The sequence below is a fragment of the Monodon monoceros genome, unplaced genomic scaffold (genome assembly GCF_005190385.1).
Source record: "Monodon monoceros isolate NGI ecotype Baffin Bay Population unplaced genomic scaffold, NGI_Narwhal_1 Super_Scaffold_11, whole genome shotgun sequence".
In the NCBI taxonomy this organism is placed as follows: domain Eukaryota; kingdom Metazoa; phylum Chordata; class Mammalia; order Artiodactyla; family Monodontidae; genus Monodon; species Monodon monoceros.
This window is the reverse complement of record NW_021703767.1, coordinates 68,385,325-68,518,221: the sequence shown is the minus strand read 5'-3', so window position 1 is coordinate 68,518,221 and position 132,897 is coordinate 68,385,325. Positions and strand designations below refer to the sequence as shown.

At 47.7% G+C, this 132,897-nt stretch overlaps 1 protein-coding gene across 2 annotated transcripts; it reads right to left on the bottom strand.

Moving 5' to 3' along the window:
• Positions 1-33,636: 33,636 nt before the first annotated feature.
• Positions 33,637-122,783, bottom strand: PDIA5 (protein disulfide isomerase family A member 5). Of its 2 annotated transcripts, none has more exons than XM_029214220.1 (17): positions 108,414-109,792; positions 101,141-101,267; positions 98,173-98,260; positions 88,714-88,797; positions 88,409-88,454; positions 84,403-84,495; positions 81,392-81,452; positions 76,500-76,567; positions 69,851-69,942; positions 69,686-69,757; positions 63,224-63,360; positions 49,906-49,976; positions 49,209-49,369; positions 44,988-45,118; positions 40,602-40,672; positions 34,357-34,491; positions 33,637-33,873 (listed from the first exon to the last, which is right to left on the bottom strand). In XM_029214220.1, the coding sequence occupies exons 4-17, from the start codon at positions 88,764-88,766 to the stop codon at positions 33,793-33,795; spliced, it is 1,272 nt and encodes a 423-aa protein (XP_029070053.1). In that variant the 5' UTR covers positions 88,767-88,797; positions 98,173-98,260; positions 101,141-101,267; positions 108,414-109,792; the 3' UTR covers positions 33,637-33,792. The 2 variants fall into 2 exon arrangements, with proteins under 2 accessions (XP_029070053.1, XP_029070052.1); XM_029214219.1 differs by lacking the exon at positions 108,414-109,792 and adding an exon at positions 122,625-122,783 and having other exon boundaries at positions 33,643-33,873.
• Positions 122,784-132,897: the final 10,114 nt, after the last annotated feature.

Here is a 132,897-nt window from a genome sequence, read left to right as displayed (position 1 = left end):
CGATTATGCTGTCTTTCGCACATAAGGCTGATCTCTCCCGCCTGCCGCCTGTATCTGGAGGCAGTTTGTTTCTTACGCGGCCCTACAGCAAACACTTATCGAACAAGCAGGGGGAAAAGCCCCCTCTGAGTGAACAAGAAGACCTGCCCCACCTACCACTACACACTGGGAGGCATCTATCCTTGGCGAAGGAATGCCAGATGCTGTTCCTGCAGCCGCTTCCAGCTTTTGTATCGATCACGCATTATTAAACAAGGACTTACTGACTGCATACTATGTGCCAAGCACAGTGTTAGGCAATGGGTTACAGGAGTGAACATAACACTCGATGGATCTAAAGTGTGATAGGAGCAAGAGATGTTAAAGCATAAATCATTACATAATTTTAAATCGTAATCAGTTCTACGAAGGAAAATTAGTGGATGCGATGATAGATTAACCAGGACTATCAGGGAAGAGCTCTTTGAAGAAGTGCCTTTTAAGCTCCAGGCATATGAAAGAGCCTTAAAGAATGTTGCAGGCCAAGGGAACATTATGTTTGAGGTTGCTGGGGCATGAAAGAAATTGATGTGTTCTAGGAACTGAAAGGAAGTCAGTGTAGTTGAGGTGTAGGGAGCAACTTGAGCTGAGGTGAGGCAGAGAGGCCAGACTATGCAGGCTCTTACTGGCCACATTATAGATTTTGGACTGTATTTTGGAATGTATCTTAAGGTCAATGGGTAGCTAATAGAGTGTTAAGTAGGATCAGATTTACATATTTAAAGGCTCACTTAAGCTGTTTGTGGGGAATAGTTTGGAAGAGGACAGGAGGGCTTGCTGGAAGTCCAGTCTGGAGACAGTTACATTAGTCAAGGCCAGAGATGATGGTGGCTTCAACTAAGGTAATGACAGTAGAGACAGAAAGATTTGGATAATTTTGAGACATATATAAATCAGAGGTTGAACCCAAGGGACTTAATAATGGATTGGTTTGCCAAGAAGGATAAAGAAAATACGGGCATTAAGGATGAGTCCGTTAGTAACTAGATGAATTAAGCCAACCTAGAAGGAGGAGAAAATGGTTTTGTATATGTTAAGTTTGAGATGCTTATAAATGGAGGTGTCAAACAGATATGGATATGTAAGTCTGGACTAACTATATAAATTTGGTGGTTTTTGGAGTGGGTTAACCCAGCAATTCCACTCCTAGGTATATATGCAACAGAAATGTATTCATATGTTTGCTACAAGACATATATAAGAATGTTCATAGGATAAATAAATTTTAGACTATCCACATAGTGGACTAGTTTTCAGGAAAGAGAATGAACAATCAACAACTACATGCAAAACATGAATGAATCTCACAATCGTAAAATCGACTGGTATAAGCCAGACACAAAAATTGTGTATTACTTGATTCCACTTATATAATGTTCAAAAACATACAAAAGTAATATATGGTAATAGAAATCCGACTATTGGTTATCCTTAGGTAGTATTAATGTTTGGAAAGGGCCCCTAGGGGGCTTATGGAGTTCTAATAATGTTTGAGCTGGGTGTTGATTACACGTGTGTTCAATTAATGAAAATTAACCAAGTTGGGAATTCCCTGGCTATCCAGTGGTTAAGACTCCATGCTTCTACTGCAGAGGGCACAGGTTCAATCCCTGGTAAGGGAACGAAGATCCCACATGCCTCACAGGGCAGACAAAAAAAAAGAAAAGGGAAAAAAAAGAAAATTCAACAAATTGTACATTTAAGATATATGCAATTTTTCAGTATGCATTTTATTATTCAGTAGAAAGTTTACATTTTAAAAATGTTATGGTGATCCAGCCATGAATAAATAACTGGTACCAGACTAACCTTCCTACCACAAACAATAGAAAACTGAACCAAATCTATGAAACAAGTGTCTTCAGACATTGGACAATAGGCACAGTAGAACTGTGATCCAGGAAAGAAGAAAAACAATTAAGATGAGCCCAAGGTTTTCCCCAGATTTCTTTCTGGCGCTATTTGCCAAAGCACAGGATAGAGGAAAGCTAAGCAGAATACAGTACTCTCGCTAACTGAGGAGAGAGAAATTGGAAATATGAGAGATGGAGGCAACTGAAATTTGCAGGGCAGAGAACCAGATGAAGAGCTCCAGAAATATGCATGAGTCTCCTTGAATCTTTGGTGTAGGTTTAATGAAACTCCAGGAGGCTGGTTAAATAACAACTACTGTGGGAAGTGTAAGCTGAACAACTACTAGATCTTAAATAAAGTTTGGAAACATTCAAGTTCTGACCAACTGGAATGGAAAAACCCTATTGAACAGTTGGGGAATTTGGTAAAAAGACCTCAGAAAGGCCACACTTTAGAGATAAGGCTAAACTAGCCCAAGAGTAAAGGCTATTCTAGATTCACTCAAACAAAGCCAAAAAAGCTTATCTGCAAGTAAATTAACTGCTTCCTTGAATGAAACTTAACAATCTTTTTTTTTTTTTTTTTTCGGTATGCAGGCCTCCCACCGCCGTGGCCTCTCCCGTTGCGGAGCACAGGCTCCGGACACGCAGGCTCAGCGGCCATGGCTCATGGGCCCAGCCGCTCCGCGGCATGTGGGATCCTCCTGGGCCGGGGCACGAACCTGTATCCCCTGCATCAGCAGGCGGACTCCCAACCACTGCACCACCAGGGAAGCCCGAAACTTAACAGTCTTTAAAGAGAAAATCCAGGCACTAAGCAATGTAACACCCACAATGTCCAGTATCCAATAAAAATTATTATATATGTGAAGAAGCAGGAAAATGTGAACCATGAACAGGAGAAAAATTAGTCAATGGACCCAGAAATGACAGTGATGATGAAATTATCAGAGGACTTAAAGCAGCTGTTAAAAGTGTGGTCAAGAATTTAAAGGAAAACGTGAAAGAAATGAAAACTATAAAAATAACCAAGCAGAACTTCTAGGGCAGAAAAATACAATATCCAAAATGAAAACTTCATTGGATGGGCATAAAAGCAGCTTAGACACTACAGAAGAAAAGACCTGAGAATGAGGAAACAGTACAAAAGAATTATCTACACCAAAGCACAAGTAGCAGAAAAGTTGAAAAGAAAATGAAGAGGAATTCCCTGGCAGTCCAGTGGTTAGGGTTCTGTGCTTCCACTGCAGGGAGCATGGATTTGATCCCTGGTTGGGGAACTAAGATCCAACAAGCATGCAGTGTGGCAAAAAAAAAAAAAAAAAAAGAAAAAGAAAGAAAATGAACAGAGCCTTAGTGACCTGAAGGACAATACTAAGTTACATATCACCTGTATAAACAGAGACCCAGAAAGAGCGGAGTGATGATTTTTAAATATTTGAAGGCATAATAGCCAAAACTTTTCTAAATTTAAGGAAAAATATAAATCTACAGATAACAAGAAATCAAACCAACCCCAAACAGGATAAACACAAAGAATCCTCACCAAGGCACATTACCCCAAAACTGCTGAAAACCAATAATTAAGAGAAAATATTAGAAACAACCAGAGAAAAAGCCACATTGTATACAGAGAACAAAGACAAGAAGTACTACTGACTCCACATCAGAAAGAAGGTAAGCCAGAATTCAATGAAGTAAAATCTGAAGGAAAAAGCTCTGTCAATCTAGAACTTTATATCCAGCAAAAATTCTTTTGAAGTATGAAGGTGAAATAAAGGCAAACAACAGCAAGATATACCTTCCTTTCAAGTGCACATGCGATATTCACTAAGCTACACCATGTCCTGGGCCATGAAAATAATTTTAAAAATATTACGTGGAGTAAAAGAAACCAGACACTAAAAAGTACATTCTGTATTTTTCCATTTAAATGAAAGTCTAAACAAGTAAAACTAATCTGTAGTGAAAAAGAAAATCATAAAAATGGTTGCCTCTAGTGGTTGGGTTGACTAGAAAGGGGCATGAGGGACATTTTTAGGGTGGTGATAATGTTGTGTCATCTTGATAGGGGTTTGGGTTTCACACGTGTGTCAATTTTTCAGAACTCTTTCAATGGTACACTTAAGATTTTTACATTTCATTGTATGTAAATTTTACCTCAAGAGAAAAAAGTGTCATGCAAATATTAAAGACTAATTAGCAATTCTGAAACTATTTCTCTGTTTTCTAGGTTTGAGCAAAGAAGTCCATACACTGAGAATGATGGAAGACAGGTTTCTCAAGTCAGGGAAGAGAGTTAAAAATAAGGAGTTATCCGAAAATAAGAGAGCAAAATGCCACTTCCAAGAAAAGGGACCAGAAATCTTTGGAAAAAAGGTTGACCTCAGGCCTGGGGCACAGAAAGAACAATAGGAGCCTGGGCCATCTTATGCCAGAAAGCAAAGACGTGCCAAAGAATGACAGAGATGTATCCAAAGGACATAAGAGCTAGCTTGAAGGAATTCCCACTGATCCAACCTGTGACATTATCACAGTATCAAACTAAACAATAATTGTAATATTTTGTAACCCCCCTTGAATGGAATAAAAATGAGTGAAACAAATAATTCATGAGTCCATACTGATATAAATTTAAAAGATAGATAGATAAATAGGTAGATAGATAAATATAAATAGATAGATGAGGAGGAAAAGCTTTTCCTTAAGGTAGAATGCCAAGTAATAAATACAGGAAGAATGATGGACTTAGAAAATTATTAATGGATGCCAATGCCAACATAACTAGACAAAAGTATAATAAGGGACAGGGTATTTATATGTTCTCAAAACATCTCCCCAAATTGCCTACTAAACAAAGGGAAAATCAGGAACTTCACAGTGGAGAAGCCTGGCAGACACCACCAAGTCACCAAGGTTAATGTCGCTATTTTAGAACAAACTGACTAGGACTTCCCTGGTGGTGCAGTGGTTAAGAATCCGCCTGCCAGTGCAGGGGACACGGGTTTGAGCCCTGGTCCAGGAAGATCCCACATGCCGTGGAACAACTAAGCCCGTGCGCCACAACTACTGAGCCCGCGCTCTAGAACCCGCGAGCCACAACTACTGAAGCCCAAGCTCCACAAGAAAAACAACCGCAAGGAGAAGCCTGTGCACTGCAACAAACAGTAGCCCCCGCTCGCCGCAACTAGAGAAAGTCCACGCGAAGCAACGGAAGACCCAATGCAGCCAAAAATAAACAAACAAATAAATAAATAGAACAAACTGACTTTATGTGTTTCCTAATGTGATGCACTGAAAAGGACACTGTCACAGATTGAGTTCTCTGGAGGCAGAGTTCGGAGTGCAAAATGCGTATTCGTGATTAACACCTATGAAGGGAAATGGAGTGGAAACAGGATTGAGAAGAGTTCAAACTGCAATTCAGACCTGACAAAGCTTTCCCTGATCCAGTGGGTGCTCTGGAGTGAGTATTGTGTCCTATGTGGGACAAAATGACCAGTCTTTTATAGTCCCACCTCATTCAGTGACCAGATGCAGGCTGCCCTGGGAAGGGTGTGACCCCAGATGAGGCAGTACTCTGCAGCTGATTCGGACCCTGAAGGGTCTTCACGCATTGAAGCTGGGCAGCAATTTCTTCACTGGCCAGGTGGGGGAGGGGAGGGGAGGTCTAGGCAGCTTAGCTCCATGTCTACCACAGCCAATGCCTGTGTTGCTTAGACCCACTTCTCCAGGAATATGGTGGACCTCTTCCGGAGGGAAAACTTAGAGGAAGGAAGGGAGGGAGATGAGCTGCAGCTGATGCCGTTGGTCTCAAGGCTACCATTGAGGTAATCATCACCCCCCTCCTTCCTATCCGTTCGAGTTGCCCTCATCTTCAATTTCCAGCACTGCTGGCCTCAGTGCCTAATCAGGGGCATGACCCAGACTCCCATCCCCTGGGCAACATGCCCTGCTCCAGCTGTGGTTACTGTTCCTGATTTTTTACAGTCACAATTGGGCAGGGGATTGAGGCTCCCAAGTGGGTCATCTGCATTCCATACGTGTTCCTCCCTGCCCCAATTGTGTAAAAGCAGTCCAACCTCTTCCTGATGCTCCATAACCCCTGGCAAGACAGTGACACTCTTCTTGCCTGGTCCCTGGACACAGGAGCCCAAAGTGCTCAGGCAGCAGCCATAGCTCATAATCCAATGGGATTCTTGTATCACCTGCCAAATGTGTGGCACTTTTGGAGACCAGGAACTCAAACCCCTCAGAGCCCAGGGTTGTGGAGACAAGAAATATGAAGTCCCTCTATTAGTCTTTAAGAGTCATAATAAGAGATGCCAATCTGCTTCTACCCCTTGGTACCGAGACTCATGTATTTTTCCTACTAGGGATACAAGGAATCATGATACTCGTGATCAAGAATCATGAGTTTCTTGGGCTTCCCTGGTGGCTTAGTGGTTGAGAGTCCGCCTGCCGATGCAGGGCACACGGGTTCGTGCCCCGGTCCGGGAAGATCCCACATGCCGCGGAGCGGCTGGGCCCGTGAGCCATGGCCGCTGAGCCTGCGCGTCCGGAGCCTGTGCTCCGCGGCTGGAGAGGCCACGGCAGTGAGAGGCCCGCGTACTGCAAAAAAAATAAAATAAAATAAAAATATAAAATGTGTACATGAAAAATTAAGAACCAGACAACAAATTGAGGGAAGTGTATGCCAAGAGAATTAGGAAAATTTTCACTGCAAATAGGCAAGGGACTAAAAAGATAATTCACAAAAGAGCTATAAGTGGCCAACAAATATTTAAGTGGTAATTAAAGAGAAAAAAATAAATATCTTACCTTTGTAGTAGGAGTTGTATTTCAGAGTAAACAAGTGGTCCCAGTTGATGAGAGAAAGCTCTATTTAATAGAATAATAGGAAGTAAATGTAACAGAAGGAATGATAGAATTATAAAATCATCATTTTCCACCCAAATGAAAACACTGATTTAAGCAGAAATTAACAATTGGTGGTAAAGTCTGTAGGTGAATGGTGGATACACAAAGGACATTCCTCTGGTGCAAAAGTGCACCACACAGATTACTGAGCAGTTGCAAAGGGGAAAACCCACTTGTGCAATGGAGGGAGAAGGTTGTCACCACTGTCATCAGGGGTCAACCTTAACATTCCTAATGACTGACCACAAGATGTCACAGGTTAGACCCCTGATATGATGCAATAAGAAATACACAACACCTGTGATGTATTCTTTCCAAAAATGTTTAGCTCGAATCTCATGCCTTTAGAGCTAGCTCCTCATTTACAGAAAATACAGGGAATAGAGGATCAAAGTGAACAGCACTGCAGGGAAACAAGACAAATCTGGAAAAATAAAACATTCTACAGACAACTGACCCAATCTCTTCAAAAGTCACTACATGAAAAGAGAGAGAGAGGAGAAAAGAAAGAAGGATGCAAGGAAGGAAGGAAGGAAGGAAGGAAGGAAGGAAGGAAGGAAGGGAGGAAGGAAGAAATGTGAGGGAAAAAGAAAGAGAAATAAAGGAACTGTAGATTAAAAGAATCTTAAGAGACATAATAATCAAGTTGAATGCATGGTCTTGGGTTGGATTTTGTTTTAAACAAACCAGCAAAGACACTTTTGAGACAATTGGTGCAATTTAACTATCAAATAAATATTCGTATAATATTAAGAAATTATTATGATAATTTTTTACTATGGAGGGAAATGTTCTTTTTTAAACTACAAACTGAAGTAAAAAATATACTTAAATTTTTTCAGCTACACCAATAAGTAAATACAAATTTTAAAAAGGAAAAACATTTTTACCTGTTAAATAGATTTCTTCTTATTATTTTGGTTTCTTTTTATATTTTATTTAAATTAGAAATTAAGCCACTGGTCAGAGTAGGGTGGTTGAAGTTTCATTCACTTTGATCCCCTTCTGGTAAAAGAGTAAATTAATTCAGCCTTTCTGGGAGTGAATTTGGAAATATGTATTGAGTCTTTAAAATACTCGTGCCAATATTGCACTCCTCCTCCTTTTTTAAGAAATTTTTCTTGAAGAAACAATCAAGAGATATAATGGAATATATACTTTATATACATATATATACATATTCTTTACCATGGTAAAAAATTAGAAACTATCAAATGTTCACTATGAAATAACTGATGGTATATCTACAACATGGTATATTATGTAACTATTAAACTTATGTCAAAAGTGGTTAATAAGGGCTTCCTTGGTGGTGCAGTGGTTGAGAGTCTGCCTGCCAATGCAGGGGACACGGGTTCATGCCCCGGTCCGGGAAGATCCCACATGCTGCGGAGCGGCTGGGCCCGTGAGCCGTGGCCGCTGAGCCTGCGCGTCAGGAGCCTGTGCTCTTCAACAGGAGAGGCCACAACAGTGAGAGGCCCGCGTAATGCAAAAGAAAGAAAGAAAGAAAGAAAGAAATCACTGTATGATATCGTATCTATAATTCTAATTATTAAGGATTTATTTTAAAAAGACTGGAAGACAATACAGAAAAATAGGCACAGTTTATTTCTAGACAGTGAGATTAGTGTTGTTTTATTTTATTTGACAGACTTCTGAATTTTGCAAATTTTCTCCAATAAATAGACATTCTTTTATTATAATTAGAGGGAAAACTTGTGTATATTAAATATGCCTTCCAGGGCTTCCCTGGTAGCGCAGTGGTTAAGAATCGACCTGCCAATGCAGGGGACACGAGTTCGAGCCCTGGTCTGGGAAGATCCCACATGCCGCGGAGCAAGAAAGCCCATGCACCACAACTACTGAGGCTGCACTCTAGAGCCAATGAGCCGCAACTACTGAAGCCCGCGTGCCACAACTACAGAAGCCCGTGCGCCTAGAGCCCATGCTCCACAAGAAGAGAAGCCACTGCAATGAGAAACCTGCTCACTGCAACTAGAGAAAGCCCATGTGCAGCAGCGAAGACCCAATGCAGCGAAAAATAAATTAATTAATTTATTTAAAAAAAAATGCCTCCCAAAACAAGAAGAGAAAATCCAGTAAAGAGATTGGCCCAGTGCAATGCGGGAGATGGAGGAAGAAATAGCTGTAAGAGCCTATCCATGTAAAATTACATGCTATTTTAAACTATTTTAACAAAAAATGTAATTTATACTTGTTTAAAAAATTATAGTGTATATAAAGTAAAAAAAGAAGTCATCCTTTAACTTTTAACTTCTTTTACAGTCTTCTTCTTACTGTTTTAGTGTCTTCCATACAAAGCTTTTTCAAAAAATGAGGTATTCTACATATTGTTCTATAACTTGTTTTTATGACAATATTTCATGCACAGTCCCTCTTTCTACCCCAGTCAGTATCTGTGGACTTACTTCATTCTTTTTCACAGTGGCAGATGGTAATATGGATTACTGTAAGTGATTGAATCACTTTCTACTAATGGATGTTTAGGTTCCCTTTTCAGGCCATTACAAACATTGATATCGTAAAGACTGTCATATGTATTTAGGTAGGACAGATTCCTTGAAGTGGAATTTCCTGGTCAAAGGGCATGTGGATTTAAAACTACTGCCAGATTGCTGTCAAAAATCCTATACTAACTTATACTCTCACCAGTACTGTGTGCATTTCCCCAATACTCACCAAAGCTGGATTTGTATCATCAGACTTTAATTTTTTTCCTATTTGAAAGTGAAAAAAAGTTACACCGTTGTTTAGCTTGCAGTTTTTATATTATTAGTGGAGATGGTAATTGTTTTATGTGTTTCTTGGCCAAATGTGTTTCGTCTTTTGTAAGTTGCCCATTCATCTGTTTCTTTGGCTGAACAAAGTGTGAGTACTATTAATCTGTTGAAACCCTAGATTTAAAGCAGCATCTTCAAATATTACAAACTCTGTTAACCAAGGATAAAATGTTTCAGGTTAAACAAGGATTCTAATTTCCCAGACTCTTGTTTTGAATGTTTGCCTGTTTGGATCCAAAAGTCCAAAAATCTTTTTGATGTTCTATGTTTATAAAAAATAGACTCTTACCTCATACTTTCCAGATAGGTATATTACCATAATCTTCCAGGTGGAGACTCAGAGCACGAAGTGTAGTATTTAGAGTCACAAAATGATTCAGTGGCAGACATGCATCTCAAGTTCATCATTCCATCTTATTTTTCAATTACATGCCCCACATTTTCCTTCTTCAGTTCACTCCCCATCAGTCTCGTTTGCAGGAATAAAGAGGCAGTTAGTATTCATAGGTTTTATTCAAATACATAAATATGTAAGTTCATGAGAGAATGAAACGATTGCACATAAGCTATAAATTATTTCTTGTTCTTGTTTACGTATAGTGTTTTAATTACTGTATACTTCTTGGCTAAAGGGAAAAATGACTTAGAAATAATTTTCACTCCAGCCAAAATTCAGTACGAAATATGTTTTAGTACAGCGGTAATTGCTCAGAGAGAGAGACCTCAATGTGACATTGCTGCTGAGGTTTAAGAAAAAAAATAAGCTGCAAGGAAAGGACTTTGAACTTTTATTACAGGAGAGGGTTTTAGGTGGGGGAAGTTCTCAAAATCCAAAATACCGTTTCCCTAACTGCTATAAATACATCTGTCATTTCTTCACCGCCCCCATACGGATAGACGGAGTGGAGGGAAAAGCCTATTTCAGAAATGAGGAGTTGCCTGTGTGCTATAGTAATCCCTCCCCTTTAACCATTTCCTGGGGACTAGGAAATGTTCTATTAACACTGATAATATGATTAAAAATAACTATTACCATTCCTTTATTGTGTGCTAATTACTTTGCACCCATCTCATTTAGTTTTTCTAGCAAACCTGTGCGTTGAATATTATAATTATTATTATTTTACAGGAGTAAGTCTCAGAAAACTTGGCCAAGGTCCCACAGTTAGTGAATGTAAGAGCCAGGATTCAAATCCAGGCTTGCTGACTCCCATGCTGGTTCTTTTCACTGTGATGCTTTGCTGCCACTTGCAGCTGGTAGTTCTGTAACAGGGAAGACAGACGAGCTGTGCTAGGCCTGTCATCTTAGGACACTTCACATGTCTTAGGGATCCAGCCATGTCAGGGTTTGCCTCTCAGCTCTGCAAGTTCAGAAAGCCAATGTTATCTATGTGTTGGTTCACCCTGGAGTGGAGTAAACCACTGGGCCACGAGCATCCCGAGGGAAGAAATCTAAGATCACGCAAGGGGAGTGTGAATACACTCAAAATCTGCAGGTCTGTGGAGGGAAGAGGAGGCAATGACCAGGGAAGCCACTGAGACTGGAGACAGGGATACAAAAGCAGGACAAGAGATGTCCAGTCCATGCCAGGGATCATAGCAGTCTATCGGGAGCCACATAATGTAGTGGATAAGCTTCTCCAGTGGCCAGACAAATGGCAGCCAGGGGCAGAAAGGCCTATGGGAGCCTTGGCTTCTCTCACTTGGGCAGAAGGCAGCCTGTGCAAGTCTGGAGGACTGCTGTGAGTTAAAGGCAAACTGAGCTGAAGATACAGAAACAGAAGGCAGGCACAGCTCTTTGAGGTGCATTGATTGACCCAGCTAGGAAACCATACTAGAGACTAAGTTGTAGTTACTCTCAACTTTCCCTTTCAGCTTAAGTTTTGGACTCATATTCCTGGAAGGATTAGTCTGTCAATTACATGATTCATTCCCACTTAGCCACAGCTGATTGGACCATGTGGCCAAAGGGGCTACCTAGCAATCAATCAGACTCTCTGAATTTGACCTAATAAACACAAAGAATGGGTTGGTCAGATGCCACGTGCATCGAGCTAGCTGCAAGGTCTTTTAGAGGGTGGGCCAGAGAGTCTATGAAGTGCCACAGGGGAGCAGACATTTAGAACATAGCAAAGGAAGCCCAAGAGAAGTGAACAAGACTATATCTCCTCAGAGAGATGGGGCAGGTAACTCATTTTAAGGTTCCCAATGAGGATAGGTTATTTCTTGCAATTAAGTCTCCGTCAAGGCACTTTTCCTTTTGGGCACCCTATCTCCCAGGGACCAAAATACTAGCAGCCACCCATGACAGCCCTATCCTCTTGGGGCAGTATGATGGCTAATGTTATGTGTCAACTTAGCTAGGCCACAGTGTTTGGTGGTTGGTCAAACATTATTCTGTGATGGTGTTTTTTGCATGAGATTTACATTTAAATCTATGGGCTTTGAGAAAAGCAGGTTGTCCTCCATGATGTGGGTGGGCCTCATCCAGTTACTGGAAGGTTTAAATAGAACAAAGACTGACCTTCTCTGAGCAAAAAGGAATTCTGCCAGCACACAGCCTTCAGACTTGAACTACATACAGAATTGGCTCTTTCTTGGGTCTCCAGCCTGCCAGCCCACCCTACAGACATATCTTTATCTATCTATCTACCCATCTATCTATCTATCCATCCATCCACCCATCTATCTCTCCTATTGGTTCTGTATCTCTGGACAACCCTGAGTAACACAGGCAGTGATGGATAACCACTGCTAGATTCCCTTTTTAGTCTGTATGAGTTAGGGGCATTACTTCTAACATCTTGGGCTCATAGAAAAGAGCACTCGAAACCACAAAATAGGATATGTTACAAAAACTCCCTTCTCTTATATATTAAACCTCATTAGGTTCCATATTAGAGAGTGACTTACCTGACCTTGCCTTCAGATTCCAGCTTAGCTCAGTGTTTCTAACAGCGGGAATATATAAATTCACCAGGATATTGCTTGTCATACTTTAACAGCAGCAATAAGAAGTACTGATTCTGGACCTATATTCTTCGGCACCATCACAAATCTCCATCACCTCTAACCACACACAAATATCATTGATACCTGCAAGTGCCAGAGAGGAGATGCTAATTTGAAAACTTTTATTGGCTATCATTTGTTTGAGGATGATGAACTGAATCACAAATCAAGCTAAAGGTGTGTTTTGCTCTTTGTGAGTATACAAAATTGTCGGAAAGGTGTGGGGAGGGTGAGCCCATTGGAACTTTTAGGTCAGTCAGTTATATATACTCTATTTTGAAACATTATTGGTTTTGTTATTTTGAAACATTATTTCCTAATTTCAATCAACCAATTAATGTTTTGAAGGGAAGACGAACAGCAGATGGACAGTATTTATTAAAATTATATTGTGAGCCTTGTGGCAAATGACAGTGATATTAGACTACAAGAATGCCTATGTTTTAATAAGATAAACTTAGTATTAGTAATAATTATTATTTCATATATTTCAAGCTAAAAGGCAACTTATAAATAATCCATAGGTTAAAGGAAAAATTATAACATAAGTTATGACCATTAAAATTGTACAACAATGAAAACACTCCTTATGAAAACTTGAGTGAGGCAGTCAAATAGAACTAGAAGAAATACTATACTGTCTGATGGTTTATGCTGGGAAAAAAAGAGGGGTGGTAAGTTAATGAGCAAAGCGTTCAATTCAAGAAGTGAGAAAAAGGGTAATAGAATGAACACCAAAAAAATGGAAGGAAGAAAAAAATTAAGATAAAACCAGAAATTAATGAAAATAGTAAACATACAATAGAATGATCGACAAAACCAAAACAGATTCTTTGAAAGGTGAATAAAAGACAGAACTCTTGCCATCCTGTTCAAAGAGGAAAACAGGATAAGAAAAATCACAAATGAATATTGTCATAATGAATTAATGGAAAGGGTGACATAAATATAAACCCAATATAGATTTCAAAACACATTGGGGAATAATACAAATTAATATCCTATCAATAATCCTGAAAACACCCTTGAAATGGAAAATTTTTCAGAAAAAAATACCAAGATTGTCTAGAGAAGGAATATAAATCTTAGATAGACCAATAACTAATTTCAAAAATTGTGTCAATAATCAAAAATTGACCCCCCCCAAGGCATGGGGCCTAGACTTTTTTAACTTTTTATTTTGAAATAATCATGGATTACAGAAAAGTTGTAAAAATAGTACAGAGAGTTCCTGCATAATCCTCACTCAGCTTCCCCTACTGGTAACAAATTACATCACTACAGTATAATGATCAAAACACAGAATTTAACATTGATGCAATAACTAAAAAACTATAGACTTACGGAGAATTTTACAAGTTTTCCCAAAAATGTCTTTTTGTCTTGGGATTCAACCTAGCATCCCACATTACATTTAGTAACCATATCTCCTTAGTCTCCTCCATCTGTGACATTTCCTCAATCTTTTCTTGTTTTTCATGACCTTGATACTTTTGAAAAATAACAGAAAGTTACTTTGTAAAATGTCCCTCTGTTTTCTTTTTTTTAATTATTATTATTTTATTTTATTTTATTTTTTTTTGCGGTACACAGGCCTCTCACTGTTGTGGCCTCTCCCGTTGTGGAGCACAGGCTCCGGACGCACAGGCTCAGCGGCCATGGCTCACGGGCCTAGCCGCTCTACGGCATATGGGATCTTCCCAGCCAGGGCAAGAACCCATGTCCCCTGCATCGGCAGGTGGACTCACAACCACTGCCCCACCAGGGAAGCCCCACACTTTTTTTAATCCAAGGAAATGTACCATTATTTTAAGACATATTAGAAAATACCATATTTTAATATAAACTGTACATGCATAACTTCCCCTTTCTTGTCACCTGTATTTTTCTACTCATATGAATTGAAGGGAAGATGAAATTATTTCAAAAGTAGGGAACCAAGGCCTCCTTAGCTAAGAACCAGAACTTGAAATAAATTAGGTTTGGTTCAGTCTGGAATATTAATTGGATTTAATTATTTATAAGCTAAATGTCATATGGGTCCCTGATCCTTAAAAGAACTAATCACATTTCAAAGGGCAATGAAAAGCATATAAATGTAATAAAGTTGCCCAGTCTAATTATCAGCATATTATCTGAGAGTCTGTGGAGAAAGTGGCCTATTTGACATTCTAGAAACTAGCCTAGACTTTTGCATCAGACTTTGTACAATGTCATTTAATACCCATGGAGAAGAAACAAAGATTTTACACACACACACACACACACACACACACACACACACAACACATACTTCATAAGGATACATGCATATTTAAAAACATATATCAGGTGCATTGGTGGATGACTGTCTGGGGGAGAGTAGAGATGAATAGGTAAAAATAAAATTATATAAAACTAGAAAGGGACCTTATATGGACTGACAATAATTTGCTATGAATTGAAGAATAAGATTAATCCAGCTCTCAGCACTTGAGATTACAAAAAAAATTCAAAATACAAAAAAACAAAAACAAAACAACCTGGACCTTCCCTTGACCTTAAGGTGCTTATAAATTAGAGGAAAAATGATTTTGTAATATAAATGTGATAGCTTGTAAGGTGCTAAGAACTTCTGGATTCTTAGCCAAAGAAATAGTACAGTAGGGCTTCCCTGGTGGCGCAGTGGTTGAGAGTCCGCCTGCCGATGCAGGGGACGCGGGTTCGTGCCCCGGTCCGGGAAGATCCCACATGCCGCGGAGCGGCTGGGCCCGTGAGCCATGGCCACTGAGCCTGCGCGTCCGGAGCCTGTGCTCCGCAACGGGAAAGGCCACAACAGTGAGAGGCCCGCGTAATGAAAAAAAAAAGAAAAGAAAAGAAATAGTACAGTAATCTTTCACTTAATGAGTTACCCTAATGCATTAGTAATTTGGTTGCCAAAACATTTTTTCCAAAAAGGGGGAAAGACTATCATAATGCGTTCAGTGGAAGATATCTCATAGTTTATACCATTCTTCATGCATTCATCTCTTTTGAACTGTCACATTTGGCTACAAGTGAAGAACTAAGGCACACAGGTTAGAGAGAAGCCATAAGGAGAACAGTGAGCCTGGTGAAAGATGTTACAGCCCTGGCATGGGTAAACAGGAGCCCCTCTTTTGTTTTGGAGTGAAAAGAATGTAAAGGCAAATATCCAAGTGATGCTACACATAACATGTAAGGATGCAGACTGCGTGAACATCTGATCCTAGTTACATTACTAAAGCAGAATATATAAACCAAAATTATTCACAGTTACTGTGATATGACACCAACCGTCTAATGGGAGAATTCGGGAGTTTCTGTGTTAAAATGCAGGTTTGTTTTAGATAAGACAGGGTAGGCTCAACACAATAAAGTTTTACGTATCACTCATGTCATGGTCCAGTGTCTTGGGCTGCTCCCTTAGCAGCTCTTCTCCAAAGGGGGACCCAGGGATCTTGGTTCCTTCATCTAGAACACATGGCATCCAAGGGAAGAGAGAGCTGGAGGATCATTACAGGATGTTTTAAGAGTCAGACTGAAGGTTGTTTCCACTGCTCCCCCTGCATTTCACTGCAGAGAAGCCAGTCATAGACCCCACAGCATAATTATAAGGAAAGCTGGGAAATGCAGAACCCCCCGCTCCCCAGCATCCAAGAACAAACAGAATGAGGAACGCCCTGTGTTGCCTCTACCAGACAATTGGTATCAGGAAAATTATTGAAGAAATCAGAAACTGCTACTTTCTGATGCTTGTGACAATACACAATATGTGACCACTTATTTATAGACACAAAATGCTAGTCATTAAAACAACTAATCCCAATTTTTCAGGTTGATCTGGACAGCAAGTCTCAGAATAAAAAGAGCAAAAATCCAGCCCAATTTTCCCCTAGTTGTGCAGAAGCTCAGTAAAATGGTAGAATTTATGGTGCTCCTGTTGAGACAGATCTGATAGAAGTAAATAAACCTGTATTTCATTAAGGTTCATTACTCTGTATCTCTTGAAGTGTAGTCTTGAACCCAACAAGGTAATTTTATTTAGTTGAAAAAATTCAAAATTCAACCATTTATTTGGATGTGAATTTTAAAAAGAAAGAAAAGGAGCAAATTAATTGTACATAGCAGCAAAACTGAAAAAAATACCATTGCCTGGCTTCCCTTTGGATTCCACAAAGCTCACAGAAAAAAATAACCAGTATTAGGAATTCAAAATGTCCAGGACACCAAAAGAATGCTTTTCTCAACATAATCTGCAAAAGCCCTGTGAGTCAGGGAGGTACCCTCCTTGTCCTCCTCACTTAACAACGAATGACCAACTGGCAGACAGAGGGCCTTGCCACTGAGGGTGGTGGTTCTTAACCCTTTTCGGCATTGTGGATCCCTTAGTACTACCACCACTAGTACTAATACCACTACTATTACGACTCCTATCCCTAACTTGCATTTATTGAGATTGCCATATGCCATGCGCTCTGTTCTGCACTTACACAAACTCTTCTATGTTAATGCTCAACACAACCCAGTATGGAGAAATCATCATGATGTCCTTTGTGCAGAAGAAGAAACTAAGGCACAGAGAGGTCCAGGTGACTTGCCCAAGGTTGCATAACTAGTTATCAGCAGCCTGGAGCAAGGACTGTGACCCAGGTCTGTCTGCTCCAGAGCTTCCTTAAGCTCTTAACAGCACTGCCTCGCTGGACCTCTCATATTACATAACAGTTATTACTGATATACTTTATAAGACAATGCTCATTATGAATACTGGTTAACACCAAAAAATAGGAAGCAAATGAAAATCAACCTGTCATCCTACTATCAAGAGGTAATGGCTACTAATTTATTGCTCTATTTCCTTCAACCATTTTTAAAACAGCTTTGGGTCAAAATAAAGGTGTCATTCTTTTTTCTGTTTAACTGCTTTGTTGAAATATAATTCACATACCACATAATTCACCCATTTAAAGCCTATAGATTCAGTGGTTTTAGTACCTGCACAGAGTTGTACAATCATTACCACCATCTAATTTTAGATTATTTTTGTCTCCAAAAAATGCTCGGCATCCATTCCGCCACCCTCCTACCTCCCAGCTCTGGCAACCACTAATCTACTTTCTGTCCCTATTGATTTGCCTATTCTGGACATTTCATATAAATGGAATCACACAATATGTGGTCCTTTGTGACTGGCTTCTTTCACTTAGCATGATGTTTCTGAACATGTATCAGAACCTCATTTCATTGGATAGCATGTATCAGAACCTCATTTCATTGGATAATATTCCACGGTATGCATATACCACATTTTGTTTCTCTAGTCATCTGTTGTGGACATTTGGGTTGTTTGTACTTTTTGGCTATTATTAGCAATGCTGCTTTGAACATCCATGTATAGGTGTTTTGTGTGGGCATACATTTTCATTTCTCCTAGGAATGGAATTTTTGGCTTATAAGGTAACTCTATGTTTAATCTTTTGAGGAACTTCCAAACTATGTTTCAAAGCAGGTGCACCATTTTACACTCCCACCACAATGAATGAGAGTTCTAATCGCTCCACATCCTCTCCAATGCTAGTTGTTGTCTGTCTTTTGATTATAGCCAACCTACTGAGAGTGACGTTGTAGCTCACTGTGGTTTTGATTTGCATTTCCCTAATAATTAGTAAGGTTGAGCACCTTTTCATATCTTCTTTGGAGAAGAAGTCTATTTAAATCCCTTGTCTATTTTTAAAATTGGATTATTTCTTTTATCGTTGAGTTATAAGAGTTCCTCGAATATTCTGGATACAAATCTCTTATCAGATATCTGATTTGTAAATATTTTTCTCCCATTCTGTGGTTGTTTTTTCACTTTCTTAATGGTATCCTTTGAAGAACAGAAGTTTTTAATTTCCATGAAGTCCAATTTATTTTTTTTCTTTGGTTGCTTCTGCTTTTGATGTCATATATAAGAAGGTCATGCCTTATTTTTAATAAAAATATTTTTAAACAAACCAGAATCATATTAGATGAAACATTTTGTATCTAGATTTTTTTCACATCATATTTCATCATATGCATTTTCACCTGTAATTTACCTAAAAAATTTCCCCCAAATTTTACTTTAAGGTTATGCTATTTAGTTTTATCAAGGCTTCAGAGATATAGTGGGATTGGAGAAGATGCTGGAAAACATTGCAAAAAAAAAAATCCCAAACTAGCAAATCAAATCTCCAATCCAAAAATTTAATAACATTCATTTTTAAAGTAATATAATTACATTACAAAAATGTAGAAAGAAGAGAAAACAAAAATACCCATAATCTCATCACCATAACAGCCCCATCATTATCATTTTAATGTATTTTCTTCTGGGACTTTTTTTTTTAAGCATATCTTTGAAGAATTGCAATCATACAGTATATACAAATTTGCATTCTGCTGTTAAAATTTAACACACCATAAGATTTCTTCCATGTTTCTCCCTAGTTTTCATAACTATCATTTTTACCAGCTGTAGAATATATCAAATGAATGTACTATAATTTACATAACTATTCTTTTATTAGATATTTGGCGTTTTTTTCTGGAACCTCTCCCTCTTCCTTTTCTTCTTTTTTCCTATTATGAGTAATGCATAGATTAATGTTTTATTGCTTATAACTGTTTCCATGCTTGGGATTATTTCCTTAAGATACATTCCTATAACTGGAATTGCTAAATGGGAAGTTAGGATTTTTTTCATGTCTCTCAATATTATATTGCCTGATTACTTTCCAAAAGATTTGAATCACTCTGAAATGCTATTGATGATGATGCTTCGGGTACTGTCATTTTTAAAATACTTTGTTAATTTAAGTTTTTAAAAAAGCTTCTTGTTTTAATTTGCATTTCATTTTATTACTCCTTAAACAGCCCACATAGATGGGATGTTCTGGTTTCATTTCCTTTTAAGTTAATTTTTAATGCGAGGAACACAGTTAAGCCTGTAATATATTAAATATGTAGCTATCTATATTTATAGATATATGAATACGAATATATATTTCAGGGGATGCACTATTTCAAATTTTATTTCAATGGTAAATTTATGTTTATAACTTTGCCATAGAGATATAATTCTAGTAAATTTCTTCTGTACTTGTTGAATCAGGGTTATATATTAGTGAGACTTTTTTTTTCCCTAAGCAGAAGGGCAAGTGGGGTGAAAAGATAAATTAGTAAAAAAAAATATTCATTTAGATAAGGTATTATTATATCTTGATATTGCTCATGTTAAAATTTTATAGCCAAGTTCCCATCATTTTGTAGACATCTTTTAGTATGTATTATTTTAAATATAGCTTATTATTTTAATTATCTCCAATTAAAAGCACTTTTACATATCAATGTGTATTCTAGTAAAAAGGAGCTTTCGATTCTTTCCATTTTGTAATATGGCCTCTATTTCTCTCTTTAAAGTAATTTTAAATATAGCCAATAAGTCCCAAGGAGTTCCTTTAGATAAGCTATGAATTTAAAAATTAACCCACATTTTATTTTATTGTGTATTGTGCTACAGAATAAATGTTAAAGGATTTTCACTAAGTGTTTTTGTGCTTTCACTAAGTACTTTTCTTTTCTTTTTTTTTTTTTTTTTATTGCAGTACGCGGGCCTCTCACTGCTGTGGCCTCTCCCGTTGCGGAGCACAGGCTCCAGACGCGCAGGCTCAGCGGCCATGGCTCACGGGCCCAGCCGCTCTGTGGCATGTGGGATCTTCCCGGACCGGGGCACAAACCCGTGTCCCCTGCATCGGCAGGCGGACTCTCAACCACTGCGCCACCAGGGAAGCCCCAGTACTTTTCTTTTATCTGATTATTCACACACTGCTTTCAATGAATACTAACTACTTCTATTTGGCATTCTATTTCTTAGCGAGAAGGTGGATTCACCACATCCTAATTATCATTATGATTCCATTACTCAGGTAGTCCTTGGAGACCACAAGAATTTGTCCAGTTACTTGCAGTTACGGTCAATCATTGCCACCTGAAATTAATGCACAATTAAGTCAACTCATGAATATCCGGATTCAGATGTCTATCTTGAAAAAACGAAGTTAAGAAGGCATTTTGGCAATTTCAGAACACATTTTTTCTTCACTGCTTTTTAAAAGAGCCTATCAAAAGCTTACAAAACGGGGCTTCCATCGTGGCACAGTGGTTAAGAATCCGCCTGCCAATGCAGGGGACGCGGGTTCGAGCCCTGGTCCAGAAAGATCCCACATGCGGCAGAGCAACTAAACCCGTGTGCCACAACAACTGAGCCTGCGCTCTAGAGCCTGAGAGCCACAGCTACTGAGCCCTCGTGCCACAACTGCTGAGCCTGTGCTCTAGAGCCTGCGAGCCACAACTACTGAGCCCTTGTGCCACAACTACTGAAGCCTGCGTGCCTAGAGCCTGTGCTCCGCAACAAGAGAAGCCACAGCAACGAGAAGCCCCCACTCATAGCAACTAGAGAAAGCCTGTGGGCAGCAACAAAGACCCAATGCAGCCAAAAAGAAATTAAAAAAAAAATTTTTACAAAATGATATCCATTTACTTACTACTTAATTTGGATTTTTTAGAAATTTAGGAAGCTCTGAGGGTGGGCACTTATTTGAATCAAAATGAGGGCATTTTTCTGTTCCACTTCTCCTCCTCCATTACTATTTTCATCCCTCCCTGTGGTTGGTTCCTTCTTTCTTTCCCTATTGCTCTTTTAACTTTATCTAATCCAGGTCTGTATTCCCACTTTATTCCCTCCTTCTGGGTGCCCCTCCTTTTGTCTTGCCCTGCCCTTTCTTTGAACACCACCAAATATCTAGCTGTGTCTCTAGTTATCTCATTTTTCATAACTCCTATTCTTTTTTATATTAATATTTGTTGTCCTAATTTTCATAGAGTATCACAGTAATTCATGCCCATTACAACGACTGCAAAAACAGAAAATGTAGGAAGAATTGAAAACCACCAGTTATTCCAAGAGGTAACTACTATTAACTCATTCCTGTTTGTCTTTTGTCTTCTTTTCATTAAAAAAAAACAAAACAGGGCTTCCCTGGTGGCGCAGTGGTTGAGAGTCCACCTGCCGATGCAGGGGACACGGGTTCGTGCCCTGGTCCGGGAAGATCCCACATGCCGCGGAGCGGCTGGGCCCGTGAGCCACGGCCGCTGGGCCTGCGTGTTCGGAGCCTGTGCTCCGCAGCGGGAGAGGCCACAACAGTGAGAGGCCCGTGTACCGCAAAAAAAAAAAACTTAAATCAGGATCTTATTAGATACATTTTATATCTAACTTTTCTCACTTCATATTACATCACAAGCATTTCACCTCTAATTTATCTAAAATGTGTAATACCTCATTGAAAAGAAATTGGAATATCTATAAAAGCAAGATGAAGAAAGTGAAAATCACCCAGAGATAATCACTTTTAACATTTTGATCTGTTTATTTCTGGTCTTTATTCCTATGCATATTGTTACAAAAGCTGGATCATACTCTACATATATTTTATAAAATATTGAATTTTGTGTAAAAATTTTCAACATTTCCTCAACAAACATTTATCGAGCACTTAGTAAGTTCTGGGTGTTGGGAAATATAGAGAAGGAGACGGAAAATGCCTTCACTTTCATACAGCTTACTTTCTAGTGAGGAAGAAAGACAATAAGCAAACAAATAAGAAGAGATATGACATCCTGAGGGACAGGTGCTAGAGAAAAAGAAAGCAGAGCGAGGGGATGGAGAACAATGTAAAGGGTGTTGGCTCCTTTGTATGGGGTGGTGAGAGAAGGAGGGGCGCCCAAGGAGATGATATCTGAGCAGACATCTAAAGAAACAAATTTTAAAAATATTAAAAATACCATATATTTTTTCTGGATTTTGTGTTGTTTGTAGTGGATTTCCGCTTAAGTGTTTAACTTGAAATTTCTCCTTTTTATCCTTTTTTTTAAAAAGATTTTTTGACGTGGACCATTTTTAAAGTCTTTATTGAATGTGTTATAATATTGCTTCTGCTTTGTGTTTTGGTTTTTTGCCCATGAGGCATGTGGGATCTTAGCTCCCCGACCAAGGATCGAACATGCACCCCCTGCACTGGAAGGCGAAGTCTCAACCACTGGACCGCCAGGGAAGTCCCTCTCCTTTCCATTCTAAATAAATATCTGCCTTTATCCCAAATTTTGTATTCTTTTTCTTAAAGAGGGCCCCTAAATAGAATAGGCATCAGTGCTCACAAATCGCGAATCTGTGGCTGGCAGTGCTCTCTGCGATGGGGGCTGGCAGACATAACTCTTAAAGGGAGAATGATGTTGGGTGTCAGTCCTTAGACTTCACCATACTGATGGGTGGTCACTGGTTCAGCAGATCAGAAGCCCAATCTGACAGTGGAAAAGCCCAGAAGCAGATTCACATTACATAATTCTGGGCAGGTTTAAGGTTTGGGTCAGGAATTCCCTGGAGGTCCAGTGGTCAGGACACGGCACTTTCACTGCCATGGCCCGGGTTCGATCCCTGGTTAGGGAACAAAGATCCCACTAGCTGCAGGGGCGTGGCAAAAAGGATTTGGAGCCCCAAGTACATCTGAAAGTGATGCTGGAAACAAGAGGATGGGTTGAATACACATATAGCAAAAAGTTATGTGCCCAGATTCTACCGCCACCTCACGCATCACCCTGGCTGATGGAGCTTGGTTTACTCCAATTCATTCTCTGAGCTATTGCTATCAGCAATTTACCTTCTTCAGACACCTCTTTTTTTTTTTTTTAACATGTCAAAGTCTTCTGAAAACCCAGGGTCTGCTTGCACTCAGATAAGCCCCTCTATGCCTTCACGGGTTCGTTTATTTCTTGACAGAAGAATTTTGAAACCCAGACCAATTTGTTTCCACGCTGCAGAAAGTGGAAGGTTTTAAAGCAGTCAGATGATGAAGGAATTAAAGTCTGTGTCTGCTGAGGTTCTAACGTCCTGTAAGAGGAGACGTTTGCTCGGCACACTCCCACCCTGGAATTCACGCAGAACACTCAGTGATGTGGCAGCGTTTGAAACGCCATGTTCCACACGTGCTGCTTATTCTGTGGTCTGGAAAAGTAGAGGGGGGTATTATTACTGTCACTTACTTTGCTGCCTTTTGAGTATTAGAGCCAAGATTATTTCAGCTGCATAGATCCTGTATTGCAATGATAATGTGGATGGATTTACATATATAGCTCCCTAGCGAATGATTTTTAGAAACAATTTTCAGGAGAGTTAAAGGTAGCAATAGATGAAAAGCAACTTAATTACTTAATCATAATGAAAAATTACCAACCTTTCGGAGGATGATGTTGTTGGAAAAACGTCTTTCCCTTCATTTTTCCATTCTCCCAGCCTTGGTTCCATATATACAAGTAAGCACCGCACTCTGGTGAAGCCTGCCGTACTCAGCCCACCGTTTCTGAACTCCGGCTGCAGTTCAGAACAACCTGGAGATCTTTTGAAACATATCAGTGCCAGGACCCCATCCCCAGACACTCAGGTTCAGTTGTTTTGGGGGTGGGGCCCTGGCTCTGATAGCTTTTCAAGCTCCCCAGGTGGTTAATCATGGAGCCAGGATTGAGAACCGTTGCACCTGGGAAAAGATGGGCAGGAATGTGATCTCTCCTGCTCCCAAGGAGCAAAGTAGCAGACAATACTGGTGACTGCAGGGAACTCAGCCCCTGGGGTTACCAGTTTCCAGTGACAACATGCTGATGTCACCTGTTCCTTCCTTTTCCTCATCATGAGGTACTTAGGGCTTGAAATAGGAGGGTATCTGGGGTCTGTGGGGCATGACTCTCAGCTCAGGCTGTGAAGGTAACTGTCATAGAAAGGATGCCCTCCCTCTCAGCTAAATACTCAGAGTCAGAGATGTGGGCCAAGAGGATGAGGACATTCTCAAAGGGACTGCGACTTTATTGCTGGAAGTGGTTCAGTGAAAAGAAAAGAAGGATCTACATAAAAGAATCCAGTGGTGGAGAAGCACAGATCACAAAGCGTAGGGAGCAAGGAGGGCACACGTAAGAGGCCTTGAGGAGAGTTCCTGGAAAGCCTAGCTACTGAGGCTCGCAACAAAAAGCTATGAAAAAGCGAGAGAGAGGCATGGACATGTATACACTACCAAACGTTAGGTAGATAGCTAGTGGGAAGCAGCCGCATAGCACAGGGAGATCAGCTCCGTGCTTTGTGACCACCTAGAGGGGTGGGATAGGGAGGGTGGGAGGGAGGGAGACGCAACAGGGAGGAGATATGGGGATATACGTATATGTACAGCTGATTCACTTTGTTCTAAAGCAGAAACTAACACACCATTGTAAAGCAATTATACTCCAATAAAGATGTTAAAAAAAAAAAAGCTATGACAACAGAAAGGGCTGTTTTAATTAAGTCTAGAGTAAGAGGTTCAGGGAGGGACATCTGGGCTCACTATTTGGAGCCAACTGCATAATTTTGATGGATGAGAAAAGAAAGTGAAACTCCACAACTTTTTATTTCTGTTTACTCTGTGAAAGAACATGATCACTGAATAAAATAGGATGGTCTTTGGTTAGAAAGAACTGAGATCCAAGATAGAAATTTTAACTGAAAAAAAAAAAAAAAGCCAAAACAGCTAAGAAAATTCTATTTAAAAAGAAAGTAATTAAAATGGGGTTTAAAAATAAAATAAAATAGGAATAGATAGATTAGTGGAACAGGGCAGAAAAGTAAGGCATCTGAACACATTTTGAAATTTACCATATGATAAAAGTGGCATTTCAGTGGGGAAAAGGTAAATTAATCAAAATGACGATGGGGCAAGTGGTTAGCTATTTTGAAAAACAAAACGCTGGATTCCTACCTCACTCCTTATAACAAAATAAATTAGAGGTATATTTTTAGATACCAGAAAAGCACCAGTAAATATATATATATATATATGATCTTGGAGTAGAAAAGAATTTTCTGAATCTATATATCTATATACACATACACATATACATGTACACACATACATACACACACATAAAAAGCACACTACAGGGACCTTCCCGGTGGCCCAGTGGTTAAGACTCCGCGCTCCCAAGGCAGGGGACCCGGATTCCATCCTTGGTCAGGGAACTAGATCCTTCATGCTGCAACTAAAGGTCCTGCATACCACAACTAAAAATCCCGTATTCGGCACCAAAAATCCCACGTGCCGCAACTAAGACCCGGCACAGCCAAATAAATAAATAAATAAATATTTTTAAAAAAGCACACTACATGTTTGTTTATGAACCAAAAAAAAAAAAAAAAGCCCCAGACAAAATGCTTGGCAGGATACACACGACACAACAGAAGTTATTTCTGGGGCATGAAACTGGAGGGCAATAAAGTGAGACAGTTTCTCTCTCCTCTCTCTCCATTTATATTCTCTCTCTCTCTATATAGAGAGAAAGATACACATGTAGATGTAGATATATATACACTAAGTTAATAACTAAATACATATTTTATATATAATAGAAATATATAATGTATATTTAATATGTATTTAGGTATTGGTTTATTTCGTTTTATAGAGAAGATATATAGAATTTTAAAAACTGTAAAAAATCAACATTGGTTAACAGTTTGAAGAAAAGCACTTGCATGCTCTCAATAATTTCAGATTTTTTTGACCCAGACAAATCTCCCCTCAGGGTCCTGAAAGAATGTGAGACATGTCTAAGTCATAGGCCAGGAAAGGGAAGACTTACTGAGCTGGCATTATGCTGGGTAGCTCAATACTGACTAGTGGGGCTTGGAAAGGAAGCAATAATTACTAGAAGCAAGCATCACCAACAGAAAGTTTTGTTGGTCTTGGAAGTAAGGAAGGAAACCTGCATTGCATCTGAGCTCCGCTACTTACCACCTCTGTCAACTTTCATGAGTTACCTAAACTCCCAGAGCCTTGGCCTCCTCATCACAACATCATGGAGTTGTGTGAGCATTGTATGAAAGGGTCCTAGAAATGATTCCCAACTGTAAGGGGCTGTGCACGGGTAAAGGATTATTATTTTTTCACAGGGTTATTAGATTGGTTCATCAGAGGAATGTGGTAGACACAGTATATCCAGACCTCAACAAAACATCTGACAATATCTTCCACTGTATCTTTTAGGAAAGGTTGGAAAATATGAGTTAGATGCTGGGACAAGTGAGGAACTTGTGGAATGGCTGTGCCTAGGGAAGCTGAACTAGTAGACTGACAGGAAATTTCTATTGGCCTGATACAGGAGTCTTGGTTACATTCTATCTTTTGCAATGTTTTAATTCTCATTAAATTTGCAAGGGACATGAAGTTAAAGACAGAAAACTTGTCAGAGACAGAAACCCAATCTAAAACATCCTGGCAGGCTAAAACAAAGAATTTTCAAGATGAAAGGTAACTAGAATAACTGTGTTTTATAATTACTTGGGGGTTAGGGGCACCGATCTTTTGCATGGTCGAAAATAGCGTGTAACGTAGAATTGGCCCCCCACATCCTCCAATCCTCTGTATCCATGGTTCTGTAGCCATGGATTCAAGCAACCGTGGATCAATTGTGTAGTATTATAGTATTTACTACTGAAAAAAATCCAGATATAAGTGGACGTGCAAAGTTCAAATCCGTGTTGTCAAAGGGTCAACTGTATATCAAAAATAAAATGTGCCAAGATCTTTACAAAAATATACATCCCAGAGCTAGCAAGGGTTAGGAAAACAGGTTACTTCATAAACTCTTGGTAAGAGTATAAATAGGTACACTGATGAAGGAAAATTGACAATATATATCACTGGCCTTAAAAAAACAGGCCTTAAAAACAAGTATATTCTTTGACCCAGAAAGCCACTTTTGAAAATGTGTAAGATGCATAAAATAACAAAACCAGAGCTGGCCATCCCAGCATTATTTATGATAGAGAATAACTATATATAACATATATATCTAATGGTATGAATTTATAAGTAAAGGATAATATTTACATAGGATAAAGTACTATAAAGCAGTGATTCTCAGCTGGGGATAATTTTGCTCCCATGGGACATTTGGCAAAGTCTGGAGATATTTTTGGTTGTCACAACCTGTGGGGAAGGGGAGATGCTGCTGGCATTTAGCGGGTAGAGACCAGAGATACTGCTAAAAATTCTATAGTGTGTAGAAAAGTTCCCCACAACAAAGAATTATCTGTTCCAAAATGTCAATAGGGCCCAGAAATAGTTGAGAAACTCTGCTGTATGGTCTTAAAAATTATGTGGAGAAAGAATAATGACAGGAAATGATACGGGAGAGTGTTTAAACATTTTGTAAATTTTTAAAGTTATAAAATACTAAGAGATTTTGTGTGTGATTTTTAAAAATTGGAAGATGATACGCTAATCAACAGTAATTGATGAGTAGCAGGGCTATGAATGATTTAAATTTTCTTTTGCATGCTTTTCTGCATTTTTCAAAGTTTCTTATAACATATATTACCTTGAAAATAAGTAAAGAAAAATAGTCAATGAAAATTAATTATCAAGGATTGGTCTTTTCTGTGAGCAGTGTGAAAAAGTTTTGATGGTTTTTGCTGACAGTGAGCCTGTAATCTTAGACTACATTAATGGAGATATAGCCTATAAGATCTGGAATGAGTGATTCATGGTCCTCTCCCCCTTGTGCTGGCCAGGTCTCACCTGGACTCTTATGTTCAGGACTGGCCATCACATTTTATCAGGAATGTAGAAGATGTATATTTACACTCTGCCTATTTATACAGAGAAAAGTGTGTGTGTGTGTGTGTGTGTGTGTGTGTGTGTGTGTATTTTCCTATTAATTGATTTAGTAGAAGTGGTTACCTCAGTCTGATCCAATAAACTGAAAGTTCTCTTTAGGTAACTCTAGGATGGCTCCCTAGGTAAAGGTCCAGTCTTTCAAAGCCCCTCTTCTCCACGAGGTGTGGACAAAGTGAACCTGACAGAGAGAGGGACCTAGATTCACACCAGGCCCTGCAGATCCTAGCGCCCCCTGCTGCTCAAGGCTGTACCTGGCGTGGTGGCTGCTGAGGGTCACAGGGTCCTCCTGCTTCTGGGGTATTCTGTTGCTGTCTGTTCCTAAAGCCTGAGCTCATGCACTTCCTTTCTTCTCTAGACCTGGCTGGGGCACCACCTCATTCCCGCTGGTGCTGTGGACCCCCGAGGTCAGCCTGTGATCTCACTGAGGTGACAGCTTCTGGTAAGCACATTACCTAGATTATCAGCCCATTTCTGCACCCCTCTGTGTGGGCACAGAGGAACTCTGGGTCCTGGCCAGACAGGAAGCAGGGCTGCCTAGAGAGAGTTAAAAGTCAGGCCCACTTTGCTAAATTGGGTCACTTAGTTTATATATTTAGGGCATGCTCTTTTTAGGGCATGTGTAATTTTTTGGGGGGTGTGGGGGTTTGGGGAGAAGCACTTTTTATTTTGATGTAATTTCCCATGTAAAAAGTCACATATGCCCTTTACCTAGATTCACCAGTTATTTACATTTTGTCTCTTTAGCCTTATCTATGTGTGTGTTTGCACATATATATTTTTTTCTGAATCATTTGAAAGGATATTAAAATCCCAGGAAAAATTCATATATAGATAAGATTATCCTAAAATTTATGTGGAAAGGCAAAGGAACTCCAATAGCTAAAACAATTCTGAAAAAGAAAGGTAGTGGGAGAAATCAGTCTACTTGATTTCAAGGCTTACTATATGGATACAAGTAATTAAGATTGTATGGTGTTGGTGGAGGGATAGATATAGATCAATGGAATAGAACAAAGAACCCCAAAATAGACCTCTGTAAGTACAGCCAACTGATTTTTGACAAAAATATAAAAGCAATGCAGTGGAGGAAAGACAGTCTTCAACAAATGGTCTGGAGCTTTTGGACATTGACAGGTCAAAATATGAACCCTGACTTGAGTCTCACATCTTATATAAAAATTAATTCAAAACGGATATATTTAAATGTAAAACTTTAGGGAAAAAACAGAAGAAAATCTTTGGGAACTGAGCTTGATGATTTTTGACTAGCGTGCCAAGACTGTTCAATGAAGAAAAGACAGTCTTTTTTACAATTGGTATTGGGGAAGCTGGATATCCACATGCAAAACAATGAAGCTGAACCCTTACCTTATACTTAACTGAAACTGGATCACAGCCCTAAATGTAAGACCTAAAACTGTAAAACTCTTAGAAGAAAACATAGGAGAAAAACTTCCAACATTGGATTTAGCAATGATTTGTTAGAAATCACACCCAAAGCACAGGAGACAAAAGAAAAAAATAGAAATATCAGAGTTCATCAAAATTAAAAACTTTTGTGCATCAAAAGACACTATCAAGGAAGTGAAAAGACAACCCACAGAATGGAAGGAAATATTTGCATATCATATATCTGATAAGGGATTGATATCCAGAACGCATAAAGAACTCCTACATTGGACCAGTAACAACAACAAGAGAACCACACAATCCATTTCAAAAATGGACAAAGGACTTGAATACACATTTTTCCAAAGGAGATATACATATGGCTAAAAAGCACATGAAAATATGCTCAACATCATTAATCATTAAGGAAATGCAAATCAAAACCACAATGAGATACCACTTCACATCCATTAGGATGGCTATTATTAAAACACACACACACACACACACACACACAAACCCAGAAAACAACTTTCGGCAAGGATGTAGAGAAATCAGAACCCATGTGCATTACTGGTGGGAATGTAAAATGGTGCAGCCACTATTGAAAATAGTATTATGATTCCTCAAAAAACTAGACATAGAATTATCATATGATCCAGCAATTCCACTTTCAAAAGAATTGAAAGCAGGGACTCGAACAGATGATTTGCACAATTTTGTTCACAGCTGCATTATTCACAATAGCCAAAAGGCACCAACAGCCCAAATGTCCATCGACGGATGAAAGGATAAACAAAATGTGGTGTATCCGAACAATGGAATATTATTCAGTCTTAAAAGGAAGGAAATTCTGACACATGCTATAACATGAACCTTGTTCATCATGCTAAGTGAAATAAACCAGACACAAAAGGGTAAATACATGCTTTCACTTATAGGAGGTACCTAGAATAGGCACATTTATAGAGACAGAAAGTAGAATGGTGGTTACCAGAGGCAGGGAGGACGGGGGTATGGGGAGTTGTTGTTTAATGCATACAGAGTTTCAATTTGGGATGACGAAAAAGTCCTGGAGGTGGATATTAATGATGGTTGTATAATAATATGAATGTACTTAGTGCCACTGAACTGTATACACTTGAAAATGGTAAATTTTATGTTATGTGTACTTTACAACACAAAAAGGCACACACGCGCGCGCGCACACACACACACACACACACACACTCCTCAGTGGCAGCAGCTACATTTCAAATACTTAATAACCACATGTGGCTAATGGCCACTGTGCTGGATATTCTAGGCCTAAAATAAAGGATTTGGGGGGAGGCGTATATTTGGTGGACTCGTAACAGTAATTTGATTTTCACATGTAGCTCAAGGATATCAGTTTCATCTTTCCAGGCTTAACATAATAAAATAATGGTAAACAGTAAGAGCATACCGGCAGGGAGCTCAGTTGTGACCAGCAATGCCCAGTCACTCTAACTGGGAACAGGACTGGCCCCTCCTCCATTCTGTGTGATTTGGGCAAGTCACGTGAGCCACAAGCTTCACCTCTGATACATAAGAGGGCCCAGTGCTTTCCAGATGCGATTCCACATCTTTTTACACTGGTGGAGCAAATCAGTTCCTGAACCCAGAGCATCACCTTTCTGTGCCTGGCACAGAGCAGCTTCTGGAACCAAACATCTCTAGAAAGGGAGGGCACCATGTGGGGAAGAGGAGAAGGGTTGGGGGGCCAGCTCTGGGAGCTCTGGTTAGTGGTGATGGGGAATCACTGGTGGGCGAGAGGCATGAGGGACGCAGAGTAAGGGAGACCCATGGGGAATGGAAACAGAAGCAACGACCCAAAGCGGGGAAACTGAGGTTATGCCAAAGCCACCAGAACGAAGACTGGGAATCAGTTCTCTCCTAACTCTACACTTGCTTCTTGCAGAGAAATCAGCCTGCAGAGGTAAGATCTAGGGGAACCGAGGGGATAATGGCAGGTCCTCGAGTGAGGGCTAGGGCGGGGTCTGCACTGAAGATCAGTGAACCCCAAATGAACCAAGCGAGGCCACTGGGAATGGAACTAACCAAGGGCCATGATCTAACCAATCTGCAGAGCTCCAGAATTGGGGCACAGGGTTGAGGGGTGGGGGTCGGGGGGAGTGGAGGAGGGGAGCTCTGTCTGCAGAGGCAGCTGCCCAGAGCTGGGAAGAACTTGCTCAGGTCATGCCCAAAGTCATGGTAAACACTAGACCTTCTGACAAAGGTCCCATAATTAACAAATCCTGCATATAAACAGTGAAAAGGATGCCATTTCCTGATGCTTTCGAGTCCTCACACAGAAGCCAACCCAGGCTATGGAACAGATGGAAAGAAAGCCTTGTGCCTTGAATGTGAGCGCCCATGGTCCTCTGCCAGGAAGTGGATTTTGTCAGGTATTAAAGATGCAGTTAAAAAACAGCAACGTTTTTGGAGGCACAAATAAGTATGTTCCTCCACAAATACTCCAAGTGTCCATTAAGTGTGCCCATGTGCACACACACTCCCTCATGAGCCCCTTGCAGGAGAGGGTACATGATATTCAGCATCAGGATCAAATGGGTCTTTGACAGCGTTCGGCACCGGCTGAGCTCAGTAAATGCGACATTTAAACGTGTGCTCCTTTCATACCCATGCACCTGGGGGGAGACCAGGGGCCACTTAAAAAAGTGGGTGCTTAGGGAAAAGAAAAGGCTGACCTTAGGGAAGCTGGGACACGGGCTTTCAAAACCTTTGATCTCACTTAACAGAGCTGTGTGCAGTGGCACTTCATCAAGGGCGCCATGGGGAACTCTGCGGCTCTCACCCCCCATCTGGGGGACACATCAGAAAGAAGACAGGGGCTGCAAGGGACGGGCCGGTCCAGGAAATAGGGCTGTGCCCACAGGCCAACTCCCCTGTAAGGCCACCAAAGTGTGCTGCCCAGTGTTGCAGCTCTGGCAATGCCACCTCTGAACTTCCCCGAGGAGCCCAAGGCTAGGACTGCCGCTTACCACGAAGTCAAGACAGGGGAGTGAAGCTGTTCTACTCCCTTCTTCTCCCTATGGAGGAGGACCACGGCTCTGGCAGCATCACTGGGCACAGGCCCGGTGTTAGTCATTCAGGGATGCGGAAAGCAGACCTAGTGGGAAAGAGTCAGGAGAGAGACGTGACAGAGACAGAGTGAGGCCTGGGTGGCGCCCATCCATGAGAATGCAGTGCGAAGATGTGGAGGTTCCTGTGGCGGGGTGAGGGGAGCTGGTTTACAGACCGGCATCTGCACACGAAGAGGCCACCACGTCCCACACACCGTCCCTTCCGGCCAGTGCCGAGCAAGCAGCTGCACAAAGGCCCCTCCCCCAGTCCACCTGAGATGCCCCTTCCAGCCTGGGCTTGACAGCTGCACTCATCCCTAAGTGGAGACTTACTTTTCTTTAAAGGGAGAGCTGGGAGGGAATGGAGAGAGCAAGAGAAGACAGAAATAGCCGGAGAAAGAGAAATATGTAAATGCATTCCAGGAAAACGCCAAAACTGAAACCGCAATGATCCAGAAAAAGCTAATGGTTCCCGTCAGCTTCACAATCCCATTTTCCCTGATCATCTTAACGTGTTTCCCCTCAAAATCAGTCATTTTCCAACAGGATATTTTGTGGTCTGATTCCGCTGTCCTGCTCTCCAGTGGCTGACAGGGGCCCGTAGCCCATGCCTCCCTCCTCATCCCCCTGCCCCCCAGTCCCTTCTGGGCTGGCGTGGGGCTCTCCACCTCCCAGGAGAGGACGTGGAAGGAGGGAGAACACGGGTATCTATCTGTTAGAACAGGCTCCCTGGAAATAACCCACACCACCAAACAACTGGTTTAATTTTATTTCAAAATTGTACAAAACGGCCGTAAGCGGCTATAAAAAACTTCATCTTCAGAACACGTGGAAATTCAGAAACAACAACAAAACAGGTATCCTTCACAGTGTAATGGAAAAGCTTTCTCTGAGGCAGAAATTACAACTCCTCCTTCTTCTTTCCTAGTCTCTCATGGTCTCCCTCCCGGAGTGTTCGAATAAAACTAGTAAATCCCAACTCCTGTAGCGGAGGGAAAGAGAAAAAAAAGGAACTTTAACCTGATGCGGATGTGTGCCCCCCGCCTCCTTACTCCCCTTCCCTGACCGCCACCGCGTGCTCACTCCTCGGGACACAGAGAGGAGGCCGGGGGGTGGGGGAGCGGGGCCGCGGGGGAGTGGGTGGAGGTGGGGCAGGGGGGAGCCGATGGGGGGGCGGCGGCTGGCCATGTGGGGAGGGTCTGCTTGGCTACAGAGAAGCCCTGAAAAGTGGGTGAGGAAACTGTCCCGCACCCTGGAATCCGCACCACACCCCCGCACCCCCTGGTTCTGGGGCCAAGACTTGTGTGAAAACCCCTTGAGATTTTCTTTCAGCCCGGCCAGAGCCTTGCCTTCTCAGCTCTGAGCATTGCAGCTGACCTCTGTGCTGTCCAGGAAGCCTCCTCAGTGGCTGTTTCCCTGCCCGTCAGCAGACAGAGCTTGGGGCAGGTGCCTCCCTGCAACTCACCGTCGGATTGGTGTCGTACTTTTCTGCAAACTTCCCGTAGTGGTAGTAGTGGAAAGTGGGGTAGGCCTTGATGGCCTCCTGCTGACACAGGTCCTGGTTCTTCTCTTTGAGGCAGTCAACAGCGGCACAGGCAATCTGTGGGGCCGAAGAAAGGGAGGGTCAGCACGGGGGTCTCCAGTCTGAGAGCTGAGGCCTGGACCGGGCTGTACTTGAGACCCACATCATTTGCTTTTTGATCTCCTCCCCAAAAGCAGGGATACGCTGAAGCAAAGCATCGCCAGCCCAGAGCTCCACCGAGACTTGAGAGTGCCTGTTTTCAATTCCCCAGGCAGACAGGTGAGGTTAGGGGACTTAGCTCGGAATGCCCTCAGACTACCCTTTAAAATCAAGAGTATAATGACTGTAAAGGAAATTATGACTTGAAAGCATCTGTAAACACCACAAGTTTTGTGATGCTTTCTGTGAGGCACTGTGGGACTCATTCGTTCATCAACTAGTATTTCCTGAACATCTTTTGGGGGAGGCAGGGTAGTACCAAGGTTAAGAATAAGAGCTTTGAAGTCAAGTTTCCCATGTGCAACTCTTGGCTTGGCTGCATATTAAGACTTAAGGAAAATTACCTAGCCTCTTGGTGCCTCAATGTCTCATCTGTAAAATGGAGATAACAGCACCTAGACTATCAGGACATTATGAAGACTGAGTGAGAGAAGTCAGGTGAGGTGAAAGGGCACAGGACCTGGCACATGGTTAACGGTCAGAACACGTCAGCTGCTGTTATAATGACTCCTACTGGCCCCGGACACAAGCTCTGTCCCCAGTAGGAGCTAAGCATCTGGTCAGGGAGTTGGATAAAGAGGTGAATCCAAGGCATGACAGGAGGTGTGTGAAGGTGGACCAAGGTGCCAAGACGGCCCAGGGAGTGGCACAGAGGTGCTCTGCAAAGTTTGCCACGTGGGCCAAGGCCTGATGGCGGAGGAGAAGCAGGTTCCAGCCAGGGGAGCACATTCCAGAAACCGGGACAGAGTTCAGCATGAGTAAAGCAAACAGTTTTTGGTCAGAAGGAGGTTAACTGGCCGTTGGCCTATTCTTGCCCATTGAACAAATTCCACATGCAGGGTAGTTTTTCCTTATTTATTGTTCTTTCCCAAAAAGAGGGTAGAAAGCAGACATGGGAAACTTTTCTCCTGTTGAGGGTCACAGAGCAGGGAAGGAGGGGAGAGGGTCAATTAAAGGCAACAGCAATCCACAAGCATTACAGAAGAGGGGCCGGCAGCTTCTGATGAGAGGAGGCATTGATGGAAGTCCTGCTACGGGCCAAGCCTGTTCTTGATGCTGTGAGGACAGTGGTGACCTTGACAAAGTCCATCATCAAGCGACTGACATTCTTACTGCAGGAAGGCAGTTAACAGACACATAACAAGTGAGATCACTGCAAAGTCCAAGGGACGCTCTGAAGAAATCAAAAGAGGGTGCTTGGATAAGACCATGGCCAGAGGGGTTGCTTTCGCCACGATGGCCAAGGAGGCCTTTCCAAGGAGATAACATTTGATCTGAGACCTGAGTGATGAGGAGGCAGCCAGCTGCGTGAAGGCCCGAGGAAAGAGCACCCAGCTAGGACCAGCCCATGCTGGGACCTGCCTGGGAGAGGAATGGGCGCGGTGCCTCCGAGGGCTGGAACCCACGCAGGAGCCTTGGCAGAACTACTACCACGCTGGAGGTTTAAAACTACTGAACAGCCGTGTCTCACAGAGTTCTCTGGCTGCTGGTTATTTCCATTTGGATGGAGGCCCCCTTTCCAGGTAGGAGAGCCCTGCAGGCCGCCAACAGTCAACGCTTACCGGTCTCTTCCCTGTACCCAGGTGAGCGGGGCTACCGTTCCGCAGGCAGCAGCGCTGACAGGCAGTGAAGAGTGAGCTGTGGCCTGCACTCTGGTTACCAGTCACTCATCCTCCCTCACCCGCCCTCACGCCCCACCGTCTACCTCTTCGGCTACGTTACGTTCTACATGATGAGACTTCTTAGAGCAGAATCTGCAAACTCTGCACACAGTCCCTATCTGGCTCTCAGTCCTGTTCTATTTGGCCCACGCAGAATATTTTAAAAACATAAATCTGAATTGGCTGCCAACCTAGAAAAACAGCCAGAAGATTTTATGTAAAGTTTGGCTCTCCAGCTTCTCTTTAAAAGCCAAATCTGAGGGCACTTGCCCTGCCTTCCCATAGGCAACGTGTGGCTGGAAAAGAAGGGCGGCTGTCTCCTTCAGGCAGGGTCAACTTGCTGTTTGCCTGCGCCCCTGCAGGCTTCTGAGAACCCCAGCTTGCCCTCCAAAGACCCTCCTGAATTATTCAGAAACGTGAGGCAGAGCCTCCTCTGGCCGTCCTCAGGGTTCTGTTTCTCGGGGCAGGTGCTGAGCGGCCGGTCCAGGGGGCGGACCATGCACATGGGGCAGCCTCTGTGTCCAGCCCTCGGCTAGGGGCTGTCACTCCCCTGCTAGGCTGTGAGAGCGTTTGATGAGCGCTGCTCTGGGCCGCTGCTCTCCCTGCATCCGGTTTAAATTATGAATTTAATTTGTATACATTAAAATGGGGAAATGTGGGAAGCAGTGGGAAATGTCGTGTACAGTTTTACAAATCGACTGAAATAAAAATGGGTCCTCATTCTGAACCCCCTCAAATTAGCTGCCAGCCACATATACAAAATGCTTCTTCTGGCTGCAAAGGCTCCCTTGCTCTCAGTCTCTGTAGGAAGAGGGGAGACAAGCACAGGCCCCTCTACAGGAAGTGACTGAGACTCTTTGGAAAGAAGGCAGCAAATAAACCTCTTCGCATCTATCCCAATTTCACCTGTCTAAGCGCCTGCCCCCCTTTATACCCACTCAAGATCTGCAATGACTCACCTACGGCACCAAATGTACACTGACTTCTAGATTCGTTCCATGGTAGGTGGCTGTCGTGCCCTGCAATGTCCCCTTCGCCCAGCACTTGACTTGCCACTGGCACCTGCAACTCTTGGCTAAAGGGAGCTAGAAGTAAGGCCCACAATGGACGGGACTTGCAGACATGTCCCCTGGCTTTCTCGCCTCTGAGGGGGATGGCTCTGTCCCTGCTGAGGTCTCCAGGGACTGAGCCTAGTTACCCATGCGGTAATTTGCTCATTAACACACCTGCTCTGGCTTCCCTTCCTCCATCCCCTCAACTGCTTCCTAAGACCACCTCCCCCAAAATCCCCTGCATAAGAGTCCCAGGCCCTGAGTCCACATCTGGGAGACCTCTGACGACGCCTATTCTTTCAGTTCTGATGCTGCCCCTTTCCAGCTGGGTAACTTTGGGCTAATCATTTAACATCTCTGAGAGTCAATCTCCTCATCGGTAAAATGAGCAATAATACCTAGCTGACTAAACGACTGTGAGGACAACACAACGTAAGGCTTTAAAAGTACTAGCAGAAGAGGCGCTCACAGGAAACATCAAATACATCATCTGGTTCCTTCATCTAGCCAACGTTTACAGAGGTTTCAGGCGTCAAGACTGTGGGGGATTCAAGGACAAACGAGGTCCCTGTCTTCAGGGAGCTTTCCCTTCTGATGGAACTCGGGGGACCATACACAGCACACGCAACACGGCCAGAGCCTCGTCAGCCAATCACAGAGGGGCTCCTGCTGCCCCAGAGCCCATTCCTGGGACGACCTTGCACCTGGCCGGGAGCTGTGCTGCATTGCTGTTCCCTCAGCCCCTACCCCCAGGCTGGGACACCTTGAGGTACAGGGAGAGAGAGGCCCCACTTTGCCAGCCCGGTGATCCCCTGACCCCCGCCTGCACCCACCAGCCTTCCACCTGAGACCCTTGTCCTCCATGGCCACGTCCAGAATGCTTCTGTTCCAACACTAACGGTGTGCAGCCCTTTCTCCCCCACAGCATGTCAACTGCTAAAGTCCCCAGTAACCTCCTGGGAGGGGGAGGCTCCCCAGTTAAAATATGGGCTGCCTCACACAGCTTTATTGATTCAGTAAAATAAATCTCTGCAGGAGCTAATATTGACTTTGGCTATGAAAATGGAAGTGAACAACCAACTGCATATTGATTGGGGAAGGAACAGGGACCAACTTCTGGGTGGAAAAAAAAAAATGCAGTTCTGGCTCAGGGGTGGCAGCACGGGGTGTCAGGAAGGAGTCAGGAGACCCAGTTCCGGCTGTCGGTGACCCACCGCGTGTCCCTGGGCAAGAGACGCAGCTCCTCTCTGGGCCTTGATCTGCTTGAGGAGAAGGAGAGGGCTGGACAGGCCAGTGGTCCCCAAACACCAGCCTGTGGCCAGCAGAAGAGCCAGCTCTTAAAAATCACACATTCCTGGAACCATCCCCCAGAGGCTCTGAGCTGATAGTTCTAGGATAGCACCCAGCCATCATGGCACCAGTACCCCAGACCAGAGACAGAAGGCTTCCCTGCTATTACTGAGAGCCACCTCTAGGAACCCCAGGCCTGCCAGCTGCCTGGGACAGAGAAGTTAATTGTGTTCCTGAAAATGAGTGAGAGTGATGCCTGGCTTGGAATAAAGGAAGTTGGAAGGAGGGACAGAGGGAATAACAGGGGGAATGACTCCAGGAAAAGGTCAGCAACACTACTGGCCCAAGTTAAGACAATTAAGCAAAGGCGTATCAGTATCTCAGAGAAGGAGGGGGTCACCATGGAAATGGGACCCCTCTGCATCAGCAGAGGGGACAGGGAAGAGGAGGAATGGCCCTCAGCTGCCTACCGTGGGCACGGCCAGCCTGGCCTCGTTGGGACTGATGTGTTCCCTTCACAGACCCTGGAGCGCGGAGACCTGAGCATCTCGTGGGGCAGGAAGCCCCCACACCTGTCACTCTCCTGTGTGTCCAGAGCACCAAGTGTTCTGGGTGAATGAAGAATGATGGGAGTTGATATGGAGAGACTGCCAGTCTAGTCCTGGCCCCGGGGAGTAAAGGCCTCCCCACACCAAGCAACACCCAGCCCCGCAGGGACGAGCAGCCTGGGTTGTGCCGGAGCTCTCAGACTGGAGGCAGCCACCGTGCTCAGGCCCCGGCTGGCAGAATCGGCTGGAGTGGTGAGGGAGACGGAAGACAGGAAGTCCCTTCTTGCCGTGCCCCTCTCAATGCAGGCCAAGTGGCAGGGAGAGGAGAAAAATTTTTCTGGTCCTTGTATTCCCTCCTGATGGTGAAGGGTGCCTCAAGGGCACAGGCAGGACTTCTGGGTGACAACGGGACTCCCCAAGTTCAGGGAAGGGGCTCGGAGTCTAAGTCTTCACATACATGCCCGTGGCCTACCCTGGCTTCCTCTGACTCGCTGTCCCTGTACAGCTCTCACCATCCCATCTCCACCACCGTAGGGTTGATGCAAGGTGATATCATCTGTACCCCACCTGCCCTGGCCGCACCTGACAATCCCACCTGGGAAAATAAGGCAGCAGGCAGAGATGCACCGGACTTCGGCCTTGGGTGTGCGTGAGCGCATTTTGGGGGTCTTTCAGGGGACAGGTTCCTATGATGGAGCCCCAGGCTGGGAAGAGCCTTTGAAACCATCTGGACCAGCACCCTGACTTTAGAAGAAGGGAACTCGAGGCCTGGAGAGTCTTCCAGCTCACGTAGTTTAACAGCAGCCCCGATGCACCAGTCTGAGTTCCGGGGTCTTCTCCCTGCCATACAGCCCCTCAGCCTTGGAGTCTGCCCTGGCTGCTGGAGCGGCCTGGGGGAATGTGCCCGGGGCCCCCTCCCCGCTCTCTAATCCAATCTGTAGCTCTAGCTTGTTAATTTTATGCTTCATCCGTCAGCAGCTGCAGGAGCCTTTCACTTAGGTGGGATGAGGCTCTGCACACACGGCCGTGCTCTCCTCCACCTTGGCCGCCTCCAGTTGACTTCTGTTGGATTTTTTTTTATTTGTACTTTTAATTATACAAGTAATGCATGGCTACAAATCCTACCGTAAAAAGATTTGAACACTAAAGAATAAACAAAATGACCCCTTTACCACCCCCTCCTCCAAGGAAGGGCTGTAACAGTTCAGTGTATCCCTTTTAGTTGATTTTGCAGCATAAATGCAGCCTGCTCTATCCTGCCTTGTGAAAAGGATGTCCTGGTTGCCAGGAATCCCCGGGTCTCAGCAGAACCTGTCTGGGGAGGGAGGGCACCTGAACAGAAGGGAGGAAGGTGTGGGCACTGGTGGCAGGGGGAAGCTGGAGGTGGGACGAGAGATGAAGAGGAAGGGGGTCCTTACCTTTCGGTCATCTTTGAAGGCATCAGCAGTGGCAGTAAAGTGTGGAATGACCTTCTTACAATGCGGGCACCCTGCGTGAGAGGGGAGGAGAGAGTTACACACATGGGGGAGGCTGCAGAGCCAGGGGCCCTGCCTGGAACCTCCAGAGAAGCCTTTCCAGGAGTTTCTCTCCACCCAACAGACTTTGCGGTTCATCTGATTCCCACCCCCTGCGCACCCCACTGTCAGGGTTCACGTATCAGCCCCACCACTCAGACCCTCCACTGCGCGTCTGCTGTTGGCAAGAGGGCTCTGCAGGAGGCCTGTGCCAGCGCCAGGTCCATTCCTGCCCAGGACCTCCCACCCCACACTCTCCCATCACACACACACCCACGAGGCTGGGGGTCAGGGAGACAGACACTGTGGTCTTTCCCTGCAAGCTCCTTCCACACAGGGCTGCCCTCAGGGTCCATAAGAGCCTGATCCAGGGTGCAGTGGGAGCTTTGGGCTTAGAAAGGAGGACGCATGCTCGGGATTCTCTGAGCCTGTCACAAGGTTCCTTCTCTCGCCCCAGTGACAGTAGCGAATCTCTCCACTTCATGACTGAGAAAGTGGGGCTGGGGAAGTAGGGGGCTGGGAGCAGGCCCTCTGCCTGACCCCGGCAACTCATGCTTTGCTGCTGTTTCTCACATTCCCAGCAGCCCTCACCCCAGACTGAGCAGCCAAACCAGGCCCCTGGTCCTCATGCTGTCCTTCCTCCCTGCTCCACAATCCACCCGAACCCCAGATCCAGGAAAGGGAGACTCAAGGTCAGGCTAAGAGGAGGATAAGTTGCCAGGAGTCCCTGACGTTTCTCAGGGCCTGGGTTCCCAACCCAGGGACGAGGATCCGTAGTTTTGGAGGCCCTGGATGGGACAGAGGTGTATGTGGTGCCCTGAGCCCCTCCAGCTCCAGTGACAGGTCTCAGGCCCGGGGCTGGGACCTGTGTGGGACCACTTTCTCCTCCTGTTTCAGCAAGCCCGGGGCAGCGTCCACTGAGCAGAAAGCCCAGGAAGCTGCAGGCTACTCTGTCCCAGACCCGCTTCCCTGGCCCTTCCCTCAGTGCTCACCAATTAAACCCCAAGCCCACCCCTCCCAACCACCCTCCAGACACTGAACCCAACTGCCAAGAGAACAGCACTGCTTTGAGGGAAGGAGTTCCCTGACTGTGGTGATTAATTCTGATCAAAACACAGGTGGGAGAGGCCAGATGCCCCATGGGCAGACCTGGCTCCAGCCAGCTTCCTGACAAACAGCCCTCCCATGGCCTTGGGGAAACCCAGGCAGGGAGGGAACCGAGACAGCCTGGCTCATCTGCTCTTTCCCTTTTCAAAATAAGATAATAATGACTGGCGTTTCAGAGGGCTTTGTGAATCCAAATTAAGGCTGAGCTACATGTGAATTTAGCACCTGAGCCTTTTCCTGAGATGGGCGGGACCACCCATGTGGCCTGGCTGGCAGAGTGGCCAGCTGGCCCCAGAGCAGCATGGATGGTGATGGGGAGGCAGCTTCAGGGGATTTTCCCAGCATCCATCACAGGAGTAGAGAAGACAGCTAGGCTAGTTACGTGTTATACCAGAACTGAGATAAAGTACCTCGCAGAGCCGAACTCATGGCAGGTGCTAATGGCAATTACAAGAACACTGTACTAATTTGACCCAACAGAGGGAAGAATGGCTCAAATTCATGAAAACATCATGCTACAAAGGAATGATGGTATATAGCTTTCAAAACGTGTAAAGAGCACAACGTGCTGGTTGAGAGCACGTCAAAGCGTGCCCTGTGGCACCTAGAGGTCCCCTGTGAGCGGCACATGGACACCCATTAAGACATCAGGCTGGCCGGAAATAAGCTACTCCCTTCCCCCAAATCTGGTGTCACTACTCATTTCTCCTTTCTAACGTCTCTGCTTACTGAAAGTATAAAGGTCACTGTCAGCCTAGTGCAAATTCCTGCTGCCATCAGTTTAAAGCATCTAGGTCTCAGATTAATGGCCTTCTGGTACATCTCATTTTCTCATTATCCAAAAGAAAGAGCATGGCAGATGAAAAACTAGAGGGGAGGCTGTTTTAGAAAGGGCATGAAGATGTTTCCCAGATGTGTCAGTTGGGCCAGAACAGGCACGATTTTTTAATTTGGGCTCTTTAAAAAGGTACCACCTCTGTGTAACTGGAAACGAAAGCAGCCTCCCAGAGTGAGGAAAGAGGAACAAAGACCAAGGACAGGACAGAAAATTCCAATTCTAGAGACTCAAGCAAGCTGGCCTAAAAAGGGCAGTCACCACGACCAGACCATGATTCAGAGCAATGTGGGGGGCTTGGAACAGAAGAGAACAATGAAACAGCAGGAGGAAGAGCTGTGTAGAAACTGGGCAGGTAGGAAGTGGGGGGAGAGGAGAAATGGGGGTTGGTGTTTGCTTTTTTACTTTATACCTACCTTTACCTGTAGTATTTAGGTTCTTTATATAAAAGTATATGTTATATACTACATAAATTATAAATAAGGATATATTATTTTTATCATTGAAAACATTTTAAAGATTTTTTTTGTCTTTAGCTAGTTCCCTCTTTCCCTGCCTCTGTCCACTGATGAACATACACGTCTCAGGAGCCTGGAGCAGAGCTCAGGACAGGAAAGTGCATCAGGGGAGATGGGAGACTCCAGGCACCAAGCCCTCTGCCAAAAGGTGAGTCGCTCAGTGACGGGGCCCCGTGTGGACCATGTTTAGTTATTTTTGTCAGGGCAGTCTGTGAGGCCCTTGAAGCCGGCAGGGACCAGGCCTCCTTCCCTTGCATCCTGGGCCCCCGAAAACATCCAGCACACAGCGGTTACTTGAGGCAGGTCGTTAGCACCCCAGCAGGGTAGGCGTCCCCTGAGGTCTGGAGGGAAGTGGGGAGCATTTCTTTTTTCTTTTTTTTTTTTTTTTTGCGGTACGCGGGCCTCTCACTGCTGTGGCCTCTCCCGCTGCGGAGCACAGGCTCCAGACGCGCAAGCTCAGCGGCCATGGCTCACGGGCCCAGCCGCTCTGCGGCATGTGGGATCCTCCCGGACCGGGGCACGAACCCGCGTCCCCTGCATCGGCAGGCAGACTCCCAACCACTGCGCCACCAGGGAAGCCCGGGGAGCATTTCTAGGGAAAGTATTTAGTCTGGACTTTCTCAAATCCACCCAGTGGCTGGTCAAGGACTCCTACTTCTCTGGCCAGGTTCCTGCCGGCTGCCAGGAAAGTAATCACCCTCTGAATCGGGACTGTGACTAAAGGAGAGCACCAGCCCAGGCTGCAGGAAGGGCTCTGTCACTCACTTGCTGCCATGGCTTGGGCAAGTCAGGCATCCCCTGAGTCTCAGTCCTGCACCCCCAACTCTGCCCAGAAGGAAGACAACTTCTTAAAATCCACTCAGTCTTCCAGGCTTACTCTAAGGACAGAGGAGGACAGGAAGAAGCTCTATAAGGAACCGACAGGGCACAAGGCCCACTTGCGGAAGAAAAGGCAAAAACAGAGGGAAGTGTCAGCTGCCTGAGGGCGGGGTCTGAGGCTGGGCCAGGAGGCGACCTGCCCAGACAGTGAGAACTGAGGAGAGACTTTACAGATTATTGACACTGGAGAGGTAGGGGCAGGAGGTTAGGACTCGACTGAGCTGCCTGCTTCTCTGTGGAGCCCAGCTTTATTATCCCCATTCTATTACACGGAGCTGTAACCTGGGGGAGAGAGAGGGCAACAGAAGAGTGAGAAAACCAAGAGCCTTTCCTTTAGGTATCAATGAACAACTTTAAAATGGGAATACACAAAATTTGAGACCACAAACACCAACATTAGCAGACGTGTCATTCCTTCCACTTAGGCTTGGATTAAAGTGGGGATCACGGTGAGGACCTCTGAGTGACTATGATGGTACTTTTACCCCAGTTTCAAATCCATGGCTTCAGAGCCACTTGGGAAGGTCAGGGAAAGGAGGCTGGGCTGGGAGTGCTCAGCAAGATGAGGGAAGCAGAGGCCTAACCGGGCTGGCTGAATTCCCAGCTGCTAAGTTGCAGGGTTCAAAGGTGAAGTCAGTGCCTGCAGGGATGGAGGGAGCAGACAGGAGGGAGGAGGCGGCCGGGTGGGAGTTTCCAGGCAGTTGAGGGGACTGAACAATTACAAGGCAGGCCCCTGGCACAGACAGAAGCAGAGGGCTTCAGGACTGATGTGCGGACAGAACCTGACAGAGCTGGACCTGGATTCTGAAGGACCTCAGCCTGGAATGAAACCTGCTCACAGCAGACAGCCCAGAGTCGGCCTGCGGCTGCCCTGGTCCCTGGGGGAATCTTCTCAGTTCAGTCAGGCCCACCCCTCTCCCTCGCCCCTCAGCGAGCGCCCCAGCTACTTACAAGGGGCGTAGAACATGACCAAGGCGTGCTTCTTCCTCTTCAGGGTGTCCCGGAAGCTGTCCCCAGCCAGATGCACCACGCTGGTCTTCTGCTCTTCCCAGGCGGGCTCTGGGGGTGGAGGGGACTCAGGACTGCAAGAACCGGGGGTGGAGGGGAGACAGTCATTAGGAGAAGCTCGTGTACAGGCAAGCGCTTCCGTCGCCCCCAACCACTTGGGGAGCACGTGAGAAAAAAAATCACTTTGCATCCTTTCTAAAACTGAATTTAAAACCTCAGTTTAAACATGAAGAACTGTGAACCATCTGCAAAGATCCCCTCTAAGGAGCCTATTAAGAAGCCATTTTGTGACGGTGTGGAAGACCCGAGTCGCTTTAAGGACCTCTCCAGTCATCTCCTTGCCATGGGGAGAAGCCCCTGCACCTGGGCTCCCTTCCCCTCCCTCCTGCCTCTTCTGGGACCCTGAAGCACCCTCCATTATCTTCTGCTCCTGAGCCTTTGTTCTGGTGGACAGAGCATGCGCCATGGAGTGAGGTGGGTCTGGGTTCAAATCCAGATTACTGATCACCTGTGTGACCTTAGGTAAGTTACCAAACCCCACTGAGCTTCCATTTTCTTTTCTGCTAAATGAGTACAGTTGAGACCTACTTCCTGGGCTCCTTGTGAAGAGCAGAGACAGTGTATATGAAGCACCTGGTCAGTCAAGCAACTAACAGTTGCTAAGAGCCTATATGCTCTCATAAATGACAGGCATTCGATAAGGGTTTATAATTTTTCAGTCTCCTGTTCACTAGTTCCCTCCACTCTGCCTCACAAAAGTATAGGTCTCCAGGGTCTTTTAAAGCCTTTGCTGCCCTTGTCCCCCTCCCTACAACCTTCTCTCTCCCTTCTCTGAGAAGTGTCTCTGGGGAACGGTCCGGACCCCATGCTGCCACATGCACCCCCTGCACTCCCTCCTTCATGCCAGCACCACCTCGCTTCTGACCACCAGGCCTCAGGCCTTGTACCCAGCGAGGGCAGCATGAGTGCAGCACCAGGCACCCCACGGCCTCTCTCACCTTTCAGAAGCCCTCCTACCACAGACCCCTTCCCTACCTTCCCGACAGCCTTCTCTCTTCTTCTGGTTCTATCTCTGTGCCCCTGCAATTCTCATAAGATCTCATCCCTCTGCGTGGCTTCCATGATCCCCTAGGCTGAGGATGACTCGAGCCCTGGCCTCTCACCCAAGCCCCCTATTTCCAGGTGTTTTTCAGGTATTTCCACCTGGAGGTCCCACTGTCACCCCAATCCCAACAAGACTTAGAACTCTTCCCTCTCGTCCACACTTCCCAAAACAGCTTTCTTCCCCAACTTCTTCGTTTTGGTTAATGGCACCCCTGCTCTCGTGACCAAGACGGGCCCCTCCCACCCTTCCTGTCTTCCCCACTTCTTTGCCCTCCAGGTGCCCTGTCAAACACCCTGGACTCTTCGGCTGACACCAACCTTCTGCTCTGCCCTGTCCCTGCATCCTGCCTCCCCGGGCTGGCCTGCTGGTGGGCACATCTCAGTCACCCAAGCGCGGCCACTTGTGCACAAGCCTGGAAGTGCCATCAGCCTCCCCTGACACTGTCTGTTTGCCCTCCTGCTGGTGACCTCAACCCTTCATCTCAGAGCATCTGCTGTTTATGCTCTGCCTGGAGGATTCCTTCCAAGCTCCCCAAAGAACCACTATTTGTCCCTAGGCAAGCCCCTTCACCTCTCTGAACCTAAGTTTCTTCACCAAGGAAATAGGAATAAAAACTCTGGCCTCAGTAGGATCTGAGTATGAAATGGGGCAACAGCTATCAAAGCATGCTGCAAAGGCTGGGAAGGTTCTAGCACTTAGGGGGTGGTGCTGTCAGTTACAGTGCTGCATGAGAGCTGGCTCAGAGGCCATGGCCCACGGGCCCAGCCACTCCGCGGCACGTGGGATCTTCCCGGACCGGGGCACGACCCCGCGTCCCCACAGCTTCCTCTCTTTGAGTATTTCCACACACCATGCACTGTGCTAAAGCACAATAACCCAATTTAATTCTCTGGACAAGTCTATGGGAAAAGTATAGTCTCCACTTCACAGATGGGAAACTGGGGCTTAGCAGGGTCACGTAAATGGCTTGGGGTTACGATCTGAGTGCAGGGCTCTTAGACTCCAAAGTCCATGCTCTTGGGCTTCCCTGGTGGCGCAGTGGTTGAGAGTCCACCTGCCGATGCAGGGGACACGGGTTCATGCCCCGGTCTGGGAAGATCCCACATGCCGCGGAGCGGCTGGGCCCGTGAGCCATGGCCGCTGAGCCTGCGCATCCGGAGCCTGTGCTCCACGGCGGGAGAGGCCACAACAGTGAGGCCCGCATACCGCAAAAAAAACAAACAAAAAAAGTCCATGCTCTTACCCTAGTGCTTTTCAGGCGCTCAGCAGTGGTGACTATGGACAGGAAGGACAGCGACCCTCCATGCTCGCTATTTGTGTCCAGGCTTCTGGAGCGGGGATTAGCAATGATAAATGCTCTGATTCCCCAGCTCTCTAACCACAGTGCAAGCACCAGGGACCTCACCTGAGGCCCCACCCTGCTCAGTCCTTCCCAGTAAACCAGCATTGGCACCAGAGCGAGGCCAGAGGCGGGTGTGAAGAGCAACCTGCCGCCTGCACCAAAGGCCCGGAGGAGAGAGCACCTCGCCCCTCTTGGAGATGAACCACTGCTCCGTTCTGGTCCCTAAGACAAGGGCTGGCTACTCTTAGAATCTACCCGCAGTGATCAGGAGGAAGCTGAGACCTGGACCTGGCCAGCCCACTCACCTCTTGCCAGGGCCTCTCCTGAACCTAGTGGCTCATCCCATTCCATAAGCTGGCGTTTCTCAAAACCCCATGGCTGAGGGTTTCACTCACCTCTCCTGAATCAAAGCTGCAGGGACGGCAGCCCTACCATCTGTACTTTAAGCAGCACCTCAACACCTGTAACGCTGGCGTCCACCCAGGTTCGAGGACCGATGTCCTAACAAAGTAACTCCTTCTGGATGCTGCTGTTCTGCACAGTACTCGCGTCACTTTGTGACCCTAAAGTCTTGGTTCTCACGTGGACATCATTATGCCATGTACCGGGGCCGCTGCAAAGGCTGGAGTCTGTCTTCTTTTACTTCATGTTCCCCCCAGTGCTGAAATAAGGCAGTATTCTCAAATATTCAAGTTGTGTGTGTGTGTGTGTGTGTGTGTGTGTGTGTGTGTGTGTGTGTGTCTCGGGGGAGGGGTGTGGACAGGAGAAAGCACCTGTGTGGTGGCCCAGTTAGTCCCCTCACAGGAGGGGGAAATGCTAAGAACTGCGGGTTCCACAGTCCTTGGATGAGCAATTGCAAGGCTCCTCGTGTTCTCTGGACTTGCAGGCTGTTGTGGGCTGAACTGTGTTCCCCGCCCCAAATTCATATGTTGAAGTCCTAATGCCAACTACCCTAGAATGTGACTGTATTTGGAGATAGAGTCTTTAGAGAGGTAATTAAGTTAAAATTAAGTCATTAGGGTAGACCCTAACCCAACTTCACACTGGTGTCCTTTTAAGAAGAGGAGATCAGGACACAGACACTGAGGTTAGACCGTGTGAAAACACAGGGAGAAGATGGACATGGAGAGGCCTCAGAGAAAGCAACCCTCCGGACATCTTATCTTGGACTTCTGGTCTCCAGAATTGTGAAAAAAATTAACTTCTGCTCTTAAGCCACCGGTTCTGTGCTCCCTGTTGTGGCAGCCCTAGCAAACTAATACCCAGGCTGAGGGAGCTCTTCAAACCTTTATTTTCAACCCCAAACCACCACAGGCTACACTGTGGACACTACTGAAGGCCCAGACCTGGGTCCCTGTGAGTTCAGCTCTGGATGTGAAGAGCTGTGTGTTTCCTTCATTCACTCAAAGGGAATGGAATAAAATGTAGACGATGAAACCTGGGGCCAGGACACTGGGGAAGGAGTCCTAAAAATAGAAATACACGGTTTACTGGAACTGATGAAACTGCACCCAGAAAGGCTACCCGTGACCTGCTGGATGAGTACACGTGATCAGCACACCAGAGGTGGCGTCAGGATTGGGAAGTCACAGCTGTCTTGGCGTTCAGGCCCTGAGCCAAGGTCAGCGGCTCCTAAGGTTTACTTCATCTCCTCAAGGCCCTCTCCAGTGGCCGACAGCCAGGGACCAAGATGTGCTATCAAGACCAGCAGACTTACTTTTGCATCCACTCAATAAAGCTCTTCTTTGTTCTGAGCGCAGGCACTGCATACTTCTCTCCATTCTTAAAATACTTGAGTGTAGGAAACTCGGAGATGTGGAATCTTTCTGCCAGGGCCTTGTTGACGGTGGCATCAACAGCTGCAAGGACACCAGAGCTCTGGGACGGGGGAGAGGCCAACCATGCATGACAGCCTCAGATGTGGTGCTGGCAGAAGAGGAGCCCGGACACCAGCCGCCAACCCACCGAGGGCCTGCCGAAACCTCACAGGGCGGGAACTTCATACATCCCGGGAACAACTGGACACGGGCACGTCCATCATTCTCATTTGTGGGCTGAGATGAAGCCTTTTAATCTCCCCCACCAACCAGGCTGTGTAGACTGTGGCTGTTCCCAATCGGCAGGCTCCCACAGAAAAGAGGGAGAAACTTGGGGTTTCACCCCAGAGCCATGACCTGGCAGAGGTCACCTGGAAGGGTATGGGAATGTGACCCTAATCTCTCTGCACCCCTCCATCCCTGGTAGGGGCCCCACCTGTCTGACTAAGACACATCTACTCGGGGACACAGAAGTTCTGCAGGCCTCCAGGGGCCAGGAGAGCTGCTACAGAGCTTGCAGGGGAAAGTCACTGTAATGATTCCTATCACTGACTCTTTAGGAGAGAGCGGTGGAGGAGTTAAGGAAAGGAAGCTTACATCTGCTTCTCCGTGGAGGACTTCTGCTGCATTCTCAAACTCTGGTTTCATTTTCTTACAGTGTCCACACCCTGCAGGAAGAAATCAAGAGAAACCATGTCCATGGCACAGAGGCTCCAGGGATGTCCCCTGCCTCCGTAAGAGAGCTGGGTCCTAGTCCCAGATACCAGGGGTACCCAGGAGAAAAGAAGAACAGCACCAGCTCAGAGAAAAGAAATCTTTTGCCTGATCCACTGGGGGTGGGGGTGTGGGAGGGGCACAAGAGGCAAAAATGAAATAATTACATCAACAATACTGGTGATATGCATACAGGTCCTGTGTGCCAGGCGTGGCTCTAAGTGCTTTATACCCTCACAACAGCCCTACGAGGTATGAACTACATTATCTCCATTTTACAGATGAGAAAACTGAGGCACTGAGAGGGTGGATGACTGCCCAAGGCTACATACACAGCCACAGGTCACAGAGCTGGGCTGAAAACCCAAGCAATCTGGTTGGAGGCCACAGCCACTGGCAGCGTGTGCTTCCCAGCACTATGCTACTGTCACCACTATCATCTTCTCCAGGGCAGAAGGGAGTCGGGGCCTCGAACTGGGAATAAGAATTCACATAAGCAAGAGTATGGGGAAATGTCAAGTTCCAATTGTCCCAATAAGGGAAGAGGTATGATATGACAGGCACAGTGATCTGACTTGTCATTCCCAAATAAATGGTATTTTCTTGGGACAAAGACTGCTTTGCCCTCCTCTCCTTACAACACTTGAATGCAGTAATATGTTATGAATAATGACATCTGATACATTAAAAAGGAAGCAAGCACTTTGTGTCAGTGATGACAGGACATTTGTAAATTGCTTTCATTTTAGTAGAAAGAGTACTCTCTGGCATCTACGCTGAAGGGGCTGTGAGGCGAGTAGGACCAGACTGGCTCAGGCTGGAGATGACTCTAAAGGGAAACCTGGCTGGGAGCAGGGGGTAGGGCGGCACAGACAAGGCTAAATGGATGGCGGACACGTGACTTGGCCTTCTCATGGGGTGTGCTACTGCTTGGGAGCTTAGAGCATCACAATTCTACTACTGATTATTGGGAAAAAGAAAGACAAGAAAGGAAGACACGTGGAGACCAAGCAACATGCTACTAAAAAACCAACAGGTCAATGAAGAAATCAAAGAGGCTATCAGAAAATACCTCGAGATAAATGACAACGGAAACACAACTTTCCAAAATCTATGGGATGCAGCTAAGAGGTAGGTTTATAGTGATACAGGTCTTCTTCAAGAAGTAAGAAAAATCTCAAATAAACAACCTAATCTACCATCTAAAGGAGTTAGAAAAAGAAGAACAAGCAAACCCCATGATCAGCAGAATGAAGGAAATAATGAAAATGAGAGAGGAAATAAGTAAAACAGAGACCAAGAGAACAATACAAAAGATCAGTGAAACCAAGAGCTGGTTTTTTGCAGAGATAAACAGAATTGATAAACGTTTAGCCAGGCTCATCAAGGAAAAGAGGACCCAAATAAATGAAAGAGGAGAAATAACAACTGATATCAGAGATACAAAAAATCATAAGAGAATACTACAATCATATACCAACAAACTGGACAACCTACAAGAAATGGACAAATTTCTAGAAACATACAACCTTCCAAGACTGAATCAGGAAGACACAGCCTATCTGAACAGACTGATCACTAGTAGTGAAGTTGAATTTGTAATAGAATCATACATCATGATCAAGTGGAATTTATTCCAGGGATGCAAGGATGGTTCAGTATCCACAAATCAACATGATATAACACATTAACAGAAGGAAGGATAAAAATCACATGATCATCTCAATAGATGTAGAAAAAGCATTTGACAAAATTCAACATACATTCATGACAAAGACTCTCATCAAAGTTGGTATAGAGGGAACACAGCTCAACATAACAAAGGCCATTCATGAGAAACCCACAGCTAACATCGTACTCAATGGTGAAATGCTGAAAGCCTTTCTTCTATAAATTTATTTATTTATTTATTTATTTATGGCTGTGTTGGGTCTTTGTTGCTGTGCATGGGCTTTCTCTAGTTGTGGTGAGCGGGGGCTACTCTTCGTTGCGGAGCACGGGCTTCTCATTGTTGTGGCTTCTCTTGTTGCGGAGCACGGGCTCTAGGCGCGCAGGCTTCAGTAGTTGTGGCACACGGGCTTAGTAGTTGTGGATTGAGGGCTCTAGAGCTCAGGCTCAGTAGTTGTGGCGCACGGGCTTAGCTGCTCCGCGGTATGTGGGATCTTCCTGGGCCAGGGCTTGAACCCGTGTCCCCTGCCTTGGCAGGAGGATTCTTCACCACTGCACCACCAGGGAAGCCCTGAAAGCCTTTCTTCTAAAATCAGGAACAAGACAAGGATGCCCACCTCTTGCCCTTTTCATTCAACATAGTATTGAAAGTCCTAGCCACAGCAATCAGACAAGAAAAAGAAATAAAAGGCATCGCATCCAAACTGGAAAGGAAACGAAATTGTCACTATTTTCAGACGACATGACACTATATATAGAAAACGCTAACACCTCCACCAAAAAACTATTAGAGCTAATAAATGAATTCAGTAAAGTTGCAGGATAGAAGCTTAATATACAGAAATCTGTTGTTTTCTTTACACTAATAATGAACTCTTAGAAAAAGAAAGAAAACAACCCTGTTTAAAAACTGCATCAAAAAGGAAAGAATACCTAGGAATAAACTTAACAAAGGAGGTGAAAGACCTATATTCTGAAAACTATAAAACAATGATAAAGGAAACCGAAGATGATACAGAGAAATGGAAAGATAACCTGTGCTCATGGATTGGAAGAATTAATATTGTTAAAATGTCCATACTGGGACTTCCCTGGTGGCGCAGAAGTTAAGAATCTGCCTGCCAATGCAGGGGACACGGGTTCGAGCCCTGGTCCGGGAAGATCCCACATGCCGTGGAGCAACTAAGCCCATGCACCACAACTACTGAGCCTACACTCTAGAGCCCGCGAGCCACAACTACTGAGCCTGCGTGCCACAACTACTGAAGTCTGTGCGCCTAGAGCCCATGCTTCAGAACAAGAGAAGCCACCGCAGTGAGAAGCCCTCCTCACCGCAATGAAGAGTAGCCCCCACGCGCTGCAACTAGAGAAAGCCTGCACGTAACAACGAAGACCCAATGCAGCCAAAGATAAATAAATAAATAAAAATTAAAAAAAAGTCCATACTACCCAAAGCAATCTACACAGATTTAATACAATCCCTATCAAAATACCCATGACATTTTTCACAGAGCTAGAATAAATAATCATAAAATTTATATGGAACCACAAAAGACCCTGAATTGCCAAACTAATCTTGAGAAAAAAGAACAAAGCAGCTGGAGGTATCACTCTCTCTGACTTCAGAGTATACTACAAAGCTACAGTAATCAAAACAGTATGGTATTGGCACAAAAACAGACACAATGGATCAATGGAACAGAATAGAGATCCCAGAAATAAACCCACACATTTATGGTCAATTAATCTATGACAAAGGAGGCAAAATATACAAAGAAGAAAAGATAGTCTCTTCAAGCAGTGGTGCAAGGAAAGCTGAACAGCTAAATGTAAAAGAATGAAATTAAAATTACATTTTCTCACACCATATATGAAAATAAACTCAAAACAGATTCAAGACCTAAATGTAAAACCTGAGACTGTAAAACTCCTAGAAGCGAACACAAGCAGAACACTGACAAATTGTAGCAAAATTTGTTTGTATCTGTCTCCTAAGGCAAAAGAAACAAAAGCAAAAATAATCAAATGGGACCTAAGTAAACTTAAAAGCTTTTGTACAGTAAAGGAAACCACTGACAAAACGAAAAGACATCCTACTGAATGGGAGAAAATATTTGCAAATGATATGACTGGTAAGGGGTTAATATCCAAAATACATAAACAGTTCATACAACTGAATATCAAAAAAAAAACCCCAAAAAACAACCCCCCCCAAAAAAACCCTAACAAAAAAAACAACCTGATTAAAAAATGGGCAAAAGACCTGAACAGACATTTTCCCAAAGACATCGCTAATCATCAGAGAAATGCAAATCAAAACCACAATGAGTTATCACCTCACACCTTTCAGAATGGCCCTCATCAAAGTCTACAAATAACAAATGTTGACAAGGATGTGGAGAAAAGGGAAACCTGGTACACTGTTGGTGGGAATGTAAATTGGTGCAGCCACTATGGAAAACAGTATGGAGGTGCCTCAAAAAACTAAAAATAGAATTACCATATGACCCAGAAATTCCACTCCTGGGTATGTATTTGAAAGAAACAAAAACACTAATTTGAAAGGATACATGCACCCCAATGTTCATAGAAGCATTATTTACAATTGCCAAGATACAGAAGCAGCCTAAGGGTCCATGAACAGACGAATGGATAAAGTAGATACATATATACAATGGTATATTACCCCGCCATAAAAATAATTCTGCCATTTGTAACAATGTGGGTGGACCTGGAGGGTATTAAGCTTAGTGAAATAAGTCAGACAGAGACAGACAAATACTCTACGTTATCACTTACATGTGGAATCTAAAAGAATAAAAGAAGCAAATGTATATAATGATACAGTAACAGACTCACAGATATAGAGCACAAACTGGTGGTTACCAGTGGGGAGAGCGAAGGGGGAAGGAGCCAGACAGGGGTATGGGATGAAGAGATACAAACTACTATGTATATAATAAATAAGCAAAAAGGATACAGCACAGGGAAATATAGCCATTGTTTTGTAATAGCTTTAAATGGAGTACAATCTATAAAAATATTGAATCATTATGTTGCATACCTGAAACTAATATAATATTGTAAATCAACTATACTTTAATTAAAAAAAAAAGCATCTGGACCAAAAAGAGAAAGAAACAAAGGAAGGCAGACAGACACACACCAGTATTATCAGAGAAGACCTCCCACACCCTCCAGGAGCCACTGGGCCATGTAAACAGCTTTCCTGCCTCCATCTGAGCACTTGGCTGGGACAAAAATTCCTCTCTCCTCCAAGGTCATTCCTGCAGAGCTCAGCTCCACATGGCACTGAGACACAAACAGGTCCGTTCCATTCCTGCCTGTTCCAATTTCCTTAGTCCATTCTCAACTTGCTCCTCCCAGAGACAGGGGGCCTCACAGTGGCTACCCTAACTGCCCCCCTCAACACACACACACACACGCTGATAACAGAAAACCCTGGCCAGTGCTGTCAAGCCCTCCTCTGGACAGAGTGCTCTGGGGGAGCCATGAGATGACTCGGTGGAGGAAACTCACTGATGGAATGCAGCCCAGGGAGTGGCTACAATTCTCAGCCGTACCAACATGTTGGTCTTTCTCAAATGGGCCCAAGCAAGGGGGAGGGACACCTGTGGGCTCACGGTCTGACTAGAGCCCACTTGGGACCCCCATGAACCATACAGGTATCAAAGTCATCATGATATTAAAATGTAAGAACATTATTTTCCAGAAATGAACATTTAGTGTTATCACAACCCATTTGCACTTTCTAAACAACTGAGTTACAAAAGCATTTTTTGTTTTGTTTTGGTAAATTGTTTGTTTGGAACTGAAAATGTGATTTCCCCCCAGAACCAATCTTATACACAGATGCTATGCAGAGTCTCGAGAGTGACCACAAAAGTCCATTTAACAGGATGTACCTGAAGCATGTAGAGCACGCAGTGCTATTTCTGTTTCACTGAGCCGTGCCCCAGATGGAAAGCACACAGACCGTGGTCCAGCTCGGGACTCCCAGCGGGCCTCTCTCCCTGCAGGCAGCAGCCGCCCACAACAGCAAAAGGGAGAGCATCCTCCTCACCTCAGGGCAGACTCCGGGCTTTTCAGGGTCCCTGACACTGTTGAGAATTTAAGCTTCTCCCCCACTTCTCCCGTACTGATGCATATATGTTCCATACTGATGAATAACTTCAGAGGGCTCCGAATGCCCTCACCCGCTCCTAGACCCCTGGTTAAGAGGCCAAGGCAACGAAGGGCTGACTGCAAGGCAGTCACTTTCCCCGCGGGGGGCCGGAGAAGAACAAAGAGCTGTCCCCACAGGTGTCCAGGCTCAGGTATCCTTCCACGAACATCCGCATGTCTGGAGTAAATTGGATATCCTAAGGAGGATTCTACTGACTTAACATGACATATATTAAGACTTAAACTTTTTTTTTTTTTTTTGATTCTCACTAAAATAAAAAGAATAAATCACTCTTTGGGGCTTACAGTCAGGAGGCTCTACAACTCTCAAAGGAACCCCCAGGCCTGCCTCCAGGCTGACCGCTCCCTGCACCCTGCCCCGAGGTGACCTCCCCTGACAGGGGCAGAGGGAGCTCACCCTGCATGAAGAGACGCGGAGAAAAGGAAGCTCAGAGGCTCTCCTGCTGATGGAGGGTCTGTCACCCAAGAGTTCGGTCTCCCCTGGAGAGTAGGAAGTGAGCGGCCTGAGTGAGAGCCTCTCAGCCCATCAGAGCACAAGGGAGGATGCCCGGGCAGGCCTCAGGAGACCCGGGCTTCAGGCTCCAAGTGGTCTCCATGGCAGGCGGGAGGGGCAGGAAGGGGATGCTCCCCTGAGCACCCTCTCCTCTACCACGTTATGATTGGTGCTGCCAGGCCAGTGCTAGCAGGCCCCACGGTCAAGGTGGGCGGTGGGACTGGGTGGGAATGGGGGGAAAGAAGACAAACCCACTCATAGAAAACCACTGTTTCTTTCCAAAATGTCCCAGTCAATGAGGCAGGACCCCTGAAGATGAGGGAGTTCACCTTCATACCTTTGCCAGGCTCAGCCCTTTGATGCCACTGCCCGCTGGGGAAGCAAACAGACTCCACATCGCCTGCCAACTTCTATTAGTGGCGGGCGGGAGATGGCCTCTTAAGACAGAGAATTGGCTCACTGGGAAGAAGAGCTGTGATCGACCCATGATGTCTGCACTGGACACAGGAGGGGTGGCTGGAGGACATGCCAGGAGGTGCCAGATTCTTTGGCTTGTACTCACAGCTCTCTCCTGAACCTCTGGCCCCATCTCCCAGGACTCTGCCAAGTAATAAAAGTGCTTGCTCTCTGCACTGGCCTTCCACACACTATCTCAGCAGCCCCACGAGACACAGGGCAGGGATCATCAGAAATGACGGCTCTGGGAGATAGTGATAAACTGGAGATCCCAGAGGCACCGTTAAACAAGATGGGATTAGAAGGTGGATCTTCTGGCTGGAGCTGTGACCACATGAGCTGACCTTTTCCCTGAAGCTCTGTCCCCCAGCACCCAGCTCACTTCATCACAGCCCCTGCCCTGATGGATGAGACCTCTCCATGCGGAGTGTCCACCTGGGCCCTGGCCCCTACTTTGAGTCTCCAGTTCACTCCAGCCCCACCGAACTACCTATTTCTCTTCTACTCACAAAAGACATCTTATTCATATCCTCCTATGGCATTTCATTTTGTAGTGCCCTGTGACTATTATATTGCTGTCTCTTGGTATTCAGGGGCGGCCAGGGCATCTTTTCAAATCATAAATCATATCAAATTCCCTTGGTCAAAACTTTCTAACGGGGCTTCCCTGGTGGCACAGTGGTTGAGAATCCACCTGCCAATGCAGGGGACAAGGGTTCAATCCCTGGCCCGGGAAGATCCCGCATGCCGTGGAGCAACTAAGCTCATGTGCCACAACTAACTACTGAGCCTGCTCTCTAGAGCCCGTGAGCCACAACTACTGAGCCCGCGAGCCGCAACTACTGAAGCCCATGAACCTAGAGCCCATGCTCCACAATGAGAGAAGCCACTGCAATGAGAAGCCCGCGCACCGCAAAGAAGAGTAGCTCCCGCTCGCCACACTAGAGAAAGCCTGCACACAGCAACGAAGACCCAATGCTGCCAAAAATAAATAAATAAAATTTAAAAAAAAAAACAAAAAACTTTCCAATGGCTCCCATCACAAGTGGATCGAAATCCAAACTCCTTCTCACAGCCACAAGTCCCACACTGTCGGACTTTCCTACCCTCCAACCTCAACTCAGGCCATCTCCCTCCTGTCCTCTACTCTGCAGCCTGTGGCCTCCTTCTGCTTTCCTATCTCACCAAGCTCATTTCTACCCCCATGGCTCTTATCGGGCTGTTTGCCTGGAACACGATCTTCCCTCAGGACTCTGCGTGGCTGATCACTTCACATCACGCAGGCTTTAGTTCAAATTTCACTTCTTCAGAGAAATTCCCTGACCACCTGACCACCTAACCCCAAGAAGCCTCAACCCATCACACTCACTTCCAATAGCCTGCTTATTTCCTTGACTGTACTCAAAACAGCTGGAGTAATGTGCTTACTTGAAACTTCCAATCCCCCAAGTGGATGTAAGCTCTCTACAGGCTTGGACGTCCGTCTCACTCACCACTGAGGATGGCAGCCCACACACTTTGTGAATGAATGAACCTCATGGCTGTATTGTTCAGGTTATACCTGTGCACGCAAGGTTTAACTGAACTAAATCCTTTTGGGGCAAAAGTCACACCAAGTAGTTGCTAGTTTAACTAAACACCTCTACTTAGTAAAACCAGGAGCCAAACCAGTTACTATGTGCATACGCTCCTCTCCACACCACCATTTACATACACTTCCCCTGATCCTTACTAGGTCTGGAAAACATCTTTGGAAATCTCCAACATCTCTGGATGTTGTTCTGAAGTTACCATATATTCCCAAGAGTTCTCTTGATAGCATTATGGTTTTCGCCACTAACATCAATTCCCTCTGCTCCTTAGACAAGATACTAAGGCTAAGCAATAAACCTCTGTAAACAGAGTTTGTGACGATGGGACCAGCCAGGCCCCAAGAAGGAGAGAGGTCTGGTGGAGCAAACGTCTCCCTCGCTGGCACCCGGCTGGCCTGGGGAACTGTGGGTCATGAGCAGTGACTGCCTTGACCCCAGCCTCCGGGCCTGGCCTTCAGGCTGTCCTGGCAGTGTGGGCTGCAGAAGAGCCAGAGGAGGACGGTCAGAAGCCGGAGCAGGACTCCAGCCCACTGCGTTTTACTGTCCTGATTGTGATTTGATGGGCCATCAAGTTTTACTGCCAAACTTCCTTGTTGGGTTTTTATCAGCTTGTAAGTGCACTTACACTGACTTTCATGACCTGGCAAAGAGGCTGCCCGTCAGTTCCTTGACCACACTCTTCTCTGGCTGTGGGAATGTTGGCTTCCCGTCAATTCCAAATCTTCAGATCCCTCTGGATTCCGTTAACTTCAGTTACACCTATGATTTTATTGCAGGCCAGCTATGGAGACTCTCCTGGCTCCTGTAACCAGAATTTTCCAGGAGACCAGATTACTTTGGAAAGCTCCCTAGTACCTGGTTCTCAAGAGGAGCCTGGATTTTCCTACCCACATTCCTGCTGCCTTGCCTGGACCTTGGCTTGGGTGTGCCAGGGAGGCGGGGCTCCTACAGATGCTAGCAGAAACAATGATGCTGTAACATTGTGATGGGCCCCCCAGAAACCTCTGGGCTCTTTCGAGGCTTCCCGCTGTATATGCACCAAAGCTGACTTGTAGACACTCAGACACTCTAGGGCAGACACACACTGATGAATGCCTCATCTACCATGCAGCCCTCTTCTTGCACAAAGAGAAAGTTGGGATTTTTTTTTTCTTCCTTTACGTTAGTGTAAAATGTAGATAACAAGCTTTAAAATTTTTTCTTCCAGGATTCTACCCTAAGGAAATAATCTGACATGTGGACAAATAATTATGCATGAAAATGCTCTCTGCAGCCTGATTTATAGTGGGGAAATACAGTAAACAACTCAAACCTTCAACATTATGGTGCTGGTTAGGTAATTTATGGTGCCATTATATAATGGAATATTATGTGACCACAAAAAGTATGTACAAATAAGCATTTTTAATAACATAAGAAAATACTTACAAGATAATGTTAAGAAAAACATAAAGGAAAAAGCAAGGAAAAAAGAACTTAACGAAAAAAATGAAATCCCTTCCTCCCACGTGGCACAACAAATGAAAAATCCAGATGAATCGGGGCTTCCCTGGTGGCTCAGTGGTTGAGAGTCCGCCTGCCGATACAGGGGACGCGGGTTCATGCCCCGGTCCGGGAGGATCCCACATGCTGTGGAGTGGCTGGGCCCGTGAGCCATGGTCGCTAAGCCTGCGCATCCGGAGCCTGTGCTCCGCAACGGGAGAGGCCACAACAGTGAGAGGCCCGCGTACCGCAAAAAAACCCAAAAAACATACACACACTCCTTTTTAATTATCAAAAAGTCATCAAGATAAATTCAGCTTTTTAGTTTGAGCTCCACTATTTCAGTCTGTGGGGATCTTTTAAAATCTTAATACCACTGTTTGATATTTTAACTAGCTTCCTTTTTCCAACTCTAACCCTTGCAGATTTGAAAGCTTGCCTTGCTTTTTATAGTTTCAACAAAACTGCTTATAAAAAAACAAGTACCAGACAGAACCAGGCCAGACTCACAGTCACAGGGCACCAAGGGGATGGTCCCCTCATGGTGGCCGCATCCTGCCCGGTTCTCCCTACTGCACTTAGGAAAACAACAACTCATTTTTGATAAAAGAAAGACACACTAATTCATCAACTTAGCAATCCTATCCCAAGAAACAAACCAAGCACATGTGGCAATCCTTAGTAGAATCTATGGTCTTCTATGTTGATAGATCCCAACGTGTTTTCCTAGGTCTCCAAAATGGTCTGTTTCTTAACCACTCCCTATTTGGTCTGGGATCGGCACCTGTAACACTGTAATTTCCGGAATTCACATTTTATTAGCTTGGGAAACATGAGCCAGCACTGCCAGTCTCTGGCCTCCTGACATTTGTCCTTTTCTCTAGGTCCCTCAAACACCACAAAAGTGGTTTTCTGATCAGTGTTTGCTCTCGGGAACACTCCGGCACGAGATGCCCAGCTAGGCAGCTAAGAGGGCCCTGCTGTCAGTTCACCCCTCCTGGGCTCAGATTCCTCTCTAAACCATGTACAGTCCATCCCTTCTAAAGCCCACACTCCCAGATAAAGGAGGAGGACTGTGTAGAGAGATTATTTAATGCAAAGCCACTCCCATCGGATGGGAATTTAAACAGGCAGTTCTTCAGGGAGCTTCACCTCGGGCTTTTGCCCTGATCCCTCTCACTCTGCCAGTCCAGCAGAAATACACACACACACACACACACACACACACAGGCAAAGCCGGGGGGCCGACAGGCACCTCATCAGAGAATGCAGGGTCCCTAACAGGCAGACACCCACCAATAGAAGCCTCAGATGTTTCCATTTCCTAAATTTGAACCGGAGCCCTCTCAACAAGGGTAGCGTACTCAGTAACAAAGACTAATGGGGAAAACGAAAGCTGCTATCTGCCTTCTAGTTCTCATTCTCTAATTCAGCTCTCAACAACCTCATTTGTTCGTTTTCTCATTCATTAAGCCCTTACTCTATACCCACAGGTGACTTGGATTGGGGCAGTGATGATCATTCTGGTTCAGAGAGCGAGGAGGGTGCATTATAAGGGGAGGGGGCAGGGAAGAACTCTATAGCCAGGCTCTGGGGTCCAGACCCTGCAAGCATCAGGTGCTACAATGGATTGCTTACCACCTAAGAGTGCAAGAAAGAACACAGACCAGAATTTTTGCGGGTCTGCAACCGGGGTTCTATAAAGAAAGGGCTTAACAAACAATTATTAAATAATTCCAATCCACCAGGTACATGCTGTTAGCATTCATCAAAGGGGATGCGCACTCTCCACGCTGTGACGCATAAACCACAGAGCACGGCTCAAACCACTCTGCGCTCCTCCAGGAGCCAGGCGGCTCTCTCAGCACAGACTGGAAGCACTGACACACAGCGGGGAACTGAAAACAGTGAGCTGGTACCTGCTTCTACTGCTGGGACAGGGACGCAGGCAGGGTGAGTTCAGCTCTGGATGCAGCATGACTCCCTGCGCTTCCATCAGCAACGCTGAGACTGGCCGGGAGAGCACACCTCAGCGGGGAGAGCACTGCAGTGCTGCCTGGCGGGCATTCATCAGGTACCTTCAACCACAGGGATGCCCTCACTGAGCCCCTGCAGGGCTGGGCGTGATGTGCTCCTAAGGCCCTCTCTGTCATTGCCCCTAATTAGGAGGCCCTTTGAAACTTCGTGTTTTGGGGGTTTTTTTAGGTTTTTTGCGGTCGTTTTTCTAGACAGTCAGAAGAAGAAAGGCCAAAATTAATTTTCCTTTGGATTCTCTTAAGAATTTGGCACTTATAAGAAAGGAGGACTTGGGGAAATCCCCAGTAGTGGTCTGTATATGAACAATTCCTGATTAACCAAACCCATGTGATACTACAGGGGAAGCGGAAGACGGGAAGGCCAGGGCTCAGCAGTGCAGGACTCACAGAGCAGTGCCATTTCTCCGTGCAATAGTCTCCTTGTCTGTATAGTGGGGCTAATCATACTCGCTTTGCAGCACTGTGGGTAAGATAAAAGGAGATGACCCTGCGGGCAGCCACTTGGCCACCGTAAGGCAATACACAATGAATAGCGTAAGGGCCTCTATGACAAAGATGATTAATAAAGTATTCTCTCACTAAAGATGCCTCTGTGGACTGGGCAATTATGACACTGATCCATGAAGTAGTTCTTTTTGCTTTTTTTTTTCCTCTTACCCACCATCACTGGGCCCAAGAGCTGGCAAGAAGCTATGAGAGAGGAGCACCCCACACACATGCGCTCTGTCCCAGGGTGCTGGGGACCCACCTTCTACACCCATCAGGATGGGCCCACCTTTCCCAGGAGCTGCTCCCTGGAACTCTGTGCCCAGGGGCTGTCATGCCCTTGCTCACCTTTCCAGAAGCAGCCTTCTCCCTCTGAGAAACGAATTACAATCAATTTTCCATTCTCCACGGGAACAGGGAGGACACTGGCCTAGAAAACTCCTGAGCTACAGGGCTTTTCAGCCAATACGGCCAACACATTTTACAGCATTCACATGTTTTCCTTCCTTGATGCACAAAGGCTGCTTCAGGCTGTGACGGACACCAGCTGAAGCAGAAAGAAGCTGTTCTAGACGCTACGGGGTCTGAGGCTCCAGCCCTGGCCTCACTGTGCCCTTGCAACTACTGGGCAAGATTCGGGCCCTCTTGGGGCCTCAGTTTCCCCACCTGTAAGCTGAGGGATGATTGCCGTCCTAGGTAATATCTAAAGGCTCAGAGCGGCGCCCGCCCTGCAGCGGCCGAGGGAGGCAGGCGGTGGCAGAGAGGAGCAAGGTTCCACTCACATGGGGCGTGGAACAGGACGAGCACAGAGGAGTGTTCCTTCACAAACTGGTCAAAGTCTTCATCGGTCAGGTGATAAACGGAGCCGCCCTCATCTGCCCAGGGAGTCTCGGGGACCTGGGGCTGTGGCGGCTGTGGACTGGAAGACCAAAAACAGGCAGAGCTCAGAGCACGCGCCGGGGCCCGCGCAGCCCTTACCCCCAGCGGCTCGCACGGCCTGCTTCAGGGGTGCACCACGACCCCCCGGAGGAGCGGAGCAGGACTCCTCGGCCCTGCCCACCTCCACCGTCCCCTCAGAGCCCAGGGGTGCTCAGCTGATAGCCTGTGGCAAACAGTCGCTTCAGCTGCAGCCCTCTGGGCAGATCAAGAAACCTCACTTCCTCCCTAGAATCGGGGGCATTCGTGAGCATCTCAAGCTCTTTCAAGCTCTCAGCCAACTGGCAAGAATAAACAGCAACAGCAAAGAGTGACCTTTGGCAAAGTTAACTGTTGTGCTGTGTGGTGCCCACAGGGCGGGGAGCGGGGAGAGGGAGTTAGAGGGGAGGGGTGGTGGTGAGGAGGAAAGGCAGAGGCCAGGTGTCTGAGAAAGACCAAATACCCGGGAAGGGCTGGGGGCCGGGGAGGCGGGTGCAGGGCGTTCACCGACCAGGGTGGGAGGAGGGTCGTAATGAGGAAGGGTGGGGCCCAGGGGAACAAGGCACCCTAACTATGACAGCATCCAGGCTACATCACGAACCCTTCCTAGAGACTGGAACAAAGTTATCTGGTTCTCCAGAGGCAGAATGCTGGAGCAGAAAGGGCCAGGCTCAGAAGTCAGTCCAAATCCGCGCTCTGCCACCACGAGCTGCAAAACCTCGGGCTGGTGCTTAACCTCCCTGGAGCCTGCCTCCACCTGGGACAGCCATGTGCTGACATCTGTGTCGCCAGCCGTTGTGACGGGGGAGGCTCACAGCCACCCTCTCTTGCTCCAAAGTTGAGGATAAGGCTGCTAGTGACACAAACTCCCTGATGCTTTATGAACACCTTTGCCAGAGCACCTTAATCGCTACTTTGAAAAAACACTTTAGGATGACAAATGTGAAAAGACAACCACTGTTTCCTGCCTTTGAGAGCTTACAGTAGAAAAAAAGTGTAAAGTTCCAGCAGCCAGGGCTGAGAATTCATGAGACCAATGTTGCCCACGCGATGGAACCTGCAGCCCTCCCACGCAGCTGACACGGTGGAACCTGCCAGCCCTACCCTACGGCAGAGCCTGGGTCTGACGGCACCTTCAGAAGCCCTCTCTGGTGCTTTGGACGAGGCCCCACCGGTGGCTTCAGCCACCCTGGTGTGAAGCAATGGGAAGTGGCAGGGAGAGGGCAAACCACTCTGAGCCCGTGCACATCCAGTGTCAGGTAGCGCTGATGGCAAAATGAAGCTTTAGAATGAGTCACCAGCCAGACAACAGTCCCAGACCAACACCAAGAAACCTAGGTTCCAAAACCTGGGCTCAAAACACCAATCCCTGAAAACATCACCAACTCCACTTCAGGGAATCTATCTTTCCAATACACCTGGACACATGCAAAATTACGTACATTCCAAGGTATTCATTGTAGATGATTTGTCATAGCAAAGACTAGAAGAACCCAGTGTCCCTTGGTAGGTAAACTGCAGTCCTTCTGCAAGATGGAGGGCTGAGCGTGGTAAAGGAGGACAAAGAAGCTCCCCTACACTCTGATGTGGGTAGACTGCTGGGATATACACAACAGGCCATAATGTGCTAACTTCTGCATAAAATAGAGAGAGATAAAAAATACTTATTCATGTTTGCGTGTTATCTGCATAAGGACTAATTAAAGTTGTTACCTCTAAGGGGTAGGAGGGAGAATAGGATGGAGGAACCAGATAAAAGGAAAACTTCAATGTATAATTTTTAAGTATCGTTTAAAAAATTATTTTAATTATGTGAAAGGAATCTATTCTAAAATTAAAATAATTTTTAAAAATCCAGCACAATTATACACCCAGAATGGAGAAGCCATGCCTCAGCAGAAGTACAAGATATGAAAGTACCTGAGAAATTTCTAGTTAAACATGGAGGACATACTCCAAAACCACTAAAGTGACAGTACAAGAGTTAAAAAAAAAAAAAAGTATGAACACACAAGAGCAAAAAGAACAGGAAGACAGCAGCAAAGAGAGAAAAAGAGGTCAGTGCAAATTTAGAAGCTAGAAAACCGACTTAGCAAAAAACTTCTGCCTTCCTTAGAGGGTGGAAACTTGAGGTGCTGGGTGCTCAGAGGGGGCAGGGGCCCAAGAACCACCCTAATATGCAAAGGCTCCGAAGGACCAGGAGGACCCCCTTAAAGCAGGGCTGTGGCCTGGGGCTGAATGGGAGGCCCTCAGATCCTGTCCATCTCCCCAGCAGCCAGGTGGGTGCCCCTCTCCCACTCAGTGGACAGCAGGAAGTTTGCTTTCTGGAGAGGCCTGCAGAGCTGGGCACAGCAGTAAGAGGCACTATGAACTATGCTTTTTACTGTCTCTCTCCTTAAAGAATGGGGCTCCCTCTAGATTATCTCTCTACCTCCTACGCCTAACACAAAGCAGATACCAAATAAACTCTTTTTGAATCAACAAGGGAATGAGAGAAGAAAAGTTGAAGGAACTGGAGGTGTCTAACCAGGAGAAGAGGAGACATGGGGAACACAATAGTTGTCTTCAAACATTTCAGACTGCACTGGGAAGAGAAACTAAGATTTATTTTCTATGGCTCCATAAAGGAGAACCAACACCAAGTGGAAGCTCCAGAGAAAGAAACTTTAGCTCAACAGAACTAAGAATGTTCTATCTACAACAGATAAGAGAGAAAGAGCCGGACTGGGAGTCAGAAGACCTGGTTTTGAGTCCTGTTTCCTCCACCTTCCAGCTCTAGGGGCTTAGGCAACCAGCCTGACTTAAAACATCTACAAGGCAGTATATTTGTAGGCCCTTCTTCATCTGCCTTGCAGGTACATCTAGACAGATAATGGACGTGAATGTACGAAGTACTACCCAAATGTTCCTAGATATCATTCATAACCTCAATAAGAATCATTCAAACATGAGTGGACACCCTCAAAATGAGTCGAGGCCCTGTCCTCTGAGGTGTTTAAGCGGGATGAAGTAACTACATCTGTCCTAGTGGTAACACGACACTGAAAGGGAATTGCTGGGGGCAGATTCGCTGACTTTCACATTCCCTCCCAATCCTGCAACTCTGACTTCTGCAGGTTCTCCAGGACTGGGAAGTTCACACAAAGCACGTCCTTGCCTGAGGCAGGTGCACATGCCATTGATAAGAAGATGCAACTCAAAATATGACAAGTCAAGAATGCTTTGTGTTTGTTTTCAGTCCACTTCTGGTTAGTATAAAAATACACAGGCAGAAACAGGTAGCTAGGTCAAAATGGATTGCCACTTCTGCACCCTCTACCTGCCAAGCCCAACTGAGTAGCAGGAAATCTGCAGAGAGTGGAATAAGAAACGCAGCTGCCAGAAGCACAAAGGGGCACACTGCCAGGATCATCGCATCTACCCCAGAGCCCTGGGGCACTCCGACACCAGGGATGCCCTGCCTGGCCCACTCGCCAGTCACATGTCAGACAGCAGGATTTGGCTCTTCTCTCCTGGGCTTCTGAAAGTCATCTAGAGCAGCGGCCCCAACCTTTTTGGCACCAGGGAGCGGTTTTGTGGAAGACAATTTTTCCACGATGGGGGTGGGGTGGGGGTGGGGGATGGTTCAGGCAGTAACGCAAGCGATGGGGAGCCGCAGATGAAGCTTCGCTCGCTGGCCCGCCGCTCACCTCCTGCTGTGTGGCCCGGTTCCTAACAGGCCGTGGACCACTACCGATCCACAGCCCGGGAGTTGGGGACCCCTGATCTAGAGAATTAGCAAGGCTGGATCCACCCTCATCCTTCTACATTTGGTGACCATAAGCCATGAGCAGCCAATGGAGAGGCCCAAGAAAGAAGTGCAGGGCAGCAGGAAAGGTAGGATCACTGCTACCCACCCACCAGGATTTGGTGGAAACCTGGTGAAGACTTAAAACACCTGGCACCAGGAAAACACACACACACACACACACACACACACGCACGCACGCACATACATACATACACACGCACGCACGCACACAGCTGGGTATATGTTGGGGGGAATCTAGAAGGAAATTTGCCAAATATCACCACACATTATCCTTGGGCAGTGGAGTAAGGGGGCCACTTTTCCCCTTGTTTAAATATTACGCTTTTCAATAATGATATAGCTCACTGATAGCCTTAAAATCAGAAAAGACTTTTAAAAAATGAAGCTAGCTGGCAGCACAGTGACATCGCTAGATCTTGCTGAGGCAGCTCACTGGGGGTCCTCCCTGCCCTCGGCTGTGCTGGGGGAGTGCGCTATGGTCATGCCTTTGGAGAAGCTGCCCCCATGTGTGCACCTCCAGCACAGGGACCACAGGTGGTTGGGCGGCTCCGGAGTTGCTACCCAGCGGGACCCGGATGCTGTCTTCCCTTCCCCGGAGTTACCCCACCAACCTCAGCCGACTGGAGACCCAGGGTGAACCAAAAGCTGTTAACAAGGTCTCCTGCCCATGGGGGTGAGGAGAGGAAGGCAGAGGTGGGAAGTGGGGAGGGCCAGTCCAGGACAGGGATCAGGAGGCAGCCCTGGGGGTAGGAGTGGGGCCCGGGACAGGGTCTGGTGGAGGAGCTGCGGTGGGCCTGGGTGGGGTGGGGGACGGAGTGGCGGAGTCCAGCGGGGAGATAATACCCCGTCTCAGAAAAGCCACTGACGTGCTCCCCTGGTCCAGGGCTAGCAAGCAATTCTGAACACTTTCTAAAAAAAATAATAAACATTATCCTTCCAAGAAGATACGAGTGTATTTTGAAGCCAGAAAAGGTTACAGAAGGGGGAGGGAAGCAGATTTTATGCTCTGGTGACAAATGAGACTGCCATTTGTTGAAACCTTCTCCCAAAGCAGAGCGAGATATGTCTGGCTGGAGGAGAGGACATGCTTATTATCAAGTGAAAAATGAAAACAGGGGTGCGAAGGCCCAGGTTAAGACAATGACTACAGGGTAATGGGGAGCTGCCTTCCTGGGCAGGGGCTGGAAATGAGGTAATAGATGGAGACAGAGATGTGAAAATGCTTCCAAGAAATAAAGGACACCATGCAAACATGGTTCTGCCACGGTGCTTTATCTCCTGGGCCCCCGGGAGCCCACGGAACAGAAGATTGAGAGTTTCAACCTTCAGAATCAAACAGTTTGTTGTGGGTTTTGGGGTATTTTTTTTTTTTTTTTTAGTACAAAATTTATCTTCCTTTCCCATTCTGAAAATACACATTTTCAACCTCATTGCTTTGGATAACTAATCCTTTAACCCTGTGCCCCTGCGGTAACGATGTCAATAAACAGCCACCGTGCTGGCAGCTGGGGAAAGGGCAGAGGCTCTGGCCAGAACGCGCGGGAGCTGCTGCCGGGGGCCGACCCCAGCCCTTCTGCTTGGCACTGCAGGAGGGACGAGCTACTCCATCACTCTGCTTAGTTACCTCATTCAGGAAATAAGGGTCATAATAATATCTTCCTTATGGGGCTGTCCTGAGGATTCCATGAGACATAAGGTGCTTAGAACAGGGTCAGCCACAAAGTGAAGCTCCCAAAATGCTCCAAGTTCTTATTCTAAGCACCGTGCACAAATAACCACACACTGGCAGTGACTGGTAAGTGCCAGGCCAGTGACAGGCAGAGCCCAGAGCAGGTGAGTGTTCTGGGGTGGGCTTCAGGAGAGCTCCGGCCACGGAGAAGGCGCTGGGGAGACAGACTCCCCATCCAACACACCAGTCAGGGTCCAAGCGTCACGCAAAAGTCACACACCTAGCATGGGGGGCGGGGGACTCCAGGTGCACGGGCGGTTTGGGTTATAAGGATCTAATCACATTATAAGCAGGACCACAGGTTGCTATGAAGCAGCTCCGCGGGGCTGCATGGTGAACAGCAAAGCAGTCTGCAAATCTAAGGCATGAGGACACTTCTTAGCTTCATGGCACATAATACAAAGTGTTATGTCTGAAATGAGTGTCTGACTGACAACTCTATTTTCAGAGAGACGTGCAGCGGAACCTCTCTCAAACTTGCCGTCCTGGGTGAGAAATACTTCTAGCCATCAGGTAGACTAAGGGGAAAAAACCTATCTGAAATGCAGTCGTCACGGCCAGTCACACAAAATCCTCCCGACTCGCACATTCTGCACGCACAGATCCCCACCCTCACCTAGATGCAGCCCATAGACAGTTGCGTGGGCAGCACACAATGGTCCTTTCTTTCCTCATTCTCTTCCCAACCACCAGAAGGAGCCCTGTGCCCAGGGACACCCTGGGGCCCAGCAGATGCCCCTCCCCCTCTGGGTACCCTCCCCCGCCCCACCAAGGCAAACGCCAACTTACTTCTTCAGCCACTCCACAATGTCCTCAGCTGTGGACCCATAGCTGTCGTACTGGAACAGAAACCGTCCTTTCCTGTGAAACATGAGGAGACACCGTGGGCTCAGCCAGGGAGGCAAACGCCATCATGGAGGGGAGCGAGCGTCAGCAGGGAAGCAGGGGACTTACTCGAAATAGCAGATGGTGGGGTAGCCGCGCACACTGTACTCCTCCTTGATGTTTTCAAATTCCGAGGAGTAGACATTCATCCCGGCCAGCACCTGGGAGCAAAGGGAGAACAGACCTGTCCACTCTCCGCCCACAGACGCCCTCACCTTGTCCATGCCTGCCCAGCCGTCCCACCAGAAACAGATGACGGGGACGAAGCCTCACAGTCTGACGCACAGCCCAGGGCAGCGGGGGATCAAGGATAGCCAAGCCAGCTGGGGACGATGCCCGCGTGCTCTGGAAGAAGCAGTCATCTGGGCCCAAGGGCTGCCCCCCATACAGGCATTCCCTCCTGCCTGCCCTGTGGGAAAAACCATCCCAGAGCAAAACAAAGTTCTGAGGGTTGAAGAAGAAACCTGGCCTTGTTACCAAGGTCAACCAGGTCCTAGAGTGGGTTCACTGCCACCCAAGTACATATTATGCCTTTTCTCTGCCCATGTCAACTAAGGTTGTACTCTTCTCCCAAGTTATGGAATCACCACTGAGCCACTCTGCCACTCTAAGGCACCCTTGGACACCTTCCTGGATACCTCAGTCTGTCCGCCCTGGCTTCATGTGCAACATTCTCAGATCTCACAGTTAATGTGGCCAAGGAGGTTGCGTGGTTCTCATGACCATCCACCTGCCTAACTCTCCTCCCTCCAAACCCTGTTAGGCCTCCTGTGGGTGACCATCACCTACAGCATCATTTGAGCATCATCTCTGAAGTCTGAACATGTTCTGGTGGCAGGGGTCCACATATCCAACACCCCTGAATGGGAAAGGAAAACTGTAGTAGCTTGTATTACTGATGACAAGCCTATGTACTGAGAACAACCCAGAATGAGTCCCCTAGAACTCCTTTCCTGAAGCAGGAACTTTTTTCTATATGGCAGGATCAGGTGCCTGGACAAAGGGCTTTGAATCTGTTCTCACGAGAGAACACAGTGTGGCCAGACGTAAGAGGGCTGTTCCACAACGCCGGGTGGCATAGAGGGGCAGGCAGAGGAAGTTCAAAAAAGTCAGCAGCAGTTACAGAAGCAGAAAGAAGAAACCAGGAAGCGGAATTTTGCTGAATAATATGTAAGGAGGCATAGGGAGAGAAAACGGGAAAGAGCAGTCTCAGTGGACAATGAACTCGATTCAGAGGACTGTTTCCACTTGGCAGTCGCGTGACCTTGGACAAGTCACTCACCCTCCCTGAGGTTCCCTGTTTGGAAGATGTGGGTGAGGAGACTATCACAGGGCTCTTGAGAGAACTGAATGGGATGACCCAAGTCAGAGGTTTTAGCACAAAACTGGTGCTCAAGTTCTTTATTTCCTACCAAATCCTGGGTGATGGGAGCTACCTGTGCCTCTGGCAGCTCCATCTCTAGAGGCATCTAAACGTATCTTATGAACCATTTTAAGTACCTAGCACAGTGCCTGGCATACAGCAAACACACAATAAATGCTTGCTAAATCTGTTTTTTTTTTTCCTCCCGCCCCCTTGTGGGATGCTACAAGGAATACAGGGAAAATAAGCCTGAGACAGAACTTACTAGAAGCCCTGGAACACTCTAAAAGCCCGTCTGTTCACTTCCCCAGGCTGATTCAGCAGCCTGTTCCAGTAATAATTGTCTACTTTAGAGTTCTTTTTTAATGTCTAATTGGTCTCCCCAGTGTCAGTGCACATTCACCACGAGGTTAATCTTCCACATCCTCCTCTTTCATTACATCACTTCCCGGTGCAAAACCTTTCAACTCCACTGAATGCAGGCTAAAGTCTAACTCCACACTCAAAGACCATATGGTCCCTGTCTCGTTTTTTAATTCTTCTTTCCTACAAAAGCCTTAATTGTGCACCTGCTAGGGTCTAGGTTTTTAATTCTCCCAGGAATGAGACAGTCTGAGATTTCTGCACAGAGAGGAAGTTGGACTGTTTGCCGTCTGGGGCCCCTTGCAGATGGGAATATACCACAGTGGCTAGGAGCCTGGGCTCAGGGGTTAGGATGCTGGGTCTAAATCCTAACTCCTCTCTCAGTAGATGTTTTCCTTGAGCAAGTCACAGTTACCTCTGTGCCTCAGTCTCCTCACCTGCAGCCCCCTCCTCTGGCTGCTGTGAAGACTAAATGAGACGGTACAAGTATCGACAACACTCAAAATCTGTCAGCCGCCTTCACTAATACCACTAAGAAGCTCTGCAGATGTGCTCACGCTCCCAGAACCCGTGCTGTATTCTCCTGGCCCTGACTTCGAGTATTCTACCCCCTTTGCCCATGTTGCCCACTCCCCCTCTCTCGGCTACCACCGAAGACTCATCCATCTTTTAAGGCAAATCACATCCCACTCCCCTAGGTGGCCTTTCTAAACCACCTTTGCTTGTGATGAACTCTTAATTCTCTGAATTTCTGTAGCACTTCTGACTACTTTGGGGTCATTTATTAGTTAATGAGATAACTGTTTTTTGAACGACTACTTACAAACACTTTTTGGAGTCTGTGAATCCAAGTGAGGCAAAACTGGTCTCAACCTACGGAGAAGTTAGGGTCACTGTGCCTGACACCGAGCCATGTGGGCTTGGGGCCAGTCGGCTGACACAACATGATCTTCCTCGTGTCCAGCCCATGCTGTGACAGGAACCATCAAGGGAACTCCACAAAGCAGGAGCGTGTGAGCTAGTGGTCAAGGAGGGTAAGATTTCCACAGACATTCCAGGAAGAGAAAATGGAGACAAGACAAAACAAGACGTGGCTCAAGAACCGAGACCATGTTGGTTTAACTGTAGGACACACAGAAGGGAGTAGGGGGAGAAGGCTGGGCGAGTTCACTGAGGTCGCTGTGGACCAGGCTTTAAGGTCTAAGAAACCAGGACTTTATTCAGGAGGTGCCGGAGAGCTATCGGGGGTTGTAAGGGGAAAGTCACAGGTCAGGGAGACAAGTCGGCAGTCTTTGGTAGCCACCCTGTATGGGCTAACCAGGGTCTGACCTGGGCTGGTGGGCAGGGAGAGGATGGAGGACGTGAGGGGGACAGATGGATGACAATGGCCTGGCAAAAAGGCACATTGGCAGAGGAGCCTGCGGTGCTCGGGAGGAGTCGTGAAGGAAAGCTGGCCACCTGCCCGATGGAAAGACACTGAATTTTATTTTAGACATCCTGCATCTGGGACCCAGGGAGAAGAATGCAGCCCAAGATGGGAAGCAAGCAGTCTGCCATGTGGTACTGGAGCTTAGAGACTCAGGCTCCATGGAGCTACATTTTGTTGAGCTATAGATGTAGATAAAAATCACTGAGGGACAGTCCATAGGAGACAAGGAGAGTACAGGGCCAGGCCCTTGTTCCAATGTTAATAATAAAGGAAGGAGGGTGTAAAGCAGACCCTTGGCAGCACCCCGTTCGGTGAGTGGAAGGAACAGTAAGCACAGAGCAGTGGGAGCCGCGTGGAGGTGTCAGTCATCTGTACCCGTGAAGTGTCTGCAGGCTATAGAGCTGTCTCCACGCACCAGCCCATTCGCGCATCCAACAGCCCAGTGAGGTGGGCAGGGTTGGTTATCATCCTCATTTTAAGGATGGGGGAAGTGAAGGCTCCAAGGCAACTTGCCCAAGATCTCCCAGTGGTTAGTAACAGCCAGCACCACAGTCTGATCTGCACACATCTGTCACCAAGACCGGCACATTTCACTGTTTACACCCAGATGGCCCATCATGGCCAAGGTTAACAAAAGACTCAGTGTGAACATCAATAACTGGCAAGGCTGGGAAGAGGAGACAGACAAGGATGGGCTCTGCTCTGAGATGGGGAGTGGCTGCTGACGAGGATGTCCATTAGCAGGAGTAGGTGGGACAGATGCCGATGACTCACCAGACGTCAGTGACAGCAAAAAAAAAGAGGCAGATCTGAGTCTGGAAAATGGCAAAGGCTGTGCATCCCTGACCCAGCCTCGCTTCCAACTTAATGACATCATTAGGTTGGACACCTCCCAAGAAATCTGTAGAGGAGGAAGGTTTCTAACCCCTGCCACAGACACGGCCAGCCAAAAAGGGCCCAAAGATGACAGAGATGAAGAGGAAACAGGAGGTGCTAACCCAGCTGGATTTCAGCAGTGTGGTGAGGAGCAAGCTTTTGATTTCAGGGGACCAGCAGCCCATCTCTGCCCCGTGTGCAAGGACAAAAAGGAATCCACACCTCTGGCTGCCCCGTTCCTGGGAAGCTGTGGCCGCACCATGAGCCCTGGCCTCTAGAGGCCTCCTGAAGTAGGTGATGGTCCCGGTGGCTCGGACCCTTCCTCCTTTATGGAGCTGGGAAAGGGTGAGAACCTTTCAAAAGGTGCTTTCCTAAGAAACTAACGGGAAAGCAGAACAAAACAAACCCCAAGTAAGAAAATACAGAAGGAAAGTAACGGATGAGTTCACATAACACAGAGGTAACTAGCACCTGGCCAAAGCTGGGCTTGAATCGGCCAGCCTCACTGGGTACCTGAACAATCCCACTGACTTTTCTATAACGTTGTCTTGGGAACTGGGAGGGTCACCTTTTTCTATTTCTTGACCTGGGCCCAAGCAGGAGAAGCAGGTACTGGGTGTTTTTTTTTTTTTTTCCATTTTTGGAAGCAGGTACCCTTAACAAGTAATCTTCAGGGCTAACCTTACAAGTGAGCCTATTGTGAGCCCAGGGCCAGAAAAGAACCCAGGGCCCTTGTCCCACAAACATCCTTCCCACTTTGCTTCTGTCCTTAGGAACTGATGCTCTGAACTCCTTTCAAAAAGGAGAATATCGCTTTTAATGTAAATATAGAGCTTAAAATAAAATGTACCCAGTAAGCCACATGCTCATTCATCCATTCATCAGCATGTGTTGAGCACCTACTCTGAGCTTGGCCTGTGCTCTGTGCTGAAGAAATGCTCAAGAGCTCACATCTCAGTGAGAAAACCTTATTATAGTTAGTATCAACTGGTGGGCAAAGCGATCCAGAACAGAAGCAAAGATGAGCAGACACGACCATGCAAGGCAGAGACAGGCTCTGGGGGAGCACAGGAGGGGCCTGGAGGAATGCTGAGTTCGGCAGGGAGAGGCAGCATTGGCTGAGAATCTTCCAGAAAGTGCACGAGACTGGCACCAAGACCTCACCTGCTTTGACGGAGCTGGCCAGCTTATTTGTCATCTGAATGGGGCTGGAGTTCTTTACCCTCCACTGCACTACAGAGTTCGGAGGGTGAGCTGAACGGTTGTCTAAGTGTATACGGGTGCAGCAGAAAGAACTCTGTGGGTAATTAAGTCTCTTCTCCAGGCGAAATAATCTTAAAATATGGTATCTATTGAGGCCCCAAAATGTGAAGTGAAACTTCCCCAGAGTGATATATGTGTGCCCCAGGGCCAAACGTCTCCAGGCAAGTTGCTAAAAGTTTATTAGTGAGAAACAAGCAGGACATTGGTGTCTCCCCAGAAATGAGGTCAAAAGAGAAAGCACCTGGTTCTTTGCAACCCAGTCCTGGGGCCAGCTAGCAGGGCTGTCACGGTGCTCAGGGGCTGCCCTTTAAACCTTTTTTAATTGACTCTGAACTAATCAACTTAGTTTGATCCATAAAGATCGTGGTGCAGTTTTAAGATCTCAGGACTCCCTTGGTGGGACTCTGGCCCACCCCACTGAGATGGCACCTGATGACCTTTCATGAAAGGCATATGGATTTTGCCATGCTCTCAGAGGAGCTAGCAGTTATTTTTCTGTTGCCACCAAGAAGAGAAAAAAAGAACAAACACCCAAAACTAACGAAACAAAAACCCCCAAACCTCTGTGGCTCGGGGTAAGTGCAAAAATGGACAGACCTATGGCACAGAAGAGACAAGCCTGGCAAAGGCGAAGGACACACAGAGACGACCAGGCCCGTCAGAGACTGATGCTCAGCCCTGGGTGAGGTCTGACTGCCCTGGCCTCCCCTCCTCCCTCACTGACCATCCCGGTTGCTCCTACTTCTCTGAAGGCCCGTTTCCTCAGTGGGCTCCCCTTCCCCTCCTGTCTCCTAAAGGTGGGCGTCCCTGAGACAACCCTGTCTCCCGCCTGCTCCCCAGCACACTCTCCTTCCGAGAACCCGTGGGCTCAGGTTTCCAGCTCCCCACCGCCTCTCCCCGCTGTGGTTCCAACGTTCTTCCTGCCCCACAGGAACCACAGAGCCCTGCAAGCCTGGGCAGGAGGCTGCCTCATGGACCCTCTTGTGCTTTGGGCCCACCCTTGGTGTCACTGTGCCCCCCTTTCTTTGCCACTGGGCTCCCCGGGCACCGAGAGAGCCTCGGCCTGCTTTGGAGCCCAGCCCCCGTCATTCTAGGCCCCTGACGGTCTGCTGTTGGCCCCTGGCCTCTCAGCGACACCGAACGTGCTTTGCTGGTTTCCTGGTTATTTCATTACTGGTCTTTGACAGGCGCCAAATTCTCCTGGTTCCAGCAATTCTGGCCAGTTCTCAGCATCCACTGAGGACAGGTCTCTGAACCACACGCCTGGGGCAGCAGGGGCAGCAGTAGTAGAATAAGTCCTTCCCGTGATTTCAAAACCTGCCCTCTCCCCTCGCCCTGCACCCGTCCTCCGCCATCTCGCAGGGAGAGAGGGAGAAGTAGGGAGCTGGCAGGCAGCCCCGCCTGGCCCATGGCGCCTCACTTACGAACTGGCCCCGCAGCTGGGTCGCAGCCTTCTGGAAATGCGGCATTATCCTCTTGCACACGCTGCACCCTAGTCACCGGCAGGAGAAAAACCAAACGGTTACAACTGGCCCCATGCTCCACCCTCTCTCCCCTCAGGCCAACCTCCACCAACAAGCATTTATCCCACCTCCAGGAGTCAGGACTGCCCCAGGCTCTGGGAGCACATGGGGCCAGAGGCAGAGGCCCCAGACCCCCAAGAGCTGACAAACCCCAGCCCAGCAGTCACTCAATAAACGCGGGACTGACAAGCAAATGTGACGCAGCTGGGGGAGGGCAAAGCACTGAATAATTCAGAGCTGAGGATGGGTTCAACGGGAATTCAGGGAGCCGGAGCAGGTGCCCGGAAAGCACCCCCTTTGTGCGCAACTAAAAGCCTCCCCTCGCGCAGCCAGGGCCTGCAGATGAACCTGAATCAAACGCTATTAGGAGGAAAAATGTGCATCCATACATACAACGGCTTTGAGGATTTTCTGCCTCTTTTCCTTCATTAACAATGAATCACACCATGGCTAGAGGCAGCCGAGCGCTGGCCAGAATCAGACACTCAAGTTCTCATCTTCCTTCGACCTGCTGGATGGCCCCGACAGGTCACCTCTTTGGGCTGCTGCCCCTTCCGGCAAATGAGGGGTGTTGGACCAGATGGCCTCAGGCCCCTTCCAGCACTGACACTGGGGAAGTCTGTGATGTCTTTGACTCAACCCTCTCTGGTCCACCACGGTCACACTCCTCTCCTGGGTGGTGAAACCTCCAAATTTGGGGGGCTCAGGGCCAAGACAGCCAGGCCCCAAACACCCACTCCTACTTCAGAGAGACTCTGATTTAAACCCACCCCTTCCCTTCAACCAGAACAAGCCACACATGGGCACCGACACCGCAGGACACGAGCCCCAGTTTCCTCAGACAGGAGGAATTCTGACACACAAGGCTGTTACTCTTTCTGACAGCCGCCCTGCTGCAAAACAGGCTCTGAGACGCTTCTGAAGGCCACAGACACCAAAGCTGCCTGGAACCCACGTCAGTCTGGATGTCATCTCGACACGGCACAGTGGGGACAGGGCCACGCAGCAGCAGACTAACAAGCTCTAACCCACATTTAGCTAATGCCTTGGCAGGCTGTGGGCAGAGTAACGCAGGTAGAGAGCTGCTCTCAGCCACTGGGCCAGATACGGACACTGGAGAACAGTGAGCAGGTCAAAACTCCCCGGAGACCACCTGAACCTCCCCAGCACCAAGTCTACTAGACAAGATGCAAGGCAGGATATTCTGACATAGAACTCTCAAAATGCCCACAGCCCCCTCCTTGACGTTCCTGCCTGGCAAACAGACGGACACACACACACCAGCGCATTACACCTGGGCTTAAGTACATGCTGTTAGTTCAGGCTCAGACTCAAGGAGACACAGGAGCTGCTGTGAGGTCAGCCTGCAGCGCAATCCCATAGCATCTGCCTTCAGAAGAGGCACCTCTCCCCAGCAGCTGCCACCACAGCACAGTCCCCACAAGCACTGGAAGGGAGGAATACGACACTTGTCAGGGGGCCTTGTTCCCTCTGTGGGGATTCGGAGAGAAGAATGGAAACAGAGACAGCAATGCCAACTCCCTGGGGTGCCCAAGCTCCACCAGGTGGATGCCACGTGGTAGGGATGGGACGCCGCACGGCAGAGGAAGGAGCTCAGCTCTGGGGAGAATGAGACCCAGGTGTGCATCACCCCTTGACCACTGCTGCCTGTGTGACGCCGGGCTAGCAATGTAAGCGGTCTGAGCCTCAGCCTCCCCATCTGTAAGGCGGAGACCACACCTGCCCTGCAGGCTGAGGGTAGAGCCAACACCTGGGAGGGCGGGCAGAACTAGGCACCAGCAGGGGGGCCTCTACCAGCACAAGGCCTGAGAGCCTGCCTCCCCGTCCATGGTGGGGTGACACTTCCACCGGGAATGGGGATGTCACTCCATTCCCCAGGAGAGAGGATGAAGGGGGCACACATCAAGCCCTTCACCCCCCCCCCCTTTAGTCAGTGACTTGATGAGATGGGGGAAGTTGGACACCCACTGGGTGACACTCAGGAGTTTACTGCCTATCCTCACAGGTGTGGCCTCTCTCCCCCAGCTCTGCCGGTCTACAGCCTGCAACAACAGTATCCCCCGTGACTCCTAAACAAGTGTCAGTCAGCCAGTTGTCCCCATGGGTGGAGTACCGGGTGAAGAAGTTATTGAGGGGAAGAAGAGATGGAAGAGTAACAGGAAGCTCTGGGCCAAGCCAGTTGCCACTTGAGCTTTACCAAAAATAGAGCTCGTACTGTGAACCCTATTTGAGTTTATCTTTCAACTGATTCATTCGGGAGGAAGGGGAAGACAGAAGACTAATTATCACTCTCAAACCCCAAAAGTTAGAGCACCAGCCCTTTTATTTTCTCATTAATTCAGCCAATGAACATTCACTGAATAATCAGTAGGTCCTTGGGACCCAGATTTGTCACAACTAAAGGCTTCCACTGCCTTTAGGCTCCTTCATCCCAATCTTTGATCCGTTAGGATCAAAGAATCCTAAAGGACTTCCCAGTTAGGGAATTGCTGTTTCCCAGGAATAAGCTGAATTATGAGGCCATGACTGCTTGGTTGGACTAGTATAATAAAAGCACAAGCTTGTTTCATTAAAAACAACAGCAACAACACAATCTGGGGACACCTGGGACCCAGGAGGCCAACCAATCTGATCCCACACAAGTGTAAACTTAACAGCCCCGAGTTTTCTCCCTCCCTCTCCACTACTCATTGTTCTATGACACCTACAAGGATCCTAGCTTCTTCTGCCCCAGCTTCCTATTCTACAAAGATAATAAGCCTGCTCGCAGCTCTGCCTGCTGTGATGAGGAGGATGGTCGCCCTTGCTGACAGCCTGGAGAGTCGGGGTGAGGCAGGGGGACTGGCACACACACTTCGGTGCACATTGCTAGTGAACCTCTCCCCGTGATTACCTACTGTCGTTACGCTGAAACCTGCACGGTTATACCATGACCCTGCCTTGTGACACGTACTGTATACTGACATCACTGTTTTAGTCTCATTTAACCGATGTGTTGAGACCTGAAGAGTTCTAAGATAAACGAAGGGAGGCCCGTCCTCAAGGGACTACGCAGGCAGGATAATTCCTGAAGCAATTCACAGCTGGGCAGGTAGTAAGATCCCTCCAAGGAGAAACAAAAAGGGGTGAAACCAACAAGTGAATATTAATAGGGAGACTGACCCGGGGTTAAAGAGCAGACCGCCTGGGCAGAGCCGGCTCTAATAGGAAGTGGGACTCCAGGGCCTCTTTCCATAGGCAGGCACACCCCTGGGGCAGGGAGGGGTGGGGGGAGGCTGGGTGGGGGGCACCCAGCAATCAACATGGGCTGGGGAGAGGCTGTTGTCATAGTGAACAAGCCACAGGCCCAAGTCAGGCAGAACCCACAGAAGGGCATCCAGCCTGGGGAGGCATGGTCAGCAGGGTTGAGATGGGAGGAACCTGTGCTGGGAGAACTTCTCAGGAAGGGGGATTGGAGGCAGGCTTTTAAGAGGAAACAGAACCCTGTGCCACAGCCTGTGGTACCCACTCGAGCCACAGACATGCCTGGGCACACCCACTTCCCACCACATACAACCCCCCCCTCGCTCCGGCCTTTAGTCCTTTGGCTTCCTGAAGGCGCATGTAGCTCACAGAGATCGAGCTCTAAGGCCACACACAGGCTCTAATCTGAGGTTTTTCAGTCTGTGGGGGGGACCAGTTAGACTTCAGAGGTGGCCCAGATGGGGGAGTATCTGTGGCTTTGAGGACATACTGTCAACTGCTCTACTCCACGGGTGTAGCTTGAAAGCAGCCACAGACAACATGCAAATGCACAGAGACGGCTGCGTTCCAACAAAAATTAACTTACAAAAAAGGCAGCCGGCCCACAGGCCATGACTTGCTGACCGTTTATTAGAGGGTTACGAAGTAGTAGGAAAAACCAATTAATGTTTAAATAAAACAATGAAAAAGAAAATATCAACGTGCTCTGTATCTGGTGGAGTAGATGGCAAGTAGTAAGGGTAAGAATGGTTTAGTGAAACTTTTCAGCTTACTTATATACTGGGCTGCAATGTAAAATATGTTTAATACTACAAATACAGTCAAAAAGTTTGAAAGCCACTGCCCTGATCCAACCCCTTCCTTCCCTTACAGAAATGGGAACTGAGGTACACAGTAGTGAAGGACTTGACCAAGGTCACCCAGCCTGCTGGGTGGCACAGCTGGAATCAGAACCCACGTCTCCTGGTCGTCATCTCAATGATCCTACTGCTGTTCCCACGACCTCTTGCCTCATATAGAGACTGAGCCCCAATAGTGGGCCCCTTTCTCCCTGGTCCTGATCCCTCGGCCCTCCCAGGTGGCTCTGCAGGAACCAGAGCTGGACGTGCAGCCGCCCCGAGGCCGGCCAGGCTCCGGGCGGTCAGCAGCAGCTGCCAAGGAGAGCGAGCCAGGGCCGAGGTGCGGCTCCACCGGGCACACGGCTGCCAGCAAAGGGCCACAGGCCCGTAGGAGGCAGAGGGCGGGGAAGGCGGAGGGACCTGGAGCAGAGGCCCATGCTACTGCTGGGGGAAGAGGGCAGAAGGATGCGGAAGCCAGTGAGAGAAAAACTGATGTGGACTGCAGGAGAGGCGGAGCCAGACGAAAAGGCAAAGACAAAGGAAAAGAGGTGCAGACGGAGACGGTGTGAGCACCGTGACTGGGCGTTCTAAGTGGAGGCCCGGGGCTAGTTCCCAGTCCCCCTTGCGCCCCCAGCGGCCCCACCCAGAGTCTGAATGTCTGACTTGAACCCAAAGGAGAAAGTCACTCACAGGAAGCATAAAACATCATCAAGATCGGCTTCTCTTCCTTCTTCAGGAGCCGTCGGAAGTCCTGAGGCACAGAGAACACTGCAGGTTACAGACAACGCAGGAATGGAGACGACATTCCCGGGGGAACCACAGTGGCGGGAGGAGTGCGGCGGGGGTTTGGAAATCCCATGGTCTGACTTGGGGGCTGGGGGTGCAGTGCAGAGTCCTGGCACGTCAGGGGCTGAAAGACCCTCAGAGACCATCTATTCTAGCCACCTCACATGTTACAGATGGGGAAACTGAGCGCCCGAGGGGACAGATGGCTTTCCAAAGGCCACCTGGTAGGATGAAGTAGTTGGTACCAGGTTACCAGCGTTACTTTCAGCTCCCACTGAACAATGAATACGGCAAGGAGCTAACTGGGTCCCGTGACGCTGTCTCTTCTTATGCGATCTATGAAGTGGCTCTGTTGTGGTGGTGCTTGTATTCACGGAGGCCCAACTTGGCCAGGTGTGGATCTGCTCATCACATAACACGGGGTTAACCCACCGCTATGAATCTTCCCCAGCCCAGCCCTACAGCCACCATCCAGGGCCCGAGGAGACCATGGTGCACACAGGAGCGTAAGGATGAGATGCACCCCCATTCCCAGGAGGCTACAAGCTAAATGGATCATTTGTGTTTGTACCCTTAGAACAGCGCCTGGCTCGTTATCAGACAATATATAATCATTTGTTAAATGAATATAATAAATGTAAAAAGACAAATGGTCACAACAGTGCTAATGGAGATACTTCAGTGTAAAGCAGGGTAGGAGACTTTTCTTCCAACCAGAGTCAATGATGTTTGGGAAAAAGCAAATCTGTCAAGGACTGCGGAGTAGCACCATGACAGAGCATATTTTGATTAAAATAAGCTCCTCTAACCAGTTTCCATGGAAGAAAATTAGAGGTTTTTCTCTCTTGAATAATAAGGAAAATAAGAGGAAATTTCAAAATGCAGCTTTCTGGCAGCAACAAGGCATTAGGTAAATAGATGATGGTACATCCCGCACAATGGAATACGACTGCATTATTAAAAATGATGAAGAGGAATATTTAATGTCACAATAAGATGTGCATGTTACATTAAGTAAGGGTGAAAAGCAAGTTACAAAACAGCATGTAAAATGTGATGACACTTTTGTGAGTAACAATATTTATGTGTGCATTAAGCAGAAAGCCTGGAAGGCTACAGAAAATACTGGCAGTGGGTATCTCTCAATGGGGAGGGATGGGATGATTTCTTTTCTTCTATGCTTAAGCTGAATTTCTAAATTGTCAACAATAAACATATAGTACTTATAATTTTTCAGTTAGATAAAAAAGATTACAAATATTTTGTGGGAATTTATAACACTGCATAACAAATTCTGAAAATGTTTACTCTTATTTACATAACTAGCAGGTTAAGGCGCTCATTTTAAGACAGAATTAGTAACGAAGATCTTTGACCCTGACTAGGGGTGGAGAATGCTTTGAAAATGATCTTCTGGAATCACTGGAGCTAAAACCGGTAAAAGATCTGAGAAGAAAAGGTTTTTCTGAGCCTGTAGCAATTTGGTAACAGTAACAATATCCCATTACATTCATAGATGCTTAATTACCTTCAAATTAAGTGTGGAACTCTAAGCTTACAAACAGAAATTGGCAATTCAAACTTGAATTTGGAACTTGTTATTTTACGGGGATTCTATTAGCAGAAAAGCAGCAGCACACAGTATAACAAGAGGATTGCCTACAGGTGTAGAAAAAATATTTCTGCTTAATATTTCTAGTTACAGAAGAGCAATTTCAGGAGTTTCAGGACATGAACATTTTGGGGGAGGGAGGCGGCAGGCAACCACTTTCCAGAGAGGCTGAAAGCCCATATTACCGCAAAATCTACCCGGGAGAAACCATCGGTTCAGGCTGTTTGTCTTTTCTTGGCTATAGGCACAGGTGCAGCCACCTCCCGACACCTGCCCCTCCTCCTTTCCCCCAACATGCCTGTTAAAAAGGCTTCATCTTCAAGCTGAGGACACTGGCACTTTTTATCCCAGAAACGTTGATGCCCATCCCCTAAACCGAATCACCCCTCAGCTGAAAGGCCCACTGGGTTAGCCCACGATGATCACACATGATCTCTCCTGCAGAAAGTATAAATGGCATCATTTTCTTCTGAGCTAAGAAGCATCAAGAGTCAATAATTTTAAATGAAAAGGGGAGGCAGAGGAAGATAAAAGGCACATTTTATGTTATCAAGAGAAAAACGAACATTCTCCTTCCATCTACAAAAAAGCCCTGCTTGTCTCACAGGCCATTTGAAATGTGACAGAGAAGTTCTTGCCCATCCTAATGTAAAGGCACAGCCAAGCAAGTAAGGCACACATGTGTGCATGACACAAACACAGGTACACATGGATAAAGAGGCACATGCAGGTCAGGCGGGGCAGGCTTTGAAAGGAGGAGGGTCAGGCTTGTATGGAGACCGTACATCAGAACCACCCTTCTGACCCCAGCCCCCCACACCAGCCAAATCCAGAAACTGAAGTAAATAACTTGTTCAAAGTTAACACAGTGACCCAGAATTGTGAAGACCTGACCCAAGTCTCTGGCAATCCAACCCAAACCTCACAGATTATTCTTAAACAAACAAAAAACCAAAACCCACTTTAAAATAAAACCCAAAAAACACAAAGGCAGTCCCAACAACTGAATAACCTAACGAGGAGAAAACATTTAAACAATATCCCTATAAGGAAAATCTAAACACGTTAAAATACATTATATACGGCAGCAAAAAACAGGGGAAGGGCTCAGGCAGTCAGCCTGTAATCTCCTGTTCGTTCCATCACAGAGCTGGGAAGGAGAGCCAAATGTTAGAGCCCTGGCCCAGCTCCCTTGGAGGCCCCCAAATACTCCCACTTCTCAGTTCCTTGGGCATCTCTCCTGGGAGACCCTGGTTAGGGGGGAAGCTTCCAGAGCCCATCAGAACTGATACGGAAAAATTACCTTTTCATTATCAATGTGGACAACATCTTTGGCTCCAGGATCTTCTTCCCACAGTGGGGGCCCTTTTGGATCCTTCAGAAATGCCACTACGGACTGACGAAAAGAGAGAAGGGAAAACTCGTTTTAGCCAGGAAAAGAGGGAGGTGGGGGAATCAGGAACCTGCCCTGTTCCCTACCTGGAGACCCAAGTGCCTGGAACGGGATGCATTGTGCCCTATGGGCAAACGACTGGGGGTGTGCCATACTATCACCCACTGACAGCTTACGAAGGGCCCTAAAGATGCACCCCACCAGGATTTTTCAGCCACATGACACCTAACTCTGGTCCACTGACACCTACGATGCTTCTTCATGGACAAGAGAGGAAATTTGAGACAATTCGTTGGCTTATTCAAAACAAAGGCACGTGCTTCTAATAAATCTCACCTCGTCCAGAAAGTCTCCCTGATCAATTTGAATAGAGGTCTTCAATCCTGGGCAAAGTAAGATACTTACACATCAGGCAGCCACTAAAACTGTCAATCGCATAAGCAAGTAATCACAGCTGCTTGTAACCGGCTTGGTATTTCATGATCTAAACTGGTTTGGGAGTGTGTTAAATCCTGATCATCCTGTGAGGCTCAGGTGGGAAGCCCCCAGGGCAGGGTGCTCATCGCTGTGGCCCCCTGGTTGCTGGATTTCTCTCCTTAAGGACCCCCTTTTAGACGGACCAAGACCTTCAGGATAAAGGGCTTACTTAGCCTTTGTCATGTGGACAAGTGAGCAAATGCAAATCTCTGCTCCCCTCGGGCAGGACACACATGCAGCAGGGAACAGGGGGCACATCCCTCTGCTCCCTTCCCCACTTGCCACAGTTCACTGATCCAGGACAGAAGCTGCATTCCCTTCCCTCTCAGACAGTCATGTGGGAAATGCTGCTCAAAGCCTGTGAGAGCCAGAAACGGGTAACAGAAACCAGCCGAGGCTCCATCCCTCCAACCCTGGAAGGGAGTTGCTGGCCATCCATGTCAACAGATGGCCCCTCAGTGTCCCCCAGTTTGATGCAAGATTCTGTTACTTCTGCCCACTCTGACCAAGCTCCAGGGAGCAGATGAGGAACTGGGTGTGCTGGGGTGGAGAAGGGAGGAGGTCTGCAGTGAGAAAGGAAACACCCCCGTAGTGAGCCTGTGCATGCAGCCCGCCCACCGGTCACACACAGAGAACCTGGGAAGCTTGTTATTTCTGGAAATTCCTATTTGGAAAGAGCACTGTGGGAGAGTGGGAGACAGCTAGGACTTCGCAGAATTTCATTCAGGTAACGCTCTCTGTCTGTCCAAACAGAGCTGTGAAATGCCTGCTGGTAAGAAAAGTGGGCCATTTCCACCAGGCAAAGGCAGATCGCCTTCTCTCAGTCCCTAGTGAGAGCTTCACCGTGACAATACAAGCCAAAGTGGAAGCAGCAGGGCTGTCCCGAAACCCATACTCATAGCCACGAGCCATGTGAGAAAGACGCTTATAAGTGCCCACCCGCCCGCTGTTCCAGAAGATCCAGTGCCGGTGCTCTCAATTTGGGGTACACAGTGGACTTCAGGAGTCTGTGAAGCCCCAGGCTCACAGGAAAACACTTCCTTCAATGTATGCATGCGCACTGTTTCTAGGGAGAAGGTCCATGGCTTTCAGGAGATTCTCAGTGGGATTAGGAACCCAAAATAGGTAGGACCTACTGCTCTGGGAGGCTCCTGTCCCATCCCAGCACGAGCTAAGTTAAAGGGCTACCACCCCCACCGCTGCCTCAGCATCAAGGAAAAAAGACGAATGTGGATGGAAAAAGGAAAAAAATCACTTCTTTTAATGTAATAATTGAAACGTTCATACTACCAATCTTTTGCTTTTCAGGTGATTATTCTTCTTTAATTGAAGTTGAATAATTCCATCCACAGGTTCTTAGTCTCCAAATCAGTCTAACCAACAAGACCTTGGGCAGAAAGGTCTGCAGGGAGGGGCACATGGGACACTGCCGTCAGCTGTCCTATTCTGGGTGCTCTGAATCCCAGGAAGATTGCCCAACACCCTGCACCTTGGTCTGCATGGCTGGGAAACCACACCCACGGCCACAGGCCTTGGGAGAGGGTCACCCGAGGGCCCCCCGAATTTCGCCTTCCAGGCACCTCTGGTCCTCACCACTCATATACAGTAAGGATTTTGCTGGACAGTCGGCTGACAAGCAAAAGGCCGCTTATACAGGAAGGCCCCCTCTTTGAGTTCCCCGCTCTTTACACTCTCACTTACCTGGCCTCTGGACTCTAGGGACCCTGGCCTAGTCCCTGTGACCTGGCCCCCACAGGACCGTACAGGGTGACAGCAACAACAGCCAGACCATGAGCCTGAGCCTGTGCACCCACCCTGCTGGGGGCCTCCTTCATCTTTCCGGAGTTAGAGGCTCAGGAGAAACCCTGAAAGGAAAACTGATCCGTGACCAAGGAGGGCTCTGTTCGTGGCTGCTCCCTGTAAAAAGCAGGAGCCATCAGGCAGTCACGGGGAGCTCCGCCATCGCCCCGCACCCTGGAGAACCCCAGGGACTCTACTCCAGTCCTCGATGGTCCCACGCACTTCGGGGACCCTGGGACCAAGGATGCCCTCTCTCTGCCCAAGGCCCTGACCCCGTACAATGCTCAGCCCACTTCTCCAGCTTCTTGATGCTGAAATCACAGGAAGGACGGGAGCAAGCGGGTCCCACACACCTGGTCTTTGTAAGGAGGTAGAAAGGCCAGGACTTGGCCTCCCTCACCCAGGCAAGTCCAGACCACCCGGGCTCCTCTCCTGCTACTGCAGTTCTGAGTAGCTGCTGCTCTCTGCTCCACAAGCCCAGGACAGACTCCTCAGAGAGCCAGCTAAATATAAACTGAACACAACCTCCAAACACAAAACGGAGAGCCCCCGCCCCCCTCTCCATCAGCACCTCCCCCATCCCACCCAGCGAAGTCTGACTCCTGCGGAGCACGTGTTCCCTCCAAGGACTTCAGCTGGCGTCTTAACACAGAATAAGAGGGGTTAAGTAACTCTAGTTGGGAGAATTTTCTCTAAGTGGCTAAGTGGGTGTTAAGACGATGAGTAATCAGGCTGAGCCTGGGTACGGTAAAAGCTGCAGCAACTTAAAAAAGAACAAGTGTTAGTGGATAAACAAGAAATGACCAGGGAGGTGGGGGCAGAGAGGCAGAGGGAGAGGGGCACAGCTGCACAGACAGATGGACAGACAGAAAAGAATGGAAGGAAACAGATGGAAAGAGAGAGACAATGAGAGAGGAGCCCAGGGTCTAACACAGTCTGAGAAGCAGGAGAGTCAGAGAGGGTGGGTTCAGCATATGCTGGAACAGAAGAAACACATGGCCCCAGCCAGGGCAGGGGGATGCTGCCTGGACCAGAGGCAAAAGAAGACTGATTTGAGGAAGGGAATGCACATGTTGAAGGAGGAGAATCCAAGGGCAGTGCAAGGACTCAGGGCTGGGGGAGCTGCTTTGTGATTAACAGGACAGCACCTGCAGGTCAGAGGATCTCCATATTTATTTTCACTGATGCGTTTCCATCTCCTTCTGAATTGCATTTGTAGCAGGGAACGATCTCACTGACATGGGCATCTCATCTGCAATGAGCTGCATCAGCCCCAAAGGTGCTGCTTTGCCCGGGTTCTACAACACCGTGCTCACCTGGGCACAGCTGGCCCCCTCCAGCCTGTGGGCGGCCCCTGTGGACACCACTGCAGAGGTGAGGGAGGGCTCTGAAGCCACAGCGAAGGGAGACTCAGGCCTTTGCAGGGGAGGGCATGATGTCATACGTATCACCGGACAACTGCTGATAGAGTCACAAACTGTCTACAAGGTCGGTTATCCCCACTTGTTTAACAGTTACAAACTTTTCCAGGTATTCTGCTGATCTATGTTCTAGAGATGAGAATCCCTCAGGTCATTTGGAAGGGCATTTGTACACTCTGCCCTTCCTCCTCTGCTGAGAATGAGGGAGAGAAATTTACCTTAAATGTCACAGCTCGGTTATATTCAGTATGAAACGCACCATCCCTGTCAAATGAGGAGAAAAACGTGTTAACTTTAGCAATGGTTGTGAAGGCACTTACTTACCTGTGGTTTCCTGCAGCATCTTAATAAGATCCAGTTACTGAACACAGGTCAAGTGTTTTTTTTTAAGAAATAATTGTAAACACAGAAAAAGAACCATTCTGAAATAAAATTAATCTCACTAAAAATCGCGGTTTGCTGAGAATACCAATGAAAGCTTTCAGCATTTACTTGGAAATTGGAAATGCCCACACGTACTTACTGGTAATGGAATAATTCGACCTTTTTGTCCTTTGCGCTTAGGTCAACTTTCATCTTCTTGCACAATTTTCTACTCTCTGCGTCACTGAAAGACACAAATGTCAGGAAAAAGACACTTGTTACCTGAAGCCCTCACGAAGGTGCTAACGGAGTAAAATTTGCTGGTGGCCCAAGAGTAAGGCAGGTAGCTTGGAATTCTCAGTAGCAAGTGAGGCCCTCACTACGCATGGGCTCTCCGAGAACAGGAGGAAGTAGAGAAACCAACAGGATCTGGACTGATTTGGAAAGACAGGGCAAGCAGATGGGGAGGACACATCACTACTTGTAAGGGGCAACGTGATGGATCCAGACAAAGGAAGTGCCCCAGAAGCTTAGAAGGCAGATGGTCCATTCTAAGAAGGAAACTAAGCTCAGGACAGTGGTTCCCAGTCCTGGCTGCTCATTAGAATCACCTGGGGAAGTTTTTAAGCATACTGATTCCCTGACCTTCCCGCAGATCACAACTTCAGAAGCTCTACCTGCAGCCCCAGCAAGTTTTTGTTTTTACACCTCTGATGTGTGCCATATGCCACCTGCTATATACCGTCAAACCAGAGTAGGAGGGAAATGTTCTGCGATGTTGAAGGAGTTATGAAATCTGACCAGGTATTGACAAAAGCCGAAATGACAAAGGGGAAAGGTTTGGTGAAGTGCTAGCATCTGCAATATCACACTCCTGCAACTCTTCTCATAAGAAGAGTCTGCCGGGTGCCATTCAGCGTCTACCGCGTGCTCATGCACGACCTCCTCTAATCTTGGCTCCCTTTCCGTTAGACCAGGGATCTCAAGATGTGGTCCCTAGACCAGCAGCATCACCACCACCCAGGAACCTGTCAGAAGTGCAAATTCTCAGCCCCATCCCACACCTGCTCAGTCCAAACTCCCGGCGGGTCCTCGAGCGACTGTGTTTTAAGGAGCCTCCCAGGTGATTCTGACACCCGCCCCTGCCCTGCTCTGCTCTTCCTCCTCTCCCCGACATCTCTGCCCCCCACACGAGGTTCGGCTTCCCGTGTGCCCTACGCCGGCGCCCCCAGAGACCTCACCTGTTCTCACGGCCTCCCCACCACCTCACCACATTCAGCCAGGTCTGCCCGACAGCCAGCCAGAGGCAGCCAGCTACCGTGCCCGCAGGGCCGTGCTCCTCACTGCAGGACCCTTCCCCACATCTCAATGGACTCAGCGAGGGCACCTCCGCCCACACCCACCCCCACTGGTCCCCGGTGTCTACACCGCATGAGAAACCTTGTTCTGCCAGGGATGACAGCCACCTGAGGGAAGTCCTGTCCACTCCCACCTGTTTACCTACCTCAGTACCTTCGACGGCCACCAGCTTCACACAGCTGAGCACCAGCCCCAGAGCAGATGGACTAATTACACCATTCAGCTCAATTCTAAAAGCCACACTCATCGACGGACAAGCAAAATTATGGGACCTCATTTTAAGTGTAAATGTGCAATTTGCAGTTCAAGAAGAATGTCTTGCGGGACAGGTGTGTGGGTCGGAGAGGGAGAGTGTCAAGCACTCCCTGGGGCCCCCCAGCCCAGCCCAGGCCCAGAGCCTTCCCTCCCTGCGTAGTCCTACCTGTGGTGGCCATCACTGCAGCCGCTGCAGCTTCCAGCACCCCCCATCGGCACCCCCAGCAAACAGGGGACTAAAGAAACACACGAAGAACTTAGAAAGGAAAGGCTGTGGCCTCTCCCTCAGGCTGGAAAGGGCCTTCTGAGATAGGGAGTCCAGAGAGAAGGGATAAGCTGGGCTGCGGAGGGGACCCAGAAAGGCTGAGAGCGTGCATCAGGAGGCCCTATAAGGGCAGCCCACGCAGCCAGTGGCTGAACTCTTACCCTAGAGCCCTGTGGGTTTGCTGGGCTCACCTCCACTGACGGTGGCGATTACAGTTCGGTCTGCCCTGTCCTGAGGGCGCTCTGTGGAGAAGCCACACTGACAGGCAGAGGGTCTGTGTGTGACAACTGCGACTGAGGCGCCGTTTCCCTGCCCCAGGGGAGACAGGAGGGCTCGACTTAGATGTTTATAACTGTTCCCTTGGCACTTTCCCTGTCCGGCTTTGTTCTGTTGCGTGCAACTGTTTCTGTGACCACCCACCGTCCACCCAAATGTGACATCAAATAGTGGCTGCAGCAGGAACCAGGTCCAGGTGCCCACGGCCCCCCTCGCCCCATGCTGGCATCCAGCGGGGGCACCCAGACTGCAAGGCAGCCCCACGTCAGCTCTCTCCTCCGTTGAGCCTGGCTGGCAGCCTCTGCCTATGACTTTACAAAGCAGAGAGAGAAGTGATGGGGCCCATCATTGCAACCCCAATCCCTGCCGGCTGTGTGGGAACCCACTCCATGGAAAAGTGTCACTATCCCGGTGAGCCCAGGCCAGGCTTAGGAGCAACATTCCAAAGACACTGGGTAAAGCTGGAGGGGCACGGAGGTTCCCCGAGAGCACATCCAGCCCAGCCCGCAGCCTACGGCCCCCACGGCTGTCCAGTGACCACAGCTCTGTCACTGCCACAGGATTCCTTGTGGCAGACTCTGTGCAACCCTCTCCCCTCCTTAAGTTATAGGACACTCCCTGAGGATTCTCTCCTCTTCCCTGCCCCCTACACACACACACACACACACACACACACACACACGCACGCACGCACACGCACACATTCTCAGAGGGGTAGGTGGGGAGCCAGCCTCCCGTCCTCTCCGAGCATCTCTGGCACAGACCCCAGAGCCTCAGCCCCCCTCATCCAGCACTGTCACATGCCCTTCCCCGCTGTCTCCACACCTGACCAGCATGTCCACTGTCACCCCCCATCAGAAAGGTTTGCTCCACCAAGCCGAGGGCTCTATTTTGTTCACAGCTGGTTCCCCAGGGTTACAACAGCTGCTGGCACGTAGCAGGCGCTCTATAAATAGCCTGAGTGAGTGAGTGAATGATGCCGGCTGTTGCGCTGGGATGAGGCACACACTGCTGGCTCTCTGGGCTCTGCCTACTGAGCTCCAGGAATCCTGCCAGGTGAAAATCCCTGACAGTGCGCTCTCAGATTGGCTCCCCTCCCTCCTACGATTCTGTCTCTCAGAGTGTGTGTGTGTGTGTGTGTGTGCGCCCGTGTGTGTGCGCACTAATTGCACAGGACAATAAAAGTCATAAGAGTTCAGGAAGGGGAGAAATTACCCAAGCTCAGGGACTTAAAAGGATCTGGGTTGATAGATTATGCACAATTAATTGTGCTGCCGCCCTTCTCTAGCCAGTGACCGAGGCTCTGGGGGGAAAAGACAAAGGCAGTGAGCAGGAAAATGAGCTGTTCTGCAGGGGATGGAGAGGGAGGGGACAACCACAGAGAGTGGACTGGCCATGCAGAGGCCCTCGTCTGCCACCCCCGACTGTCCTGCAGGAACCAGACTTTTCTGCTGGGGAGGCTGGAGCCTCAACACCCTCTGCCCGTTTACTCACCCATGACCTGCTACATCCCCTCCTCCCCCACCTACCTGGGCTCTCCTCTACAGAGAATGTGAAAGGTCACCGAGGCCTTTTCACACTTCCCTCCCCATCCCTGGCCCAGACAGACACATACACATGGGCGTTTTCGTTTGACTTCGATGTGGGTTGCTGGCCAGCAGTGCAGAGTGGCTGCAGGTACGTGCTGTTGTGTTTACCAGATGTACACGTGCAGTGGCGTTCATTCAAGAGCCTGGCAACTAACACTCCTGGGAGTCAGACCCAGGGATGAAAGGTGGGGGGTAAGAGTAGGAAGAAAGAGAAGAAATAAGGTGCTGGAGGCTCGGGAAGGGGAGGTACTCGACTTTGAGAAGTCGCAGCCTAAGTATCAAACCCTCCCCGGAGTCACTGTCAATTGGAGTGACTGATGGCTTCTAGACCTGGCTCTGCCGCTAGCCAGCCTGTGACCTCTGGCAGGGCCCTTGGTTTCCCGAGCTGCAAAATGCGGGAGTTGTCCATATGAGCTGGATGGAGCTTTCTATTCCCCTACAGGGTCAAGTATTACTAAAGCATCAAGGCAGGCTGCCTGTATCCTGACGGATGGACCAGGAGCCAGAAGCCAGGACAGATGGTGGAGACTGGGCCGCCTCCGGCAGCGGGTAAAAAGCAGACTACACTGAGGACCAGGGGCGAGGCCCCCAGCCTGTCTTGGACACTGTGTGCCTTGGCCAACTCAGCCTTCCTGGGGTCCCTTTCCCCATCAAAGAAGGGGTAAATCCCTTTCTTCCATCTGCTCGGGTCTAACACGGGATTCTGAGTGGATGGACCTGTGACCCCAGAAGGTGGGTAGCAGAGGAGAGGTGGGGCGTGCCCCCACTTCAGAGACATGAAGAAAATGCAAGATAAGGAGCGAGTGAGCAAAACAACACCGTCAGCATGCCTGCAAGGTGCCCCATGCAGAGGACAATGTGGAAGGAGGTAGCTGGAGGGCAAAGGCAGGAGACAGAGAACAGCCTAGAACAGCTGGGCCTTCAACTTGCCCGGACCTGGGTGGCTGGTCACTAGCCCTGATGACGAAGGGACTCCCATAACAGGAGTCTGGCTGTCCTCCTTGGTGCCAACCTCAAGAAGGCACATGAATCATGTAGCAGAGTTCATGAAAGTGATGGGAATACGAGAAAGAAGAGCATGCCTTCTCATCCTCCACCTGCCTCCCCGGCCCAGCAGTTCTAGGGGGGACACGTCGCCCCCACCAGGGTACAGCAGTGTGCCACAAGGTGTCTGAAGCCACGACACAAAACATGGCGCCTCTTCTGGAAGCCTGCTTTATCCCATGGTAATTTCAACACGCTCACATGTAAAGGAGCAAATGCTAAGTTCGAATAATTTTTGGAAGAAAACATGGGCTTCAAAATATGTTATGCCTGCCCTAGCAGGTCCCACGTCTTGGATCTGGGAAGCCAGCACTGCTCCAGGGGAAAGAAAGCAGATGGGAGAATGAGAGCAGGTGGTAAGGTAATGACCTTAAACCCTCAGGAAAAGAAGGCAGCAGGCGCCCCATCGGGCAGCCTCAGCCCCGTGAGAACCAGCCCCAGGAATTAGCACCCTGGGCACGGTTCCTGCCTGCTGGCTCCAGCTCCGCCGCCCAGAAAGCAGCCCTCCGTGCCAAGGCCGAGCCCCGATGCCAGGCTGCAGGGCACGTGGGGAATGCCAACTCCCTCACACTCAACCTACTTAAGAGTTGGACAACTACCACCAGCCAACCCGAGCATGGCTGCTGAGATCTGAGCCAGGAGGTGGAGTGAGGGGAAGGGAGAGCTGACAAATCCCTGGACAGAAGCCAGAAACCCTACCGACACTTCAGAGCAACAGGTTACGGGGGCCCGGGGCCCAACGGAGAGGGGTATGTGTGCCTACCGGCACACAGGCAGGAGCAGGGAGGAAAGCACCAGAAAAGCAAGCAAAAGAGAAGAAATGTCCACACACAGAAGAGGGGAGGAAAAAGACCAAAAGAATGGGGGAGGCAGGGACCCGAGAAGGGAAGGAGCAACAGAAACTATCAAGGGAGAGGGAACAAAGCGGGAGAGAAAAGAGATGCTGTGAGGGAGGGACCGGAGAGACGTACGAGGCAGACACCCAGGGTGGGGAGAGACACGAAGCCTGGAAGACACACCCTCCCACACATTTCCATGAATACATGGGTCTGTATACACATGCATACACACGAGCACGTATGTGTACACACGTATGAGCCTGGCAGCTTCTGGAACGCTCTGAACCAGGCTATGCAGGGATGGGAGCAACTTGGAAGATTCAACTCCATATTCCACACAAGAGCAAACTGAAGCCCAGAGAGGGGCAGTGACTTGCCAAAGGTCCCACAGCTATTTGCTGTCAGAGCCTAGACTCAGAGCCAGGCCTACTGACCTGCAGTCCTACAAGTTCCACAGCACCGCACAGTTCTTAAGGGCCAAAGCAAAACACCCTGTCCACTGGGGCTGACTCTCACACCCAAAAGTTGTGAGGAGCATCCTCACAATGACCAAGGGGTCCTCACCCAAGGAAAAGCTCTTGAAGACAAACACACCATTTCCCTCCCTCCAGCTTCTTGGAATGTCCTGACAATCTGGCCCAGATGAAGAACAACGAGAGTAGAATGGGATCTCACATTAAATTCGTTTCTACAAAGATCTTCAACACAGACCCGGTAAGAAGGCAGAATATGTATTATTGTTCCATTTCACAGATGAGGAAACAGACTCAGGGTAACCGACCTGTCCAGGGTCACGGGGCTAGTAAGTAGTGGAGCTGACCCCTCAACCGGGGCCTGTGTTTACTGCACACACCTCTACAGACGCCTCACCCCGGAGCACTGTCTTCTCTCCCCCTAGGATGCCCTCTGCCCCCCTCACCTGCCTTTTAAGGGGGGAAAGCAGAGGGGCCATCACCCACCCCAAGCCCTGGCATGCCCATTCCCACCTCCGACCCTTCCCTGGCAGGGCAGGAAGCAGAGGTGGGGAACCACACACAGCAGGGCCTACTCGAGGGCAGCTGTGCTCTGGCTGCCCACCTGCTGTTCCCCTGCTCACTCACCCGCAGAGAGCACCCACCGGAGGGCTTCTGCCCATCCCAGGGCGTCTCATTCAGACTCATAAACACAGACTGAGTGCGTTTAGGACAACAGCTGAGGGCTGTCATCACAGGGCCTGGAGTTCCCTTAATTGACGGGGCACATTCAGAAGTCTCAGAGCAGGAGTGGCTGAGCAGACGGGCAGAACCAGCTCATGTCCTTGGGGATCTCTCTGTGTAACGGTGATCCGTGAACTGCCACCCAGGGCGGCCTGCACGGACCAGAGCTCCGAGTTCTATCCCTTTGGCTGTTCTGGGAAGATGTAGCTGTATCCTGCCTCTGACTTCGAACTCGAACCCAGGTATTCCTGCTTCCAACATCATCCATTATAGCTCCATAATCCACCTACCCATCTAAAGTTTTAAAAGCTATTTAATATTGCAGTTTATACTTCCTCTTGGAGGCATAAATGGAGTAGCAATTATGCGCACAGTCAATCCTTCTGTCTTAAGGTGCCTCTTTTAAGCTCCAAGGTCCCCAGATTTTCATTTTAGAACATCAAAAGTCACAGGATTATTTCTCCCACTTGCACTTTTGATTCCAGACAGCATGTCTCCAAATGAGTCCTGAATTCTATACTTAGTCTGTGTGCACACACTAACCCCGGCCCCATAAAGTCCTGCCTGTCCAGGGCCAGATGACCCGAGGGGCCCACACCACGGGGAGCTGCCTGCAGGGAAAGCCGGGGCACTTTAAAGACCTGCTACTTGGAGGTCTTCGCCCCAGATTTGAATTCGACCTCCTCTGTGAAGTTTTCCTCAACCTTTCCAACCTTCGTTCCAGGCAGAACGAAGTGACTAATCACCTGGCCGGGTGTCTGCTTCCTCTCCTCCTTGCATACGGTGCTCCTCGAGGACACTGTTAGCCATGTGTGTCCCTCAAAGCACAGAGTAAGGGCTCGGGAATGTCTGCTGAATGGACCCAGATGGATGGCGCAGCTAAACGAAGCTCTTCTGCCCACTTCTGCCACCTACAAGCCTGATGAGAACTCCCTGTGATGAGGCTCTGTCAGCTTGGCAGGACTGATGTCATCTTCGGGTATGGAGATTCCAAAGCACCCTGTCCCCTCTAATAGGCTTTAGTACTTTGCCAGTCACACAGATCACGCCTGGTAAAATATGGGAGACAGAGACACACCTGGAAGATAAGAACACTTCCAGACCAACTATGAACTAGAAGTAACCAACAGCTACAATCTCGCCAACTGTCTAGTGAGCCGTCTGTTCCATTTCGCTGGTGTTTGAATCAGCTGGGAGGCGTGAGGCCAGACAGGCACGTATGTGTGTACATGCGCGCACATACACAAACACACACACACACTCACACACCCTACAGCAAACACCGACTGGCTAAGACTTCTGGTCTCATTCAGTGCTTTGTCAAAATATGAATCTCCTTCAATTCTCTCCAACGATGGGCAGGACCAGCTTGAGGCTATCAACTTATAAAACTATTGTGTCCCAGAAGTTCATTTGCAAAATAGCCACTTAGAACTCAGAATAAAGACGAAGAAGATTGCACTGGAGTGGAGCCCATAAAAGCTCACTGAACCCCACAGGGTAGTAGCAGGGCTTGTGACTCGGGCAAAGACAGAGACAGTAAAGGTTATAAAGATCTTTATGGGCCATGCAGGAAAAGAACTGCCTCTTTTCCCAGGAGAGCCCACCTCGTCCCCATACTAGCAAGACTGAAATACCGCCTATGCTCCTCTCCTCTTCCCAAGCCCACACTCCCGATAAACCCCAAGTCCAGGTGAGGAGTGGCTGCACTCAGCGGCTCTGGAAACACCTCCTGTCCTTGTCAAAAGGACATGTAAATGCTGGCATCCACCAAGTGCAGCGCAGTGCCTTGCGTGCAGCCAGTGCTCAACAAACGTGCAAAGAATAAACCTATTCTTCCTGACCTTTTCCGTATGTTTCACGGTCTATGTGTCTCTGCTCTGTTTTTGCCGATCTATGCCCAACTGGGAGCTAATTATGTGACAAAAGGTGTGTGTATGGAAATCCCAGCAGCAAAAGCACTGAACACAGGGAGATGTGGCAATTACTCCTAATGACTGAAAGGAAAGGGAAGCTGAGCACACCGTGGACTCAAAACTCCCAAACTCAAAAGCATCAGAGGAATTCGAGCAAGAGCCCCCTTCGCCACACTCAGGAGCAGCTCTCCCTCCCACGGGCCGGCGCTTGATTCTGCCACCGCAACACCGACAAGGAAGTCTCCGGGAGGGGCAGGCGAGGCAGGAGGAGAAGTAGCTCACAGCATCATCATCAGGACGCGTGGGGGTAGGGACGCAGGCCAGAGGAGAGAGCCGGAAGGACTGAGCCACCTGTCCAGGACTGACACATCTAATGGAGCCACCTTGGAGCCAAGGCAACAGACAGGTCGTCAGCTGGCTCCACCGCTTTTGCACCGTGGGCACTGGAGACCTCTATTAAGGGCCCGGGCTACAGGCAAAGCCCACAGTTCTTGCTGCAGACCCCCCCACCCAATAAGCAAGCCCCCCGAATGGCCCTGGAAATCATCTTGCCTCTTTGGGCACCAAGGCCCCCTCTGCCACCCACTGAGAAGGCAAAATCAAGTGACACATGACAACAGAGTAAAAAGTAAAAGCACGACGGAAGAGGGAAGAAGAGGGGTGGGGCCGGAAAGACAGGAGCGGGAGCCACACCTGCCCCTCCTCCAGCCCACAGCGGTCCTGCAGCATTGCTGGGCCGGGGCGGGGGGGCAGTCCTTCCGCAGCCATCTCTCCATCACATCCCCTCTCCCAGAGTATCAATCAGGAACAATTCCCACCCCACCCACCAGAGCCCACGCCCGGCCCTCCAGCCACCATACCCCACATCCCCAGGACATACCCACAGTCCACCCAGCAGATGGTGCCTTGTCCTTTCACTGCCTGGGCCACAGTAGACAATAACCTGAGATGACTTTCAGCTGCAGCCTCTGTGAAAAAACAAAAAATAAAACATCTGTGCCCAAGTGCACCATGGCCTCCCCTGCCATCTTCCCTCAGGGGCAGGGAAGGACGGAGACCAGTCCTAGAGGTGAGGTCCTGAGCACCAGTTAGAAGGTCGTCCCTGTGGCAACGGTTCTCTAAGAACAGCCCAGCTCTTCTCAGAAAGCTCTGCTCCCGCCATCCTCACAGATGCAGAACCCTAACCCTAACCCTAACCCTAAACCGCCTTCAAGCCACACCTCACGCCTCACTCTTCCCAGAATCTCTCGGCCGGATCCTCAACTTCCAGTAGAATCTCTGACTCATTACCATTCTGGGACACATTTTGAAAATTCTATAACCGAACAATTACAATTCTATAAGGGGGACCGAGTCTGCTGATTCCACATTGGTCTGCCCTGGTGCCCAACCTGGGAGCTGACAAGGGAGGGACCAGACCCTTCCTTCACTTGTGCGTCACACACACACCTAGGGACTCGGTACAACATGGTGATTTAATGAGGCTTACGTGTGACACTAGTGTCTGATGGACTGATACTAAATGTCCCCAAGTCACTTTCACGGCCCTCTTTCCCAGCACTGGCAGTACCTTGGGGGACAACCGCAGGACCGTGGACTGCGCCTCGGGGCCGGGCGGATGAACATGAGAAAGGAAGAGGCTTTGGGCAAAGCCCCTGGAAACTAGGAGGGCGGGTGCTTAGAAACGGGGCCTCTGTGGCCAGGATCTCCACACTGCCAGCCTGCAGCGGTCCACTGCTGGGCGGCTGTGGCCAGGCTGTCACCTTGCCCCGTCACCCCTGTGAGCTCCCTGGCAAGGGCCTCCACGCAGACACTAAGGAGAGCGCAGGCTGCCTGCCGCCTTCCCCCAGCAGAAACCACAGGACACACTCCACAGCCGAGCAGAAGTGATATACGAACTAGCTGTCTCCTCAGATCTCCTCTTCTAGTGCGGCTAACGGAAGCTGTGAACACAAAGCACGCTGAGCCTTTCACGCAGCGAACGGAAAGCATCCCGCAAGAGCCGTGCATGGAGCCACCTGCAGGAGGCCCTCCCAGGAACCCCCCCAGGCCCACAGGAGGAGGGGGCGCAGCCGAGGTGGGAAAGGCCGCCCCCCACCCTTCCAGCTGGGCTCTGGGAGGCAGGGGAGGGAATGTAGAGCCATGTGAAGGCCCTCCCAACCCTGCCTTTCAGCCGTGGAAGGGGAGGCACTGGCTGGAAGGGGTGGGGGGGGGGAGAGAAGCCAGTTCCCGGCGCTGCTCCCAAAGCCCCTGGAGGTCCCCAAGTCTCAGGAGCAGGGCTGGGCAAGAGGCAAGGAGGCAAAATCACCCGGCCCGCGACCAGCGGTCCAAAGCAGGCAAGAGCCGGGCACACGGGCAGCACCGAGAGTTCCACTACCAAGAGGCAGAGACAGAGGCTGGGCGACGGCCCGAGAGAAAACAAGAGTGCTCCCAGCCCTGCCTCCGGCCCCTGCAAGCCCTGGTCTGGACACCTCGCCTTCCCACTCTCTCCTTTCCGAATCCTTTCCTGGTGGCGAGCCTCCTGTCGCTGCAGGCTCAGAACATCTCTCCGCGCGCTCCAGCAGAGGAAGCGAGACGGAGGCAGCAGCGGGACCAGCTCTACCGCCCACTGGCTGGTGGACCTCAGATCAGGCAGCTGTTCTCCCTGAACTCTAATTCCTCCCTCAACTGGACATTACCCGCAACCTCACAGCAAAGCAGCAAGTGAGAGCGTGTCACACAAGTTCCTGTCAGAGTCCTTCTAAGAAGATGAGCTTATGTGAGAGGACCCACCCAGGGAAGGACCTGAGCGAGTCCCTGGAGGGCACTGACGACCCCCCAGCTCCGGAAGCAGCCAAGGGGGCTGAGCCACGCTTGTCCAGGGCCCTAGACCCCAGGCCTCAGGAGCAACTCTGCTTTCCCCCTGCCTCGGTTTCCCCTTATTCTCGACAGGAAAGGAATGCTAGTCACACGCTGGGCTCCCAACAACAACCCCAGGGAGTGTGTGCCAGGCCCTGGGAAGGGCAAGCACGTGCCCGCGTGCTTGGAGGATGCAGGCTTCAGGAGGGACACACATCCAAAACATCCATCGGTCCCCCATGCCAATGGGAGTTGAGGATGAGCTGCCAGGGAGAGCTGTGCCCGGAACCAGCCCAGCCACTGGCTACTGCTCCTTCAGGGCACAGAATACTTGGCATCCTTAGGAGCAGCGAAAACACTTAACTCTGCTGGAACAGCATCAACAGTCAGACGTTCAAAGTCGCGGCCAAGAGCTGAGCAAACCTCTCTCCATCCGTGATGCCCTCGCCAGCTTCAAGGTCAGAAGAGGCAAACCACTAGTCCTACCCCCACTGAAGCCACCCTGTCCTGAGCGTGGAGCCCACTCCAAACTCAGTCTCTTGTTCTGACCCCAGAGCGGGACAGACTGGGGCCAGGCAGGGCCAGGGCTGCCAGCCTGGGTGCGTTCCCCCAAGCCTGGGACCAATTCAGCTGGCGACAGGTTGGCCCAGTCAATTAATCAACAGCTCTGGCGAAGCACGCCCTGGCAGGGCCGGCCGTGCTGTCCAGAGAGCCAGAGCGTCCATGCCGGGTGGTCACTGTCCTCTGTCCTCCTTCACACACACGTCCTCTCCCTCCTGAGGTACTGAGGGACTCCAGAGGGCTTTTCCTAAGAAACACTGGTAAAAGGGAACTGAAACGCCCTCTTAGGGATCCAAAAGCAGCAGAACTGACACCCCTGCATCTTCTGACGGACCTTCCCTGAGAGGTTTTTAGTCCCGGGGTCTCTGCCTCCCACTTCTGTCCCCGTTCCTTCCTTTCCATCCCGCCGCATCCCTGACGACGGCCCCAAGGCCAGGAGGGGCACTCACCAGATTTGGAGTAAAGCACCAGTACGTTATTCCGGGTCCTGAGAAGTTTTTTCAAGTCCTTGGGGTCAGAGACTCTCTCGACGAGTGAGGAGAACTTTGTAGAGGACAGCCACGTCGGCAGGACCACCTGGGGATCAAGGAGCCAAGGACCATGAGTCTCAGGTCCCGGCTGGGGCTGAGCAAGAAGGGGTGCCCCAGATGTGCTGCCTCTAGGCACAGTTGCCTTGGGAGGGATAAGGCTCACCCCTCCTTCTCTCAACTCTACACCTGCCTTTCGCCTCATCCCCTCTCCAAATCGCCCCCCCTCCCACAGGGACTCTTCCGGACCACTTCCAGCCACCAGCTCACCCTTCATCTTTTTTACAAAGCCGTATGGACTGCACAGGTACACAAGCATGCTGCATGGACATTCTTGCCATCCTTTCAATCAAGACCTCTCTGGGAGGTCAATGTCTGTACCCTACACTGCACCCAAACACCACACACTGGAGCAATGTGAAAACTCCATCTCACCTAGCAGCACCAAAGCCCCAAGTCCACAGAGAAGTATGATCACCTCTTAATGTGATCCCGTTTAGGGTGGGAATGGATGGGTGAGGGGTTTTCCACTTTCCCCACTGAGCCAATGATCTCAGGAGATCAGCCAACAAGAAACAAGCCAATTCTCCCAGAGAAAACCCTAAAAAACCTTGGGCCCTAGAAGTACCAGGCACCTCCGCAGGCATGAAGAGAGGTGGGCTGAAAAGCAGCGGCAGGGAAGGGGAGGTTGTTAAATGTTTGAACAAAGAGCTGTCACGCAGCAGATCCCCTCACCCAACCCACACAGTCCCCTGCCTAGCCGGCAGAAAACACAGGGGTTACCATCTACAAAGACTGAATAAGAAAAGTTCTGCCAGGAGACACCAGGCAAAGGTGGGAGGGAGTATGGACAAATTGAACCTAGAGATCACCCATCTCCCCTAAGCCCCTACCCCCCAGCATCTCCCTTCCCTTTTCCAGAATGTTGCCAATCTGATCCCCCCAAGCAGGTTAGAGAATTTTTCTCTAGGTTAACTGAGGAGCATAAGAAAAACAACCAAAAGATAGTGATTTGGAGACTCTTCCAATGAAACAGCTGACTTCCCATTCAAATACCCACTGTGAGGCCCTCCCAGTAAACAAGTGCCCTCCACCCCCTCCCCACACTCAAGAGTCTGCAACCCACAGCCCATGTCTTGATCTTCATTACACACAGATAACCAAGATTCACCAGACGTCTGAGCGAAGCCCTCAACACAAAGACAGAGATGAGAACAAAACAATGGAAAGATGAAACTTAAAAAGAACAGAAGAAAACAACTAAAATTATTATCCTCAGAGAAATAAAATGGTGCATCCATAAGACAAGAATAGAATGCTATGAAAAAGGAATAGTCAAAGAGAATGATGAAAACCTCTTAGAAAGTAAAATCCTTGCAGAAATAAAAAATTTCAATAGGGCTGAAGGTAGAACTGAAAAAACTCCTATAAAATAAAACAAAAAGATCAAGAAATAAAAAGCAGAAGAACAAGATAAGACAAATAATAGGTATTCACTAAGTGCAAGAGCCAAATTAAAGGAACTAAAGAAAAAGAAGAAAATAGAGGAAAAGAAATTATCAAGGAAATAATTCAAGAAAATATCCCAGAACTGAAGGATGTTGAGTTCCAGGTGAGAGGGCCCAACATCACCAATAAAAAAAAGACTCTCACCAAGTACATCACTGAAAATTTTCAGAACACTGCTGACAAAGAGGAGATTCTGAAAGTTCCAAAGGGAAAAGAAAACAAAACAAGAAAACCACCACACACAAAAGATCAGGGGTCAGAACTGGCATAGGACATTTCATCAGCACACCAAAAGACAATGAAGCATTGCCTCCACAATTCCCCAAGTAACATGATTTCCAACTGGAATTCTATAACCAGCCAAACTACCCGTCAATTGTGAGTAGAGATTGACTCAGACAGACTTAAGGTCTCAGATGTGAAAAATTTACCACCAAATTTCCCATTCTCAGCAAGCAACTGGAACTCATGCTCTACCAAAACAAGAAATAAATAAAAAATGAGAAAGACATGGAACCTAGGAAACAAAGGATCGAACAGAGGAGAGAGGCAAGAAGTACCATGTTGATGGTGAAGAGAAGTCCCAGAACAAATGTCCTGACCCCACGGAGCAACCAGCCCAGAATGGAACAAGGACAGAGGACAGAGGAACGTGGTCAATACGAAGAGGCAACTACAGATTATCCTATATGCTTGATCTTACAGATCACTTAAATAATCTGACGAAAGTCACACAGCTAATAAGAAGCAGGTCCAGCATCTGAACCCCAGTCTCTCTATTTGACCCCAGGCCCTCTCATGCCACTGCCTCTTTATAGCCAGAAGTCTCGCATTGAGTCTGAGCTCTACCACGCAATAGCTAAGATGCCCGGGCAACATCACTCGATCTTTCAGACGCTTCGTGCTTCGCATCTGATGTGGAGAAAATGATACCTCCCTCATGGGACAGCTGTGAGGATGAAATGGGGTAACTTATCGAAAATGCTTTATAAATCATAAAGCACTCTAATAGGATCAGTTACCGTAATATATAATACAAATTTCCATCTCAGCAGAGTAGGAGATGGAAATGTGGCCATATTTTAGTGTTTCTAAATATAATCTGCCATTGGATGCAACCTTACCCTTCTCCCCAGGGTAAAACCATCAGGAGGAGCTGTCCAAGAATGATTTCTCCCTTATTCTGCCCCAGCAGGGCAGTGCATGATGCCTGAGGACCCCCTGCCCTCATGCAGCGACCTTGAGAGCTCACCAAAAAGCTCATTCCACCTTATTATCACATTATTCCATTGCTCCCAGGGAGCTAACACACTTCAGACTAAAAGGTCCATAGCACAGTGCACATGGTTAAAGGAAAAAAATAAAAGAATCTATTGGACACTGCTGTTTTAAATCCTCAAATAACCTGGCCAGTCAGAAAAACAATTGCCCTTGCCCAGTGCCTCAGGACTCTGACCCGAAGACCAGCTCTCCTGAGGCTGGCCGGCACCTGCACTTCTGGACAGGGGAGCAGGAAAGGGGAAGGGAGGGCAGGCCCAGTGCCCACCTGCCTGGGTAGCACAGCAGGGTGCAGCTGGGCCAAGCGACAGCGAAGTGTCTACAGCAAAAACCACAAGAGCACCAAGTTTCAAGGCTTATCCACAGCTTCCTTCCTAGAAAGCCCGGCGAGTCCCTCAGGTCATCTAACCAACAGCCACTCTCAGAGTAAACAAACCACTTTTCAGCCAGCCACCAAAGCCTCTGAGCCAGCGTTCACCCTCACACAGCAGAGAACTTCAGCTCTGCCAGAAATACAATGATGCTGGGGCTTAAACTCACGGTCTGCGGCCGGCCTGGTTAAGAACCCTTTATGGAGGGTCCATCTCCTCTTCATCTCGTCCCATCCCTATTCCACCCCCTAGACTAGGAGCACCTGGCCCCTTGAAAGCCCTGTTTGTCCAGCATAATAAACATGACAAACACACTGGCCGCCACACTCTTGAGCTTTGCAGAGGTACCCTGCTGGGAGCATGTTACAAGGTAAGTCCATGACAGCTCTCAGGAGACCCAGAGGGACCACGGAAACCAGACAGACCTAGGGCAGTCAGAGAGGGTCTGGGCTGGAGAGTGGTGGGAGAAGGCAGATGGGGCCAGGCTGGGGTGGAGGGTGGGGTCTTCAAAGCCTGGCTCAAGAGCCCCTTCTGGCCCCATCTCAGACTGGACAGTCGTCAGAAGGCTGGAGTGAAGGGACCTGCTGGGTGGCTGCCCAAGTGGAGCGAAATGGGTCAATCCAAGAGCCTCAAGGGAAAAACAACAGAACTCAATGATTATTCATATGTAAGCGAGGAAGAAAGAGAGTAGAGGCTAAAATGACCCAAGGATTCTGTGCTCAGAAATGGAACAAGAACCAAAACTGGAAGAACTGGGAAGCAGCAGCAGCAGAAGAGGCTTCTGTCTTATGTTGAGGAAGGTGATAATAAGCTTGGGTGCAGACATGTGGACAAGACGCCCCAATGCAGGTGTCCTCCAGGCTGGAGAGTGAGCCTCAAGGTCAATGAAGTCTCAGGGGTCGGGGTCCAGGGGGAGAAGTCAGGAAAACCCTCAGCTGAGGAGGAGGAGGAAGGACCAGGAGAAAGGTGGGAAGAAGGAAGGAGGTACCACAGACCTGGTACCTGGTCAACACAGACCAGGGAGGAGACACGCAGGAAATCAGGTGTGATTTGCAGGTGAAGGTCAGGGCCAAGTCCCCAGGGATGTTCCGAGAGCATTCTGGTGATGGGAGGGCAGCCGGAAGCCAGGCTGCAGAGAGAAGCACACCCCACGCAGCGGGGAGCACAGGCGGCCGCAGGGTCGGGAGAAGGATGGGCTGTCTCCACCTAAGACAGGGAGCTGCATGGACGTTTGTGGGCACTGGAGAGGCAGGGTTTGCAGGAAGAGGATTTGAAAATTTGGGAACAAGAGGAAAATAGGATAGGTAGATCCAAGGGGAACTAGGGGGAACCAGGGGACTTTGGTGTGCAAAGAGCTAAGATGCTCAGTGTAAGATCCCTGAGAGAGGAGGGGGAAAGGCCCTTGTGTCTGGCCTTAGACAGACCCTCACCTTAGCAAGCAACCACAGGGGCAAAGGGAGCGAGGCCCTTTCCTCCCTCCCCTAACCCCAAGGGGACTCTCCTCCGGCCACTTAACATTCTCCTTTCTCCTCCACTTCAGTCGATTTTAACCTTTCCAGTGTGCACGCTCCTTCCTTTCCTTAAGATACAGCTCCAGTAAGCCTTGGGTCTCCTTGCCAAGAGCCTTCCTGCAGACTTCATGAGGCACAACCCACAAACCTTGCTAACAACAATAACTAAGGCAACTATAACAACGTTAATGATGCACAAACTCTCTGCTTTGTCAAGCCCTCAGGGGGGATGGGGCAATGTTTGAGAAGGAAGCCAGCCACCTTCGGAGCCAGCCATGGAACTGTTCCTGGGTTCCGCAGGCTCTTTACATTCTAAGTCTTTCCCTTTGGAGGTAGAGGAGAGGAAAAAAATCCCCTTTGTGCCCTATGCAAACTCCTTCTTTCCCCCAATAATTGTTTTCTTTCTGCCCCAGCCTTAACAGTATTTACATCAGGGCTGAGCTACCCCATGGGCTGGGCTGAGATCCATAAAACCTTTGCCTGGGTGCAGGGCAGAACACTGCCAGGAAGAACGGCTCCCTTCCGCTACTGCTAGGGAATACAGGCCCCCAAAGCCAGGTCCTGCTTGCATCAGAGTCAGTGCCCGCCCCCCCACCCCGCCATCAAAGTACCGGTCCCCCCAGCCTCCAACCCCTGTCATAGTACTACACCCGCCTCAGAACACTGGGCCCCTCCATCAGAGAAGCAGCCCCCTCCACCCTGAGCCCCTTCCCCCATCAGAGTGCAAGGCGCTCTGCAGAGCCCACTCAGGGTGCCTGGCACGAAGTCCTCACCTCCACCCTCCACCACGGCTGCAGGCAATGAGGTCGAGGACACTGACTTCTCCCCCTCACCTTCCAGACTCCCTGCAGTGCTCTCCTAACAGGTGTCTGCCCTGTTCAGGGCCCACCAGACAAATGGTCCTCCAGCCTGGAGGCTCACGCTCCTCTCCTCCCTTTGTGGTTTCCCCACGCCCCTTAGACACCACAGAAAGAGCACTGCTTCTGGAGTCAGACAGACCTGGGGTCAAAGCCAGGCACTATCACTTATAGCTAAATGATCTCAGATGTTACGAGTGTCATTTCCCTGCCTATAAAGTGAAGATAATACTGATATCTGCGCGGTTGCAGGGTTGGCTGAGGATTAAAGGAGGGGGAGAAAAGTACATAGAGAACCTAACATAATGCTTGGCACACGGTACACAATCATGGTAATTATCTGTATTAGTACCATTAGTGAGACAAATCACAGAGCAAGGGCAAGAGAAAAAACGGCACCACCTTTTCCTCTCCAGGGCCCTGCCGGCAATCAGGCAAAACAGCACATCCAGGCAGGAAGAAATGCGCACGTACACACATGCAGCATCAAAACCTCAAATGATCACCCGTCAGCACAGCAACCAACGGGCCACACAGCACATGGAGGACGGTCCTTCCAGGTTTTGTGCCCATTTGCCCCTCACAATAACCTGATGAGTGGGCACTAGCCTCATCCTACAGATGAGGAAACTGAGGCTCAGAGAGGTTAGCTTACTTACCAAGGTCACACACAGTAGGTCAAGTTGCAGAGCTCGGACTAGAGCTCGGGCCTCTCGGGTCCTGGCCAGAGGTGTTTGCTTCCCTCCACCCCACAAGCTCCTTGGACTCGCAGCGACCCAAGTGGACCACCTTCCCAGAAGTACCTCCTTCCCAGGAGCACCTCCTTCCCCAGCCAGGCCCATCAAAGCAGCCAGGAAAAGCCCAAATCTTCCAGAATCCCCTGGCAAGGAGAGTCCCAGCAGGGATTTGCACTAACCCTCTGCTTCCCGCAAGCCTAGAGCACCCTGTTGTCGACCACCCTTCTCGGGACCCTGGGGCAGTCAGCCCAGATCTGCCATTAATCAGAGGTGTGTACAGGGGTCCGGGCTCCCTTCTGCCTCGCTGTCCCTCTAACACACCACACTCACAAGCTCCTCTCTTCACTTAACCTCACCCACCATCACCACCAGCCTAGACATAAAGAGTCATACAATTCTGGAAAATAACAGGGAGAACAGTCCTTGCCACATTACACCCTCAGCTTTAAAAAGCTCCAGATCTCTGGGGCGCATGCCAGCACCCTCACATTCTCTATAGCCCGGGAGGCTGTCTGTCGTTATAGATTCACTATTCAATGCAGATCATGAAGCCAGAGGTATTCTATTATGTAAAAGCAACTTGCTAAAGGAAAAAGAGTTGAAGACAGAAGGTTAACATTACGGAAAAAGGGTGGAGGTGGGACTTGACCTTTTTTGCTCTGTCACCTGAAAAAAGATACCCTTCTTATGTTGGGAGCTGTGAAGAAACTGGTTTAATTTAGTGTAGCCCACATTTTGCTCAAAATAGTTTTGAAATGTCAGAATCTAAGTCTAGACTCTTAGGAAGCTAGTGGTAAAGGGATCCAGGAATAAGGTTAAAAACAGATGACTTGAACCCAAGGTCAGAGAATCCAGCTGGCTGAGTATTTGAGAGCTAGAGGTTTGTTAGAAAGAGTCAGAGACCCAAGTTTTGTGCTGGCTTTGATACTTACTGACTATGTGACCTTGGACAAGCCATGTCTCCTCTCTCCTTTCTCTGTAAAATGAAGGGGTTGAAAGTGATTTCCAAAGTCCCTTCCAATTGTGATATTCTGCAAACCTAGTTTCATGACCACTACCAGAGAAGTACGGTGAGGTAATTACACCTCATGAAGGAACTGCTGAGTTGCCCTGGGCATGTGGCCACCCACATTAAAAGTCAAACCTCTCAGTCTTCCTTGCAGCAAGTGCCCCTGGCATGTAAACAGAAGTGGTATGTGGCAACTTTTAGGAACTGTCCCTCCTAGACACCTGGTATGAGTCTTCTTAGCCTCTTCCCCCTTCCTGCTTGCTAGAATTTGGAAAGATGGCTGGAACTCAAGCAGCCACCTTGAGACAATGAGGTAGAAGGACTTGCTAAAAATGTGGAGTTATCAAGATAGAAGGTACCTGGGACCCTGATACCACAGATGGATATACTGGCCCTAGAACACCCCTTTCCAGCTTCTATGTGAGTGAAATAAACAGTCGCTTTAAGGCACTATCATTCTGGGTTTTCTGGCACACATGCAAATAGATCTTGTGTGCCTACTGAAACAAAAGCTTTAACTAGAAAGAAATACTAACATCTGCTCCAGTTGGGATATTTCAAATCATTGAATCATGCATTATACTTTAGATAAACTGTTACGAGGAAGGAGACAGCGAGACTATCAAGGATCTGATTTACTGTGTTCCTCCTAATTACCCGAGTTGCACTATGCCTGTTCCTAACAGTATCTTGGTCACCTGGTGGCAGCTACCCACAAGTGAAGGGAAAATTAGCTAGTAACTCTCCAGTTTCCCCACAACCTCAGCCCTTTACTAGTAAGGGGACCACTGCAGGCCACCAGAAGGCCAGGACATTCCTTTTAGTTCACAGGCTTGAGCTGGGCTGGTTGGTTTCCCAGATACACGACTCCTCTCAACATTCCTCACATGCCATCTCCAGCCTCCAGGTAGCCCTCCAGAGCCAAGGCCTCAAAATCTCCTGAGGCTGTGCAGCACAGAGGAGCCCGGAAGGCTGTGGAGACTAAACATGTTAATACATAGAAATCCGTGTCCTACCATTTCATTTTGGATGGCTCCAGTCATTAGAAAGTCAAATTCCTCCCCCTCCCAAGCCATTCTGCCAGCCTATCACACTCTGAAGACAGCAAACACATTCCCTCTTAGGATTCTGTAGGTGAAATTCCCCGACTCCTCATGTGCCCCCAAGCCCCTCACTGTCCTGAATGATCTGCCCTAGACACCGCCATGTTCCTGGTTCCCAATGTGACTGACCCCAAGGCTGGGAGCACGGTGGCAGAGCCTGAAGAGGGTAACGTGCCATATTACACTATAATTTACTTTTGGAAATAAATACCTATGCTTTCATAATTCAAAATACAGGAAATTAATCTCAACACAAATCTTGATTTTTGGATCATGGTTTTATGAAAAAAACTGAGAAACACCATTAGTGAATCTCTTAAAATATGGCACCCAACTGTCATACAGCGCTGGCAAAAGCCTAAACCAGTACAATTCTTTTGGAAAGCTATTTGGCACAATTAATCAAGTATCTTAAAAGTATTTACGCTCCTCGACTTCGTAACTCCACTTTTGGGAATGTGTCCCGAGGAAATTAGCAGAGATTCTGACACATACATGACTTGCTCGGTCCTACTCATAAGAGTCAAAAATTGTAAACGACCTAAATATTCAACAGCGGGGGAGTGATTACTTAGAGTAAACCACTCAACAGAATAAAATGTGCATTTACACGATGTTTTCAAAGATTGTGCAATGAAAAGATTTTTTTTAATGTTAAGTTTTTAAAAATAGAATTCAAAATGTACATGGTATGATTACAACTATACACAAAATTATGCTCAGAAAATAACTGGAAGAAGAAATGCACCAAAGTAAGGCTTCGTCCTTGTGCGTATTTTTCTAACTTACCATAATAGGCATGTCCGATAGAAATACTTAAAGAAAAAAAATTTACCATCATTTGATTACCGTCACGGAAATAATTAACAATCTCAAAGTATTTCCCCACCGCAAGAAAATATAACTTTACAGTTGAGAAACCTGGCAGAAACCTCCTCAACTAAGGGACCAACAATAACACCACCAGTAATGGGTCAAATCAACTTATGTCTCCTGATACAATGCACTGAAGGGAAACATCCAAAACCAAATTGAGGGACATTCTTCAAAAATGTCAAGGTCCCGGGCTTCCCTGGTGGCGCAGTGGTTGAGAGTCCTCCTGCCAATGCAGGGGACACGGGTTCGTGCCCCGGTCCAGGAAGATCCCACATGCCGCGGAGCAGCTGGGCCCGTGAGCCATGGCCACTGAGCCTGCGCGTCAGGAGCCTGTGCTCCGCAACGGGAGAGGCCACAACAGTGAGAGGCCCGCGTACCTGGGAAAAAAACAAAAACAAACAAACAAAAATGTCAAGGTCCTGAAAGACAAAGACTGAGAAACTGGCCCAGATTAAAGGAGACTAAAGAGATATGACAATTAAATTCAATATGTGATTCTGGATTAAGTCCTGAGCCAAGCGCTACATTCCTGACTTTGATCATTGTACTCTGGTTATGTAAGAGAATGGAAACACTGAAGTGTTTATGGGGGCAAAGGAGAGTCATGTCTGTAAACTTTATATATGCAGAGGGAGAATATGATAAAACAAATGTGATAAAATGTTAATCTGGCCGAAGGGCAGATGGAAATCTTTTATATTCTTCTTGCAGCTCTTCTCTAAGGCTATTTCAAACTTAGAGTTAGGGGGAAAACACCTAAAATAAGACAGAAAAAAAAGAGATGCCTAGAATACAGCCAAATACTGCCCCCACCTCTTCCACAGGCTTCCTGAAATCCTCGGCCATCTATCCAGCGTCACTGGCACTTTCCCATGTAAGAGCAGTGCTTATCTGCCCTTCTTCACTTCCAGCTGACTGACTGCTCACTCCTCTGCTCACCTGACATTGTGTAGTTTTTTTAATAAGAACTATTATACAGAATCTGCAAAGAACTTTGCATGCAACACATACCTAGAATGGCTTTGATGAGTGAGGGTGGGGGGGAGAAATGCTAATTTTTAAATATAGGTAATTTATGCCCCTTAAATGGGCAAATTTTAAGCATCTGTCACCGAGCACTACGGCTAAATACCCCCTTCACAAGGAGCTAATAAGGCCTAACCTCAAACCTAGTTTGAAGATTTCGCCACTGATATTTCCCAATGTTCAAATAAATGTCCACCACCCAGCAGGCTTTGAAATAAAAACGAGCACCGCCTGGATGGCGTGTGTGTGTGTGCGTGTGCGTGTGTGTGTCTGTGTGTGTGTGAGAGTGAGAGAAAGACAGAAGCCTGGCCCTGGGATGTGGACAGCTGAGGAGCTGAGGAGCTAAATGTGCTTAAGAAAGAGAGAGAAGTAGGAAAGCGCTTGGCTGGCACAGAACCCAAGAGAGGATTCTTTAATCCCTACATCGAGGGCCTAGGGATGTGGCCATGATAATGATAAGAGCTGCAAGTACAGAGTGTTTGTTGCGTGACCAGGAGCCAGCTACGCTGCTCATATGACTATCTAGTTCATTCTCTTGGCAAGTGAATTAAGTAGGTAATTTCATTATACCTATTCTATAGATAAGGAAGCGGAGACAAAGAACAGTTAGAAACTTGCTCAACGTCACTGGCAAGTAGGTAAGAGAGCTGTGACTCAGACCCAAGATGAAGTGGAAAGACCAATTCCTACAGCCACACACGTCTCACTGCTTGCTCCTATAAATGCACAGCCAGCTGCACGTCTTATATTTTGCTTCCTTTAAAAGCCACACCTTATACATGGGCTACACAGTTTTCCCACCTGTTTCCACAGCACAAACGTGGCTGTCAGCAAGGGAGAGTTCAGAGGCAGGACAACTGATCTGAGAGCTTATGAAAACAGGTTTTCTTATCCTGAAATTGCAACTGCAGTGCATTTAACCAGGACTTAAGTCCTAAAGCTTTTAATGTTGTGGAAAACCTCTTCTAGAGCCAAGAGGGCTCTGGGTTGCTGCCAGCCTGGTGTGCCAGGCCTGCTAACGAGGAAGAGCTGGTGGAGGGAGCAGAGAATTAGGTAGCAGGGACGAAGGAAGGGCAGGTGAATTCCCACTCCGGAAACCCAACCTGCCTCAAAGCTCCATTAATTGAAAAGAAAATAACAATTCAAGTGCTCATGACTCATGAGGTACATCTGTGCTTTGACATACAGTATATCATTCAGTCCCCTAAAGCTGAGGGTCTAAACCGGCATTTTCTACCCCTCTGGCCTTAACCCAAGAGCCAAGTCATAAAATCACTTCGGTGGGTTACCACCAGCATTTTTAAAAATAACATTAAAAAGGAAACATCCATGCTTCCCTGGTGGCACAGTGGCTAAGAGTGCAAGGGACATGGGTTTGAGCCCTGGTCTGGGAAGATCCCACATGCCACGGAGCAACTAAGCCCGTGCACCACAAATACTGAGCCTGCGCTCTAGAGCCCACGAGCCACAACTACTGAAGCCCGTGTGCCTAGAGTCCGTGCTCCGCAACAAGAGAAGCCTCCGCAACGAGAAGCCTGCGCCCCGCAACGAAGAGTAGCCCCTCTTCACCGCAACTAGAGAAAGCTCGCATTCAGCAACGAAGATCCAACGCAGCCAAAAATTAATTAACTAATTTTTAAAAATTAAAGAGAAAAGGAAACATCAGTCTGTACCATAAGCAGCAAGACTGTTTTTGGTGAAAAATCTGCATCTGTTATGTTCATATAGACATATATGTACTTGATTATAATGTAAAATGCAAAATTCTTCTTCCAGGAGTTGCAGTAAAAATGTTTGAAAAACTGCTATAAACAATCTGTGTGGGAGGTGGTACCATCCCCACTTTACAGATGTGAAAACTGAGGTTCAAAGAACTTAAGGAGGGCTTCCCTGGTGGCACAGTGGTTGAGAGTCTGCCTGCCAATGCAGGGGACGTGGGTTCGTGCCCTGGTCCGGGAGGATCCCACACGCCGCGGAGCGGCTGGGCCCGTGAGCCATGGCCGCTGAGCCTGCGCGTCCGGAGCCTGTGCTCCGCAACGGGAGAGACCACAACGGTGAGAGGCCCGCGTACCGCAAAAAAAAAAAAAAAAAAAAAAAAAAAAGAACTTAAGGAATTCAACTTGGGTGAAGTCTAAAAGGGCAGAGCCGGGACTCAGAGGTCTTCTGGGCACAGATTAGAAGCTCTTCTCTTTGCCCATCAATGTGCACACTTCCCACTGGTATCCCTCGAGGTCTCTCCACTCCCCAGAGCTCTACCCAGAACAAGACCCGAAAGGCCAGCAAGTCTGCTTTCCCTTCCAATCTAGCTACTGAGCACAGCCAACGAGAAAGAGCTTCGGTGACTGCCTGAGCCATCTTCTCTGCTACCCGCTTGTGCACACTTCCCTAAACGCCTGCAGAGAAACGCAAAAACGGCACATGCTTCAGCCAAGTGATGCCTCACAGTGTCACTAGTGTATGTGGCTTGTAACATGGGCAGAAGTTGTGCCACACCACTCGGCCCAAAGCTGCAACCTTGGCTGGCAAAATACTGTCCACCACGTAAAATTAATGTTAACTTGTAAATGTCTCCAGTTTGTAGTTGGACAACAGCAATAAGTATAAGCTTTTTGGAAATACAGATTCCTGGGCCTTCCCCTTGAAGAAAATCACCTCGTGGATCTGGAGAGCCCAGGAATCCATTTTTACGCATACCTCCCTAAGGCGGTTGGATTCACAGCCAGGTTGGAAGGCCATTATTCCATCTTTTAAAAACCCCCTCCCTGGACTCCATACCACTCCCCTCTCCCTCACAGCCAGAATGTTCCATCTCCCTCCCCGCCTTCTACCCACTCCTCAGCATTGTCAGAGCTGTCAGCCCCCCACCATCAAAGAGGCTCTTGGTGGAGGTCCAGCAATGACCTCCACATGGATAACCCAACGGGCACCTCCATGTCTCGTTTTGCTCAGCCTCTTGAACCCAGGCAGAACTCGCTTGGTCTCCCTTCTACCTCTCCAGCCACCCTTCCTATCTTCTTTGTAAATCCACCTCCACCATCCTGCAAATGCGGGAGTTCCTCAGGGCTCACTCACTCAGTCCATCTTCTCTTCCTGCCCCACACCCTCCCCTGGGGTCCCCCACCTGAGCAGCACCCCTAAATTAACATCTTCAGCCCAGACCTCCTTTCTGAGCGCCACACCCTCACATCCTGCTCACTCAGCGGCTCTTAAACCGGGGTCAAGTGTAATTCTCAAATGTTAAAAACCCAATTCTCATACAAAGACTGAGCACATTTCAAAGGGTTATTAACTCATTAATAAGGGACCCACTAAAATGACAAAGCTTGGTCAAAAGAGGATATAAGAAAAAAAAGGTTAATAAAAAGATTTTAAAAAGAGGTTATAGGGAATTCCCTGGCGGTCCAGTGGTTAAGACTCCATGCTTCCACTGCCGGGGGCCTGGGTTCAATCCCTAGTCGGGGAACTAAGATCCCGCAAGCCGTGCAGCACGGCCCCCCCCCCCCAAAAAAAGAAGTAGTTATAAGAAACTTACAAGTGGTCGATGAAAAACAGGTATGATATGATTGCTAAATGAGATACCAAGCCGGTTAATGTCCTGAAGGATCTCTCTTCTCTACCAAACAGAAATCATTTGCATCCTTTCTAACTTTACAGAGTATGGGTCCTCAGGAATAATAAACAAAGTGACATTCCCTAAAGTACTGGATGCTGCTGAGGTGGGCTTCCTAGACAATGCTCCAGTGTGACATTAGAAAGTCACTAGATCATCTTTTATTTCCAAGTTTGGTGATAATTTTTCTTACGCTGGGGTCTATGAATTTGGATGGGGAAATATCACATCTCTATTTTCACTAATTTCACTGAAATTTAGCCTTCCCTTTATTATGAATGTAGGTAACTAATTACAGTAGCACTTGCAGTGTCCGTGGCTTTGCCATCAACAGAAATCACATTTTCTCATCACAAGAGGATTGCTGCAGATATCTTGAAACACTGTCTATGCTTATCACTACTTAAAATTACAGAAATTATCAAACTTGCTACTAGATCTTCTTATATGACGCATTTAAAAAAATACATACTATTTTGTCACAATTTATTATATTTTAATAACTATATTTCAATATCACTGGTTTCTTTTGTAATCCTATGCATTCTGTTTTATACATTTAAAAACATTTTTCTAAGAAAGGGTCCATAAGTCTTCAGAGAGGCCGTTCCTGACTCCCTGCAGTAGGATAGGGACCCCTGTTACACATTCTCTTACCACCTTATCTTCCTCCTTCCAGCACTTACTAGCTGAATTAAATAATAAATTAGTGGCTCTCTCACTAGGCAATGGGAGGAAGGGATGGTGTCCATCTTAGTTATATTTTGTCCCAAATGCCTTGGTATAGTATGTCTGGCTCATAAAATACTCTCAAGAAGTATCTGTTAAAAACAAAAAAAAAAGGGGGTTTCCCTGTTGGCACAGTGGTTAAGAATCCGCCTGCCAATGCAGGGGACACGGATTGGAGCCCTGGTCTGGGAAGATTCCACATGCAGTGGAGCAACTAAGCCCGTGCACCACAGCTACTGAGCCTGTGCTCTTGAGCCCGTGAGCCACAACTACTGAGCCCACGTGCCACAACTACTGAAGCCAGCGCGTCTAGAACCCGTGCTCCGCGATAAGAGAAGTCAACGCAATGAGAAGCCTGCGCACCGCAAGGAAGAGTAGCCCCCGCTCGCCGCAACTAGAGAAAGCCCGCACGCAGCAACGAGGACCCAACGCAGCCAAAGATAAATAAATAAATTAATTAATTAAAAACAAACAAAACACCAACAAAAAAGAAAGATCTGTGGAGTAAATGAACATCTGTGACACGTGCAACATGCAGACAGTGGTCCATGTTTCTTTGAAATGAGGAGCATGTACAACACTCTGCCCAGGACCCAGCGGGTCAGACCCCTTGGTGACAGCAAACCTGCTTGTTCCTCGGGAGCCTGCCCTACTTGGCCCTATAACAGAGCTTTCCAGCCAAGCCCACATCTTGGCTCAGAAGCTAGATCACCCTAATGTTTTAAGCCCCAATGTAAGGCCCTCGACCTAGATCTCCATTAATACCTTCCACGCGAAGGATTAAAGGATCTGCTCACGAATTAAAGACATCTGCTCGAGCCAAGGGGTTAGACAAATGGTGGGATTCTTTGGGGCGATGGATTCTCTACCCCTGCCCCAGCCAGCTGTGAGGAGTGGGGAACTCTGAAGCGGGGCACAAGCTCACCATCAGGCCATCTGGGAACAGAGCGCACATCCACCTGGGGGCTCAGTATGACCTTGGGGGATAAAAAGACGCAAAAAGGCTATTCTAATCCCATACTCCTGAGTGTTTAACCCCGACTCCCCCGCACTGCATGACTGCAAAGCTAATCATTTAGAAGTGGTCATAAACTGGTGTGTGGAAAGAGGCCCTGTTGGACGTAGGTGGTCAGAGGGGACAGCTATCTAGAGCCATGCAGGAGGGTGATGAGAAGGGCAGGAAGGATGGTCAGTGAGGGCCTGGCTATGGCCCCTACTCAGGCCATCAGGGAGCTAAAGAGCAAGGTTCATGGACTCCCCAGGTAAATGGCTGGTGCTGCGATTTCAGAAAATAGCACCTGCCAAGGAGGCTGCTCAAACATTCAGGCGACCCACTCATCTGCCTATGTCCTCCCCTTCCAGGCCACGACCATCAATGGTCTCTCTCTTCCTGCTCTGTCAACCTACTCATCCCTCTTTTGGGGTAACAGTACTCAACCAGCTTACCTCACCCAGCTCATGTGGGACTCAAAACTACACAGGTGTGAAATATGTGGAAATGCTTTGCAAACTCTAAAGCCCTCTACAAATGTACCAGGGGTCTTCTAATTCTCGTTGCCAGGTCAAATGGGTAGCCAGAGGCCTGGGTCAGGGCCACAGGATGGGCCAGGCAGGAGGAACAGAGCTCCTTCCCTCTCCCACTGAAACCTAGGACACCAGGTTTCCCTAGGGGGAAAAGGAAGCGGGGGGCAAGTAAACCATGGAAGTCCAGCAACGTAGGAGAACTTAGGCTCTCCTACACCCCATGCGCACTCTCTGGTCCACTGTCATTTAGCCTCCAAAACCTACCACAATCACCAAGGGAGACACAAGAGCCCCACAGAACAAAACCACAAAGCTGGGGCATACCTTCCAGGGAGGCGGTGTGGTTGGTATCTCCATTCTCAAGAGAGGATCCACTTTCAGAAGAAAGGGGAAACACAGAGCACTTAAATCCTCAGTTCCTCTGTCCGCATGCACGCGTACCCGCGCGCACACGCGCGCGCGCACACACACACACACACACACACACACACACCCATCCAGAGGCTCTGCAGCGGCCCAGTGCAGAGGGGCAAGGAGCCATCAGGAGCTCAGCTCCAGGGGACTGTGACGGGGAGAGTCCTGGCTGCATGGGCCCCCCAGCCATGTCTCGCAGCCTCCGCTCACACCCGCTCTGGCCCTTCACTGGCTTCCGGGCGCCCCTTCTCCAACGATCTGAGGTGACTGCTGTGGCTCCTATTTATTGGGCACGTCCACGTGCCACACAGTGTGCTGGGTGCTTCCTGTATTATTTCTGATCCTTTCAGCTTTGCAAGATGGATATCATTACCACCACTGACAACAAGAAAACAGTCAGGGCCCAAGGTCACATAGCTCCTGAGTGTCTAGCTGGCTAAAAGCCCATGTTCTTTCTATACCATCGCACTGGACTACATCTTGTAGATAACAGAGAAGAAAGTAAGAGGAAGAAAGTGTTGTTTTGGGAAAATTAATCCAGTCTCTCCCGCTCCAACCCAACCCTCCACTGTGGCGTAACTGCTCTTGGTATTAAAAGGGCCGTTTTCATCATATCTCTCCATTGCCTAAAGAATCAAGTCCCAAAAGCTTTGTCAGGCATTTAAGATTCTTTCCAATTCACTTTTCCAGCCTCGTTTCCCCAACCCCACACTCAAATCCTCCCTTCCATCCAGCCCGGCCCATCACTCCTCATTGCCCACGTTTCTGTCTTGCCTTCCCTGCCTGCAACACTAATTCCTTCAACCAAACACAGACTGGGGGTGACTGCACGCCAGGTCTGGGCGAGGTGCTGGGACAGGGAGGATCCCCGCTGTCACAGAGCTCAGAGTCTGCCTTCCTTGTGAGGCATGAGCTGCGGCCCTTCTCTGGCCCCTTGGTGCCCCAGAGCATGACCCTGGCCCGAATCCACAGCACTGTGTTTGCCACTCCTACGGCACTCAGTCATTCCAACTCGTGTGCCAGTTCTGTTTTAAAACTTCCTCTGTAATGTGTTTACTTCTGTGGGAAAAGTGCACTCCAGGTTCCAAGCAGCATTATCAATGGCAATTAGGCTCTCATGCCAGCCCACAAAAGCCTATTAAATATATAGAGGTGTAGAGCCTAAATACGTGTACATTAAAAGCTCTGCAGGAGAGAACAGGGCAAACATCTGCTGCTTCCTGCACCCCTACCCACTGCGCCATCAAGTTCTGAGCTTCACGCCACCCTCTGGGGCAGAGGCCTGAGCAGTGGCTTGGGAGGAGGGAAGCAGGTGGGAGCTGGCACGACAGAGATGGAGGGGGAAGAACGCTGATGTGTCATTCAGGGGCCTGGCTCCCATCCCCACTCTGTCTTTACAAACTAGGCGGCCTCAAGTGGGTGAGTCCCTTCCCTCTCAAAACCTCACTTTTCTCTTTTATAATCAGGGAGCTGAGTTAGGTCAGTAGCTCTCAGACCTCTGAAGCTCACAGATTGGCAGGATATATTTTTAAACATGTATTTAAAGTATATGTTTAAAAATATATAGTGTGTATTACATATATATTTTAAAATAAATTTTATCAATTAAAGGCTTTTAAAAAAAATCACAATACACTATCACTGCTTTCATTTTTTTCAAAAGGACATTATAAACCACTCCTCCACCCCACCCCACCCCCCACATGCACTCCCTCAATATGGACACCGTGTCAGAGAAATGAAGTTTTTAAACCGGAAATATTTGGAATCATGAAAAAAAAAAAGCCATTCACCATTGTTATTTTTCCAATTTGTCCGTGAACCAGTGCAAACTTCATCACAGCCCAGCTCCAGGCCTCAGCCTGACGATGGAACCCTTGAGCTGGGTGAGGCTGAGTCCTCTCCAGCTCTGACATTACTCCACTCTGAGCGAGCTCTGGATGGAGACTATACAACAATCAGCATGGATGGCCCTGGGGAAGGGTCAGCTGCAGGAAGGAGCTGAGTGGGACAGCAGGAAGGGGCAGTCGGCTGCAGGGGTAGGGACAGGACAGCCTGGCCTCCCCAGCCGCAGGCCCAGGGCAGAGACACCCAGCCTGGAAGGGCTGGAACTAACCTGTCCCAAGTGTTGACTAGCGCTGTTTCCACCCCAGAGTGTGGAAGGCTGCGAGTCCCCAAAGAAACTTTTTTAAAAGTTCCTTTACTAACTTTTTCTGATCAAAAACTAATGCACATTCATATAGAAAACTTGGGAAGTACCTAAAAAGCATAAGCAAAGAAGTAGGCAAAAGTCACCCACAACTCCACCTTCCGGAACAATCACTGTAAACATTTTGATGCACTGCTAATCCCTCAAACACTTTTGTAGCTATCTTCAGCCACCCTGGGATTCAGTTTTGTATCCTGCTTTTCCCCTATTTATCACACTCAAACACTTCTCCATGTCCTTAGATATTCTTCATAGCATCATAACATATTTTGATAATAAACCCAGCATTGTAGTAAATACCAATATTCTTTATAAACATTACTTTCCGTGGTATGGATAGGGCCAGAAATCACTTAAACATGCTGCCGTTGTTAAGCATTTAAGCCACTTCCATATTTTTGCTATTGCAAAAAACGTGGTGGGTGTACACCCCTGCCCATGAATCTCTATAGACCCCTTTACACTTCTCTGTATCTCTTGGGTCACAGCCCAGTGCTCTGCGCGTATCTGCCCCCAGTAAATACTGAGTGGACAAAGAAACCCAATCCACTCCCAGGAGCTTCGGAACCCTTATCAGATGGACGTAGAGTTTATATTTACAAAGGCCCACCCTGGTGTCCACCCGCCACTCATCACTGACCCTACACCTCAGGCTCACACCTGCTAAGTCAATCTTGGGCTTGGGGAAAGGAGAAGATGTCAATTCCTTGTTGAGGCCTCCCAGGTTCTAGGGCTCTCAGCAAACCTACCCACTCTCCACACCTCCAGGTGGAGGGCATCAGCAGACCTCAATTGCCTAGAGGACTCCCACAGCCCCTCCTGAGGGCTCAACCCATCCCTTAGGAAAGTCATGGGTGACCTCCCTCTAAATTAATGTATGGCTCCCCTTCAGGGGTGCTCCCAGAACTTCAAGTATCAGCACTCACTGTTCTGTCTTTATCTGCTCACAGGACTGACTCCGCTGCCCAACGCAGGGCAACACCAGAGGGCAGGAACAATGTGTGTTTTGCTCCCTGCCCAAAATCCAACCCAGTGCCAGCCAAACAATGGAGTTGAAAAATAAATATTTGCTGAATGAAACTTCTTTCTGGTCTGAGTCTCAAGCCTTTTATTTTCACAGGAGGAAGAGGAAAGGGGAAGAAGAGAGGAAAGTAGGACCTCCTAAAACAGCCCAAGTGCAAAGACCTGACAGCGGGTGGCACTGGAGATGGCCCCCTCTGCACAGTCCAGCAGTCCTGCCTGGCCTAGAAACCAGCCCAGACCAACCGGCAGCAGGAACAGAATACAAACAGATCAAACACACCTAGATTCGGGGAAGTGACACTGCCCCACTCCAGCCTCGTTTCTCTCCAAGAGAATGGTCAGATCTAGAGGGGCAAGGACCTTCCTTTCCCACCCATTTTCATACAACTAGAAAATACAGGGCCACTCCTCACTGGCGAACCCAGAAGGTCAGGGTACTGAGAGATGGAAGTATTTAAAGCAACTCAAGCCACACTCCATTTTTTTCTCCTCACGTTTCGTCCAGCATCCTCACCACACCCAAAAGAAAAAACCTGTAAAATCTGGGTTGGAGACAGTGCCAGCAGCAGGAGGTTCCCTTCAGGAACTTCAGGTAAAAAAGGAGCCAAGATTGTCCTAAAATAAGGCAGACCAGAAGTTATACTAGAGGTGTGGAAGGAGGCCGTATTATCCTATCACACACCCACAGCAACACCAAGGCCAAACCCGGGGCCCTGAGTGCTGTGGACACACCCATTCCAACCTCTCTCAGGGATGCCCTGCGGCATTCCTCCCCCACCCCACAAGGGTAGCAAACTCCTCCGGAGAGCCTGCACTCCCATCACCCTGGCCCACCCCTTCTCCACTCCTGTACGGTTTTGCAGTTTAGAGCTACGTCCTCTGATTTCTCATCCGACCCTCCTGACAACCTTGTTAGAGTGGTATTTAAAGCGTCCCCATTTCATGGATGAGAAGATTAAGTCAGGTACATTAAACGATAGGCCGCGTCACAAGCCAGAAAGTGGCTGAGGTTCCAGCCAGCCTCAGTTGGGTGAAGGAGCTTAACTACCCCGCGGTGACCCCACCCGGCCCCGCCAAGCCTGGCCGGCTGGCGGAGATCCACGTGGTGACTGGAGGTTCGCGGCTGCTCAGAGCCGAAACCAAGAACTAGGTGGCTGGCTCCAGAACAAGGTTTCCGGCAGTGCTGGTGGCAAGCACCCACCCCCTTCTTACCCCGTACTCACACAGGTGCAGGGCCCGGAGTCTGGGGTACAGCACCCCCGCAAGCCGCCGGCGTCCGGCCCTAGCCCGCGGCCGCCCCTGACCTGCGCCCCTGCAAAGTTGTGTCCGCGGCGCAAACCCCCCACCCCCGCGAGGTATCGCCCAGCGACCCCGGGGTCCCCCACCCCGGGCTCCTTTCGACCTTTGAGCCCCGGAGCACCCCGCTGGGAGTGCACGGCGACCGCCCCGCTGCCTCCCCCGCAGCCACCGGGTCCCCGCCTGCTCGGTACGCACGCCCCCAACCAGGCGCCCGGAGGCATCTATCTCCCCGCACGTCCCGGGAGGGCCGGGAGCAGGGACCTCGGACCCTCGCCGGGCGCACGTGCCGTCCCGGCCCGGACCCCAGCGCCACAGCCTCACCCAGACCGCCAGCAGCAGCAGCAACCACGCCGGCACGACCCGCGCCATCCCCGCCGCAGCTGCCCACGGCCGGTTCTGGGCCCCACTCGGGCTCCCGCGACCGCAGCTCCGCCGGGGACAGTCACCGCCGCCACTTCCCAGCCGCTCCCCGCCTCCGAGTTCCCGGTGCCACGTCTGCCAAAGCATGCGCACCGCGCTGGCAGAGCCTGCCGGGGAGAAGTGCGTGCTGGGAGTTGTAGTTTGCAGCATGGCTGAGCAGGGGTCCGCGGGTGTGAACTTGGCCCCCAGGCCAGGTAGAAGTCTGAGTGGAGTGCGACATGGTCAGGGTCAAAGAGTAAGGGAAAGCAGTTAATTTGGGGGGCTTGCTCTGTGCCTAGAACTTTAGCAACAAGATCTCCTTCAGCTCAGGTAAGTTTTATTTTCCACACTTTGAGGATGAGGTGGCGGCCCAGAGAACTTAATATGACCCAGATCACACAGCCTGGAAATGGCAGAGTCCGGTGCTGCTTGTGGAGGATAGGAAAAGCCGTCGTCCCTGCCTCCCTCCTACTGTTTCTTTTTTTCATTCAGAAAACTGTATTGAGCTGTTGGAAAACAGTTTGACATTTCCTCAAAAAGTTGAACAGAGATGACCTTATAACCCAACAATTCCATTCCTGGGCAAAAGACTTGAAAACAGGTATTCAAACAGATACTTGTACACAAATGTTCATAGCAGCATTATTCACAATAGCCAAGAGGTGGAAACAACCCAAGTGGCTATTGAGAGATAAATGGATAAACAAAATGTGATATATTCATACAGTGGGATATTATTCAGTCATTAAAAGGAATGAACTACTGATGTATGCAACAATGTGGATGAAACTCGAAAATATTATGCTAAGAATGGAGCCAGACACAAAAGTATGCATATTGTATGATTACATTTATATGAACCATCCAGAAATAGGCAAATTCATAGTGACAGAAAGCAGAGTAGTGATTGCCTGGGGCTGGGGGGAGGAGGAATTGGAGAGTGACTGCTCAGTGGGTACAAGATCTCCTTGGGAAGGAAGAAAATATTTTGGAAAAAGACAGAAACGATGATTGCACAACATAGTGAAGATACTAAGTGCCACTGAATTGTACACTTTAAAATGGTTACTTTTATGTTATGTGAACTTTATCTCAATAAAAAAAATTTTAAAAGAAAAAAACCATCATTGAATCCATTCCTTGTGCTAAAACATTCATGTGTGGAATCAGTTATTCATTCAAGAATTTTTATTAAATACCTACTACATCCTGAGGCTCAAGATATATAGTAGTGAGATGGACAAGGAAGTGCACAGTCTAGGATTGATAGGTTATAGCTGGAAGATCTTTGCTCACTGTCTGGAGGTTCCAAGCTCAAAACCTAGAAGTCATCCTTGACTCATCCTCACTTCTCAACAGGCCCATCCAACCCATCACCACATCCTGTCAGTTTTACCTCCAAAATATAACTCTTCTGCCACCTCCCAAGTCTAAGTCACTGACATGTCTCAGCCACTCAAGGGCAAGACTGCGCCTTCCATTTGCCTGCTCCTTCCTCCTTGTACCCCCTACAATGCAGTTGTTAATATCAGTCGGATTTTGTTAGCCATTTCCTTGAAACCTTCCAATGGTTTCCCATTGCCCATAAAATGAAATCCAAACACTTCCCCATGACCTGTGAGCCATGCATGGTCTGCGCCTGGCCTCTAGACTTCATCTCCTGCTTCTCCCCTATGCTGTCCACTTGGCTCCAGTTACACAAACCATCATTTCCTGCCCATCCCCCACCATCAGAGCTGTTCCTACTTCAGGGCTAGTACTTTTCCTATCCTCTCTGCCTTAACACTCTCCCTGGTCCTTGGTCTGACTGCCACCTTCTAATCCCTTCAGGGCTCTCCTACATGTACATCCTCAGAAAGGCCCTTGGAGCAACCCATCTAAAGGATCTCCACCCCCAAACCCCTTATCCTCTAGCTCAGATTCTGCTGATTCCTTGCCAGCCCTTGCCACAATCTGCCACTACTCATTTAGTTGGTGTGTCCATGGTCTCCTGCTACAAGTGGAACGTAGGTTCATGACTCTCTTGTTAGCCACCTAACTGCAGAGCCTAGCATAGGACCTGAGCCTCAGGTGGTTCTCAGAGTTCTTTTTGATAACTAGCTGATTGAATGAAGTGATGTCTTGGAGAGTTTCAGAAATTCCTGAATCAGGCGGGAGACAGGGCTTCCTCTGCATGCTCTGCATCCTCAAGCTCATGATCGGCATATGGGAAAGTGGGCCTTTCAGCTCCTCCTCTCTGTTTTTTTTTGGTGACTCTGCGCCAGGCCAGGAATGGAACCCTGGCCCTCGGCAGTGAAAGCGCAGAGTCCCAACCATTGGACCACCAGGGAATTCCTTCTGTTTCTCATCTGTAAAATGAAGTGGCTGGTAAAGATATAGAGCACCTGTACTCCCATGCATTGATGATGGGAGTGTAAATTGGTTCGTCCACTTTGGACAACAGTATATGTATAAAATATGTACCAAAATGTTCATAGCCGCTTTTTCATAGTAGGGCTTAATTGTGCCTACTCCCTCACAAGTTCGTATATTGATGTCCTAACCCCCAGTACCTTAGAATGTGACTATATTTGGAGATAAGGCCTTAAGAAGTAATTAAGTTGAATGAAGCCATTGGGATGAGCCCTAATCCAATATGACTGGTGTCCTTATAAAAAGAGGACATTAGGACACACAAAGAAAAGGAAAGACTGTGTGAAGACACAAAGAGAAGATGGCCAGCTACAAGTCAAGGAGAGAGGTCCTCAGAAGAAATCAACCCTGCTGATACCTTGATCTTGGACTTCTAGCCTCCAGAATTGTGAGAAAGTAAATTTATGTTGTCTAAACCACTCCTTCTATGGTACTTTGTGATGACAGCCCTAGAAAACTAATACAGTGGCTAAACTGAAAACAATCCAAATGTCCTTGTAAAAGTAAATAAGTAAATGATATCCTATTCTGCAACAAAAAAGAACGAACTACAGATATATACAAGAACATGGATGAATCTCAAAACCCTGATGTTGAACAAAAGTAGCCAGACACAAAAAAGCACATACTGTATGATTCCATTTATCTGAAGTTCAAGAACAGGTAAGCGTAATCTATGGTGATAGAAGGAAAATGGGGGTTCCTGTGGTGGGGGCGGGGAGGAGGAGAGATCAACTGGGAAGAAATAGGACCAAACCCCTGGGTGCGAGAAATGTTCTAGATCTTGATTAAATGATGGTTACATGAGTCTACATGTATAAAAATTAATTTATTAATTGAGCTGAATTAGTTGAGCTGTATGCTAAGATTTGTACACTTTACTGTATGTAAATCATATCTTGATTTTTTTAAAGTTCAAAAAATGAAGGTTAGAGTGAATCAGCTAATCTTCAGGATCCCTTGTAACTCTTGTATGTATCTCCTGAGTCCAAGACTGGCTAAAACTCCTGGGTCCAGAGGAGGGCTGAACTCTGCAGAAATTAACTGCCAAAAGGGAAAGAGTCCAGGAGAGGAAGGAAGGAAGGAAGCCATGGGTCTATGAGCCAGAGAACCAGAGGGCAGGGGACTGAGAGGGAAAAATAAAAATTGCCAAGAAAACAAGCCATTTCATCCTGAAATTGAAACTAGCTAAAATGAGATTTATGGCCCTTCTGGGAATGTTTAACGATTCTAAGCTTCACTCTCTTTGAAATATTAGGAGAATAGCACAGGGCAAGTGCTGTCCCTCCTCCATTACAGCCCTCGATGGGAACCATCCATTCTCCAGCAGCAGCCCCACGGGGCCCGGCCAGAGAAACTTCTCGTCATGCGGTTTATGGTGAATTGTGACGCCACCTTATATTTGTGTAGCCAGTTCCTCTCCATCATCTGAACTGAGATGAGGACCAGCACAATGACCGTGTTCTGACATTCAAGCATGGAGGAGAATTGGCCAGAACAAAATGGGACAAATGTTACGTCCAAACACAAAAGAATATGTTCTGTATAATTCCACTTACATAAGCTACGAAAAGGGCAAAAGGTCTCTGTTTTGTTAGAAGTCAGGATCGTGGTTACCTTTGAGGGAAGGGTGTGGGTACTCACAGGAAGGGGTCTCTTGTGGTGCTGAGGTTCTTCTCCTCCACCCGAGTACAGGGTACCTGGGTATGTTAACTCTGTAAAAATTCATCACAGACATTCATGGGTTATGCTGTCCTTAACTTATATTTGAGTAGGAAGTTCACAGTTTTTTTTTTAAAAAAAGAGGAGGAATGAGATGGAGAGAAAGAGAAGTCAGCTCTGAGTAGGGAAGGTGGAAGGAGAGGAGAATACTAAAGAAGAGACAGCTGGGAAATCATTAGTAATCCCTACACCTGGGCGAGCACCTAGTCCCACCAGAACACCCCGTGCTGCTCACAAGCCTTTGCCTCTGTTCATCAAGTCTGCTGGCATGCCGCTACACCCGTACTCCCACTTGGCTGATACCCAACCAGCTTGGGCATCCCCTCCTCCAAAAGCTTCTTCTGATACTCATCATTTTCCCACCAACACCCCCAGCAGTCCAGGGCTAAGTGTCCCTTCTCTGTGCTCCCACACTTTCCTGTGTGGAATGTGGTCCTTAAGATCATGGACCATGACAAATTCATAGAGACAGAAAGTAAAACAGTGGTTTCCAGGGCTTGAGGGGAGAGGGAAATGAGGAGTTTGTGTTTAATAGTTATAGAATTTCAGTAGGATGATGAAAAAGTTCTGGAGATGGAGAGTGGGGTTAGTTGCCCTACCATATGAATGTACTTAGTACCACTGAACTGTGGACTTTAAAATGTTTTAAGATGGAGGATAGTCTTCTCAACAAATGATGCTGGGCAAACCAGATATCCACACACAAAAGATTGAAGTTGGACCCTTACCTCACACCATATACAAAAATTAACCCAAATCGGTCACAGACCTAAATGTAAGAGCCCAAAGTATAAAACTCTTAGAAGAAAACATAGAGGGAAAGCTTCATGACATGACACTGGATTTGGCAATGATTTCTTGGATATGAAACCAAAAGCACAGGCAACAAAAGTAAAAATAGATTAACTGGACTACATCAAAATTAAAAACGTCTACACGTCAAAGGACACAATTAACAGAGTGAAAAGGCAGCCCACACAATAGGAGAAAATATTTGCAAATCATATATCCAATAAGAGGCACTGAAGAAAACCAAAACAGAGACCACAGTTTGAATATACTCAGAGACACAACACTCATAGTCACATAACCAAAACTTAAGACTGTCCTGATTTTCCCAAAAACAAAGCTTAAACTTTCTTCATGTCAGTGTGATCGTATGGCTTCCTAGCTAATTAGTTACAAACAAACAAGCTAATGCAATGAAAAGGAACATGAGTTTCTAGGAACCAGTCAACAACAGAAAACAATATACCCCTCATTCATGCTTTATAAACTGAGCCATAACTGCTGAAAGCAAACTTCTAAAGTCTCCCTGTTTAGTTTATTTCTCCCTGATCAGTTTATTTCTCCTTCGATAAAATATTCATATCAAGTAAAGCTTTCTGGATTTTTTTGACAGGGGTAAATATCCAGAATATAAAAAGAACTCCTACAACTCAACAACAACAAAAACCAGCCTGATTTAAAAATTTAAAAATGTTCCATCCCTGGAACAATCCAGGATGGGATTCTGGGAAGTGTCAAAGATAAGAGCTCCAATGTCTGGAGAACTTCGATACACATTTCTCCAAAGAAGATATGCAAATGGCCAACAAGCACATGAAAAGATGTTCAGCATCACTAATCATCAGGGAAATGCAAATCAAAACCACAATGAGCTACCTCCTCACATCCATTAGGGTGGCTACTATAAAAGAACAAACAAACCAACCCAGAAAAAATCAAGTGTTGGCGAGGATGTGGAGAAACTTGAACACTTATGCTCTCTTGGTGGGAATGCAAAATGGTTCCGCAGCTGTGGAAAACAGTATGATGATTCCTCAAAAAATTAAAAATAAAACTACCATATGAACCAGCAATACCACTTCTGGGTATATACCCGAAAGAATTGAAAGTAGGGTCTCAACGAGATATTTGTACGCTCATGTTCAGAGCAGCACAGTAGCCAAAGGTGGAAGTCACCCAAGTGTCCATCAACCGATAAATGGATAAATAAAATGCAGTATATACATACATTCGACCTTAAACAATAAGGAAATTCTGACACGTGCTACAATATAGATGAATCTTGAGAACATTATAAGTGAAATAAACCAGTCTCCAAGATGACAAATACTGTATGAGACCTCTTATATGAGATACCTAGAGTAGTCAAATTCATGGAAACAGAAAGCAGAGTGATAGTTGCCAGGAGTCGGGCTGCAGGGTGGGGATGGGGAGTTGTTATTTAATGGATACAGAGTTTCCGTTTTAAAAGATGAAAAGAGTTGTAGAGATTGGTTGCACAACAATCAATCAATTGGTTGAAAATGTACTTAACATTCTAGAATGTACATTTTAAAATAGTTAAGATGGTAAATTTTGTTATGTATATTTTACCACAATTTTAAAAAATTTTAAATTATAAAAAAGAAAATGTGAAAATTTCAAAATAAAGTAAAAAAAAGACTTCAGCTTTTAAAAAAAGATGGTTAAAATGGTACATTTTATGTTGTATATATTTTACCACACACACACACAAACACACACACACACACACAAAAGAATATGAGCTGTGACCTTAGAAAGGCATGGGTTTGAGTCCTGTCTCTGCCACTTACTAGCTGTGTGGCCTTAGAGAAGTCACATGACTTCAGATCCCCATTCTGTAAAATGGGGATAATAATAGTACTTTCCCCATTGGGCTATACTGAGGATTAAATGAGATTATATATGCAAAATATCTAGCTTGCATTTGTACTGGATAAATATGTCTCTCTTCTTTGATAGCCCTGTTCATAATATAATTTCCTCTAGTGTCTAGTTCCTCAACCACCCTAACCCCTGCATCTCAACACACACACACTAGATGTGAACTCTTTTTATTTTTTAATTAATTTTTACTGGAGTATAGTTGATTTACAATGTTGTGTTAGTTTCTGCTGTACAAAAAAGTGAATCAGTTATACATATACATATATCCACTCTTTCTTTAGATTCTTTTCCCATATACAGTACTGAGTAGGGTTCCCTGTGCTATACAGTAGGTCCTTATTAGTTATCTATTTTATATATAGTAGTGTGTATATGTCTGTCCAAATCTCCCAGTTTATCTCCCCCCTTCCCCTTCTGGTAACCATAAGTTTGTTTTCTACATGTGACTCTATTTCTGTTCTGTAAATAAGTTCATTTGTACCATTTTTTTAGGTTCCTAGATATGAACTCTTAAGAACAAAGACTGCATCTGGTTTACCTTGTTTTTCTTTGTGTCCCCCAGTGGTCAGGCCAGTGCCCAGCACATAGTAGGAGCTCCTTAAATGTTTAAAATAAACTTTAACAAGAGGGCTTGACAAGGCAGAAGGGAAACCTTCTCAACATTAATATGGACAAACAGCAGAACAGGCCAAGTTATTTTAAGACCAAAAAAAGAATCCTCAGAGATCTGGGTTAGAGTACATCCTTCTGAAAACAGGGGTGTAGGGCTTCCCTGGTGGCGCAGTGGTTAAGAATCCACCTGCCAATGCAGGGGACATGGGTTCGAGCCCTGGTCTGGGAAGATCCCACATGCCGCAGAGCAACTAAGCCCGTGCACCACAACTACTGAATACACATGCCACAGCTACTGAAGCCCGCGCACCTAGAGCCTGTGCCCCGCAACAAGAGGAGCCACTGCAATGAGAAGCCTGCACACCGCAACCAAGAGTAGCCCCTGCTCGCAGCAACTAGAGAAAGCCTGTGTGCAGCAACGAAGACCCAACACAGCCAAAAATAAATAAATAAAATAAATTTATTAAAAATAAATAAATAAATGAAAATAAAAACAGGGGTATAGAATAGACAGCTTAAGGGTGTCTCTGTCAGCCCCTTGTTTCTACGGCAGGCCTGGAAAGAGTGTGCTTGGTTATTGAATAATAATTAATAACTCATTATTGGGCATTGATTGAACATTCATCATAGACTCATTGCAGGGCCTCCCTCTGACATTTCATTAAGAAAACATCACGTTAAAAAGCCCAGTCCTCAACTCAGTAAGAGCACTTCCTGCTTGTCCTCTCCGGCATTGATCCTTAGCTCTTCCACCTGTCTCACACACCCCTTTCCACCTGTCTGTCCTGGCTCCAGCTAGAAGGATGCTTAAACCTGAGACCCCCCAAGCCGACCCCTTGGCCTTCACTTAGAACAGTCATCTTCCCCATGTGACTGTGTTCCCCCTAAGCCTCCAGCACTCTACCTAGCCATGTCCCCCTGGCCTGGACCCCCAGAGTGAGACCATGGCAGCCTGAAGTTGTGCTTTTCACTTCTTTGTTCTGGTCAGGTCTCCTAGAGGGCCATATCCCTGATGTCTCTGTATGTTTTTCACCTTCACCTTTTTTTCTCAGGATTTAGCTCTCTAAATGGCTTCAACTACAGGGCCCCAGGCTCGAGCTCATTAAAAAAAAAATTTGGCTTGCTAAAACTAAATCCAGAGTTGACCTTAGATGATACCATTTTCTCCCTTAATAATAGTATTCACATTACTAACGACTTCAAGTTTGTATTTAAAGCCAAGTGTCAAAAGCCAGGATGTCCTCTCATCCTCTACCTTGTGGGCTCACCCTTCTGTTGATAGTCACACGTAAATGACTCAAAATCTCGTCTCACATGTGATGGGAAACCCAACACCTTCTTCCGCCAAATACCTCTGAAGAGTCCCTGGAACAATCCAGGATGGGATTCTGGGAAGTGTCAAAGATAAGAACTCCAATGTCTGGTTTCCACTGAAGCATTTGAATCTCACTGGCACTTTGGTTTCTCTCCACCCTGTGCTGACATGAACATGATGCAGCCCCCTTGCCTTTGATTCTCCAAGGCAAGCACAAACACAAGGATATAGCAGAGTTTTATTGAAGGATTTATTGATTACAGAGGACAGTTACATCACCACGCAACTACTAGGCAACACCACAGATGGCAAATGACCTAAATGGAATAAATACTAAAAGCCCGCAGCACTCCATCCCGGGGAACTCCTCTGGCTAAGGCTTCTCCTGAGTCCCTGCCCACCACCCACCACCACCACCACCCCGTCCCCCCCCACCCCCCACCCCCCACCAATCTGTTGCATCACCTGTCTTGGGTTTCTGGCACAGAGTTCCTGAAACTCTTGGAATTTCCTGAGTGGTGACGGGAGTGCATTTTTTTATTCCCAAAGAGCCTCTTTGGACTACACCTGAGTTTATGCTAATGAGTGACTCAGGGTGGAACCCTTAGAAAGCTTCTGAATAGGACCTGTCCGTATAAAGACCAAACACCTGATTAGCTCCAGGGAGGGGTAGCAAGCTGGAGACTGAGATATAAAAACTCTTGAACAATAAGATTTCCGAATTGGCAAACACATTGATGTGCTGGGAGGTTGGTGTACCTGGAGAGGACGTGGAAGCTCTGTGCCCTCCCCATAAATACCGTGCCCATTAGGCTGTGCCAGAGTGGTACCCTTTATAATAAGCTAGTAAATGTAAGTACCGTGTTTTCCTGCATTCTAGTGAATTAGCAAACCTGAGGGTGATTGTGGGAACCGCCAAATTTTTAGTCAGCCAGGCAGAATTGTGGGTCTCCTGGGGACTCCATTTTTGACTGGTATCTGAAATGGGGGCAGTCTTATGGGACTGAGCCCTTAAGCTATGGGGTTTATGCTAACTCTGAGAGTTGGTGTCAGAATTGAATTATTGGATCCCCATTGGAGAATCAGACAGGAGTCTTTCTGTGATGGGCATTGCTCTTATGGGGTGTGTGTGTTTGGGGGATCTGCAACTACGTAGGTCTTGGTGAGAGTCAGGTCCTGCATCATATTACAGAAGCCCCAAAGGCCGTATTGCAGGCAGAGTGTGGGCTCTGTGATCCAAATCAGCCAATCAGCAGCTTAAGCCAGTGACTTTGTCTTTGGAGCAAGTGCTACAAAAAAGCAGGGAATATTTATAAGAGGAGGACCCATGCTTGGGCAGCAGGTCCCACAGTATCCACCCCTAACCGGGTGTTCCTTGGTGTGACCTTGGCTGGGGTCCTGGATATCCAGCTTCCAGCCTGTTTTTCAAGTCTAATC

Bases quoted from the DNA above. Each gene is read 5' to 3' on its own strand.
- PDIA5 (XM_029214219.1), bottom strand. From the start codon at position 122,672: ATGGCGCGGGTCGTGCCGGCGTGGTTGCTGCTGCTGCTGGCGGTCTGG. The intron at 81,453-84,402 runs GTAATTTTTCCG...TCTGTGCCTCAG, and splicing joins TCCACATTGATAATGAAAAG to GACTTCCGACGGCTCCTGAA. The intron at 76,568-81,391 runs GTGAGTGACTTT...GCCGGTGACTAG, and splicing joins GATGATGTTTTATGCTTCCT to GGTGCAGCGTGTGCAAGAGG.